Source organism: Typha angustifolia, chromosome 14 (assembly GCF_048772165.1).
Source record: "Typha angustifolia cultivar Huaian chromosome 14, ASM4877216v1, whole genome shotgun sequence".
Lineage (NCBI taxonomy): Eukaryota > Viridiplantae > Streptophyta > Magnoliopsida > Poales > Typhaceae > Typha > Typha angustifolia.
Genome location: NC_133252.1, coordinates 7,443,493 through 7,587,671, shown reverse-complemented (window position 1 = coordinate 7,587,671; position 144,179 = coordinate 7,443,493). Strand labels below are relative to the sequence as shown.

General features: G+C 35.5%; 3 protein-coding genes across 9 annotated transcripts; 1 reads left to right on the top strand and 2 right to left on the bottom strand.

Moving 5' to 3' along the window:
• Positions 1-746: 746 nt before the first annotated feature.
• On the bottom strand, positions 747-8,617 carry LOC140776275 (probable protein phosphatase 2C 35). Of its 4 annotated transcripts, none has more exons than XR_012106850.1 (5): positions 7,102-8,613; positions 1,836-1,967; positions 1,557-1,748; positions 1,421-1,475; positions 747-1,344 (listed from the first exon to the last, which is right to left on the bottom strand). XR_012106850.1 is itself a non-coding variant. In XM_073119926.1 (4 exons), the coding sequence occupies exons 1-4, from the start codon at positions 8,008-8,010 to the stop codon at positions 1,473-1,475; spliced, it is 1,236 nt and encodes a 411-aa protein (XP_072976027.1). In that variant the 5' UTR covers positions 8,011-8,612; the 3' UTR covers positions 747-1,472. The 4 variants fall into 4 exon arrangements, 2 of the variants coding, with proteins under 2 accessions (XP_072976027.1, XP_072976028.1); XR_012106849.1 differs by having other exon boundaries at positions 747-1,326; positions 7,102-8,612; XM_073119926.1 differs by having other exon boundaries at positions 747-1,475; positions 7,102-8,612.
• A 45,271-nt stretch (positions 8,618-53,888) lies between these two features.
• Positions 53,889-86,810, top strand: LOC140776468 (uncharacterized). Of its 4 annotated transcripts, none has more exons than XM_073120183.1 (11): positions 53,889-54,074; positions 62,135-62,299; positions 62,374-62,498; positions 74,779-74,853; positions 75,702-75,807; positions 75,904-75,963; positions 76,099-76,164; positions 76,247-76,345; positions 83,546-83,590; positions 84,978-85,080; positions 86,310-86,810. In XM_073120183.1, exons 1-11 carry the CDS (start codon positions 53,970-53,972, stop codon positions 86,396-86,398), a joined length of 1,038 nt encoding a protein of 345 aa, XP_072976284.1. In that variant the 5' UTR covers positions 53,889-53,969; the 3' UTR covers positions 86,399-86,810. The 4 variants fall into 4 exon arrangements, with proteins under 4 accessions (XP_072976284.1, XP_072976286.1, XP_072976285.1 ...); XM_073120185.1 differs by having other exon boundaries at positions 53,891-54,074; positions 75,702-75,795; positions 86,310-86,805; XM_073120184.1 differs by having other exon boundaries at positions 53,891-54,074; positions 86,313-86,805.
• Positions 86,811-103,180: 16,370 nt separating this feature from the next.
• Positions 103,181-110,484, bottom strand: LOC140775333 (RNA demethylase ALKBH10B-like). The gene is made up of 7 exons (XM_073118564.1): positions 109,909-110,484; positions 106,272-106,402; positions 106,001-106,118; positions 104,889-104,990; positions 104,311-104,426; positions 104,070-104,224; positions 103,181-103,830 (listed from the first exon to the last, which is right to left on the bottom strand). The coding sequence occupies exons 1-7, from the start codon at positions 110,351-110,353 to the stop codon at positions 103,401-103,403; spliced, it is 1,497 nt and encodes a 498-aa protein (XP_072974665.1). The 5' UTR covers positions 110,354-110,484; the 3' UTR covers positions 103,181-103,400.
• Positions 110,485-144,179: the final 33,695 nt, after the last annotated feature.

The following is a 144,179-nucleotide window of genomic DNA, read 5'->3' as shown; positions in this document are numbered from 1 at the left end:
CCGTTAGAACCTTATCATATCATCTTCCAAAACAAGCATAAAGGGATAGAAACCGTCTAGCATGTCTGAAGCCATGACACAGGCCATATCTTATATAACATTTCCAACCAAATACCAAATGTGAATGATGGACAAAGTGTAAAATAAAATTCAACATTAATATAGGATGATATATAGAATATTAGGGACGTAAGAATCTTACCAATTTATGTCATATTTTTTATTAATCTTCGAAGGCAGCAGCAGCGAAGTTGGTCTTCGTTCCTTCTCCATTTACATAGATGATTGTCAACGAGGCTGAGCTCATCTACTATGACTTACATTGGAATGTGGGAAGAAGCTAAATTTTGAAGGGGTCCGGTTGAGTAGGAAGAAGAACGGAGTATCAAAATTAAAACTGCTTTTGACTGGAAATTTATAAGGATTGAGCTATAACCGTGTACATATATTGTGATGACCAACTCGACATATATTTATTGATATTAAATTCTAATGCTAGATCTCATGTGCTAAATTATAATATATTAATGCTCATATTACAAGTTACGTTCGTCATCAGTAGACTATTGACGCAGTTTTCAGGTAAATAGGCCTGTTATTCCAAACTTAGTGGACAAGCAGGTGAGTTTCCAAACTTTTTAAGGGAAAAATGTGATTCTTCATTTAAGTATTCTCTCAATGTTATTATTTATTGTTATCATATTCTAATTATACGTGTAAAACCGCAGAACTTAATAGTGAATCGCTTTCATCAAAAACAAGCTCATTTATTTATCCATTATGTTTAAAATGTAGATCTATTTTGCAGAAAAGTCCGACAATCTAGAGCTAAAGATAAACAAAGCCTATTCTAGCTGCATATGGGCCAAACTCTGGCAGTCCAGGAGATGGCAAATAAATCCCTACCATCCCTAATGCAAAGTACCAGTGAGTTTAATAAGAGCCCATTCGTTCCCAATTTCTTTGAACCATATAAAAGTTTCCAAGAAAAAAAAAGAGTGTAGAACTCAGTCCCGATCTTTGTCATCTTGGACTGAGCAGTACACTTCGAGTCCCATTTAATCTGGTAAATTGGAGTTTGAACAACTGCTACCACAGTCATGGCTCAACGATACATCATTGTGTTCTCTTGCAACTCATTGCCTCGGTAAGCTTTTCCGAGATATGTACAATAAGCTGGAAGGGCATAGATGATAGGATCTCCGGAGTGAACAAGCATGCTCCTTGTGGGAGATGCTTGGATACAGAAGACTACAAGCGCTTCGCTTCAGTAACATCTGCGCACTAGACCGCAGCCATGGATGTTCAATGGTAAATGATGACGCCCTGGAAAAAGGAAGCAAACTGAGACAGATTGTTACAAGAGACACTGTAGAAAGATAAAAGCTCTGCCCATTTTACACTAGAATAATCGAATTACATGGGAAAGCGGGATGAATATGAGGTAGCTTCATTCAGCCAGTACATATTGATCACTGCCACAAAGAGAGAAATCAGTCACAAATTCTTGCATACACTTCAATTTTAGAGTTGAATATGAGAGAAACAGTTATTACCATCCCAGTTGATAAAGGGTGTGGAGGAGAAGGAGCAACACATGAGAGACTTCGTTCTGTTGTGAAGTCAGAAGAGCATGACTGCAGCTCGGTGATGGTTCCTCTCTTTTGACAACAGGCTTTTACTCTCTCCGAAGTTACAGAAGGCTTACTGCTGGTTCGAATTATTTGGTCATTCTCCCCAGAATTTGACTATTATATTTTGAGAGAGACTTAGCAATCAGTAACAGAGCAGAAAATAACATTCAGATTTACTCTCAAATGCAAGATTCCACCTACATCACTCATGTCTTTGATATGCACAACAATTATTGTTATGTCGTCTGTTCGACCTTCCCGTTCCAACCAGATTTTGTAAGATTCTGCAGCAATTGCCGAGCAGGCATCTCGAGGATCTGCAAACCTGGAAACCTAGTAAAGACGGGAATTATTAAGGAAGAGAGATCATTTACTTATTCTTGCTAAGTGGTGCTAAGCAGATACTCTTCTAAATTTCAGAATGTTTTAATCACAAGGAAGAGACATGACTAGAATTCTTTTATATGTCAAGGAAGCATAAGTACTCAATGAGTCAATATAGTCTTCTTTAATTTATCTCTGATCAGGTAGAATCTCAATTGACCAATCAATTTTTATCAACTAGAGTTCCAGATTCCATAATACCAACTCATAGACTAGATATATGACATCACTGTTCCCAACATGCATATAAGTATATAACACAACAAAACAGCGAGTTGACTGTCAACGCTATACATTTAACTTTTTTGTGAGAATGGAACTCTATACGGAATCCAAAGAACTCAATTGCTGATACTATTTCAGTTGATTCACACTCCTTCAAAAATGTAAGGAAGCTTTTCCAAAAGTTGGAACAAGCCTCCTAAGACTGTAAGTTTGTAACTAAATGATTTGTTCTGAGAATATATGCATCTCTGGTGTGGAAAATAATACACAATGGACGTCATTCAGATACTTCCTTTAAGATCCAATTTCTTCTTTCAAAGAGTATGGATACTTCTAGGATCTTTTATGACACATTTGGGTGGGGCTTCTTAAAAGGATGTTATGACATTCAGCAAACATAAGATTCATATAAAGTGAGTCAAAAAGAAATAGACTACTACTGTACAATTTCTGGTTATAACATATGATTAAATGTTGACCTTGGTGCATCTAATGACTTGAAGGAGGCCCGCATTAGACACAATGATAGAATGATTTATAGATTAAGTCCTCTTATGTGCACTTGTGATATAATCCATAGACTATGAAGCACCAACATGGATACGGATAATGATGATATGGCAAATTCTAAAAAAAGCAGGATACAAAACATCTCAACTACTGGAATAAATAACTAAAATAAAAAATGTATATTTATATTCTAATGACAATTTATACATGTATATTTGCAAAATACTAAAAGATAACTAACATGTAGGATAAAAAACACAAAACCTCATTAATTTCTAGCACAATCTAACAAAATCTAGTAAAATCTTACAGAGTAACTGTCAAACAGAGAGATATATAAAAAGGGAAAAGTGGAAAAGAGAGATATAAGAGAGAAAAGAAAGAGAGAGAGAGAGAGATGACAACCACAAATATTCAAAACAGAGAGGAGAGGGAAACGGAAAAAAAACACTAGGGTTTAGGATTTAGACAAAGATGAGAGGGAAAGGGAAAAGAGAGAGATGTGAGGGAAGAGGACAGACATAGGGAGAGAAACTTACCTACACAATAGAGAGAATAGATGGAGAAGAATGATCTTGTTGTGCAGAAAGAAAATAGATGGTGGAAAATGCTCTGTCAAAGCCCATCGAGAGAGGATGAAGAACACATAGGAAGAAAGAGGAATTGGGTCAAAAGCCCTACTCCATCACTTAATAAGCTTAAATAACTTCAACCACCTGACTGACCCAATATGCAACCAGCTATTACCAAGAAAATTGAAACATATCCTTCCATGGATTAAAATGATTTACTTTCAAATAGGATACACCGAAAATGTATCCGATATATATCGGAAGCATATTAGTGTCAGATCTGCATACTATATGCACACGAGAGCCTAAACAAAGTATCAATGCTTTAGAGTCCTTGGATAACTTAGTATGAATGCTTAGATTTTATTGATATATAAATTGGAGTTGTGCTAAGGCAAACATAGTCATAGGTCAAAAAATTGTTTTCCAAATCAAATGAAGTCTACTCATCTAATCAAGTATGATATTTTAGATGTACCCATACAAATCCATATGGTTATATAGTGTATCCTTAGTGCAATGCCAGAGCTAGATTAAGGAGGAGTAAATTCAGGTCTGCTACTACCTTAGAGTATCATCCTTGTTTTCAAAATCTACCTGTACCATATCAATGCTTTACGGTTATGGGATCCTTTATAAAATATTAATTTTTATGAAATTCCAGCTGAATAAATAACTTATCCTATAAGGGTGTTTAAGTGCAATTGCCTCATCAAAGGGGTCCAGAGGGGCCAACTGCTCCTTATCCCCAAGAAGCAAAAAAAATGGATATCCCTCAATGTATGTGCGCAAGAAAATTACTTATTTGATAGAATTTGTTCCTGGAGGCTGATTAGTGATAGTTTCTCATAGTTACCATGTATTATGACATTTTAGAGTTGTATTATAGGTTAAACGTGCATATTTAAGTAACTTGGTTCTTTTGCACAACTCATAGTAAAGGGTACAGCATGATAAGGATATGCCAATACAACAAATCTTAAGAAAAAGAATACGATACACAAATGTTGTGTAGGGTGTATAATTGTGTGTGTTTATATATATATATTACAAACAAGAAATATATATATGTTATGCTTTTATTATATTAAATTCAGATAATTATTATCATAATTTGCAATAGTGTATACCTAAGAACATTTTTAAGCTAATAAAAATCAACAAAGTTAATTATTTGTAACAAATTGTTAGATGTCGACATTAAGAGCAAAGTAAATTGACCTATTAATCATAAATTGACAATGCCCAAAAGTATCTGAGAAGTATCTTGGAAGTTTTCAAGAGTAGCCATTCTTTTTCAATTTCAAAAAGGTATAATTACATATTCAACCCCTGAACTATGACAATATCACCTTATTTGCCCCCTGAACTATTTAAAATGTCACAATCTTTATCCTTACGCCTCGTTTACTTTAATAATAAGGTCTTTATTTTAAAAATAACTACTTTTATGTTCACTTGTATTCTAGAATAACGGTGTAATAATTACTGTTAATGTGATATAAAGTAAAAAAAAAAAGATAAGAAACTGATATTTTATTTTTTATGAAATTATCATAAATACTATTTGATTTGATATAAGGAAATTTTATAAATTACACCCTATATTTTACCTATTTTGTAATTCATACCCCATCTTTGATGATTTTATAACTCGACCCCTCCTATTTTTCTATAATTTTTATTTAACACTCTGACATTATTTTGACTAGCTGACATTAACTAATTACTAAAATACTCCTACTTCTCTACCCCTTCTTCATCCTCCTTCATCTTCACCTAACCACTTCTCATAACCGCCACCACCACCAAATTCTTTCATCTTCCTCCTCCTCTTCTTCCCCCTCCTTTTCTACCAATCACATAGGAAAGATGGGAGAGAATTAGAGGACGAAAAGACAAAGGTAATTTGGGTACTTTCTAAAGTATTTTAGCATATTATAATGAAATATTCATTTATTGAAATGTTCACATTAACCCAAAGTATTAAATAAAAATTATAAGAAAAAGAAAGGCTTGAGTTATAAAATCCTCAAAGATGAGGTGTGAATCAAAAAATAGATGTAAAGTGTGATTTGTAAAATTTTCTTGATATAAAATAGGTTATTGTGATAAATATCAAGGGCAAATTAATAATTAGGTTAGTATGTAGTATAAGATATAATTTTGATGAATAGTATTTATATTCTAAAATAGGGTTATTATGATGTTTAGCTATTACTCTGAAATAAGGAGTTGTATTCTAGAATAAGAAAAAAAAAGTTATTCCTAAAATGAATGAGAGCTTAAAGATAGGTGAAGAGTAGTACATTTTAGAGAATATGAGGGTAAATTATATGCTTTTATTCTTTAGTGGCATAATGTGATATTAGTTCATAGTACAGAAGGTGAAAATACAATTAAACCTTTCAAAAATCAAATATGTAAAAGATGTTTTTGACAAGTATCGTAAAATATTTCACGAGTTTCATGTCCAACATGATAAAGCTTGAGTTTTGAAGTATCTATGTTTCCTAGTGTACTAATTAATTGGTAATTCAATGTTAAATCTTGAATTCAAATAACATGATGTGAAGTTTCTTTTACTATGTGATCTTGTGTCCTATGAAGATAATTTACTAATACGTTGTTCGCCATATAAAACAAGAGCATTATTTCGTTATCAAAATAAAACATCATAAAATCCACAAAGAATAAAATATCACAAAATCACAGACATCTCTTTCTCTCCTTCCTTTTGCTCTCTTAAAATTCCTCATGTTTACCAATCAGTTCTTAAGCCATCATATCATTCTCATAGGATAAGATATTCCAAGAAGTAGGTCCAAGCAGGCTAAGATGAAAATATTTCCTCTAATGCCCAAAGGACCTCCTAATAGAAATTTTTTTCTAAGAACCTTAAAAGTTATTTGTAGGCAAGCTAAAACATTACAATGGAACAAAATCATATGGAGACCACTACGAGGAAATCCTCCCTCGAACAATTTGAATTTGCATTTCTAAAACCAAACTAGTATTTATGCTCTTCTTAAAGGATGTCTCCAAGGAGATTAATTCAACAATTCTTCAAAGAAGCCCATAGTCTTACCAAAAAGTAAGAGAATACAACCAACTAGTTGCAGACTCAAATTACTCAATCTAAAATGAGATCATCCATGCGTAGCCCCACAGAGGAAGTGTATCAATAGCAGCTTGAAAATGAGTATCCATTTATTCCTTCTAAAAACCATTTATGAGCATCATCAATGGAAGCCATCAAATTCCCCTCTTGCAATACAACCACTTTCAGCTAAGTCAAAACATCTTACTCAATGCCCTTAAAACTCATTGTCCCTAAAATAAATTTAAGTGATGCCTTATGGAAGTAGGTCACTAGGCTGGACACCAAAATGTCAAGTAATGAATTTTGAAGATTGCATTTCAGCAAATTGCAATAAACAAGCAAATAGCACCACAATTAAAAGTACTGAAGAGTAGGTATTGAGCTTATGCACTCCACTCTATCTACTCCATCCATGAGCTCCCTCTCAATCCACTAGATCTCCTGTTCTGGAATATGGGAACAAAAGCATGTATTGATGACAAATGTTCCGTTCATATATCAATAATATTCATATAGTATATATCTTTCTTTATTTTCTTTATTGTTAATGCGCAAAAATAATGGTGTAATCTGCCCAACAAGAAGACTAAAATATGATAAATATGAATCAAACTTTAATCTTTGTGATTTAGCAATAAGAATAAGAAACCACACATAAAAAACAAAAGATTACCATGTCAACCACAGCTTGACTTGAGAGGAATTCAAAGACTCCATCGCTAGCTATAACAAAGAAAAGATGGCTGGGTGAGATCTTCACTGTCTTGACCTCGGGGACAGCAATCACACCAATGCTCTCTGCCGTTGTGTCTCCGACACTCCTTGTGAATGCGGTCCCAGGATACATTGCATCCTGCAGCCACAGCCTCGGCGGGTCACCATCATTGTTCTCCTCATCCCCCCAGTGTTGTATAGTAGGATCCATAGTACCCTCCACCTGTTGGATATTTAACACCCTCGCCCCACAAAGTTTAACCCTCTCATACTCATCCTTCCTGAAAGGTGTTTGATCACATGACAGATCCTCAGCCACCACAGATTCCCCATCCCAAACACCTGCAACGGCCCTTGAATCACCAACATTGGCAACATAAAGCGTGTCGCCACTGAGAAGAACGGCAATCGCTGTCGTGCCGCTCATCGTCTCTTCGATGTCGCTGTCCCGTAGCTCGGAGTTCACGGTCAGGAAAGCAGAATTGTACGCCTTCACCGGATCAAACAGTAACCGGGCATCAGCCGAAAGGGTGGCAGCGAGCCGGTCACGGACAAATTGGGCGCACCTGGCGCCGAACTCGCCGTGCCCGTCGAAGACCGCGAAGAAGTGGAGATTGGGGTTGTCTTGGAATTGGGTCTTGATGAAGAAGCTGTCCTGGTTCTCCCGGTCCGGTGAGCCAGGGTAATAGCCGCGTTGGGTGAGGGAGGAGTACTGGAGGAGGAGGTGGTCGGAGGGGACGGTGGCAGAGGCGAGAGGGATGCCGGAGAGGACGTGGCGGTAGCGGCTACTGCCAGCGTCACTGCCGCCGGTGGAGGACTTGTAGCGGCGGCCGTAACGACCACAGCACTTGCCCTGGACACAACCCATGATCGGGTTTTGCCTCCTTTGCCAAGACGGATAAAAGTAGACAGAGGAAAAGATGCTACCTTTGCTAGATGAGTAACAGGGGATGGAACCGAAGAAGCGATCGTTACCTTGAAAGCAAAGAAAGAAGAGATGGGCCTCTCGCAAGAAAGAGAGAAGAACACTGGGAAGCGCTCAAATCAAGTTTAGGACCAAACAACAAGCGAAAGAAAGGAACCCATTTGAGCAACCCATCACGTTGAAACCAAGAAAGAGATAAGGGGGAGAGAGAGAAAGCCGAAGAAGGAATTGCTTGAAAAGTCGAGAGGGAGTGGGTTTTCTCTTTCAAAGAAGCGAAGGAGACATGTCGTTTTGTCTTTGGAGGAGGGCTGCTTTGCGCACTAGTAGTGGTGGTTGGAATAAAGAAATCCCCCATGCCTCAAGAAAGAGATCATCTGGGAATGCAACAGATCCTCATACTTCCTTAAACAAGTAAGTAGTAGTAGTAGTAGTAGTAGTACCCATTTGGAGCGAGGGAGGGAGCGAGGGAGGGACGAAGGGAGAGCGATGGCTGCGTCGTGTTCGTCTCCATCAGACCATCATCACTCCACTGTTGAACTCTCCCATGATCAGATGTTTTTGGGTGGTCGGTCCTTTTGTCCTTTAGAAAAAAGAGTCTCATACCAAAACAAATTTAGCACATATTTACTTTGGCACATTCATTATTTACTTTGGCAAATTTACTACTTATTTAATGTGCATAAAATGTGTCATTTACATAAATAAATAAATAAGGCCCTTAATTATTCTTTCAGCCCTTCCATTTTCATAATACCTAAAGCGATCCTTTAATCAAATAGCTCTCAAAACCCCTTCTTCCTCTTCCTTGACTTCTTCACCTTATGCATCCAACTCTGCCTTCTTCAATCCTTTATTTTCTTACCCTTTTTTTTTGTTTTCCTTCTTCACTATTTGTGTAGCATCTTATGGAACCTTTATAAGAGAAAAAAAACCTCCACTCGTTTAGAGTAAATTAGTATTAGAAGTTTAATTTTTTGTTGTTCAAACATGTAGGCTTTTGCACTCTAATAATGATTGTTTTCTCGCTATCAAGCCTTTGTTTCTTTTTCAAATATCTTATGGGTAATTAAGATTTAAATATCACTTAAACTTTACCACAGTAATGATCTATGACTATGAGTGTGTAAATTTTTTGCATTTGTAAGAAGTGGGATATATATTTAATAAATCAAATACCTTTCCTGCATTAGTCCAATCTCAAATCATGGTTAGTCATCTTGTACCAGCTTTTTCAAGAAAATTCGAATTGTCACACGGAAGTTCCTCCTTGTCAACTTATTAGTTATTACATCTGAATATTGAATGATGACTTGTTTTTGTTTTATTGTTATAAACAGCCGAGAAATCAGGAATTGTTGAATGTAAATAGGAAGTCAAAATTAAAAGAGAAGCAAAGCAAATAGACAGTGAGAAGTTATAATCATTATGGTGAGATTTGAGATTCTAATCTTTATGGTGTAATTTAGGTGTAAGACGTTTTGTAATCCATGCTCTATTGTAATTCATACTCTTTTATGTAATATACTATGTCACTTATAAAATTTAGTTAATATTACCCGCTACAGGTTCTGTTTTTGTTTTATTATCTATTATAGTGAGGTTTTGTTCTTCTATTACTTGTTGTCATATGATATATACCGAGGTGAAATTTTGATCTTCTATTACTAGTGCTAGGAAATGGACGGATACTTTTGCAAACTGATTGCATCTATTTTCTTACGCTAGATGCATATCTTTCTACTTTTTTATACGATCAATGTATATATATCTTTCTTGTAACAAATACTAATGCGATCCGCGTCAAATCTAATCATATCATAGGGATCGAGTTTAATTATCTTATTTATTGTATTTATATAGTTTAGTTAGAGTCTTAGTAAGTTAGAGTTTATTTAATTAACTAAGTTCATTAACTTCTATGCAGTTTTAGAAAAATATTCTATAAATATTCATCGATCGATTAAATGTTATGAAACCACTTAGACAAGAGTAAAGGCGTCCTAATCTGCAACTTTTCATATTCAACATTTCTCCAGATTAAAACTCTATCTGTGGTAGAATGAAGAAACATTCTCAGAAAAATAAGGAAAACTAATTTAGCTAAGTCATATTTATCTCTATGTCATGTTTATCTTTAATGTATACCTTTAAGACAAATCTAGTAAAATCATGTAAGTCACCAAAGCAAGTTCAATTAAGTCATATAAATCATTAAGATAAATTCAATTAAATCATGTAAGCCTCTATGACAAATCATAATTCGAGTCGTATAAGCTTTTAGAGCTAAATCTGAGTATAACTCATTGTACCTGACCTCTATATATAGAGGGGCTGCTTTAAACATCCAAGTATTGAGATTAATTGAGTTTAGTTATTTTTTTATTATCGTATTTATCATTTTTATCAGAGTTATTAGATCGTCTTTATTTTTCTATGAGTAATCTAAGTTGGAAACCTAAGTTCTTCCTCTAACCTATAGCCACCATCACCTCCAGTAGACACCCTACCTTATAGTCATCCACTACCATCCTTGGTCGTCCACTACCCTTCGACGACTGTCGCAACGTTGGATATTTACTATTTTGTCCCGTTCTGATCTTGCTCCACTATTTTAATTATATCTTTCATTTAGACATTCGATTAATGTAAAACTAGAGCCATTAGAACCCTATTTCGTAAGGCTATCACTACCTAAATTTTTATAATTTTCTTATGTTTAATTCAGAGAATACAATAATAGTCAAATACAAAAGAAGTAGAAGTAAGAAAGAAGAGTAAAAAATGGCTTCTTCTAAAAATAAAAAAAAGTTTAGAGAAAAAAAAGTTTAGGGAAGGATAAAAGTTTAGGACTTATTTTAATAAGCTCTACTAAAATGTCACCTTTTAAGAAGCAAGTGACTAAAGCTTTGGGACACCCTTACAGATAATTTTTCACTAGTTATGAGCACAACAATATTCAAATGATATTAGAGATGCAAGATGAGTACATAACTTATAAATCTTATTCATATTTTGGCACACTATATTTTTTTAATATTTTTAAATCTTATTAATAATTATATTACTGTTAATAGAGAATATATAGTTCGTCTTCTCACTCATAAAGAGATGTCTTACGTGTTCTTTAGGATATGCTCTACAATAGGTGATTGGTAGATCCGGGTACATATTCCCCCTTATTTATTTGTAAGTACTGAAGTCTATGTAAGTTATTTTTATAGCAAATAATTATATTTGATATTTATGGTTTATTTACAACAAACATTATATTTTTTGTAGAGGGCAGCAAATTTCACAATCTTAAAAGCGTTTGCAACTTTTATACAGCCAATTTATAAAAATCAAAGTCTTGATGAAAAAGATTACTACTTCTTCCTACTACACATAGATATGCATTGACACTTTCTCTTTGTTGACTTAAGAGAAGCAAATATGATTCATTATACTTCTCTACATGGTGATAACTGCACAAAAGAGGCTCACGATATGGTAACTTACAAAATAACCCGAATATGTTAAATTATTTATGATAGAATCTGATAAGTATATTTATATGCGCATGCATATATTATAAAGAATCAATTTTCTAATTGGCACAAAGAGATATAAAATTAATGTAAAATTAATAAAATAGACAATTGGAATATGATTTCTGCTAAAAGTATTCCACAACAACGAGGAATATATGTGTTCTATTTATTTTCCTTCTTATTTTAAATTCTTATAATTTCTTACTATAAATTAATTAATAATATCATCTTACATGAATAAACAAAATCATCTTATATGAAAACTACATACAACAACGTTTACAGTGTGGTTTTTCACAAACGAGATATTATGAAAATCAAGACAAAGATAATTACAGAGATTGCTTATAATGAGTTGGTGCGCAGAGGAGGCAGTAGCTAGAAGTTATAAAACTATACCATATAATTAGAGTATATTATCATATTTATGATATAATATTTATAATGTAACATACTTAGCGATAGTTGATTGTTATTATAATTAGTTTGTATTGTTGTATTATTATGAGTTACTATTTTATATTATTGATGACTTTAGTGATGATTTATGGTGTAACATACTCAATGATAATTATAGTGTTTTGTTCTAAAAATTGATACAAATTTTACTGATAATTTATTATTGTTGTGGTGTTATAATTTATTATTTTATGTTAATGATGATTTATGGTGTAAACTCATTGATGATTTTAATTTTCTACTCTGATTTTTTTCTAATTTCTAGAAGATTAGTGCATTAAGTTTGTTAAATAGATATAGAAAATTTATTTGGGACATGATATTGTGTTGTTCTTTAATTTTTTTGTTGCTAAGAAAATTAATGCAAATTTCTGTAATCTGGTTTGTCCAATCACAGCACATCAATTTCTAAAAGATGAGTATATTATATTTTAGTTTTTTTGTAAGTTATTAAATTTTTATAAGATGATTCCATTCAGTTTGTTAAATGGACGCAGATCTTTTAATATACATAGATATATGTTGTTATAGTGATATTTTTGTTTTATTTTAAGTCTCAACGTGTACCTTAGTAAAAATTTATGCGTATAAATTATATTGATTATGCGTGGCATTTTCTTTGAAATCTCGATGCGTACCTTATTTATTATTGGACTGTATATTTTATATAGGCAATAAATTATATAAGTGATACATAATATTTTTTATGAAATCTTGATACGTACCTTGTTTGAAATTAGAGCATATATTTTGTACAGACGATACATACAAATTACATAGGTGATACGTGACCTTTTTTTTTAATCTCAAATATGTATATTAGTTTAAATTAGAACATATATTTAGGTGATGCGTATAATTACTTAAATCCTAATACATACTTTATTTAAAATTAAAGTATACATTTTGCATAATTGATGTCTATAAATTACATAGATGATGCGTGTAAGTTACATATCCCACATATTTGTGTTTTAAAATTTGTGATTGTTAATTTACCAAAATAATGACTTTTGTTTCTATTTAATGTCTTGTTAATTTTTTTATTAGAAATTTTTTCTGTTCCTTGGTAAAAATTTTTTTTTTCCCGTTTTGATACTTACATTAGCAAAAATTTCTTCCATATTTTGTATATTCTTTTGGAATACTTTTGTAATATGTAATATGTGATATGTATAATTTTTTTTTAAAAAAGTTTAGATACATAGCTAGCTAATATGATGGTGTTAGATCATAAAATAGATGCAATCCTTCACTGTCACCTTATCTCCTTGGTGTCTGACAATAAAACTGAGGATGATATTTTTATCTTAAATTTTATTTTCTTAATATTTAACTTTATATATAGCTATATATTTTAATACCTAAAATATTTTTTTTGCCGGTTTTGATGAATATTCTTAATTCAAAGTAAAGATGTTCCTCACTTCTATCTAAGTGATCCAAAGGCTTCGAGGAAGTCATCCAACTAAGAAAAGTTCAAGCAAATCATCTATGAGTTCTAGGATATCTCGCAGAGCATATCTTTGTATTAAGTGTGAAGAAAATTATCTTTTGAGTGGTAGGCTACAATAGCGATTGATCATCGAGCATCAAAGAGCTTAAAATAGTAAATTGACTACTATCATTGGCCATAGAGGCATTTGAGGAACAATATATAATGACGTTCTATGAACTAGATATAGAGGAAATCTAATTATAAAATAATTACTCGAGACGAACTTTGAGCAAGAGATGCAAGCGTGCAACGGTTAAATGACGAACTATCTAAGGTGTCATAAATAATTATTTCTACAAATGATATAGATTGATACACTTTGGGCGGATTCATAGTTTTTTGTCCTCTTTACGTAATGAAAGATTTTTCACGGTAAAAAATTATGGTCGTATGTATACCTAATTTTAAATAAATAAATAAAAAGAAGTGGTGAGGACGACTATACTCGGCCCCCAGCGTGGTGGGTCATCCCAGTATGGCCTTTGTTTCAAGGTTAATCACAGATTCTAAAGATAAGAGTTTGTCTGTTAGAGATGGCTGACAAATCCTTTGCGTCGATGATAGTGAAAATTAAAATTTATATTACAATTAAAAGCCCGCACGCATGGTGAGCGTTCCCCATCTCCTCATCTCTAAATCCCTGAAATGTTTGGGATCTCCTGCAATCCTCATTGGATCATCAGCTCAACTCCAACCCACTGTATGTAACAAGGGAATCCCCATCCATCCTCCATCTTTTTTACTTTCATCTTCTTCCTCCTCCCTTCTTACATCTTGTCCAAACACACCAATTGATTTATGAATAAGTATTCCTCCTCATGTTTAATATAATATATATTTTCTTTCATATTCAGTCTTGCCTTCATTATTTCCTTGGTAACCTACGACCAACTCGCATCAATTCAAGGAGCTTCTTTGGCCTTGCCATCCCAGTTGCATGCTCGATGCCCTTCACCGATACTTAAACCCCATCATCATCACTATGGCCACCTAATGTAGCTATCTTCCGCTAGCTTTCAGCTCCACTTTCGACCATCGTCGCGCGTCGTCGTTCCCATGTCACCTTCCTCATGGTTCATCGCGTATAGTTGATCGAGATAACGAACTCCATGGCCATCTCCTTCCTCTTTATTGTCTTCTTCTTTCTCTTTCCCTCCTGCTCGACTTCCCTTAGATTAGAGTTAGGCCTGATTAGGCTCAGGTAGCTTCGATGGGTTGTGGCTTAAAGATCTTAGTATTTCATGTTATTTTTAAATTTAGTTCATTTTGGTTAATGAGTTAATGCTTTATTATTCATTGGAGTAATAAATATTACATGGCATCATTTATGTTCAGTAGTATGATCTGTTGAGTTATTGATATAGCTATAGTTTATTTCATATTAGTTAAGGCCTACTTATAAACCGAGGTAATTAATATTAGATATTACATTAGATTGCACTTATTTATTACATCTTGCATCATCATATAATTATGCTATATCAATTAATTAGCTCATTTGCAAATAACCTTATTATTAGTATTAACAATTGAGTCATTGTTTATGACAGGATTGAATACACTTTACCCCCATGTACTTATGCTTGAAATCTCAAACCATTCCCTATATATATATATATATATATATATATATATGACTAAAGTGAAATCGTTAACTTTTTCGTTAAACTTAATTGAGTAACATGACTATTTTAATTATTTGTTATATTATATCAAAATCTATATGTCTTCTCTAGCAAACACAATAGGAGTATTTTTTTTTTTTTTTTGACATCATTTGATTAATAAAAAAATTAACGATTTTACTTTAGTAATAAATATAGAGACCGACTTAAGACTATTTTAAGTACGGAGAGGCAAAGTGATTTTAGGCATAAGTACAGGAGGTAAAATAAAATTATAGCTTCCACCGACTGATTTTGTGTGTATTAAACCCTTTATACTATAGTTAACATTGCTATTTATATTAAATAATCACTAAATTAACAAGATCACTATGATTGTTATAATTGTATTACATTAATTAACTCATTCTTAGGTTAGCATTATCACCGCCATTCTATTTTTATATTCGTTGTAATTCCCTTAAGCCGCTTACTTTAGTTATTAATAAATTACTAGCTTAACCGCATTAAGTTAGGTAACTATAATTTGCACCACTATAAGTACACACCAAGTTTCTGTCTAGCCAACAAGCAACAAAAGACCGCCCACTTTCTATTCAACCACATATGACCTGAGAGGGAAAAGAAATTTTAGACTTTTTAATTTTTAGAGATGTAAATAAATGTACATGTCAACCCTTCAATCAGAAATGAATTACATGTACTTAATGTGTTCTGCATGCAAACATGTAAAGACTCTTCCTACTTTTCCATGGCCCTTTCTACCTATACTTGATCTCTCTAATGGCCCTCCCACCTCATCTTTGTGAATTGGATGAGCTAGTTACAAAAGAAGGTGATTATGAGATATTAATATGCTCTTTACAACTACAGTTATTGTGGCATAACCCTTCACATTGGCCACATTTCTTGACAGGTTTCATTATGGTTGTACGTAAATTCTCTTTTTAAAGGTCTTTGATCATCTTCTACTTAGGTCTCCCCCTAGGTCAACATCTTTTTGAAAGGTAAACTTCTTTGCTATCCTCAAGGGCTTGCAATACTCCTTTGTCCGGCAAATAGGGCAATCTTCTTCTTCTTCTTCTTCTTGGGAAACACCCAAAACAAAATAAAACCAATGTTAGCCCAAATACAGCACTTCAATTGAGTCAAGTTAGTTACTTAGCTTTATCTTATTGTTTTAAGTTTCAAATAAATCGAATAATTCGTATGTGGATCTGATCCACTAAGGATTTTACACCTATAAATAGAGGTGGGCATGTGTTATAATTATTCATTAGAAAAAAATATGAGTTTAGCTAGTTATTATTTTCGTTCTTATCTTTTATTGAGTCGTTAGATCGATTTATCTTTCTAAAAATAGATCATAGCCGTAGAAACATCCCAACCTTCCAAACCCTAATCACCTCCTATCTCCAACAGCCACCCTACAATGCGACCATCCACCACCACCCTTGGCCATCCTCCACCCTTCGACGACCGCCACAACGTCGAATATTTACCGTTTTGTCCTCTCTGACTTATCTCCACTATTTTATTTTGAACCTTTCATCCAACCTTCAATTTAGATGAAACCATAGCGATTAGAACCCTATCTCATGAGACTACCTCCACCTAAATTTTCATCATTTTCTTACGTCCAAAATGGTCCAGACTTGGTTTGTATGGTATGGACCGAACGTCCGCTTTCCGATCTGGATAGATTGCAGGAAAGCAGCCCGCGTAGTTGAGAGAAAATATTCTACCATAGTCAGAATATTATGAAACTAGGGGTGGTCAACCATAACTTTCTAATCTACATTTTTGATATTTATGCCCCTCGCAGATTCTAACTACAACTGAGACGAAAGTACGTAAAAGTAAGGGTGGTGGTGAAAGTGGTGGCTGGTGGTAATGATGAGGTTAAGGACGATAATGGCGATAGGGGTGGATGGATTATGGTGTTTAGGGGGATAAGGATGAGGGGGGAGAAGGAGAAGAGAGGACTCAACAGACGAGGGAGGTTAGAAGATTACCGATGTTCAGATGGCGTACAACTAGGGCTTGAACGAAGGGGGAGGAAGATTAGGGTAGAAAGGCAAGAAAGGGGATAGAACTCAATATTCATTCATTGTAATATTTTCAGTTGGCATCCACACATTAAGAGGCTAACCAAACAAGCCAAAAATGATAAATAATAACCCTAGAAATAGTGAATTCTCGTCGATCACATTCGAACGAGGTCGAGCGCGTTCGAACGCGTATTTCGTGTTCTTTGTCGATGCGAATCTATGCAGGCATTCGCACGCGGGCGTTCGAATAAGGTTTATGTATTCGAACGCACAATTTGCGTTCTCTATTGATGCAAACGCCTACAAGCGTTTACAAGGGCGTTCGAATACGTCCCCTCCTGCGTTCGAACGTGATATACAAGATCCTTATTTTTCTAAAATAAATAACTAAACACAATAAGAAAAGACTCTCATAGGATGTATCCATGCTCAAGACGACTTGGTGATGGTTGAATCACATCATCATAACATTGGTATCAAAGCGGATGTTCCTCGAAAGATGGTTAACACGCAATCCAAGACCAATGAGAAGGTATCGACCATAGAGGACTAGGATCTCATCTCCATTCTTATGGGAGTTGATCTAGTGCCCTCGCCACCACTACCAATAGTTGATGATGAGTCGCCGGTGTGGGCGAAGACAATTTTTAAAGATTTTTCTAATGAGATTACTAGATCCATCACGAAGGCTATTCAATCATTGACGACAGCCCTCCTGACTCAGCACAGCCACCTCGCACCGCCAGCACTGCCTGCCTTGGCGGAACTAGGCCAATCATGGCCACTAATACCAAATCGTGAGGGAGGGGATGAGCCAGCCCAAACCATAGCCTCAACCCCTCTTCTAGCCTTGCAGACCTTCCCAGACGCTGTTGCCATGCCGGAATCGCCCGCAATAGTGGCCTTGGGGTCATCTTCCCCACAAGCCATGAGAGGTAGGGCCTAAAACCCTAGCTTCCCACTAGCGGCCATCCAGACACTCACAGCCCCTATTGCCACAATCGATCCCATCCACGAGATCCCCGCACTCGAGCCAAGGCCACCTTTCATGCCGGTACCGACTGGAAGACCGCCAGCGACGACGGTTCATGCTACAACAAACTCGTGGCTGGTGGCCACGGGTCTGACGCTCCCACACCCACCGGTGGCCACGGCTAGCTTTCCCGGGCCGACTACCGGCCAGTGGTGGTCGTTACAACCACTGGCAACCATGGGGTGGCTGAACCCGACAGCCATAGCCACGAAAAGTTACTCCTATGTCGGGGTGGCTCCATTGCGGCTTCTCGTCGTCACTGCTCCCCTATAGTGGGGCCACTAGTCCCTTTTGTAGCTGTCGGGGGTTGGTGGACCCGCCGGTGATGTGCCATGGCCACTATTGCAGCCCCTTGAGCTTGAGCTCGATAATTGGGTTTTCCCGTCGCTCGTCGCTGTTTCACTACCACAAGGACCAGTCGGGGCCGACTACCAGTGACCCTCGACCAATCCCAACTGCTGTTGCGCCCCATGTACCCTATGGCGGTGCCCTTAGGCCAAATTTCAAATTCAGCCCTAAGGTTATGGTTAGGTATTTGAATAAAGGAGATGAAGCGAATGATTTCGAGGTAGAACAAGTTTTTGCGAACTGGTTCAACCACCTCGTGCGAACCAGTTTGGAACCCATGAACAAGACCCCGAGCATGAGTACGAGCTTGAGGAAGAATGGTGGAATGAACCGGTGGGCCTGTGTCATTAGACTGAGTCGAACCTGCGTGCAGCTTGGGGGTGACATGAGCCGAACCCGTGGGTCTATGATCCACGAGACCAGCCTCGACCCCTAGGTCACTTCACCTGCGATGACAAAACACATTTTAGGATTCAAGCTCAAACTGTCAAGCTTGATTTCCCAAAATTCTCTAGAGGAGACCTACTATATTGAACCTATCAAGCGAAGCAATTTTTCACGTACCATGGCATGCCCAACCACCAGAAGGTCTAGCTAGCCTCATTCCACTTAAAGGGCGTGGTGATTAGGTGGTAGTAGTCAGTTGAGCGGACTCAACCATTTGAGTCTTGGTAGGACTTTGTCGTTGCGATTTGTTCTCGGTTCGATCCAACCCAGTACAAGGACTTTCAGGCTATGTTGACTAAGCTGACTCAGTCAACAACAAATTCAACCTTATCGGGAGGAGTTCGAGTGGATATGCAACCAAATCACTAATTTGTCTGACTTGGCCCTAAAGAATACCTTCATTAGTGGGCTCAGGTGTGACATTTAAGTTGAGGTCAAGGCTTTGAGGCCCACTACTTCTGATGATGCCTTCTCTTTAACTATTTTGATGGAGTCCAAGTTGGATTAACTGAACCAGATCCATAAGAAAGAGAGAAGAAAGATGGCCTAAGCCCATGGCCCACTAGAGACGGCATCTGCCCTAACTCAACCTACACCAATAGCTTAACCTAATCGACAGATGATCACGTGCCGCTTTGTACCCAACGACTTGGAATAGCACCGAAGAAATGGCTTGTGGTTTTACTATAATTACTGATTTACCTTCGGTCATAAATGCAAGCGCCAACTAGCTCACGTCATGTTCCTAGGCGGACTCAAGGAAGACAAACCCGAATCCACTGATTGGCACGATAAATTATATGAGTACAAGGACATGAGAGACTAGTTACCTTGATGATAAGGTGTCAAAAGCTTGGTGGATTATTATAATCCAACCACATGGGTTAAATCGAATCAAATCGAGTTGAGTCAAGTTAGTTACTTGGCTTTATCTTACTATTTTGAATTTCAAATAAATCGGATAATCCACATGTGGATCCGATCCGCTAGGAATTTTACTCCTATAAATAGGGGTGTACATATGTTGATAATTATCATTGGAAGAAATTTGAGTTTAGTCAGTTATTATTGTAAAATGTACGCTCTAATTTATACAATGTACGCATTGAGATTTTAAAGAAAATGATACGTATTACTTATGCAATTTATATACATCGCCTATGTAAAATGTACGCTCTAATTTTAAATAATATATATATATATCGACATTTCAAAAAGAAAAAAACCATCAGCCATCATCTACGTAATTTATACACATTATCTACACAAAATATACACTCTAATTTTAAACAATGTACGCATTAAGATTTCAAAGAAAATATCATGCATCTCTATGTAATTTATACGCATCATCTATGTAGAATATACGCTTTAAATTTAAACAATGTATGCATCGAGATTTAAAAAAAAAAATTCATGCATCATCTATATAATTGATCGTCTAAGTATAATATACACTCAAATTTTAAACAGTATACGCATCAACATTTTAAGAAAAACGTCACGCATCACATATATAATTTGTAAGCATCGTCTATACAAAATGTACGCTATAATATTTAGCAATATATACATCGAGATTTTAAAAAAAAATCATCACGCATCACCTATGTAATTTATATTGCATATATAAAATGTGTGCTCTAATTTTAAACAAGTTACACATCGAAATTTTATAAAAATGTTATGCATTACCTATATAATTTATATGCATCAAATATTTAGATGTACGCTACAGTTTTTAATAAGGTAAACATCTAGACTTAAAAGAAAGCAAAAATATCACTATACTATACAACATATATCTACACAAATTAAAAGATTTGCATCTATTTTAACAAACTAATGCACTCATTTTACAGAAATTAAAAAACAATAAATAGAAGACCAAAATATAATGCACTCATCTTCTAGAAATTAATGTACTAAGATTGCACAAACTAAATTGTAGAAATTTGCATCCATTTCCTTAGGAATAAAAAAGTAAAGAAAAACACAATATCATGTCACAAATTAAAAGTCTGCATCTGTTTAATAAACTGAATGCATTCATCTTCTAGGTATGTCGCACCATAAATTATCAGTAATATAAAACAATAAGTCATAACACCACAATGATAATAAATCATCATTAGAATAACAATAAATTATCGCTGAAATTTGTATCAATTTTCATAATAAAGTAATATAATCATCATTAAGTATGTTATATCATAAATCATCACTAAAGTTACCAATAATATAAAACAATAACTCATAACAACACAATAAAACAAACTAACTATAATAACAATCACTCATCACTGAGTATGTTACACCATAAATATTATATTATAAATATGACAATTACACTCTAATTACATAGTATAGTTTTATAACTTCTAGTTACTGCCTCCTTTATAAAATCACATTGTGAATGTTATTGTATACATTCTTCATATTATAAGACAAATATGCTACAATCTTTCCTATTCATATAAAATTTTCGTAGTAAATAATGACTTCAAATATGAAGGAAAATAAATTAAGCACATACATTCCTTGATATTGTGCATATTTTTAGTAGAAACCATATTCCAATTGCCATTTTCATCAATTTCAAATCGGTTGTCTATCTATTTGTACCAATTAGAATGATGATCATTTATAATATGTGCCTGCACGAATAAATTTACTTATAAGATTCGAACACTCATAAATAATTTAATATACTCAAGTTACTTGGTAAGTTACTATGTAATTGGCCTCTTATATATATATATATATACATATCACCAAGTAGAGAAGTATAATGAATTACTTTTGCATCTCTTAAGTCAACAAGGAGAAGGTATTCTTATCTATGTGTAGCGAGAAGAACTAGTAATCCTTATCATCAAGACTTTGATATTTATGAATTGAATGCATAAAATTATAAGCATTTAAAATTTTTTGGCCTTCCTCTACAAATGTAAATAAACTATAAATATTATATATAACTTACTATGAAAATAATTTACATTGACTTCAATACTCATAAATAAACTAGGGGCATATATAGCTAGATCTGCCAACCACCTATTATAGAGCATTTGTTAACAAACACATATGACATCTCCAATCATATAATGAGTGAGAAGATGAACTACTTGTTCTCTATTAACGATAGTATAATCATTGCACCACAACACTACCGTACAACAAAAAATATATTAATAAGATTAAAAAACATTAAATGAGTATAGTGTACCAAAATGTGAATAAGATTTATAAATTACGTGTTCATATTGTATCTCTAGTATCCTTCAAATATTATCGTGTTCATCATTGGTGACAAACTTTCTTTAAGAGTATCCGAAAACCTTAGTTATTTGTTTCTTAAGAGAGGACATTTTAGTAAAGCTTACTAAAATAAGTCTCAAACTTGTTATCTTTCCAAATTTCTTTCTTTCCCCAAATTTTTTTCCTTCTTACTAGGAACCCCCTTTTACTCTTCTTTCTTACTCCTACTTCTCTCGTACTTAGCTACTATTATATTATCTGATGTCTTACTCTAAATTTATATGGACTTTGATGCACAGTAATAATATCTATTTGCACTATTAGCTCAAAACATTTCACTTGTTCAAGAATTTCAGATAATATATCACCCACCACCTTGCCAACCAATAAGTCAGTAGCTGTACGCATTAGATACAATATGTGAAGCTTCTGCATGCTTTTCAGTGGGTTGATTTGTAAAATTTCACTGGTATTTTTGTCGGTATTACAATTGGTGAAATTTATGTCTTGTGTGTGCTCTTCAGTTGCCGAGTAGGACATTGACAAAGTATATTTATTTTCTCTTTTGGTATCTTCATAGTAGTCTCAATATCAATCACATATCGTATCAATTCATTTTGCCCAGCTATAAGTTCCTTTACATCTTTAATCAATATTTGGATATAAGTATTAAAATAACACTTGTTATATACCATTTCATTTTTCATACTTCTCTTCTCTTGCTCTTTTTCTTCACTCCCTTCCGAAGCCACCTCTTTACTTTCTTATCTTCCGACCACCATTCTAAATAATCACTACTTGCTAGTTTCTCCATTTCATTTGATGCATCATGCTCATCCACAAGTAAATGCATCTCTTTTTATGCATATACTAATGCCTTCTTAACCTACGGTAAAAAATTCATAAAAAAAATTTAGTTAGGGTTGATAATATCTATATAAAATTGAAAAAGGAAAATATTAAACATGACCAAACTTGGCCTTATTTTCTATAGGTTCTTTATTATGGATCAATGCAACACTTTACTTTTTTACCCACTTAAATAGTCGAGGAAACACGTTTGGGTTTGACGGCTTTACAAAGTCAACATGCTCATAAAACTAATAAGTGAGCAAGACAACGTCACCATTTTCTTCATCATCTCTTTTACTCTCTTATGTGTCTCAACTATAGACCATATTAAGAAATCATAAATAGCAGATGTTCATGAATACTTTAAAAGGCCTTCAATATCTTTCAAATAATGTGTAAGACCTGGTGGACATGTGTAGTTACTTCTCTGAAAAAATATGCTATTGAATATGAATAATATAAAAAAGCAAACAAAATCTGTAACATAACTCTCTATATTGCTAGGTGATAGGTTCTCCAACACCCTAAGAATGACAAAAAAAATCTAATTTTTGGTTATCTTCATCCAAATGCTTCTTAACAAATTTCGAAAACATTTCATTTCCATTGTAATCTATCTCAATAGAAAGACCAGCAATCGACATACCAATCATACCAGCTAGATCTTCCATTGTTAGCGGTAGGACGAGATGTCCAATCTTGAAGTGGCTCTCGAAATAAGAATCTAACTCTTTTGCACTAATGGCATGTTGGCATCAACGTAAGAAAATTCTACCAATCTTGTAATGGGTGTATGCATCAAGATATTATTATGTGGCTCCCTCAATAATTTTTTTGTAGCTTTTATGATAGCACGAGTGTAGCATCAAGAGTATAAATATACTGTGTAGTGAATTTGCTCATCTTCCAATTTTTACTTCTTACTCATATCTGCCAAAATGTTCAAACTTCTAGGTTGCTCATGATTTTATATTGCTCGCTTAAATATTCTATGGACTGTACTATTTTTAAGATCATCTGCAAAAGGTGCACATTCATATTAGTCAAGGTGCACATAATATTGTAGAAATATGTGCATCTAACGTAAATTATATGCACTAAAAAAATAAGACATATTGTACTATTAAAAGAATATATTATATACACCCTTATGTAAACTTTGTGCATTCTATCAAGAAAATATCTTCATTTGATATATAAAATAATGCACATATATATAAATTATACATTTTCATATTAGTCAAGGTATATATTCTATTATAGAAATATATGCATCTAGTGTATAATATATGTGCATATAGAACAAAACATTGTACAATTAATAGTTAGATAAGTCCTTGCCACTTTAGGTAGAACATAACCAATAGAATTGTCCCCCCCACCCCACCCCACCCCACCCCACCCAAAAAAAACACGTCTACAATAAATTTCAACCCAAAACAATGGATATTAATAAAACTGGAAGAGATTATCTTAAAGGAAGCTAAAATATCACTAAAACATAGATATTTGGCCTTTGAAATTTTTTCCTGCACAAAATGATTTCTAAATGATCATAAATTGCATCTACTGTAGAAGCTTTTCATTTTATAACGCACACCTAGTTTTGACTAGAATTCAATTCTGATAATTTAGACATGATTATATGATGTTGATTCTCATGAAAACAGGAGCAAATAACTAGATTCCTGTAGAATTAGCCTTTAAGATTTCAAATAAGATTAAGGTAAGATAACATATCTCAGTTTAGATTGTGATACCAATGTGGCCCGAAAGAAATTCAACTACTGATGCTTTGCAAGAAATTCTCTTTTGGCATATTTTATTTCAATCTTGTATTATTTTATATGATTCTATCCGGTAATCTCGCCACTGAAGCACTTTTTATACTTTGATAAATCCTAGAGAATAGGATTCCTAGGCATATTTGAGAAATTATTGTGGTTATCCTAGCTTAAATTATATTACTAATTTTATATAAGAAAATATCTACGTAATTAAATGATTCATAGTAAATTTTAAACATTTTATGCAGTCTGAGACACTTTAAGACTAGATTATGCTATCTAGCGCCAATAAAGGTGAATGTGGGATAACCCACATACAAAATTCTAAATAAACTACACCTTTATTCTTACTATCATACTTCAATTTAATCAGAATGTGAAAACTTTGGCATATCTTATTTCACTCATATACTGATGATGAGATAATGTGAACATGAATAGAATGATGTTTTTAGTAAATTTCATATAAAACTTGAGCTACAACTATACCAACTTTTAAAAAGTCCAAAGCTTGAGCAAAACTTTAGAGGGAAATGTTGAAACATGGTACTTTCAAGTTCCTCCCCACTATTTGTACGTTGAAGAAGCTTTCAGTTTTTACTAAATATTTTTATTGTCTCTAAGACCTCAAATTTTAGCTCCAGTATAGTCTGAAATCGATATGTATAACTCACTGAGAACTTTATAAATTCAAGAATAAGAAGAACTAACGAAGATCCACAACTAGTTACTTCATATAATTGTAAAATTATTGATATCAACGAACAATTGACTAAAAGAATCAAAATTAAACACAAGGGAATATAAACAAGGAAGAACAAACAATGATAAACAAAATAATTCAAAATATAGAGAAAATTAAATATTTCATACTAATCAAAACAATAATTACCTAAAATAACCTCCGGATTTATCTTACGTCTTTGTTGAAGAGCCATAAGATCAATCAAAAATAGTATAAAGAGTGAAGGAGAGAAGAGAGCAAGAATTGACAAAAAAAGAGTTGGATGCGTACATTAGGGTTTGATGCAAACAACTTTAAGGCGCAATAATGTGGTCGATGCATATGTTAAGATCTGATGTGTGAGAATGGAAGGACAATGAAAAGAGCAGAGAGAAAGCAGAGGAAGAAGAGGAAGATGGGATCAATGCATGAGAGACGAAGATGGGGTTGATGGTGAGGAAAGAGAAAAGATGTGTGAAGAGAAAAATAACTAAAAGAAGAGAAAAGAAAGAGGTTTAAGTGGTTAAAGATTTAATTAATTAGATAGATTAGATTAAATAGTTTGATTGGGGTAGAGAAAGAGTAAATTTGTAACATCCAAAAATCCTAATGTTGTTGGCTTGCATACTCCTCCGATATTTATGGGCAATGATTTAAGTGTTGGGATATTGTTTATGAGCAAATAGGAGGTACAAATATGTCTTAAGAAATATATGATCAGCACACATCATTCATTCAAACTTCAAAATCTAACATTTTATATGTTAAACCCAGCAAGATGACATATGCCAATAGAGGTTACAAGCATTGTTACGTAAGAGCCATGGAAAATTAATAAATATAATGATCTATATACTTGCCTTAATTATTCTTTGAGACTATCATCAATTGGATACAAAGTTTGTCGCCCATGAGAATAAAAGGTTTATTAGGAATGACACATTAGTTAGTATTGCTCAATTGCAAATGCACATTCTTAAAAAGTATCACTATCAATTTTCATATCAAAAGATTTGGAAGGCAAAACAAAAGACCATTGAAGATGTATTTAGTGGTTGGGTTGATTCTTATAACCAATTACCATTATTTATGCTTGGATTACAACATAAATTCTTGGTACTGTTGTCTTGTGGAAGAAAGTCCATTTAGATCAACTAAATATAGAAGTTTTTAAACATATATTTTGGTTGTTTGGTCCTTCCATTAAGGGTTTTATATATTGTAGGCTAGTGTTAAGTATTTGAAAAAACCCCTAGACACACGTATGTATCTAATCTATAGGCAATGATATCGCTTGTTCGCTTAAGTAAAAGTCGGAAGAAATATTAAAAACGAAAGTAGAGATGAACGCCAAGATTTTAACGTGGAAAAACCCAAAACGGAAAAAAAAACCACGGATCCAAACTCGGATTAAAACTAATCACTATGATAGTAGCAGTTATAAGACTGACTCACAAAACAACCCGTTGATCTAAACGACTTTGTTCTTCTCAGTCTTGATCACTAGAACCCACGATTCACTGCTTCTCGTGATTGATGTCCAACCTCAGTAGCCCTCGAGATTGATCTTTTGTCTACATAGCACTTAAGACAAAAGATTAAATTCTTGTAGATGAATAGAACCTTGTTCATTGAAAAACTGATATAGCCTCAAGAAGTCTCCTTCAATAATGCTTCTTCAACCACCCTAGAGATAGGGCATCACAATCATTTTATATGATCTCCAAGATAGAGCCAAATCCAAGTCTTATCCGTACTCACAAAAATCCAATAAATTGCAAACTTCATAGGTGCGTTCGAACGCGGCACGAGTGCGTTCGAACGGCATGACTTAATCTCAGGTGCATTCGAATGGGCTCGAATGCGTTCGAACGCGACAGCTTGAATTCTTTAGGTTGCGTTCGAACGCGTTTGTGAATGCAGCTCTCGGTCTGTGTGAATGCAGTATCCGCGTTCGAACGCGTTTGTGAACGCAGCTCTCTGTCTGTGTGAACGCAGTACCCGCGTTCGAACGCGTTTATGAACGCGGCTCTCTGTCTGTGTGAACGCAGATTTCGTGTTCGAACGCGTTTGTGAACGCGATGTGAACTCAATGGCTTTTCTCCAATAATCTTGCAATTTTTCAAACCAGAGATATTCTAGACTTGTGTAAAGCTCATATATATGTAAAAAATATACTTGGAATATTTTGTACACAATTGCCAACAAATAAAAACCTAACAGTATTGATGACACACAAATGTATGGCAAATAAGAAGGGACTTTGCTTATTGTTGTCGCCACTAACACGAATAATGATGTGTTTCCTATTTGCATTCATTGCTATGGAGAGTGAGAATGCTGACAATTAGAGTTGGTTCATATACTGCTTGCGCTCTAGGGTTGTGCTTTAGAAGGAAGGCGTATGTTTCGTTTCAGATTGTCACACAGGAATTATAGCGGCAATCAATGATGAAAATAATGGATGGACTGAGTCATTGGCATACTACCATTTTTGTCCCCAACATATGGTTAACAAGTTAAATAAGAAATTCTAGGATAGAAGCTTAAAGAACTATGTTCACATGACAGCTTAGCAAACCAGATTAGAAAGTTAACTTTCACATGGTTGAATAGGTTTATGTAATTTAGATGCAAAAAAATGGCTTTATGATATTCCATTAGAGAAGCGGTTTTTAGCTCATGATAGGGGTCATCGGTTTGGGGTCATTACTACAAACCTTTTGAAGATATTTAACAAGTTAATGAAAGGTGTCTGCAGCTTACTAATTAAACCGTTGGTGAAAATGTCCTTTTATTGTGCTATAGGTTTCTCATATAATAGATGAAAATTAGGAGATATAGCAATGGCCAACTATCAAGGTTTTACTTCTTCTATCACTAGTATTATGACTAGTTCCAATGAGAATGCTAGATTACATACAATTTATGAATTCAATCATTATCATGGTATTTTTTAGATCACTACTGCATAGTCTAATTTGGATAACTTGAGAGGTGAACGTGCGACAAAATGCAATAATATAAATATCCATGCACCAATGTACTTACTGTATGCAAAACTGTGAACTTAAATTAGAGGTTGTTTGTTGATCATATATATATCGTGCAGGCATATGTTTGTATATAGAAGCTTGAGTTTCATCCTCTTCATGATAAAAGTTATTGGTCAAATTATGATTGTCCAACATTATTGCTTGATACTGCTACAAAGCAGGCAGCTAAAGGAAGACAAAAAATATTAATATTTCTTAATGAAATAGATGAGTGAGAGATTGCCAAAAGGAACTTACATGGCATTTGTAGACAAGAAGGCATAATCGAGGTAGCTGTAAGGGTAAAAACATAGCTATTGGCCCTTCCTAAATCATCGATAGAGTGTTACATTATGTATATTTTTATTTAAGAAAATATTAGAATTAATTACCTTTTACATATTTTATTTCAAAAGTATTTTAGTAAACTTATTATTCACTTATATTATCTAGACTTGTGATGACTGCACATGAGGACCTAGGCCTAATCGATACATCTGTGCTAAATTTGTAGAGACACTATATGTCCAAGATGATATGGAGGGGCGAGGTTTGTATTTATGATTACGCTTTACTTTTTATTTTATGGCTTAATTTTCTTATGTATATTTCATTTTCAAGATCCAGGGCTTCTAGCATATAAGCATTGTTTCACTCGTACTAATAGATAGTGAGAGCCTAATCCACTGATAATTAATATCTTAGTGCAAACGAGGTTCTATTATATATATTGGCTCATTGGAATACACATTGATTGGACATTGATCACTAACTACACTAGTCAATCATTGGTGGCCAGAGACCCATACATTCCGTATGAAGGTTGGAGAAGTCTGTATTACTTTACAAGATGTTGTGATAGTTTAGGTCTACAAATCCACAGACCTGTCATGACTAGTACCATAGATGTTCGGTGGGATAATGTTTGTTAGGAGTTGCTAGGAATTATCCCACCTCAAATAGTGAGGCATGGTTTGTTATTACACATGCAATGGTTGAGAGAGACATTTGGCATCCTTCTTGCAAGTGTTAATGATTAGATGATCTGACGATACACTAGGGCTTACATTTTGGTTATCGCAAGGGGATTAATATTTGCAAATAAGTCTGGAGATATAGTATATTTGATGTATCTTCCTATACTACGGAGTCTTCGACTATACTAGCATGCTTAGTTGATGGAGTGCTGCATTAGCAGTATTTTACTAGAAGCTATGCATGATAGTCAACATGATATAATGGCAATAGCTGGGCCACTTGTTTTCTTACAGATATTTATATGCTCATATATTATTAGCAATACAAGATAAGTTTGGGCATGGAAGCGACTACATATGGAAGACTTGATAGACTGCCCACTCTTGCACCAACTCAGCCTACTAATGCCCTTGGTGCCATGTGGCAAAACAAGCAAATTTACAAACAAAATTCAACACTACAAATGTTGCATTTTTATCAAGATCAACTAGACCAACAATGCGATGATCAGATAATATTTGTAAATGTGTAAAAATACTTGTAACAGTATATATTAAACTTGTTTCACTTTTTTGCAGATTATATGGGAGTCATACATAGAAAAAATATTGGCTAAACTGCTTATAATATATAGAGCAAATACTGATAAATGGAGGACAAGGGCACCACTCATCTACTTTGATATTATTGAGTGGCATTTTCTAAATAGAGTGATGCACCAGTTTGGTCCGAATTAGCAAATCACTTCGTGTAATGCTTCACTCTATTGATAGACGTGGTAAGAGCACTTATTATTGGTAGACACACCACATAGGGTATATTGCAATATGGGAGCAGCATAGAGCTAGGCTAGTAGATTCACCATAAGTGGTTGTAGCCATGAGCTATAGTGATCTCTACATGATATGACAGAGGAGCATCACACGACGGTTGATTTCTCCATTATCACATAGACCACACATTCATTTTTTGCCCTCTAGCACAACTATTGAGGCTATGATATGCTTAGTAAAAATTAAAATATTTTCTGTTTGTATCTTTTATATTCTCAAAGGTTTTAACTACTAAATATTTGGTGTAGGTTCATACTTTATTAGATATTCACTGTCGAGATTTAGATGCATTTGTTGTGTGTAGTAGTAGTGGTTGTCGAGCATCAATGCGGGAGATTGTTGACATGTGCGTTAGCGCATCACATATGATTGACGAGTTGCGACATTTACATGCTCTTCCTACAAAGCATCAACTAGTACTAGCTCCCATACTGCATTAGCCAGTACCATCTACTTCAGGTAAAGGTAGAGGTAGAGGTAGACGCAGAGGAAGATGGACTACAAAGGAGCAAACTATATCTACTACGGAGCACACTGCTAAGGTTGCAGAGAATGCTACATCTAATACGGAGCATGCTACATCTACTATGAAGCAAGCTATAGAAGAGACGACTATTATATAATAGTAGCGAGCAGATGTAGACATGCTTATTCAGCAACTTACATAGGAGCCATCTACTTCTCATGGCCTAAGATTGCCGAGGAAGAAAAAAAAAAGAAACCACAACATATTCGATTTTATGTACCAAGAGGGTAGATGCTTATTTATAAACTTAGAATGTTTTGATGTATAAATAAATTTCATTTAGTATCATTTGTGATTATTCGTTTTGATATGTGTGAATTTAGTGTTTTAGTTTAGATATGGTTTTATATTTATATGTTATTCCATTTAGTATCACTTGCTATTTCATTTAGTATCACTTGTGATTATTCTGTTTTTTAGTTGTCAACTTTAGTTGACTTTTAATGTCAACAATTGGTAACTTGTAACTTATAAGCTAGTTGATCTTCTAGTTATGATGATTTATGGTGGACAAAATCTCTGGCTGAGTCAGATTTCTCCTTAAGAGAATCTGATTGTTGAGTTTCTATACATTTGAAGCACCTTGACGTGGATATTTGCTTTCTTGGGTGTTGGGAAGAGTTGTCTTCTTTTGAGATTCTCTGATGGCTCCTTCACCACCACCAGCTTCATCGTCACCACAGTAGTGTTTATGTTTAAATTTCTATTTCAATATTTTATTTTAGTAATTATGAATGACATATTGTTTTAGTGTTCCTTTCGAGTTTCAGATTATCAGAACATTGCTCATCTGTTAAGCATTTCACTGGAAATACTTAGGCGGTTTTTATTAAAAGAAAACTCTTAGTAGTTAGGCATTTTGCATTGGAAACGCTTAAAAGTAAAACATTTTCCCAATGCAAAATGCATAATTTAAGTATGATTTAATTTAGTTAAGTCTAAAAGTAAAATGATAACAAAGTTAAGCATTTTAAGTTGGAGCTTAAATGTTTAACAGTTAATCATTTCTTCATTGAACTAAAATGCTTTCGAGTTAAGCGTCTTATATAGAGCTATAGTGTAACAGACCTCTTTTAATATTAAATTTGAGCGACAAACTCTTTTTGGTAAAAAAAGTTTCAAACATGACTAGTTTGGTCAAAAACTTAGAAAAAGAGTAGGTGTCTTGAAAATTATGCTATAATAAAGTTGGACCAGACAGGATAGTTTTTCTTTAGTAATAAAGTTGGACCAGACAGGATAGTTTTTCTTTAGTTTGTTAGGGCTAAACGAATAATATAAGTCATTATTTGCTATTTCAAAACGAAAAAGCCTAAAACTAATAGAACTATAATTAGGCGATATTTTTTTGCAAATCGGCCCAGCACATGTTCTCGTCCATAGTTACAAATAAATGATTATAACAAAAACTAATTTGCAACTTATATTAGATTTCTTTTCCCTAAATTAGCCTTCTAACAATTTTTATGCGTCTAGAACACTTTAAACATTTTATGAGGCTAGGTTAGTTGCAAAACTGCAGAATCAGCCAGTGCCAAACTTTTACACATAAATCAATTTCAAAACTCAGTTGGTATCGTATTTTAAGTTTGAAGGTGAATTAGACAAGTGATAAAAAAGTTTGACAGAGTTAAAATAGTCAAAAGTAATTAAGTCTGCCCCTAATTATTTTTACCTCTAATTCATTTCAAAACTTAAATACTATTGTGCAAATACTCAATTGGGTGAGGAAAGCGGAAGCAAAACCCTTCACCCTCAAACAAATCCAGATAGAATAGCAATAATTTGGGGCAAACCAAATATTAGCAAAGCTAATATCAATATCAATATAAGAAGTCAAAATGCAAGATGCTAGCTGTAGAGAACTTCAAATACCAAAGGTAATCACAAATATGAACACCAAATCAATGCAAACCATAAAGAGAAAAGAGGGAGAGACACGATTTACGTGGTTCGGCGATATGCCTACATCCACGGACAGAGCAATGTTCAATCCACTTTGCAAATCTTCAAATACAAAGAGATTATAACTATAATCTCTCTCTAAACAATGGTGGCTCTCCCCTACAAGTTTTTCTCTCTTGCAAAATGTCCACACCAAACCCTAAAACCCAACATTTCTATTTATAGTGCCGGTTCAGATTAGGTTTTTCTGCGTGTGCAAATGCAGACTGGCGTTTGAACGGCTTAAGCCCCATTCGAACGCCTGCAGAAATAACTGCTCTCGGGTTGGCTCGTGTTCGAACGCGGCTGGGGCCGTTCGAACACTTGCAACACAGACTGCTCTCTATTTAGAGCCCGTGTTCGAACGCCCCTAGGGCCCGTTCGAACGCGCGGCACAGAAAAGCTAATACATACTCAATTTTTGCTAAAATTGAATTTGAGCCAATTTTTAACAAATACGTGTTATATATGTTTCGAACCTAGCCTAGTCGGCTACTACCAAATATTATAAAAAATCTAGATCCTTTCAAAAATTTGTCATGTTTTAGGGATAAATTTTCAGATAAATCGTTTTCTAATTCAATAACTTCTAAATATAAGTCATTGATTAGATTAGAGATTTATATAGAAATGTTTTCTCACTTCGTAATCTTTTTTGGGATTTGAAATTCTCATGTAAATCGCTGATCTGGTCAGTGATTTATATTTGAAAGTTGTTGATTGGGCTAGTGATTTTTTAAACATATAGTCCCATATTTAAGTTTTAAATTATAATATACATATAAAATAAATATTTTAGGATGGCTAGTTGAGCGTTTTGCCCAATAAACTGAAAATAGGTTTGATATAGCATGTTCTCCTCGTTTTCTGTTTCCACTACGCAATCACCAAAATTGATGACCGGATAAACTTTCCAATAAATATAACACAATAACTATCAGTGTTCACATCAGCAAAAACAGTATACAAAAGTTGATTGTGTTATTTAGTAATAGATTACATGAGCCATAAGCAAATTCTATTATTTCTCAACGGATTATGTTATCCTTTTAAACTATCATTTTTCGATGAATTTTAATCCACCGAAGATGCTCGTGAGAGATAGAGTTGTAGATGACTGAATGAGTGGAATGGTATACCTCTAGCGAGGCTCAAGTTCGTTCTGGTGAAACTATTGAATGAAATTTGTAACACCTAAACCCTAAACACATGCATGACACGAGCCCACATGGCATATGCAAGATACCTGACAATTTGGTTATTTGTCAACAATCAAATAAACCTATAACAACACCATAATTTTATCCATAATATTTAAACTAAGAATAACTCAAGTCTGACTATCAATAATATACAGATAACCCTAATAGGGCCCCACATAAATCAAAAAATATCATCAAAAATATTTCACTATTACATACACACAACCATAGTATATACATAATACAACAAGTACAAAGTCACTTGCTAATATAAAAGATAAGAATAAAAACACACTCTAAAATGTCAACTGATACATCATATAATATAACGCATCTAGTATATAACACTAACTGCACTTTACTTTTCACTCGCTGGTAAGACCTCTTAGAGAGTATACTGCTCCACTTGTTCATCTAGATTTTTAGAAAGAAGAAAACAAAAGGAGTCATGAGCTAAAGGTTTAGTAAATAGACTTTACCTCGAATTAGTAATGCTAAACAAAAAGTAACTCATGTACTAGATAATATGAATCAGAAAGAAACATCATGCTATGAATAAGCATATAAGCAAGTCATCAATAATCTCAAAATATAGTAGATATCATGTTATAACTAATCAAGAACATAATTCTCGACAATATATAAATAAACCTCCATATCTTACTATTATCGTATCACTCTCAAATATAACACATATGGTACATATTAACTATGACCATATCATAATGTCAACTACAATCGTATCTAAAACATAATAACTACTCGATTATATATATATATATATATATATATATATATATATATATATATATATATATATATATATATATATATGTCAAATGATAATAGAATTATATGCAATTCTCAGTATCACAATCACCATCGATATCTCAATATAACATCATCATATTAGACCACTGTGCACAGCCAACATCTAGTACCTGATCTCAAATCCAGCTCGAAGGCTTAAAGCATACCATGCCAACCGTTAAGAGTATTTCAATTAAATAATCATACTCTGCCAACCATTAAGGGTATCATCATTATCCTCACCCAAGTACCAAACTAACTAATAGAAATAATATGAGAATAACTGGCTATATATGCCCTAGCGAACGGCATATGCCTGAATATCTATTGTGCACACAAACTATTGACCTCTGATGTAAGGCCATAGAATCGCAACTATATTGAGCGATCAATCAACTCCAGGCACACCCTAACCCTAGCACTCATTCAGGTATCCTCATGCTTTCGACCAACTATCCTGTCCATGAGAACTCATGCATTTCCTTCTAAATGATAGATCGCACATTTTATCTAGTACTATAATAAGTCATGCATATCAGAAATTTAGGTGGTATGAAAGTCAAAAGAAATATATGATGAAATCTCTAATGGTATATGTATCATATACATACTCATGCTACAGATCAACTCGACATAAAGTATAGATAATCTATTCATCTTTGAATATCTCTATATATCATCAGTATATTCATATCCAAGATCAGTCTAATCAAATGCATAATAAAATATGCTCAATTGTAATCATCTTTATATAGGATCATATAATCATGCTAAAGGCCAAAACATATGTGTACATAATATATAAATAACCAAATTTGAGAAAGGCATCTAAGGGATAAGACTATTCACCGCAATTATAATTACTAAACAACCACTCATTCACGTTTACTACTACAATGATCAGTCTTTGATAGAATGATCTATAGGGTCTTGAATAGTGAGGTCAGAATTTGAAATTATTTATAATATACAATGTTAGTCTTTCCATTAATTACAATTAACCCAACTAAAAGATAATTTCTCATTGTAATCATATACTATTAATTCCTTTATTTGTTTTGTTATTTATTAACATGATGTGATTCAGAGTCCAGATCCTCCCGATAAATCAAAGTTTAAGGGAGCTTGTTATGATGGATCGATATCCTGAACTTACAATTTGAGGACAATGTGACTCGAATCATGGTGGAATGATGTGATTCAGACCACATTGAGTCATCTCGAGCTTGGATACAACCTATGGGGATCTATTCTTATTTTGTTCACATTCGAACGCAGGTTGAGAGGGGGAAAGGTGTCACGTTTGAACGCCTGCATATGTTTGCATAGGCAAAGAACGCGAAATCCGCATTCAAACGTGTTCGACTATGCTCGAATGCGATTGACAAGAATTCATTATTTCTAGGGTTATTATTTGTCATTTTTGGCTTGTTTAGTTAGCCTCTTAAGGTGTGGATGGCAACCAAAAATATTATGATGAATAAATGTTGAGTTCTATCCCCTTTGCTTCCTTTCTATCCTAATCTTCCTTCCCCTTCATTCAAGCCCTAGCCATGTGCCATCTCGACGTCGGTGATCCTTCTAACCTCCCTTGTCCGTCGAGTCCTCCCTCCATCTTGAAATCTCGACCCCTTCTGCCCTCTCATCCTTATCCCCTAAACACCACAATTCATCTGCCCCATCGTCATTATCATTCCTCACCTCATCATCACCATGACCCGTCACTTCTACCATCACCCCTACTTTAAAATATTTTTATCCTAGTTGTAGTTAGAATCTATGAGGGGCATAAATATCAAAAATGTAGATCAGAAAATTATCACCACCTTAGTTTCGTAATTTTCTGACTATAGTAGAATATCTAATCAATATTTTTCCTCGACTGCGCGGGCTGCTTTTCTGCATTCGGACGTTCACTCCATAACATAATCGTAATTATACTATCCAATAATTTATTTAAGACATAATCATCTGCCTATTATTCTCTTTGATAATTAATAAAATAAGAATTAAATTAATGCAAGTAATTACATACGAATATATGTACATAACTCTAATAATTATTATACCTAGCTAGGATTAATATAGTAAAGTATATTGCATATATTTTGCTAATCTTAGTATAATTAGATTTATTTACTAATCATGGTATAATTAGATTTATTTACCAGATACCATATATCTGTGGGGGTTAGAAAAGAAATAAAGAGAGTTATAAGCTAAAGACTCAATGAATAGACTTTACCCCAAATTAGTGAAACCAAACAGAGAGAAAATCATGTACTGGATAATTTGAATCAAAAAGAAGAATAATGTCATGTATGAGTATATATATATATATGTATCATCGATAACATATATATATAAATGTAACCAATATTATCTCATGAATAGGCATACAATATTATCTCATGAATGGGCATATTATATTCTTAACCAAAAATCTATCTCATGATGAAATTATAATATAACATCATTGAATATAACAACATATGATGTATAATAATCATGATCTAGTGATACTAGTCACATCAATGATAATTCATGATGCATGCCAACTACTAAATAATCATATATGTTAGAGTCAAATATAATATACATATTTCTTACTATCACACTCATCCGTCTCAACTTTGAATATCAACCACTATGCTGGACCATAATACTTGGCCCCAAACTCAATACACATCATGCCACAATCTCAGAACATATCCTGTCATATGTTAAGGGTATCTTTAATGATAATCATACCCTGCCATACACTAAAGTATCTCTGAAGATAATCAAACCCTATCATACGCTAAGAGTATCTCAGTTAATAATCGTACCCTATCATATACTAAGGATATATCAATGATAGTTGTACCCTATCATACGTTAAGAGTACAACCATTAGCCATTGTCATACTCTATCATACGCTAAGAGTATGTCTAATACTAGTCCGGACCAAATACCATTCAAATCACCACATCACATACACATGTATTTTTATGATTTTCTATATATAATAAGTCATATGCATATATCCAATACTATAACAGATCATGCAACTCAAAAATTTAAGTGGTAAAGAAGCCAAAAGACAAATGATGCAATGCAGTCTTCATCCCTATATCTAAGACATGCATCCTCATACTAGTTTATCACATGCATACTCATGCTAAATATCATCTCAACATAAAATCATAACAGTATAGTCATCTCCAATCATCTCTATATATCACCAATATACTCATATCGCAGATCAGTCTAATCAAATGTATTATAAAATATTCTCAATTGAAATCATCTCTAAATAAAATCATATAATTATAATAGAGGTCAAAACATGCATATACATAATTATATAATATATCCTAATTTGAGAAAGACGTCTCGAGGATAAGACTACTTATATCTAGTCAAAAGACACAAACCACGTAACTCTCATATCAATTAACCGAGTGTCAACTCATTACTAGCAGGGTCACCGGGGTCTCAAATAAGGGGTTCGGGATCTAAAAATGTTCAAGTAATATAAAATTAGTCATTTATCTAACTAAAATCCATTCATATAAAATATGATAATTTATTAAGTTTTAGAGTTTCTAGTTATCTTGATAACTAGTTAGATTTACATTATAAATCTAACTATGTAGTCTTTACTTTATAAAAATAAATAAATAAATAAGCATAGTATCTCATTAGTTACAAAATAATATTTGATAAATTATTAGAATTGGTTAAAATGTATATCATATGAATATTAGTATGAATCTATAAATCTAATGATTATACTTTACGAATCTATCTATTAATCTAATAGAAACATAAATAAATAAATAAAAATATAAGTATTACCTACATTTATCTGTAATATTTTATAACCTAATTAATCATTAATTAATTATTAACAATAAATTGATGAATATATATATATATATATCTACTATTAAAATAATTAATGTCTAAATAATATATTGCATTAACTAAGAAAAGAAATACCTAACTAAATAAATAAAAAAATTGCAAATAAGGCCACTGCCAAAGTAGGGAACACAACCTAGAGTTCTTGGTACTGTTGGAATCCCACACAAATTGGGACATAGCTAAACAGGTGGCTAAGTTCTTAGGAAGATGCTGGAGTTGGTTTGCAGTTCCAATAGAAGGTTGATCTGAAGGGATCATGGTGCTGTGGAAGAAAGAAGTTGGCAAGATAATGTTGTTGTAGCCTTAAGGTATGAGATTCACATGGTTATTTCTAATGTTGCGGGTCAAACATGGGGCTGGACGGCTATTGATGCAAGCAACCAATTGAGTGAATAAAGGGACCTTTGGGAGGAGCTGATCAATGTAATGAGCATCGAAGCTCCTTGGATCATGGTGGGAGACTTCAATGCCTACCTCTCCACCCAAGAGAAATAGAGCTCCCATCCGGTGATGATGGGACCAAAGTGCAAGGCTTTCAAGGAGTTTGTGGACAAGGTCAAGTTTTGCGATTTGGGCTTCAAAGGGTCTCCCCATTATCTGGTGCAACAATCAACAAGGGCACAAGCAAATCTGGATAAGGCTGGACTGGGCACTAGCTAATGCCCAATGGCTTGGCCAGCACTTAGCAAAATTACCCCCCTGGATAGGACTGCATTAGATCACGCACCACTTTTGCTATCAATGCTGATGATGAGTCAAAGACGGGCTAGGCCAACCAGATTTGAGCTCTAATAGCTTGAACATGAGGAAAGTGAAGGAGTAGTGGCTGGAGTATGGGCTAGTGGGGCTTAATGGCAACCCTATGCATGCCTTCACTTATAAAACTTGTTCCATGCACCAAGTTCTACGTAAATGGAGTCATGAGGCCATAGGGAACATGGACAAACGCCTTCGAGAAACCTCAACTATCATCAAACATTTAGAGGACCTTGATGTGGGGCAGCTTGATGAGGTGGGTTATGGTAATCTTTTCAGTCAGTATCATAGAAAGGCTGCCCTACAGGCAACTCAATATTAAATGGCAACAAAAGGCTCAATTGAAATGGACTAGTGATAGGGATTGTAATACCAGATTCTTTTAAATCACCACATCTTTGCGTCGACGCCGCAACCTCATCTCAGCAATCTAGAAGAATAACGGAGAATGGACATAGTGAAGAGGAAGCTAATGCTACTTTTGTAGAATTCTACTATGAACTCTGATGTCAGCGGTGGAACCCAACCAACAAGATCTTGGATGGTCTGAGATGCCGGCTATCTCTACGAACGATGCAGCAAGTCTCACCTCCCGATGACCAACAAGGAGATCAAGGTGGCTCTTTGGAGCCTCCAATAAGGGAAAGCACTCAGAACGGATGGCATCCGAGTGGAGGTTTACACCCATTACTGGCACATCCTCGGAGACAGCCTCTACAATACGGTGTGATATTTCTTCACCTCAGCTAACCTACCAAGGAGATTGAAACATCTAGACCTCCAAATACACGTGGAAACCGCGTGGGTAAATCCCCCCACGCGGTGTATCACATGACCTGTCAGTACAAGGATTTCACAAGGCACACAACAGCACAATTTCACCATAAATAAACTCAATTATAAGAGTCCGAATACAAGTCCACAGGCCACAACAAGCCTTCCAAATATACATCCAAAATACTAAGTTAAAGTCCAAAAAGATACAACATCATCATCATACCCTCGTAGGGGCTTAATACAACTAACATACGTACTAAAAAGAAAGAAAGCGGCTACTCCTCGCTACCCGCACCTGCGTCCCCTAGCTCTGAAATAATATGCCACGAGGGGTGAGCTTACAGCCCAGCGAGTAGGATCCATACAATCTAAAATAATGACATCACAGGTGTATCTCCAATGTATGCCTAAATTTACTAACGATAACGACATGCTTATTAAAATGACTTACCACCATTTACTAAGTCAATGCAGTTGATAAAGATTACCAATCACTATCTTGGAACATGCTAGTTTACCAAACATATTATGATCAGTTCACACAGATATAAAGTTTGAGACAATCTCTTATTCGTACACATCTCAATCATAGGTTTACGTGTTATGCACAGCAATAAAATAGCAGTTCAGTCATCTCATGTCTACCAAAACAATAATCATACTTATCATCGCTCACCGAGCTATTCACCACACAGGGTAAATACTCTTACGAAACAATCATCCATCATCACATACATCGATGGGGGGATATATACACATCTAGCGGTAATGTCACCTACACGTGTATGGCGACACTACATGTGACCGGTTGTCTGTGGCCATCAGACTCAGGACCCCGATCGTAAGCCCATATCTCACTCTCTCTAAATCATCACCGCCCTCGGCGGGAGAATCAGGAGCCCTCGGCTCATCAACAGACGCCCTAACCCTGCGTCGTCGGGTACCGCTAGAGTTATATCCCCGCCTCACAATCATGTTCTTCTATCATCATAATCTAGTCCTAACTATGCAGTATAACTACCTGAATGCCACACAGGCTTCCCGACCTCAGGTGTAGGCCGCTAATAGTATAGACATATATGATACACTCTGCCCTTAACCCTGGGCTGAGTGAGTAGGGGTATTGCCTAGTCAGAATTCGACTACTAATGATAGGTGGAAGTGGTGCAGTGTTTATGCGTGTATAAAGCATGTTATAGTCATCATGATCATTACAGTCCATATTCACAGCAATCATACATCTATGCAACGGTATATCATACAGGACACATGTAAAACATTATCATACACATTAACATTCTCATGATACTATGATGAACAGGTTATAAATAACTACATATGCAAAAGATATAACAGGGAGTACCGACTGCATGCATTAATACTGACATTTCCTACTGTATCATGTTATTCTAGATTTGTATAACTCTACTCGCCTGGGGGGTCTCCACGGTAAGGTAAAACTCGTCCGCTAGTCCGGAATCCCAAAATCTTCCTCACGCGGTGTCAATCCTATTAATTCACGCAAGTAAAGTCATTAGCGAACTAATAAAATTAATTATCTTATTAGCACATTTATGTTTGGTACGAGTCAAGGGCATCCTAGGAATCTTGTATTATCCCAAAATTAAGGATCAGGCTAATCAAATTAGGTGAAAATGGTAAACAGGGTTATAGGGTCCAAATGGCCCCAAATGGGCTAGGCTAGAGGCAAAAAGGGGTAGGCCCAAGCAATAAGGCCTTGGTGGGCTGGGGGCCCAGCCACAGCCCACCAAGGTTGGAATAGTGGGCTGCAGACTGCAGCTCACTCCACAATGGGCTAATGGGCTGCAGCCTGCAGCCCACCCAAATGGGCTGCAGCCTGCAGCCCACCCAAACTGGGCTGGTGGGCTGCGGTCTGCAGCCCACCCCAAAGGATTAGTGGGCTGCAGTGGTCTGCAGCCCACTAAGGGGGGAAAATGGGTGGGGTTTAACCCCCCCACCCCTCCACCACATCTCCTTCCACCACCGATGGAAGGAGGGTGAGGCGGAGGGAAGCGCCCACGAGGCTGCGGGGACGCGGGGCTGCGGCGGCGCGGCACGAGGCCGGCGGCGCAGCGCAGGGACGGCGGCGCAGCGTAGGGGCGACGGCGGCAAGGGTCCGGCACAGCACGAGGCCGAGGAGGGGAAGGAGAAAGGAAAGAAAGGAAGGAGGTTTACCGGAGGGGGGGGGTCGGCGAGTCGGTGGCTTCGGCGGCTGTCGGCAACCATGAGGGAGAGAGAGAGAAGAAGGGAGGCTGTGGTGAGGGAAGGAAGAGATAAGGGAGATGGGGGGGAGGGTGGCGTGCACGGCAAGGAAGGGAAGAGAAGAAGAAAAGAAAAGAGGGAGGGTGGCAGGGTGGCAGGCTTCAGGGAAATTTTTTTTTTTTTTTTTTAATTTGTGGTGTTACAGAGATAGGGATGAGTGTATGTAACCTTGATTGCAAAGAGAACCTACCCTACTAGAGTGCAAGACTACATATCAATTGCTTTCTACAATGTCGCATACAAAGTCATCGCAAAGGTGTTAGTGGGCCGCATGAAAGGACTCCTACCAAAGCTCATTGGGCTAGAGCAAGCGGCCTTCATCACCGGATGATCCATCATTGACAACACTCTTGTGGCTCAAGAAGTGGCTTACAGCATGGCGTAGGACAAAAAGTGATCAAAATGGACATGGAGAAAGCATATGACAAGGGAAGCTAAGGGGTGGTACTCGGCACACTTGAGCGCGTGGTATTCCCAAGTATGTGGCGCAGATGGATCCATGCATGCATCACCTCCCCGAGGTTTATCGTGCTCATCAACGGGACACCATCCAATTGGATCACCCCTTACCACGGTCTTTGGCAAGGCGACCCATTGTCACCTTACCATTTTATTCTTGTTCTCAGATCCTATCCAACACCTTCAATGCTAAGACCAGAGATATAAAGCTGACCAAACTCTTCATTAGACGCATGCAGCTTTCCCATCTATTGTACATGGACTGTAACGCTCCTGCCCTACAAGGGCGCCTACACGCTCACTCACCCACACGGCACGCATGGCACACGCGATAAGATAGGCGAGGCCGCCATGCACAAATACACTTGCGGTTACATAATCCATCACTAAATAAGATATACTATTAACCAAATAATATGTTAATATTTGAATATCCAAGTCCATAATAATATACACTAGACCACTATATAATCTGACAGAATCCACACAAGCCACGATAAATTATCAAGATACAATTTATAACCACTGACACATGAGTACAATATAGTCTAACATGTATTATACAAATTATCGTTTAATACAATATAATACAAATATCAAATAATGGTACAACTTAATTTTTATATAAGCTATCATCTATAGCTCACCTCATCATTGTTCTAAATATCTTCTCAGAATATCTTAAATTGCTATTATGTCCACATATTTGAGGGGGTTAGAAAAGAAATAAAGAGAGTCATGAGCTAAAAGATCAGTTAATAGATCTTACTCTGAATTAATGATATCAAATAGAGAATAAATCATGTACTGGATAATATGAATCACATAGAAGCATCATATCATAAATGAGTATATGAATCTATCCTTAATAGTATATAAATATATCGTAGATATCATGTCATAACTAATCAAAGTATAAAATTCTCGATATTGTATAAATAAATATCTGTATCATTCCATCATCATAACTCTCTCTCAAATATGACATATATGATGCATGCCGACTATAACCATATTATGATATCAAATGTACCCACATATAATGCATATTAACTACTCAATAATCAGATATATTAGATGATAATGAAATTATATACATTTCTCAACATCTTAGTCCATATTATTGACTCTAAATAATATTATCATACTAGACTATTATGCACAGTCAACATTCAGTACCTGATCTCATCATCCAACTCATAGACTCAAAGCATATCCTGTCATGTGCTAAAGGTATCTCAGTCATAGTCATACTCCATCATATGCTAATGTATATCAATCTTCATCCAAATCGAATACCCTGCTAGTTAATAGAAATCATATGAGGGTAACTTACCGCGCGCATGCCTTGGCGAACAATAGGTCTCCGATTGTCTGTGCTCACCAGACTCAATTAATCTCAGACATAGGTCACAAGATATCGCATATCAACAATCATAAATATCACATCAAGCACCCCTAACCTTGGCACCTACTTGGGAACCCTCATGCTTTTTTATTAACTTTCTTATCAATGAGATTTATGCATTTCTTTTGATATGATAGATCATATGAATATATTCAATATTATAACAAGTCAAAGCATATCAGGAATTTAGTGGAAGAGAAAATAAAAGAGATATGATGTTATGCAACCTTCAAACATATATCTATCATATGCATACTCATGCTAGTTTATCTCATGCATACTCATACTAGAGATCATCTCGACAAAAGATATAAATAATCTATTCATCTCCAATCATCTATATATATAATCACTATATTTATATTTAGGGAAATTTGTATATAACACCCTGCCTTTTAACGAAATTTGCATTTACACCCTACGTTTTCACTATTTGCAGATCGAGCCCTATGATTCAATTAAGATTTGCAGAAAACACCCTACTGATAGTTCTGTTAGCTTAACTTAACCAAACCCTACGGTTAAGTTAACTATACTAATATGATTACCAAAATACCCTCGTCTAAGTTACCCAACATATACACAATTTAATCCAAACCCAACCAAACCTAACTCAGCCTAACCTAAATTAACCTAACCAAACTTAACCCAACAAATACCCAAATATATTTCAAATTTCAAAAAACCCTCAATGTGATCATTGTTAATTTAAAATCTTCTATTTTGTTCTTCTTTGTATTATAAACTCGAATTTTGCAAACACCCCTACCACAAGAGCAACTAAAGTTTTCGCTCACATCGTTGCAACTCAAATTTGAGCTCATTAATTAGCTAATAGCTATGCCATTTCTGAAATCCATACTTTAACATTTCAAATGAGATGTAGGTTCAGGATTTGATCAGTGAAATTGTTCTAAAAAGTAAAACCCAAGCTGTGCCATTTCCAAAAATGGAAGCTATGCCATTTCCCAAATCTAAAACTAAATCTAAAGAAAATATCAAACCCAAGATAGAAGAGGAGAAGAGAGAGTCGTTAGAAAAGAAAATCCTATCTTTTCTTGATCGAAAGAAGCTATAGGTTTTGCCCTAAAAGAGAGGAAGAGAGAAGAAGTAGAAATAGGGAGGAAGAAGAAGTGTAAGGGTATTTTCATCATTTAATAAAATTACTTGTAAATTTGATGAAATATTCCCATCTGCCCAAATGGTGTTAGTTAAAATCTAACACATGGTATTTTCTACAAATATTAATTAAATCATAGGGCTCGATTTGCAAATAATGAAAACGTAGGGTGTAAATGCAAATTTAGCTAAAAGGTAGGGTGTTATATACAAATTTCTCTTATATTTAATGTTAGTCTAATTAAATAAATGATAAAACATGCTCAATTATAATCATCTTTATATAAGATCATATAATCATGCTAGATGTCAAAACATACATATATATAATCATATAATATATTCTAATTTGAGAAATGCGTCTAAGAGATAAGATTATTCACATTTTGTCAGAAGACACGAACAACATATCTCTCACATCTATCAACCGAGTGTTAACTCAACTCTAGCTAGATCCACGGGGTCATAAATAAGGGTGTTGAGATCTAAAAATATTTAGATGGCATGAAGTTAGTTGTTTATCTAATTAGAATCCGTTCATGTAAAATAAGATGGTTTATAGATTTTATTAAATAATTAATTTATATTATATATATATATATAATTATGATAACATTAATATGTTGTTAATATAATCATATTTGTTTATTAAGGACTCTAGTTTCCTAATCATATATTACGCATATAATAGTTAATTTCTTTGATATAGAACATAAAAGACAATATATATAATAAAATATTTTAAAATATATATATAGTACATACAATATCTAATCCAATTATTTTGTGATTACTATACTTACTTAATAAATCACTAATTGTACATAAATAATTATTATCCAACTATATAAAGATAATTATCATAGCTTAGTATTTCGTTTGATACAAAAATAATATATAATAATAACATGCCAAAATAGTTATATATCACATAAACATGAATATAGGATTATCATCCATATAACTATATATATAAATTTTATAACTATGTATAAGCTATAGATATATTTATATGCATTTACTTATAGTTATAATAATCAATATCCATTAATATAAACATAATTGTCCGAGCTTAGCATTTTATTTTATAGAAGATAATATATAATAATAAGGTGCTAGAAATGCATTATATATATATATATATCAATATAATTAACTACCTAATTAATAAAATACTTAATTAATAGAAAAAGAAATAAGAAAAAGAAACATTCATAGTGTTGGGCAAGCTCGGCACTGTCTAATATAGTGCTAGGCTGAGCCCAGCACCATAGCAGCTAGGAAACAGGAAACGAGAAAGAAGAAAAAGAAAGGAAGAAGAAGAGAAGAAGAAAGAAAAAGAAGAGAAGAAAAGAAGAAGAAAGGAAGGGAAGGGAAGGGAGGAGGAGCCGGGCTAGCTGAGAGGGGCTCGGTCGTTGCTGGACAGCCAGCAACCAGCCTCTCATCGGCGACCCGATTTTGGTGAACCCAAGAGAGAAAGAGAAAGAAAGGGAGAGAAAAAGAGAGAGGGAGAGAGAGAAGAGGAGGGAAGAGACTCACTAGCATCGGTGGCGAGAGTGATAGCTGTAGGCCTGCGTCAGTAAGAGTGAGAGAGAGAGAGAGAAAGAGATTTTGAGAGAGAGGAGAGTGAGAGAAGGAGACCGAAAGAGAGTGAACAGAGAGAAGAAAAAGAGAGAGAAACGGTGGGTAGGGAGGCTATGATGACGAGGCCCACCGCGGCCAGCTAGCTGGTCCTACGGTGCATGGCACCCCCCATAGACTGCCATGACAGGTGAGAAAATTGTCTCACCTGCTAGGCTTCACTTGGGCACGAGGCCTACCACAACGTGGTGGGTTGCGTTGCATTGTGCCAAAAATACTTATTATTATTATTATTATTATTATTATTATTATTATTATTATTTTAGGGCTAGGTTGTTACACGGATGACATGCTAATCACTACGCAAGCAAATGTGCCCAATGCGGAGTGTGTCCTAGAGTGCCTCTGAAACTACTCCGCCCTCTCAAATTAGAGGGTTAATTTAGCGGGTAAAGATAAAAATCGTACAAGAGGTAGAGACGGTTAAAATAGAGAGACGAAGAGGGAGGAGTAGGCCTACCCTACGGGACTAGGGGGATCGACGGACGAGGGAGATTAGAAGCTAGACGAGACCTTGCCAATGGAAGAGGTGGCGCTGGTTGGTAAAGGAGGAGGGAGATGTAAAGGCCGACGGCCTAGTGTTGAGAGATGCAAGGGCAAAAACTAAAAAATCTTTCATTCTAAGCATGTTTAAGATACAAGCCATAAGGCCCTATTTATAGAGATTAAATCAAAAGGTCATAAACAAATTTAATTAATCAATCTACCTTATCTTCGTAGATTAACCCTTCATTTCATTGTAGATAGATTTTAAATCTAGAGAAGTCATCAATGCAAAATTTGTAGATATGAAGATTGGCGATCTTATCCAATTGGTTTAATATTATTTGAATGTCTATGGAATATCTTTACGAATATTTTCTCAAAATTGCGTAGAGTTGAATTAGTTAACTAATAAATTCTACCCTAATGAGACTTTAATTAAAGCAAATAAGTAGAAAAGATAACTAAACTCAAACCATTGAGCCCAACCTCTCCTTGATGTGATTCGATCTGACCTAGTTCGCATCAACGCATCGCTTGGTCTATTCTCTTGGGTAGTAGCCGATGGAGGGGCATGCACCTCATAAGATGGGAAGTGGTCACCCAAAACAAGGCAAATGGAGGTCTGGCAGTTAAAAAACTGAATCAAGTGTGAACAGCTCAACTGAGCAAGCTTGCCTTCAAGGTTTTAAACAAGGAAAACTTGCCTTGGGTAAACCTACTAAGAGCTAAATATGGCAATCTAGATCCATGGGAGACTAAGGTGGCACTAGCTTCATCCTGGGTCTGGAGGGCCATCAACTCATTGCTTGGTCTCATAAAGTGTGAATGTAGGAAGGTGCTTGCGAATGGCAGATCCACTAAAGTGGCCACGACCTTGTGGCTATTGGCAATCCCTTGGAACAAGCATCCGTGATGCATGAGTGCAACTTTGCTAGATGAGAATTTTCTTGTGGCCAACCTTCTGAATAAAGATCAGTGGCCATGGCAAAGACTGATCATCGAAGGAGGGGAGGAGGTGGCATTCTAGATCATGAAGTTATAGTAGAGGTGTAAACGAGCCGAGCCTGAGCGAGTCGGCACCAACTTAGGCTCAGTTAGAAATTACTTTCGAGCCTTTAAATTATGCTCAGGCTCGGCTCAGCTCAACTCAAGTTGAGCTCAAACTGAGCCTAACCAAGCCCAAGTTGAGCCCGAGTAGAGCTCGAGCTTGATTAGAGGATGAGGAGGTGGTGGCGGCGTGGACAATAGCTTGCCGAAGGAGAAGAAGGAGGCCGACGCCGAGCCCAACGCTGATGGAGGAGGTTGCTGAAAGAGGCTGGAGGAGATGGTTGATGGAGAAGGAGGCCAATAGAGAGTAAGAGGTGGTGCCATGGCGGCGGCTTCCTAGTGGAGGCCAACAGAGAGGAGGCCGGATGGGTAGCTGTGTTCTTTGTTAGTGATAGGTTACGGAACGATTCCTTTAAAATCTGAATTTATTGTAGAAAGTAGTCTGCGCAACCGAGGAAAAATATTCACCAAATATTCTCTAGTAGTCAAAAAATTACGAAACCAAGTGAAATCGATCCGTAACTCCTTGGTATATGTTTTTTGTATTTATGGGATAAAAATACGATATAGTGCGGATGATGGTGATGGTGATGGTGACGGGTGGAGTGGATATTAGGGTTATGGATGATAATGGAGATGAGGGTGGATGGTTGATGTTGTTTAAGGGATAAAAACGAAGGGGAAGAAGTGGTCAAGATCCTAAAGAAAAGGGAGGACTCAATAGACGAGAGAGATTAGAAGTTAGGAGAGACTTTGTCAACAGTAGAGATGGTAGGTTGGTAAAAAGGGAGGATGGAGATTAGGGTAGAGAGAAGATAGAGAGACAAAAAACCAATATTCCAATAGCATAATAAATTTGGCTTCCATCCACACCTTTATAGAGGTTAACCAACAAGCTAAAATAATAATTATTACCCCTAATTCTAGTGAACTCCCATCGATCGCGTTCAAATGCACAAAAGGCGTTCTTTGTCAATGCGAACATGATGCAAATGTTCGAACGCGCCCGATCTTATTTGAACGCGCATTTTGTGTTCTTTGTTTTTGTGAACCTAATGCAGGCGTTCACAAAGCTATTTGAACGTGCCCTCAACCACATTCAAATGCGACCTACAGAAAATTTATTTTAGTAAAAATAAATAACTAATGTAATAAGAAAAGACTCTAACTAAGTATATCAGCTGGTTGCATAAAGAACTCGTGGCCAACCTTTACTTCACATGTAGATATGCTAGGGAGGTTTGGGAGGAGCTCAAAAGGCATAAATTGGGGATGGAGACGCACCTCCACCGAGCCACTTTTCTCCACGTCGCAACGACGCGTGGAGGTGGGACTGAGCCTACCGGCCACTCCGCTGCCGCTGCATGACCATATTTCTCTCTCTCCCCCCCCCCACTCTCTCTCCCTCTAGTTTCCCAGTAGTCATCAATCGCCGAGAAGAGCCATTGTCGACCCTTCTATCCACTGGTGAGCCTTCCTCTCTCTCTCTCTGGTTCTCTCGTTTTCTTCTTGGGACCGCGAGAGGTTTGAGCTACCTACGAGAGGTCGGCCACTAAGCGGCCACCAGCGGCCGTACCCCTCCCCTGCAGCCCGGCCCCCTTCCCATTTTCTTCTTCCTCCTCCTCTTCTTCTTCTCCTTCCCTTCTCTTCTCCTCTCGGGTAGCACCCTACAACAAGGTGCTGGCTCGGCTCAACACCTGCTATGTTGAGGTGCTAAGCTGAGCCTGACACTATGTATAGTTTTAAAAAATATATATAAATATATACATATTATTGATTACTATTTAAATTATATTTGATTATGATATTAATTAGTTAATTAGTTGAGTTAATCTAATATATTTAATTTATATAAATTAAATCTAATTATATCATAGTTAGTAAATAAATCTAATTATATCATGTTTAGCAAAATACCTGCAACATATGTTACTATATTAATCCTAGCTAGGTATAGTAATTATTAGGGTTATGTACATATATGCTTGTGTAATTATTTGCAGTAACTAAATTCTTATTTTCTTAATTATCAAAGAGAATAATAGATAGATACTTATATTTTAAATATACTATTAGATAATATAAATATGGTTAATAAATAACAAAACAAATATAGGAATGAAGAGTGTATGATTACAACGAAAAATTATTTTTTAGCCGGGTTAATTTTAACTAATAGAAAGACTGACATTATATATTATAAATAATTTTAGATTTCGACCCCCCTATTCAAGATCCCGTGGACTTAGCTATCGAGGCTTGATCATTGTTATAGTAGCATGAACGAGTGGTTGTTTGGTAATTATAGTGGTGGTAAGTAGTCTTATCCTCTAGATGCCTTTCTTAAATTAGGATATATATATATATATAACGTACTTGCATGTTTTGACCTCCAGCATGATTGTATGATTTTATCTACTAATGATTACAATCGAGTATATTTTTATTATGCATGTAATTAGGTTGATCTTGGATATGAGTATGATGATGATAAATAAAGATGATTATACTGTTATAATTTTATATCTAGTTGATCTGTAGCATGAGTATGCATGTGATAGATTAGTATGGGTATGCATGTATTGACTACATGGTTGAAGACTGCATTGCATCATTCTTCTCTTGATTCTTGTTCCACCTAAATTTATGTTATATATTGACTTGTTATCGTACTGGATATATGCATATGATCTATGATTTAGAAGGAAATCATGAAATGTAATTGATAGAATAGTTGATAGAAAGTGTGAGGATACTTAAGTGGGCACGAGGGTTAGGATGCGCTTAGTGGATGATTGATCACTCGACATAGTTGCGATCCTGTGGTCTTACGTTCGAGGTAGTTAGTCTGTATACACAATAGACATTCGGACACATGCCCTTTCACCAGAGCATATGTGGCAAATTATCCTCACCATACTAGGTTTCTATCAACTAAAATGGTGCCTAATCTGGATGGATATTGATACACTTAGCGGATGACAAGGTATGATGTTCTTTTGAGATACTTTGCGGATGACAGAGTATGCTCTGAGCCTTAGGGCATGATTTTGAGACCAGATACTGAGTGTTAACTATGCATAGTGATCTAGTATGATGATATTTTACCGAGATATCAATAATTGTGATACGAAGAATTTCATATGATTATTGAGTAATTATCATAATTTATATACAATTGCATTTGACATCATGACATGGTTGGCATGCATCATATGTATTATATTTGAGAGTGATACGATAATAGTATGATATAGAGGGTTATTTATACATTGTCAAGAATTTGTGTTCTTAATCAATTATAACATAACATTTACTACAAATTTGGGATTATTGAGGACTTACTTATATACTTATTCATGACATGATGTTCTTATATGATTCATATTATCCAATACTTGATTTATTCTCTAGTTGGCTTCACTAATTTGAGGTAAGGTCTATTCACTAAGCCTTTAGCTCATGACTCTTTTTGTTTTTTTCTTTCCAAAAACTCAGGTGAACAAGTGGAGCAGGATACTCTCTTAGAGGTTTTGCCAGTGGGTAAAAAGTAAAGTGTGGTTAGTGTTATACGCTAAATTTGTTATGTTATATAATGTATCAGTTGACATCTTTTAAAGTGTCTTTATCTTTGTCTCATATTCTAGAAAATGACTTTGTACTTGTATAATTATATATATACCACCATTGTGTTTATGTAGTAGTGAAAAGCTCTTGATGATATGTTATGGCCTGTGTGGGGGCTCTAGTAAGGTTATTTATATGCTGTTGATAGTTAGATTTGAGTTATTCTTAGTTTAGATATTGTGGATAAAATTATAATGTTAGTACAAATTTATTTGATTATCGGTAAGTAACCAAATGGCCAGGTGTCACACACGTGCCGTGTGGGCTCGTGCATGTGTTTTAGGGTTTGGGTGTTACACATGTGCCTAATAGCCTCGACTATTTGGGCCATATGGAAATAGAGAAATAATTTCACATTTAGGGGAGAGAGTGCAAGCCCAAGGGTGGTGGTGGCAAGAGTTGTCCAGCAGACCATGGAATATTACAAACCGACCAAGGCTCCTCAAACAAAGATAACCAAGGTAGTTAGATGGGAGCCACCGGAGACGGAGTGGTTCCAACTAAACATGGATGGAGCCTTTACCGAGGGCAGGTACCAAGGCGGAGTTGGAGTGGCCATTCGGGATGACAAAGGATTACCTAGAGTCATAGTTTGGGAGCCGTGTCCTAGCGTGTTGGCCTTACTCCTAGAACTTTGGGCAATCTGGATGGGCCTCAAGTTGGTCTCAGGGGAGGCTAATATGGTTGTAGAAATGGACTCTTCAAAGGCGGTCAAAGCCATTAAGGGAGAGGGGCCTAGTCCTTAGAGGGTGCAAAACATTGCCATAGAGTGCCTCGAGTTAATTAGGGGACTTCACAAAGCTAGAGTGCAACATACTGTTAGAGATGGCAATCGGATGGCTAATTAGGCAACATATTGGGTAGTTGTGGGTCAGAGTTTTGTATAATTGGCCCTGAAGGCCCATTCTCACCTAACTTGTGTACAATTTTATCTTTAGACTCTAAATTCTGCACCACAAGATCAAAGGCTATTTAAGCTGAATACAACCTCTATTTCATTAGAAAGAAAAACACATTACTTATTTTTTTAGGTTATATTCTAATTCAAAGCCTTGGAAGGGTTGAATTTGAATATACTCGTTCTCTGAAAATAAAGAAATGCTGTTTTATTTTGAAAAATAAGAAATTGATATTAAATGAAAAACAGAAATTTCTATCTTCTGCTAAAAAATAAAGTAAGAGTAATTTAGTTAGAAAATAATAAAATTAGATGATTTTATAATGAAAATATGAAACGAGATCGACCCACTGTATCAAACCTATCTTGCGTTTATGTGCAAAAAGCTCGTGCTAGTCGAAAACTCGTCAAAAAAAAAAAAAAACTCTCATGTGTCAGTCCTTGCAAAGCATAAAGCCGTAGCTAGCTTTCATCGCGGGGGAAGAGAGAGAGAGAGAGAGAGAGAGAGAGAGAGAGAGAGAGAGAGTCGCCGGCGGGAGCTTATCGCAATGTCCTTCTTCTTCAAGGCCTCGAAGCCCAGGTCGACTCCAATAGAGCTCGTCAAGGCCATCAAGGAAAGCCTCCTCGCCCTCGACACTAAGACCGTCGTGAAGGTAAAATACCTTCCCTTTCCATCGAATTGGGTTTCTCTAAAAATCTTGGAAAAGGCCTATCTTTACTCTCTACCGGTTCTACCTTTAAGGATCTAGTATGGGTTTTACTTGATTATGTTCAATTCTTGCTCCCGTCTTGATGGATTTGTACCCTAGGATGAGTTGGGCGGTGATCTTGTGTACTAATATATATTCGTTATATCTGTGAGATTGTTCTTAGTTTTCCCCATTTTCATTGTTTCTATAGTGGCCAATTGCTGTCATATGGATCGAATAGCATAATGTTGTCAGCTGTGACATAGAATGCGTTTGGACTTTCTATCTTTAGTTTTACGCATTTGAGACTGTTAATTTTTGGTTTTGACCAATGAATCAACAATTTGTACAAATCCTCACATGCATTTAGTTATCTGATATGAACTCTAACTGAACATTTTCTTTTCCATATTATTTTTCAATTTCGTTAGTAACATGATAGGACAGCTTCCATTGTTCACATTTGGCAACGTCAGTAATGGGTAGTTTTCATTACCCATTACATACGATATGCATGTATATGCATTCACTTTTATGTGCATTAAGAACAATACACATATTTGTTAGTTCCCGTGAGTCTAGAGCTGTTATTGTTGTAGGCTTGGAATGAATGCTGAAAGGTTCATATATCCTAGGTGGGATACTCTATAACTGTATTATTTTCAGGACAACTAATCATGATTGCTTAAACCCTTGTCATGTCTGTTTTGCTTCTTCTTTGCAACTAGGTTTTTGATGATGTTCCCAATATGACTGTTATCTTTTAATTGACATGGCTATGATGCAACAGAATGCTTTGTGAGTCAGATTCTAGTATCTACTTGCCTAGTGTTTAGTGTCTTCTTATTCTTTGATGAAGCTTAATTCATTATAGCTCCTTGTATTTGTGACTTTTTGGTTGTCAATGCTGGTAAGGTCCTCTATTTATCAAGAATTTGAGAAACTAATCTAAAGAATTAAGTTTTGTACTTTTGTTTTGGCTTTGACTTTCTTTAGGTGATAGGTTATTATCTCATTCTTTTTTTGATGAGGGAGTCCCTTAACTAAATTAAATGTACTATTCCCTATGAAGCATGGATACTCCAAAATAGGTGGAGTATCTGTATCTGATTTGTATTGGATGCAGAAATGGGTCAGATACGCCCAAATACCTATTTGATATGTATCGGGAGTATTCAGATTAAAAATAAATCATTTTAATTGCCAGATACAGTTGAGATATGCCTGGATATGCAATGGATATGTTTTTCTTTTGGTTATTAGTTATATCGGGTGGAAAGAAACTATCGACCCATTAAACTTTAAGTGGGAGAAAGAAGCTATCAAGCCCTGTTCCCCTCATTTTGCTCTCTCGACAACATGCCCTAGTGCCTCGCTAGTCTTCCTCTCTTGACACTGGGTGCCTTTCTCTCTCAATGTAGGTCTTCCACTTCTTCCTCTCTCTCTTTCTCTCATATGAAACTAGTCTTTCATCATGTGATAGGGAACAGGCGACGATGACCCTTGTTCTTTCCTGAGGACGACATCGGTCTTCCTTTCCTTTTTTCTCTTTTTCTTGTCTTGGCAAGCCTGAAAAGCTTTTATTTCTTTTCTTTTCCTTTCATTTTTTTTTCTTAAAGATGGTTGTAGTAAAAATGTTTTGATGTTAGACATATGTTAGTATAGGTCATAGAATTTGTACAAAATATTTTGATGTTAGAAATATATTAGTATGGGATGGTAAGAGAAATATATTAGTTTGCAAATATTTTGATGTTGACAAAAGATTGTAAAATGTCTTTTTATTAATTTGTTTATTAACGTATTTTGTTAAGAGAAATATGTTCTTTTATTTTAATTTGTTTACAAAAGATTGTAAAATGTTCCCAGTTTTGGCCGATCGTGAGTGGGATTGGTCGAAATGGGTTAGGATCGGCCTTAGCCGACCCGCTCAAAACGGGCGGGAATGGGTTGGATCTGACTCGGACCCCACCCCCCCATTTGCCTCTCTTTCTCTCTTTTCTCTCTCTTCTTTCTCTCTTTTTCTCTTTCTCTTCTTTCTCATCTTTTTTACCGGCGAAGATAAAATTGATGATGATGAGATTAGAAATGATAATGATAATGATGGTAATGGAGATAATGGTGATAATGATAAGATTTAGTCTGATGACGGTGATGATAGAGATGAGACATTCGTCCCCATTACACAACTTTCTCAAAGAAGTGTTATTTTTACAGAAGACTTAAATCTATAGATAGCAGGACATCAGGAAAGGTGTGCCACAATACTCTTACCATACTTTATATCCATAATCTACATATGCTTGTAGTGTGTATGTGTTTATGCCGGTGCTGGTCGTTTCTATGCATATTGATTATTCATATCATATTATAGGAGCATTATAAAATTTTATTTATATGAAAATTATTTGAGACGTTACAATAAGCAATACTATCAGTGGATAAGCTTTAAAGAATATTGATAGTATTTAATGCAACATTTTTGTGTTATTTTTATGCCAACAAATAAAATCTTTGATCATCCTCGTCATTCTATGTTCAATTAGATATTAGTTTTAATTATGAAATTATTATTAATTAATATTATGTGTTGAATGTTATTATGTGTTCAATTTTTTTGTGGAGTGTTCGATTATTAATATTAGTTTTAATGAATATATTCAACCATATTATGTGCTGAATAATATTTATATTTAACTGTTGCTTTATCTTTAATAAAATTTGTCATTTACAAAAATAATCTAAAAATAAAGCACTATAATGTAGGTTTTACATATATTTAAACAAAAACCAAAGATTAATATACTAACGACTTAAAAATATCTCTAAACATTCTAAAAATTTATTAAAAATATTATAAATACATGCTAGTGGCACGTAGGAGTGTGCCAACGGCACGTGTCACTAGCACGGCCATGTTGATAGGAATACGAGAATGCGTTGATATGAGATATGGAGATACAACAATTTCTTAGGAAACAGGATATGAATATAGCTAAGGTTCCTAATATCGGGATTAGGATCGGTATCGGTCGTCCAAAAAAACGATACGTATCAGCCATATCTGCCGCTTGTATCGAATTAGACTATTTTTTAATTATATAAAATTCTAAGTATTATTTAAAAATGCTAAATTTTTTTCTAAAAATCTAGAAAAAATGAGGAAAATAAGAAAATAAAAATTACTAGCATATGAAGCCTAAAAACTTAAAAAGATATTAAATCAGTTGATTTGATAATAATTAATGAAAACAAGAAAAAATTAAAAAAAGGGCTCCACTGGCACACCTTGTGCCAAGTATCGTGCTACTACTGGCACGGCCATCCATGTTCCATATCCATGCTTCACAGACCATTCCTGATTAGCTAACACTTAGCATTTAACAATTGATGTAGGCTTCGTACAATTTGATTTGATTTAGTGTGATCAATTTGCTAGCTGACTATCAAGTTGGTTGGCCTGGATTTAGGATTTCATTGTACAAATGTTGATGCCCCTTTTGCCCTCCCATAGGTCTGTATGGTTTCTCCCTCTTCTTTGTCCATAACATAGGGCAGTTTTAGATACAAAAAGATAATCATTACTATCCAACTAAATGATTGAAAAAGAGACTCTTTCTTTAATTTAAAGAGCTGATTGTACAAAAATAAGAAAAGAAGAAGAAGATATAGCTCAGTAGCTCATATAAAATCATACATTTTTTAACAATAGAAAAATCCTTCTGGTGACTCTTCTAGCTCTTTTAGTTCTGGAGATTTCAAATCAAGTCTTCTTTAACTAAAGTGTTCTGACGAAACAAACTTCCTTCATGCTTTATGAAAATATAAACAAAAGCAAAAATCATGATAAACAACACCTCCAAAATATGCTGCATACAAGCATCATTTTCGTTATTAAAAGTTGGGCCATCTATATGGTACCTCATTTTGCTCCTTTCAGCAACTCTTTGGCAAGCAAAGTACTTGGATCATTTACGCGATTCAAGTATTATTATAATGACAGCTTTTTGCTGGCTGTTTTGGTTTGATAAATTGCTTAAGTGCTTTGTTCATGAATTACTATGCATTTTTAACATAGTTGTTTATAATCTTCCTGTTAGGATAATTTATTCCACTAGGATCATCATAAGAGTATGTTATAGATGGAAGAATAGCATACCTACCTATCTTGGTTTCCAACTACCTAGTATGAAAATTTTCACATAGACTAATATAGGTTCATGCAGACAATCTCAGACAAGATCATTGACCAGTCCCACAATGTGATAAATCATACTTTAGGTTACGATTGCTCTTACATATTATATTACATATGGAAACTGATACATATGGGTATGTTAGAACCATTTCTTGCTGCAGTTGAATACTTTCTGAAATTGCTTACGGTTACTGTTAACATATTCTCACATTTAGTTAATGCCACTAGATGACTATTGAATGCCAAAGTTGTCCGCCCCAATTCGGAAACATGATGGTCACGAATCTGTAGGATAAAACTCGGAGAAAACATGAAAGCCTAAATAATAATCAAATCTTAAAAGTAAATTGATACAATAAAACGGTACTCAACATTTAGAGTCTTTACTAATCGATTTTTATAATCCTACAAAATAATAAGTCTTTATAAGCTAGACGCCTAGTAAGTAACCCACTTTACTAAGAATATGTCTAATGATAAATATCAACATGTGATACATATAGTAGTTGAAAAAGAATCATAATAATATATATAAGCTGTCTTTGAAAATAAATAATTTTCTTATCTCTTATACTAAATTTTAAAATCCAATATATGCTAAATTATGATCATAAATCATTTATATTATCTCATATTGAGTAAATTAATATAACAAGAAGTGATCTTTATAAAATACTATCATCGAAATCGAATTATAAATCATTTATAATATTTCAATCTAAATAAATCAATATAAAAAGAATTGATCTCTACTAAAAGTGTACTATCATGAAAATTGAATTATAAATCATTCATAATATTTTAATTAAAATTAATCAATATAAAATAAATCAATCTATGCTAAAAGTGTACTATCATAGAAATCAAATTATAAATCATTTATAATATCTTAATTTAAATAAATTAATATAAAACGAATCAATCTCTGATAAAAGTGTATTATTATGGAAACTCACAAAAAATGATAAAATGCCATATTGTCTTTTTAATGGGTGCTCTGACCCGTGGCCATATCGTACTATCTAATAACCAGCGGAATGACGGCCGAAACTTTTTTAGATAGTCGATTCGTCTAGGATCATAGTAGGTATTCTATAGTGTCCTACCGATTTTTTGACTAGCTATTGAGTAAGATTAGAATCATTAGAATAAAAATTCAGGAATTTTTTTGCTAATCCCGCTAGAGTCACTTGGTCATTGCAACATTACATTCCAAGAATCTTTTCCCTAGATTTATCTTCTTGAAAATAAATTGGATTTCAGATTTTACTTTTATTAGTATTTAATTATAATTATTCATACTGATCTCATATATCATATTCCTCATTCATCAAAATTCTCAATTTTCAAATACAATATATGCATGAATGATCCATAAATATAAATATTATTATTTTTTCTAATATAACATAAATTATTCTTAGTAAGTCAGAAAATATGAATAAATAATAATCCAATATTTGGTCTTGTAAAATTGCACATCTCAAAGATAATATTTTATTTTTGATCATCTTCTCAAACATCTTTCTTTTTAATAAAAATCTCTTATATTTTATTTACAGAAAATAAAATGTGTTAGCATAAAGATTTCATTTGTTATTTTCTGAAAATAAAAATATAATATAAAATAGTTTTAGAAATCTGAAATTCATTTAAATTGAAATACTTACAATTTATATCTTATTTTCTGGAATAAAAATAAATATTAAATATTTTTAGAAATCTGAAATTAGTTTAAACTGAAATCCTTCTTGAAATCTTTCTAATTTATATCTTATTTTCTAGAATAAAAATAAATATTTTCAGAAATCTAAAAATATAAACAATAAAATCCTTTTTTTATTCTGAAAATAATAAATCTGAATTTTCTATAAAATACAAATAATCTTAACATCTCTAATTTATCATTGAAAATTCTTAATTCTTAATTTTTCTATACATGTTGCATAATTAACATCATTTGTTATGGTCAATTTTGGTGAAGATGGTTTTCTATCCGATTTGATAATTTGGACAGAATTCAGCACGGAACTTGTAAAGACTATTGGGATCGATCCAACTATCAGAACGATCTGAGATTCAGATATGTTGTTCCTCTATAAGTTAGGAATTTAACGCAATCAGAATCTTGTCGATTGAGTTAGTATTATGTAGGAAATAATAACCAAAGGTCAGGAGGTAGTGAGATGGATGTGGATATATGTGGTTAGGGTTATGGAATATGATTATGGGTACGGTGGATTAGTGCTTTGAACTAGATGAGGTGAGAGAAAGGAGCTTCCAGGTATGACTGGTTGCTAGAGGGAGGAGGGGAAGTGCTGGAGGATTAACCTCAACCATAGACAAGAGTTTGGGTTGGATACCGAGGGGGAGAAAGGAGGAGGGAGAAGTTGGCTCAAGCCTAGATAAAAGAAACAAGTTCAAATGATCAATAATCCAAAGAGATTGCTTTTTCATATATTTGGAGGCTAACCAATTATCTAAAAATTCTAAACAAATTCTATTACAATCCAATTTACTCGTTGCACGTTCGAACGCACCCCGGTTGTGTTCAAATGCTCCAAAATAGGCCTCTGGATGTGCGAATGCGAATCAAGCATTCGAACGACCAAAACCTGTTCTCTGTATGTACAAATGCAAATTAGGCGTTCGAACACATTTGTCAGAAATTATCTTATTGTTCTAAAACATAAACAAAAATTGATGCAATTTGAAGTGGTTTAATCATGTCCACTATGCACCTAAATCAAGAACCGCAACATCATCATATCATAATTTTTTATCTCATAATTTAAACAGGATAAAAATAAATAAAAAGAGATACTTTTCAATTCATTAATTCTACTTTTGAATAATAAAAATTTAATAAATATGAGTGGGAATTTGTCTTGATCGCTCAATCTAAAAATAATTTGATTTTTGCATCCTAATTATAATTTGCACGGATTCCAATGCACTCCATTATTATATTCTCTTTGGTATGATAAACTCTTTTTTTTATCTATTCTCTATTCTCTTCTCTTTTTCTACTCTTTTCTCTTTCCTCTCTTTCTATATATCTTCTCTCTAATCTCTCTCGAGAATGGTTTCTTTTTTTCCCCCTAATTTCGGTACTGTAGCACTGCTACTGTGCCACCCTTACCTACTTTCTTAAAATTGTACCTAGGGTTTTCTTCTAGACTTCCTTTTTATTGCTAAAAAAATATAATAAGAATCCTATTAGAATAGAGATATTAATATCTTGAAGATATACTTAAAAATTTAATTTAATTTAATTTAGTCTGAATCTTAAAATATAAAAGATAAAATGAAGTTCCTCATTATTTAAATGTTTATTTCTGTTCTATTTTATTTATTTATTTATTTATGTTTTAAAATTCTGGGTTGTTACGAAAGTATCTGGTTTTCCAAATATCTGTTCATTGCGCTCACTTTTATATCAATGATGGTGATTAAACTATATCTCAAATCTCTTTACATATCTGTAACACAAAATTGCAAAGTATTTGGGTGTTGATGGGTGCCACCATGGCAGGCAGCTAGGATTTCATTTCTCTGGCTTGTCTGTGTGCATGTTTCTGATTCTTTGTTGCTGGTCCTACTATGGGTTGTTTAGTCCCAACCCCCTTGCTGCTGGTCCTAAAATGTTCTTATACTGGAAAATTTTATTATTAAATTTGATTGTTAATAATGATAAGCCACCTGTTTCCTAGGTCCGTAAATAGATGCCTTCCCTTCAGTTTCTGTGTTCGCAGATGTAATGCACATGCATGTCTAGTTATATGAAATGAGAAAATCACTTCATTTATTTGCTTGCATTTTTCAGGCTCTGGAAGAAGTTGAAAAGTATATCCTTTCATTGAGACAGATACTTACTGGAGATGGAGAAGCTGAACCAAATCAGGATCAGGTTTTGCAAATAGCTCTTGAAATTTGCAAGGAGGATGTTCTTTCCCTCTTTGTCCATAAGTTACCATCATTGGGGTGGGAAGTATGTTTTCCATCTATATAATATGATTTTCAGTTTTTTTAGAACGCAGGAACTTAATCCACTATTTATTGCAGGCAAGAAAAGACCTGGTGCACTGCTGGTGCATTTTGTTGAGGCAAAAGGTTGATTCCACTTCTAGTTATTGCTGTGTGGAGTATGTTGAGAACCATTCAGAACTTTTAGATTTCCTTGTTGTTTGGTAAGTCATACATTTTCTCAACTTGTTACTTAAGGCGTTTGCATTTTTCCTATAGTTGGAGCTCTTATTATGGCAAACTTTATATGAAAAAAAAGTCTGGCTGTATATAGCTTAGAAACAGGGTCTTAATTGTATAAATTTCTTATATTATAAGGTGTTACTTGAAAAAAAACTTAAAACTTGGTTTGAGAAGGTAGATGGAAGAAGAGTTACTTGGATACTGCTAGCAATCGCTGCAGTCTCGCCGAAGTAACAAGCAATGTCGGAGTTGCCATTCTGCTGGTAGTAGCTATTGAAGAAGTGATGGTTCAAGCTTCATTGCTACTTAAAAACTTGAACCGGCACTTAAGCCCATTAAAGAAAAATGGAATGAAGAAAAGTACATATATTCAATCTTGAGTGAAGTTTAGATCAAGATTCAGGAAAGTGTTCCAAAACCAATTTGGACTTTGATTGAATGACCAAACTAGAATATGAAATCTAGACTCAGGGCAAGTTTGATCAGACCGAATCTTGGTGAAGTTGAGCCCAACTGCACCTCCGCAACTTTGTGCCACAAGCCTAGTTGAAGGCGTTGTGTTACCTTTCAGCAATGAGGTCTCGACCACCCCGGTCACAGGAGAGCGACGGAAGGACTCAAGAGGAGTAGTGAAGGGGATGGCCATCAAGGCCTCCTGGGTGACGGCATGGGTGTGGATATGGATGGAGAAATCCGATAGAGACAGAAGGCGGTGGAGACCATACATTGTCGGCGTGCGACAACCACGACAATGGCGGGGGAGAGCATATGGTGAGGTGGAGGGTGAAGGAGCGATAAATGAGGTGCCAAAACCCTGAGGAGAGACTAGAAAAGTGGGATTAAGAGAGATGAATGAGGAATAAGGAAGTGAATGTGAGGGAATTTGGGGTCTGGTTTATTATTTAGTTCTATACAGATAAAGGGATATCAGATATCCGTGTCCGCATCTGAAAAAATCTATCTAATTCGCATCCATATCTGTATCTAAAAACTCTACCCGTATTTGTATCCGGATTGGATAGGATTTTTTTACTCGAATACTATCCGAGTTGATCCAGTTGGCCAATTAGGTCGGAGTTAATCGAACTTGTTTTCACCCCTAGATACAGCTGATACAACCGAGATCGATATTCGGAACCTTGGCTCAAACTATGTATTGTGGGCACAAGCACCTACTAATGCAGAAGTAGTTGGATCGAATATGATTTCTACGCGACAGAAAGACAAGAAACAAGAAATCACACACAAGCAATCACAAACAAGAAGATATACGTGGTTTGACTTATAGCCTACATCCATGGGCGGGAAAGACTAGTGGAATACACTATTGAATGTGTACAAGATAGATATAGATCGCAACCTAAGTCCCAATGCAAATTTATCTCATTCTAGTAACACAGAGTAGTTCCCATAAAGTAATAGCTAACTACTCTAGAATGAGCAATCCCCTCACTAATGCTAGAAATGGAAGGGACATAGATTTGGTAGAGCATATACCAAAAGTAGAGATGACCTCCAAAAGCTTCCTTAGATTTCGTGCGACAACCTTCTCTCTTTTGTACCCTTCTGATACTTAACGATTAAGGTTAAAGGCATGGATTCAAGTATCGACCAATCTTGATCCATATCACCGAAACGGATTAGCCAATATGGCCAGTTTAATCAATTTACGCTTTAAATTGTCTGAAATGGAAGGCTGATATAGTCGATATGTTTCCCTTTTTTAAGTACCCGACTCCGATTTTGATTCTGATTCTGATTCTGAAACCAATACTTAGAACCTTGGTTAAAGGTATTTATAGTAAGTCCTAAAATACAACTTAAGCCCCCAAAACTCCGAGCGAAACTTCGGATGGCTGTCCTAGGAAGTAAAATGCTACAAGTTGTTCGACGCAATCTTCTATTTTTGGCATTGCAGCTTCAAAATCCTATGGGCTATTCAAACGCTTCTTGTAGTTTGTACCTTATTCGAAACTGGAACAAACACATGCTCTAAGGAAATGACGTTCGACTACCTACTAGTCTCGTTCGAATGCTTGGGTTGAATTTGAATGACTTAGGCGAGTCACGTTAGACTGTATTCCACCTTATTGACCTAATATACCTAACACACCATTATCTTGTCGTACTCAATGAAACTTGTTAATTTGTTGAGTCTAATGCTACTTGTTATTGATATGACCTGGCTTAAGGCGGCCAAGGATCACCAACAGATCGGCTTTGGATGTCCAATAAAAAAGTGATGTAGATCGGCTTGGGTCCTCTCAAAAGAGAGATGGATGATAGTGGAACATGACTAGGGCTAAGGATATGATACAATCAGTGATGGAGGTTGATTATGGTAGAGATGATGATGGAGTGAAGGCTGAGTAGTTGGTATATGTGGCTCGACTAAGAGATAGTGGTGGCGACTTGCGGATACAATTAATGTTTTAAAAGACTCAAGGTAGTAAATGGGCGGCCAATGGTTTATGTACCACCTAGGGGCTAGACGGTAGTCTAGGCGGGCGCTTAGAATTAAGGCGGCGATACATATACAAAGTATTATATTTATCCATAGAAAACTATATTTAATCATCCTCTAATAAAAGTATATTGAGTGCTAGTAATATGTCAAAAAGATTGTTTCAAAAATCTAATGATAATGTCTATAGCACCCATAGAAAACTAAGATAAAGAACCAAACACCACAAAATCATTACATCCATATTTGTAAAATTCTAAAAAAAATAAAAGACATGATTAAGTCGCATTACTTAGGAAAGATATGTACATGCGAAGAAATCAAGTATCATAATCAAAATAAGATAATTATCACTCTGAGCCTGAAGCTTTAGCTTAATCAATATGAAGCTCTTCATTGGATCTTATCTTGTCATCAGAATCATCAATATTTAATTCCAGATTTACTTCAACTTTCTCGTCCATGTCATCCTCAGAGTCTAAATGTGCTTCATCAATGCCATCCAACCTTCTAGAATTAGAAGCACCTAATGCTGCAAATCTAGAACTTTTTCATGGAGGCATTACTTCCATTGCACCGGAGGTATCTTCAACCATACTCCATGTTAACCCAGAGCCAAGGAATACTTCCTCTTCATTTATTTTTAAATTAGATAGCCTTGCAACAATGTTCTTTGTATTCCTTGATGCGATAGGATCTTTCTTCAAACCTTCCTTGCGAATTCTTGCTTTGTTGCTCAAGCCTATTTCATTTTTTGGTATGGATCTGTGAAAAAACCATAAAATAAAAAAGAAACAATCACAATAGAAAGATAAGTATCACAACTTTTCTTTCCTACCATCTCAAAAAACTCCAATTTTGCTCGCAACTAGAAGAACTATATGTCTAAGTTTAAAATTCTTAAAGCCATTTCTTGTAGATGAGGTGTCTCAGAAATATAAAGACACCATTTAACTGCTCAAAACAATGAGAAAAATAAAAATAAAATAAGGCACTTTAAACTTTAAGATAATAAAATTCTAGAAGTATTCAAATATAACCATAGAGCTAATCAACTAATACCTGGATTGATATCTGGATTAGCCCTTTGTCTCATAGCAATTTCTCTACCAAAAGAGCCACTTGCATACTTATAAGCGTCAAGTTCATCGGTGATCTTATCTTGTGTTATGAGATTACCATGATAGAAACGTTCAACACATTATGTGAAACCATTTATCATAATATTATTTCTTTCAATTTGTTTATTGCCATAATAATATATGGATTGAGAAAGTGACCAACTGCATGCAATGGGCAATAAAGCCTTGAATCCTATTTGTTATCCATTCGATAATAACTCTGTATGAACTCTCTTAATTATCACAAGTTTTCATGATGTCTTTTCTTGCTTCTTGCACAGCAGCATAAATAAAATCCATAGCCGATTTTTGATCTCCATCTACAAGTTGTAACATCTTTACAAGTGGATAAAATAATTTCAATGTATGAACGACACCATTCCAAAAATTATTGCTGAGAATTGTTGCTGTAACTTTACTCCATTTGGTATTCTTGGACCATTTGCTACTTAACCATTCATTAGAAGTGAACATATACTTGAGTTTTTCTCTTTTCTCTAAATAGCTATGCAAAGTTAAAAATGCTGTTGCAAGGCGTGTAACACCAGATCTTACCAAGTCTCTTTTACCTGTGCATTCTCTCATCATGCTCAAGGTGATATAATAACTATATATGAAAGTTGTAATAGATTTGGCTTTAGTAATCATATTTTGTATCTTGTGCATTTTTCCAATAGCTTCGAGCATAAGATCCAAACAATGAGCCGCACATAGTGTCCAAAATTTGTTTGGTCATCTATCTCTTATCATCTTTGAAGCAGCATAAAGCATTATCAGTCACTAATTGTACCAGATTTTTCTCCCCAATTTCTTTGATACATTTTGCAATAAGCTTGAACACAAATTTTGCTGTATGCACTTCACTAGAGGCATCAATGGACCTCAAAAAGCTCGTGCCCAAATGACAATTTACAGAAAGATTCATTATGCTTCTATTTTTTCTATCAGTCCAACTATCTGTCATAACGGAACAACCATATGTCGCCCATGAATCTATATGACTTTGTAGTCCCTCTCTTATTAAATTGCACTTCTTTATTGAGTAATTGCTCATGAAGTTCATAAAGTGTTGGCCCTATAAAACCAGGACCATCTTGACCAATAGCTTCAAGCATTACTTCGAAACTATGCAACGTAGCTGTGTGTAATGAGATTCCTGCTTGATATATAGCTTCAACCAGGACCATCTTTCCTCCTTTTTCAAACTGTCCTTCATAGTTGTTTGTCTCATATTTCTTTCATGCAGAACCATTTCAGGATCTGGTGCAATAAATTTGTCCATAGCCCTTTGGGTATGAGGTCACTTTTGTCTACCCAAACAACTTTCAACTACAACAATATCATTGTCTCCATAATCGTAATCATTGTCTTCATCTCCTCTGGATATATTAACTCTACTATGTAGTTCTTGCAACTCTTTTGCCTTTTCATTTGTTTTTTTTGTTTTGCTTCATTGAAGACTTCTTGAATTTCTTGTTTAACTTCCTTTGGTACTTTTTTGCAGGCTGCAACATCATCTTTTATACCACTAGATGTTTTTTGAATCTAAAGATACCAGCACTTGAAATATGCCACCATAATTACACTTCAGTTTATTGTTATCCTTTAGGTCAGGCTTTATGCAATACTTCCAAGTTCCAACTTGGATCTCTTTTGCTATTGATATCTGACATCCCCGAAGACATTATAATAGCCGCAAGCTGCATATTATCTAAAAAGAGTAGTAAATTAATGCCACCACAACCCGCAATGCGAGCACAACAACAACGCATGCCTGTTGCTGCCCGCAGAGAATGCCACTGCCGCAGCAAGCACAGTGACAATGAGCGCCGCCGCTGCCACAGCGAGCACAGTGACAATGAATGCCGCTGCTGCCCGCAACGAGCGCAGCAACGAACGCTGCCGCCGCTGCCGCAGCGACTGCAGTGACAATGTACATCCCCGCTGCCGGCAATGAGCGCAGTGACGATGCATGCTGCCGCTGCCCACAGTGAGCACAGTGATGATGCCGAGAAAAAAATGAGAGAGAGAGAGAGAGAGAGAGAGAGAGAGAGAGAGAGAGAGAGAGAGAGAGAGAGAGAGAGAGCTTAGTAGTGTACCTTTTTGGTTGTGTCATTCTAGTTCTATTGCCGCCTTGCTCGAGATGGGGGAGAGCTCTCTCTTGGTGGTGATTGGAATTTATATTGGTGTGGTTAGGTGAGGAAAAGGTAAACACATGTTGAGTTTTGACTAGTATATTACTTTAAAGGATTTGGATCTTTTGAAACCAGATCCATAAGTCATATGACTTATAAACAAAACACACGTAACCACAACAATGCGTTTTGACCGATTAAACGCTAATTGCTATTTTATTCAAACCCATTTTAAGCATGCGTTTCCCTCCAACACGAATCGCCCACTCAGCCGCTCCGCCTAAACATTGGATACAATAGATAGCTAAATGCTATGATTGGCCTACACCTGTGGCAAAGACTTTGGTAAGGTTGTTTAGGGTGAGAAATAGTACCATCACAGTGAAAGTGAAAAGCCACTAAGAGGAGAGGGCTGCAATAGAAAAAAGACTTAGTAGATGATAAAGAGAAAGTTAGGGAGGGAGAGATCGAGAGATTGAGGAAGATAAATTCATTCAATTCCAAAGCATGCCTATGATAAAAACTATAAAACTCATGTATAGCGAATGGAACAAAAGAATTCTAAATCAAATAAAAAAGAAATAATTTAACCTATCTAACTTGTCCGCTAACTCTTCCTTGGATTGTAACTCTGTTTCGCCCAAGATAGATAGAGTCCAAACCGGAAGAAATTCAGAATACGAAAGTTGTCGATTATGACGTCACCTATCTAATCCATTTGGTTTTGTTTTACTCGGACATCGCATAAGAGTGAAAATGGGTCGGATTAACTTCAACTTGACCTACTATCCGACCTAATCGGATTGGATTTGGATAAAAAATTTCTATCCAATTTGGATACGGATATAATTTTTGAAAAGAATCCGAACAAATTCGGATACGGGTTGGATATAATTTTCAGATTTGGTTACGAATATTGGATATCCATTACTTGCATATTTTTTTGAATGATTTACAGTTTTTAGTTTGCGTATTTAAATAGTGAATATTGATATTGTTATTAATGATGTGTTATATATTATTTGTAGATGTCAATTTTTCTAATTTTATCTGTATTTGACATACAAAAAATTTATGTTTTGTGAAACTCTTAATATTTGTGTTAATTATGTTTAAATAAAAGATCATAATTAGTTTAAAATTCGATAACATCTATTTAAGATTTGATTCTCTATGTAAAAATTATTCGTATCCGTTTAGTTAGGATACGGTTTTAAATTTTGCTATCATTCAATATCCGTATCCGAATCCGTATCCAAACTAAAAATATAGATTTGGTTGTGGGTTGAGCACTCTCCGGTTCGTATTCGATCCCTTTTCACCTCTAATATTGCATATCTGATGAATATTTTCTCGAAACTGCGTAGATTTTAATTTTCTGCAATCTGGAGATAGACTAATTTCTTACTTGGACTCCGATGTGACCTGATCAGGACCGAATTATATTGGTTAACTCATTAGATTCTGCACCATCACTAGAGAGAGGGAATGTCTTTAAAAATTTCAGGGGAATTATAGGAATTCTTGACCAACTAGGAAAAGAATTATGGAAAGTCAAATCTGAGTCAAACTAGGAAGATTGATACTAAATTAAACTTAGAAAATTGAAACTGAGTAGGGAATGTAAAACCAAATCCAAAACTAAATAGGAAAAAAAGCAAAAGATCAAGACATGATTTTTAAAAAACTTCTCTCATTGAAGAGAGGAAAAAATTACAGATCCAATTAACTTCTCGGATCAATCTATTTCGCTAAATTCTTAGATACAAGATTCACTTGCAATCTTCCTTATCGTACTCCGGATAATCGTTAAATTGAAGTTCTTTTGCTCGAATTCCTTATCAATGAACTACTCTATGAACATAGATTGTTTTTTGTAGGTTGCCCTTAATTTGATATGGATAACCTCACTCTCGTTCGTTGAAGGTAGTAGATATGTCCTCTATCCTTTAAGCTATTCAGTTGTGCTTTAATACATGGTAGCAAATCTCCAAGTTCACAGACTAATGAACTATCCTTACATTTGTAGAAAATAAAGCTCTTTGAAGAAAGTACAACTCTAAAGTTTATGAACTATGATCTCCCTTCAGTAGTTTCCTCAATTGTTCTAACGTCTAATATCCTTGGTATGCTTTTATAAATGTGGGGTAACATCTTTGGTTCTTACTAGAAGAATCAATAAAGGAACCACTAAGTTTGATTGTATTTCTAAATTTTCTTTTACTGTTCTACACGACCAATTCGAATTCATTTGAGTGCGGTTCACATCGAACTTATATTCTAAAACACTCGCCACTAAATACTCGTGCCCCTTTCATTGGTAGGACCCATGTGATTTATACGTGATATGCTGGTTAATGTTTCAACACAATATATCAATAAAAGCTAAAAATCCAACATTTTCACAGATAATACAAGTAAGAAAAAGTCCAAAATATCACAGGTACATGTTAATAGAATAAATGCTCGTGCACGGGTTATAATCCATCTAACTTATTTTACAACAATAACATAGATAAAAAGAGATTATAGATAAATCTTCATCAGCTCCTCCATAGACTTGGCTTCATCTCTTGATCCAAAAATATTTCTACCAAAAAATGGTGAGCATAAAACTCAGTAAGTATACATTTTTATAATCTAAAAGTAATGTAAAGAAGGATGCCATATAATATATATGTATATGCCAACATAATCATAATAATGCATCGGGATCGGCCTTTCTAAAAAATGATACGTAATGGTCAAATCGACCGTATCAGTCACTTAGATCGGATTGGACTTTTTAATTATGTAAAATTCTAAATATTATTTTAAAATGTAAGAAAACTTCTAAAAATTTATTAGAAATAAGAAAAGAAAAAAAAGAAAAACTATGGTGGAATAAAAATTGAAAAGAAGAAAAGATTAGAAAGAGAGTGAGGAGAAGAAAATCAAACAAAAGAAAGAAAAACTATGGTGCACTGAAAAAGAAGAAGAAGAATAAAAGAGAAGAAAAAGGGAGAGAGTAGAAGAAATGAAAAAAATTGAGAGAAAAATAAAGAAATAATTAAAAAATTATATACTGGAGTACGTCGAAGTTTGTTGGAGTTCATCGAAGCTATATCTCTCTATAACAGAAACAATAATTATATGGTAAAGAGAGAAAAAAAGAAAGAAATAGTGAAAGAGAGTAAGAGAGAGTGAGAAGAAAAAGTGAAAAAGAGAAGAGAGATCAAATTGGGATTAGATTTGGCTGATCCTGATTCGAATCAGCCGATCCGACGAACCATGCATATATTACTAAAGGAACACATAATATATAGCATTCAAACTATCAAATCCTTTCTCTCATGCTTACATAGAGCCATAGCTATAAATTATCATTATATGCTTATAGAGCTACTCGGCATATAATAAATATATGCTCATAGAGTTATCCATCACATAATAAATATATGCTCACACATCAACTCATACATTAAGGAGAGATAGACATCTAGCAATAATATCGCCTATACATGCTTGGCGACATCGCATGTGATTGATTGTCTATGGCCATCAGATTAATGACTCCAGTCGTAAGCCCGCAACCCTACCTCTATCATCATCACACATAGCAAAATTAAGAGCGCATAGCTTAATGTCCTGATCCTACCTTCTGGAGTATTGTTAGATCTACGATCCCTACCTCCCAATCATGGTTTCAGATTACCTAATGTTTAGTCTTCAATAAGGCAATGTGATTGTCGGAATGCCACACAGGCTAACAACCTTAGACATAGATTGCTAATATTATAAGCATCATGTAATGAACTCTACCCTTAATCCTGGGTTGAGATAATGGAGGGCTGCCTAACCAGGACTTAACCAAGGATCCCAGTATCAGGATCAAGATCGGTATCAACTGTCTAGAAAAATGATACGTATTGGTCGCTTATATTGGATCAGCTTATTTTTTAATTACATAAAATTCTAAATATTATTTAAAAATACAGAAAAATTTCTAAAAATTTAGAAAATATGATAAGAACATAATAAAATATAAATTACTCACATATGAAGCTTGAAAACTTAAAAAATATATTTACTTAAAATTAAAAACTTTGATGAATATCGAGTTGGCTCTTGTAAATTTCTATGATCTTCATTATCATAATTACCATAAGTTTGTAAATAATGATCCTTAAGACCTGATGCTCTCAAAAGTGATATAGGGGTGGGGGAGATGATGACAAAAGGGATCAAGAAGGTGGTAATTGCGGCAATAGCATTGAGCATGAGGAGCAAGACATATGCCCAAGCGAATCGTTTCCTAAGTTAGATACGCCCTAAGTGGATCCTAACTTAAATTTGCTTAGATTGTTATAATTTATGATCTACTACTATTCCTTCCACTTCTCTGCCACAACTACTACAAAGACAATGGCGAAGGCAGGTGCTTTCGAGGGTGGCAGAGGTTTTCAATGAAGTTACCCTCTCTCTCTCCCTCCCTTTCCCTTTGTCTCTACCGATGTCTCTCTTTGCCCTATTTATTTATTTTGCAAATTTTACATTGGCATGATGCCTTGAACATGTCTGCACGACCCACAAAATGGTGTTAATACTCATGACTGTATATTGCGCACCTTTCCTCTACTAGTCTTAGACCAACCTTCTCCTTTCTCTAGAGATTGCTATCATCCAGGTTTCCCTAACTCTACCTCCTTCAATTTCTTCCTGTTGATGTTGTCTACTTCTCTTCCTCCTTGGGCCTCCTTTCTTCTTAAGCTCAACCTTCTTCAAGGTACAATATCTCCCTCTTCTTTCATTCCTTGTGCTCTCTCTTACATCATACCCTTTGTTTTTTTAGTGGTTCTTAAGAGTAGGTTGAGGGGCACTTCAGCTGTGAGGTATGATCATGATCAGTAACTAACACATCAATAGGATTTGTTGATTACAAGCTTGTGCTGCGTAGAAGAATAGGGACCAGATCTTCCAGTATTTTCCTCGTTGCCAAAAATGCATGATTCAGGTGATAGTATGACTAGCTTTTACTAAGAGTGACAGTGATGACATTGCTGCGAGTCTGTGATGACATTCCTGCCAAAATGCCTGAGAGTGTGGATCCCCTTTTTGGCAATAATGAGTGCGATGAGAAGAATAGAAAGGAGAAAAAGAGAACTGAAATATCCATGGATTTTCTTCTGTTCTTCTTTTTCAAAACTAAATTTTGCACTAAGAGTGGAGAAGAGCTTCCCTAGAACCTCTTATTTTTTTTCTTGTATTCTTTACTTCCATTTATTAGAAAAGTTTAGCTTTTTCTCTACAAGAAGCCATATTTTCAACCTTCCATCTCTGTTGTGTTGTAAGCTCTCTAAAAGGCATGGAGATTATTGAGTATGAATCCCTATAGAGGTAATTTCCTACCACCCAAAGTTCCTCTTGAAATATTCACATTTCTGCTCTCTTTTTTTCCTTTTTAGAAAGAAGACTTCTTTATTTGAGTGTATCTGGTAGTGTTTCCCTTGAGTCCTATTCTCATTGTTGTACTCTTCACTCTCCATTTCCTTTATGAAAGTCCATTTTAAATTGTCCATTTCTACTGTGTACCCTTGAAAAACAGTAAGATTATTAAGTGTGACATGATGTACTTAGTTTTTTACATTTTGCTGCTCAATTACAAATGTCTTACATATAGTAAGACAGTTTGAACCTATGATCTTATACAAAGGTATGTCAAGGATGGACACAAGTTGTGTTACCCTGTAAAAGCTGCATAAATCCCGCCTAGATAAAGTGAGAGAAACAAGTTCAATTTTGTTCTGATTGCAACCCAGTGAATTTCATATTTGTACAAATTCCGTGGTCAGATCCTTTCTCTCTTTGACATTAAGAATAAGATGAAGTACTCAGTGATGAATATAGAGTAATTTTTCAAATTTTATGAACTAGCAAAATACAACATTAAGGCTATCAACAAACTGAACTTGAGACAAGATGTAGTTTACTGAAATAGGGGCCTCTATTTGCTTTTTATCCTGCCACATCAGATGCCAACATATCAATACATTTAATAGGGGTTGATGCCCTGAACAAACCTTACACCTCAAATGCGAGAGAGTGAGCATGACAAGTTATTTCCAGTATGCACCGAACTTTAAGACTGTCAACTCTATTTAATTAGATAAATACATCTTTCTCCTCTTTGGGAGAAGGAGTGAGAGGCGGATGAAGTCTAATGTATAAGAAATTTTAGGTGAGTAATATAGAAGAAATGGAAGGGAAGGTACATCCTAGGTATTAGTATCACATAAATAAATATCGGATAAAATATATCTTTTTTGTGTCTTTATAGATGTTGTCTAAGTTAGAACTTTTTTGGGGTGATTTATCACCATTTTGGAAAACATAAGTTTGAGTTCGAAGTATGGAAACTGCAGGGTTTAACTCACAAAGTCTCTATGTGTGGGGTTTTATAGAGTTTTCCTCCTTTTGTACTAGTTTTTTGTTGATTATTGGCTAAGTTTTGTCAATGCATTCTCTTTTGAAACTTGATTCAGTTCAAACTGTTCTGAGACAGCTATAATAACAAGGAAATTGCGTTGAATTGTGGCAATATGCTGAGAGAATGTATTAAGTATCCAACACTTGCAAAGTAAGATTTCAGTATCTTTTGATCAATTCTTCCATTTACTGTCATACAATAATAGTGATTCAGAACCTTTTCATAATATTTGATTTGCAATGGCTAGGCCAATCAATATTTGTTAGATTTGCAATGGCTAGGCCAATCATTATTTGTTAATTTTTACATATGCTAGATATTATGACAAGTTGCCTTATGTAGTTATATGTGAATATGGTCGATATTTTACCTATTATTGGATTTAATTATCATGACATGATGATGTGTGAAATTGAATGGTAAAATTTAGATGGTGGTTTTCAAATTTGCCAGTTTTATTAATTTGTCTTTTTTTATTGAAGTTGGATGATACCATTTCTAGTTAAGTAAAGCATACTTAAAACTGCCTCCTCCTGACCTTGCTGATATGATTTTTTTCCCTTGTATGGGACCTTCTTGTAACTTAATATTAAAACTCCTGTTGAATGAGATGTTGATTTTAAGAGATATCATCCTTGTCTGACTTTCTTTTTCGATTGTTCTTGATCAATGAAATGGAGTAAAGTGTCCATATTTTACCAGGAGTACATACACAAATTGTATTATTGTAGTCATTTAATGTACGATAGACCATGAACTTAACAGAATTACCTCGACTGAGTACTTTTCCGGTTAAACCACACCTTTTCTAGATTTGACTTTGTTTGTGAATCCTCAATGACTAATTCAAAACAATCCATCTCATTCTCATGCAAATTGCAGACTGCAGTTTTGATGTATTTGTTTAAAGTCATATACTCCATGTTTTCCATGCTTTCTTATCCTAAGACAAGGAAATTTTGATTTTTCATGCATTTTGATTTGTAGTGCTCTTTCAGATATATATTGGAGTCGACTAGCTTCGAACTGTTCTTCAAGTATGTGGAATTGCCAACCTTTGATATTGCTTCAGATGCTCTTGCTACTTTCAAGGTTTATCCTATGGTGGTGCTTTTGACATTTAATAGTAAAGTTCTGTATGTCATAAATTTTATCAAATGCTTCTCAGTCACTATCTGTACTAAACAAGATGTTTGACAGGACTTGCTTACTAAACATGAAATTGCTGTATCTCAATTCTTGAGCTCCAATTATGAGCAGGTCAGCTTATAAGTTCACATTGTACAATACTTTTTGGAATTTAGATGCTCAAAGTTCTTCAGAAGAGGCAATTGTGGAGTCTAGATTTTCCTACTAAGTTTTATGCAACTGATCTGACATAAAGTGTTGTTCCAGTTCTTTGAACTTTATGAAAAGCTTTTGACTTCTACTAATTATGTGACAAGAAGACAATCGGTGAAGGTTAGCCAATCTATCTTGCTCTGGTATTTCCTTTGTTTAATGTCATTGAAACATGAACTGCTAACAGTTTGTTATGTTTCAGTTTCTGTCAGAGTTTCTTTTGGAGCCTCCTAATTCACAAATAATGAAGCGGTACATTTTAGAAGTACGATACTTACAAATTATGATGGGACTACTAAAGGTATTAACTTATTTCCTTTGGCTTTTTCATGACTAAGTTGTTGAAATATGAGTGAAATGAAGTAAATACATGATGAAGGGAAACTTTTTTTTTTAAGTTACAATCTTTGTTTGTCAAATTCTTACTCTGTTTACTATTTAATCTTAGACCAAGGTATGACCATATTGGAGAATTTTGTGTAATACTGTCTGTTTAATCAGTTTGAGTGATTCAGTTGGGATTTTCCATTGTGTGCTCTTCATTATATATTTATAGCAATTGTTCATGATACGATCTCCCCTTTAGGGCTAAGGTTCGATCTCTTCCGATTCTCAGATTTGGACTAGATCTGGCACGAAACTTTGAAATAAGATCCCGAAATATGCCGCCGTCGGATCGATGTGAAATTTTGATATGTTGTAGCCCTAGAAAATGGCTTTCCAATAAATCTAGTTTCAGGCGAATCGGATGTGGGGATCTCAAGATATCGTCCGATTAATAGACGAAGGTCAGGGTGGTCTGTTTTGGATCCGTGGATGGAGGCACGTGATCTTAGGTGATGGTGGTTGAAGGTGGACCGGTGTTAATGGGGTGGCACCGGTGAAAAGTGGTGGTTGAAGGGTTATGGTTGATGGAAGGGTTAGGGCAAGTGTTGGATAGATTGGAAGAAGGGGGAGGAAAGGGCCACCCCTAAGGGACTAGGGTGAATGGCCGGTCGAGGGAGGTTAGAAGCGGCGTCGCCGGGGATTGAGAGAACGGGAGCGAAGAAGACGAAGGAGGCAAGGCAAAAGTCAATCTCAATAATCAATAATCACCTATGGTTGCCATCCACATCCTTTTAGAGGCTAACCAACAACTCAAATTAACCCTAACAATACAATTTTTGCCGACCGCGTTCGAACGCGCCTAACCGCGTTCGAACGCACCGAGTTCGCTCCTTTTGATTTGTGAACGCGATGCAGGCGTTCGAACGCACCTGTCGGTATTTGCGAACGCAATGCAGGCGTTCACAGTGCGTTTGAACGCACCGCGTTCGAACGCACAATGCACTCTCTTCACCCACGTTCACAACCCCGTTCACAAACCGCGTTTGAACTCACTCCATCCGCGTTCGAACGCGACTTACAGAAAACTTATTTTAATAGAAATTAAACACTAAAACATGAAACAAAAACACTCCTAAAGTGAATCCATGCTCGAGACGACGTCGGTAAAGTCCGAATCGTATCAGTTCAATCCAATGCCAATCAAAGTAGAAGAATTAGATGTTCTTGACTCCTTGTTCGTTACTGTAACCATTTGAAAGATTACAGTGGGTTTAAGCGAATACAGATCTTTCTTCTTATTCTGTGCTTGATTATTTTATACCTTTATCTTTTCTATACATTTTACTATGATACTGCTCCTTCTGTGGTGCTCCTGTCATATTAAATCATTAGCTTTGGAAATGCAAAATTGGAGTTGGACAACCAATGGTTTTGGCTTGTCACCTAAATATTTTGTTTTAACATATGAAACTTGACAAGTTGGGCAGCTTTCCTTCTTTTTTTTCCTGGGTTGTAGAAAGCTGATATAGTACGCAGAAGCTTCAGAGGAGAACTTCTGAAGAACTTCTCTTGAATTTAAACCCTAGTCATGTACTTGGAGGATAGTTGTCCTAGCTGCTATAAACAGCAGCTATGCCCTAGTTTATCACTTAAATGGTAAATATGTATGTGCATATATATATATATATATATATATATATATTTTTTTTTTTTGGTAAGAGATGTACTTGTACTTACAAGAAATACATGCTATTAATTTTATTGATTCAGCACACTTCCTGTTCTCAATGAGCATCACTTGCTTGTCTAGATTTTTGCACAAAAGGACTTCGATGGCATAAAAGGACTTCTGTATTCTCTTCTTTACAGTAAATCAGTATTTTGAAAATTAGAAAAGGCTGCCGTCATGGCGGGGCGGTGCATCGGCCGCCCCGCCATTTGATATGGCGCTCGCATAAGGCGGGCTGCCGCCTTGGCAAGTTGCCTGAGCGCCAAAAGGCGCTAGGTGGGCTGTTCACCGGATAAGGCGGAATGGCGGTTCGGCCCACCAACCAGCCTTATCGGGTTACAAACGGGTATAGGGTCGGGTTATTATCCACTAAGATAACTAACTCATTAACCTTAATATAAAAACTCTCTTCTCTCTCTCTCTCTCTCACTGCTCTCCTCTCCCGAGTCTCGGTAGAGAAATTAGAAACCCTAAAGAGCCTAAACCTTCGATCCTCTTTAGCTCTCCTATCCACGACTACCAACAGCGAGCTCCAAGGTAGCTAAAGCGGCGGCTAGTGGCATCGTGCAGCAACAGCAAGAAGCGGACGAGTTGGTAGGGAGCGAGAATGGACGGCGAGAAGCAAAAGAGTTACGATCCTCTTTCCCTCTCTCTTTCACTCCCTGTCTCACTCTCTTTCTCTCTCTCTCTCTCTCTCACACACACACACACACACACACACACAATCCTCTTTCTCTCTCTCACTCCCCCCTTCATAGTCTCACTCTCTCAATTGAGTTGATCGAATGTCCTTTTTTTTAAATCTGTTTTAATCAGTTAATCAGTTATGATAGGCAATTAGACAAAATGACAAGTTAAAAGTCGACTAAATTAATTATCTGTTGAAGAATAAATGCTTATAAAGTTGTAAATTAGTAATTATCTATTAATCTCTTAATCCGTTGAAATGTTTTAATCTGTTAAATGTTAATCACTTAATAATTAATCTATTAGTTTGTTTGTCAGTAATTACTGTATGTAATGTATATTATATATGTTTATTTATTTATTTTTATTTTTTTATATTAAAAATGCTAAACCGCCTTGTCACCCACCTTCCGCCTAGGCGCTAGGCGGTGGGGTGACTGCCTACCACCCGCGGCCGCCTTTCAAAACATTGCAGTAAACTTTCGTCTCCACCTTGTCAACTAAATACATAAATGCAGTAGGAAATACAGTCTTAATTGAGTAACAAAGAACTGCAAAAATTTCTAGCTTTAGGAGTTTACTGCAATGAACAACTAGAATGATCTCTTGATTTTTAATTTTAAGGATAGGACAGGGTTAAGTAGTTGTTTCACTATTACTTCAAGTATTTATTTTGCAAATCCTCTTTGTCACACCTGGTAACACTATAATAGACGAGTATGACTGGCCGCAACCCTTTTAGAATAATGCTCAATAGAGTGCAAGACCTGTAACATACCTCAAATGCCTGCAATATTTGATTATCTACCTATACTATGACAATTGATTTTCTTCTGTTTTTCAATATACTAAATTCAATAATAAAAATATTAAAGAACATCGTGGTGCTATTTATATACTCTTAAATAGAAAACATAACATGGAGATATTATTTGCAACCATAGATCCCACTTTCGGCTGATCCCGATCCGAGCTTGACTAGTTTCGACGCTATAGCAGGCCTGCTACAGTAGTAGCCTAGAGAGAGAGAGAGGGAGAAGGGGGAGGGGCGTACAGCAGACTAATAGTTAGAGGGATAGGAAGGAAGAGATATTTTTAGACTTTATATGTGAGTAATTATTATTTTTTTATTTTTTTATAATTTTTCTAGATTTTTAGAAATTTCTCAATATTTTAAAATAATATTTAGAATTTTATTTACTTAAAATAGTCTGATCTGATACAATAGGCCGATACATATCGTATTTTCAGATAGTTGATCCTGATCTCGATACTGATTTTTGAAACCTTTGCAACAACACCACCAAAATAAGTTTACATATTAAACTTGTAGTTTGGACATACAACATGAGCCACGCAGGTCTCATAACTACCCTTAGAAAGGTAGGATATAAAATGTGACAACTAGTAGTGTGCTATAAAAATGATATTGTAGAGAGTCCCACTATATGTTGTCACACTTCATAAGAGTCATAGAAATGAGGGGAAATAACATAATGAGTTCACATCCCACCTTAGTAAGTAGAACCGTTTTGAAAATTGAGTACATAATAGGAAATATACCGGAGTAAGCAAATAACTAATATCAAATTGAATTATCCAAGCATAATGTAACAAATCAAATCCATTATACCATATAAGATAAATCATTATACAATAGAGCACAATCAAAATCTCAAAATATGTTAATCTAGGTAATTATGACTAGTGTTAGCTCATTGATAGGCTCGTCCCATTTTAACTCTGGGATGTCAGAATATCAGTATATTGGCCCCACTATAGGGCTTGCCTCCTGTTAACCTCAAGGGTACAGGGTCTATCCCATTTATACTCCGGAGATACTGGAATTTTCAGATATCTATTCGTGTGTTCATATGCTAGTGTTCGCCTACTAACCAAGCCATATAGTACATGATTCCTGTTAAATAACTCTAACAATGCTTTAAAGCCTATAATCCAAAATATAGTTTTTCAAAGCTTTCAAATAGTCAAATCTCATTTCAACATAAAATCAGCATATATAAGCAAGTATAAAATAGAGAATCTCACTCCAAATCTAAATCTCCTTGCCCATAGCATGTTTCACAAAATACATTAATAAAGTTGGTCAACTTCACTTATTTGAGTGTAAAGTCTTTATTAGATTTTTAATGACCATGTTGACCAACTCTCTTTTTTTATTATTTCTTGGTGCCAATCCTAAGTACCCAGGAATATGTATTTCTATTCTATATTTTCTTCTTGCTACATTTGTCCGTCTTAGCATTCTCATCTCATCTAGTCAATGTTTTGATTTTGAAGGTCTAAGTTCCAATGTGCAAACATAAAGCATGACCAGTCTAATATCTGCCCTGGAGTTTCTCTTTTAACCTACAATGAAGTGAGATGAAGGCAGAATACAGCGAAAGACCTGCTTTGGTTCTATTAAAGTACAAATCTAATGTGATTTGATATGCTAGATCCATGAGCAATCAGATTTCTGGATCATGTTTAGAAGTCTCAAAACCCTAGGATAAATTATTTTTATTTATCTAGTATGGGATGGTTGAGTTCAAGTTAAAGTTTTATTTACTTTGGGAACTCATTTAGATAGTTTCACCAAAGAATCCCAGTTTCGGCCGTTTCTAACTCGAAATTAGTCTGGTGACTGGTTTCGGTGTAGTATCAGCTAATCCATATTGGGTTGGTTTTGGCCGTTTCGGCCAAAGCTTCCAGATACAGGTCTTTTAGTGTTAAATGGGGCAGATCTATGAGGGATCCAACCTGTACCCGACCAGGGGACATCAAATAATTGATGTCTCCGAGTCCAACAGTTAAAAAAGAAAATGATCTCTTCACTTTCTCTCTCTCTCCTACCCTCCCCCCCAAGCAAGCTTATTGCCATCCGATGTAGATCTGGTGACCTTGGGTATGTAATATTTTTTTCTTTCTTCTCTCTCTCTCTCTCTCTCTCTCTCTCTATAATCCAATTCCCCACCCTTCTCTCTCTCAGCCCCCTCTCTCTACTCTTTATCTATGTAACTTTTCCCTCTCTCTTTCTTCTGCTCTCGTCCTCCCTCTCTTTCTCTCTCAACTTGTTACCACAGCAATTTTTTTGCAGCAGTAATGGAGAGGAAGAGGGAGGAAGAGAGGAAGAGAGAGAATGAGAGAGAGGAAAAGAGTAAGTCGCATAGAGGTAGTGAGTGAGAGTGAGTAGGAGAGAGAAGATATTTTATTTGTGTGAGAGGAAGAATGTGTGGGAGAGGAGAGAGGAGAGAGGGGGTTTATTTTATTTGTGTTAGAAAGGAAAGAGAGGGAGAAATATTATGTGAGCATTTTTTTAATTTAATTTTTGTATATTTTTAAAATTTTTAATATCTTTCTTGTATTTTGAAATATATCATTAGAATTTTAATATAATTAAAATATAGTCTGATATCAAAAAACTGATATGAAAAATTGAAGCTTATACTACCATATGTATTGTTTTTCACTTTTTCTGAGTGAGCAATCTCGATATTTGGAACCTTAGTTTTACCTTGAGCTTTGCAGTTTGACTTGGGTAATCTTGTCTTACAGCTCCTAGGTCACAATATGGAAGGTGAGATTCTTTAGGTTTATTAAACCTTGTTTTAAGGTATTTTGGTTGTTCATGGATAAGGGGGCTATGGGAAGTGATGAAGTTATAGTATCTACTGATAATTAGTATATAAAGATGGTTTTGGATTCTGTCCTCTGTAATAAAGATTACAGTTTTTATCTTGGATTATGTCTTCTTTATTTTATTTTTAATAACTATTAGTTAGTTTCAACTTTGGAACTTTATGTAATTTTTCTAAGGAAGTATGTTCTAGTTTGGATCTGTTCCTGTTAGGTGGTCATATAGTAAATCAGGAAGGCCGCTTGCAATTGTCAATTTTGTCATGCAAGTTAATGTGGTCGTGCAAATACTCTTTTTCCTTTTTCATTTTAAGGGAAAGTTCATTGGGTCATGCAATTGATCTGTTTTTTCTTTTTCTGTTTCCCCTTTGGAAGGGAAGAATGAATTTGGTCATGCGTTCAATCTTTTCCTATGTAAGGTAAAAGTTAAGTATCCATATTTGTGGACTAAGTAGCATAAACAGAATTTTTGTTAGTTGGAATTATGTTTCTTTAGTTTCTCATAAGTCATTCACAATTTGATGAACTTTTATTACAGCCTTAATGGTTCTCACATGTTGATACGACTAATTATTGCTTATCTGAGTGCTAGGCATTGCTTATGAGTGGTTAAGTATAAATATTGGAGGATTATGCCAGTCAATAAATTGGAAGCTGGATTCATTATCTTTAAACTAAAAAAAAAAAGTTAAATGAACCTCAGCATATTTAATGCCTTTTTTTTGTCCAAGTGATATGGTTTTACATGGTTTTGAAATGCATATAGATCAAAGGTCCACTTTTTTCTATTATATATAATTTCGGTTGCCTGATTGTTAGAACAGCACTTTTCAGCTTCTTAATTGTAAAAAACTACAAATTTGAACTGATTCTTTCAAAAATTACTAATGTTAAAATTAGCTTGGTTTGTGAGGGTGCGATAAAAGTTCATGTTTGATCATCAAATTGGGGGAATCAGGTTGTTGTTTTGTCAGTTTATACTTTATGCCTCTTCGGATATTTTCTTTCTTCTCTCTCTCTCTCTCTCTCTCTCTCTCTCTCTCTCTCTCTCTCTCTCTCTCTCTCTCTCTCTCTCTCTCTCTCTGCTTTGCCAATTTTAATAGTACCATATTGATGCAGGACTCGAGCAAAAACATCCAGATTTGTGCCTTCCACATATTTAAGGTAATATTACATGTAAAGAGCACTTTTTTCCTGTAGCCATGTTGGTTTTTGGTGCTGCTGTTACCGTTGAAGGAAAAGCACTTGGCAATAATTTCTTAATATGGATTTAACCCATAATTGTCATTAACCTTATAAACGAAAAGCGATAGGTCTCCCTTGAAGCTGAAGTTGTAATTAGTGAAACATATTCATTTTAATGTCGAGGATTATAAGTAAAATCTATAGCTATTTCTCATGAATATATCTTTAGATCTGTTAAGTTTGTGTTATCTATCCAGATTCAAGAGTTAATTAGCCCTGTTAAATATTGTCGTATATAGTACTTGTACTTTTGATTTAGTATTTGCTAACTAGTGACTATGACATGACATCAAAAATTCAAAATGAGTACTGAGTTTCCTGATGTTTCTATGCACATGAGTGGGTATGTATGAACTATGAAGAAAACTTGATATGCTTGCACATGAAGTTTAATAAGTCCACTTTGCCAAGTGCAAAAAGTGGTTGTCACTTGTCAATGAGACAATAATTGCTGTTCTATGCTTGCTTTTGAATATTTTATATCTCCTTGGAATTAATTGTACTAGATATTCTTCTTTCCAATTTAACAGAGTCCTCTTTTTTCAATTAGTCATATTGAATTTCTTTTTCTTTTTCTTTTTTAACAAAGGGGCAAAGGCCGAAACTTTAATTACCTCCTGTTCTGTCTAACAACAGAACCAGAAGGGAGCACATATCAAACACCTGAGCTGTACCAAGAACCCATAGTAACAATCACCAAACAAAATACACACCAGTATCACCCAGACCAAGTAACAAAAAGAAAAAGAAAAAGAAAAACTGAGACAGCAGTTAGTCTTCATCCAGAGTTACTGAGGTTTGCTCATCATTTACATGGAGCATTTTCCTTGCTTTGCTATGGCCATCTTCAACTTTAATCCTGCCAACATGGTAAAAGAGCTTTAATTCTAAAAGGAATTTTTGAATTTCTTCTCAGCTTCTAGACTTGTTATGAAAGATGTTAATTTGTAAATAAGTTTGCTTGAAGGGTTCTTCCCTAGAACATCTAACGGTCATTAGGATAAAAAAAAAATTTCCTTTCTGTTTTGGCTTATCATACATGTTAATGTTCTATCTATGCAATCTTGGTCAAATGATGCCTACCTTTCGAGTCTGTGGAAGCTTCATTCATCAGAGGAAGATTAACCAAGAATCTTGAGGCCATTTTGTGAAATATATGATAGTTTATTAGTTTAGGATCTTGGGAAATTTAAATCTACTCATCTGTAAATTTCGTACTTCCTAAGATCTTTTAGGTGAACAATGACAATTCATGAAACCTGTCCTAACAATTAGCTCGTTTATTTGTTCCTTTGTCTGGAAGCAGGTATTTGTTGCTAATCCAAATAAGCCACGTGATGTTATTCAGTTCCTCATAAACAATAATGAGGAGTTATTGAAGCTGCTCCACAAACTGCCTACAAGCAAAGGTGAACTTTATCTATTTTATATAGCTTAGTCTAAGAACTTATCACATGTACTTTTAAAAGGAATAAAGGAAGTATTATGCATTGAACAGCCAAGCCATTAACAATAATAGTTTGGTAGTTCAAACCTGTGGAAACTTGCTGTGGTTGAACACCACTGACAGGTCTTTGTCTCTCTTTGACCCAACACACACATTCATCTCAGATCATTCTTACGGCACTCTCCACAGCTTGATGACATGTTGCTATATATATATATAGAAACTTATATTATGAAATTAGAAAATATCTAACTATTTGTAATTTTGTATACTATTTGTCTATTTATATAAAATATCTATATATGTATTAGTTAAAATGACTGTACTCATTAGAAACTCTATGTTCTTATATAATAAGTAAATTTGTTTGACAATACCTTATAGAGTAAGCAATTGCATTTTCACTCCTTTTGATGAATACTTGAAAACTTGAAAACCCACTTAAATAATGAATTCGATCCCAATATGAGACCACACTGATTAACTATTTATTTCGAAGTATTTTTACTGTTTAGCCTCAATTTTGCAGCTCTTCTTTTTTACATTACACTATTTCAAAAACTTAAGATCTTTGTGTTATTGATAAATGTATAGAATTTCCAAACCTAATAGGAAAAGGATACTCAACATTATGTGCGTGTGACAAAAAGTTTATAAAAACTTGTAACACCTTTTGAGCCATTCGTTGTACCTACACATAAATGAAAGAGGGCATGAGGGTAAGAGATATATCTATTAAAATATATTCACTAATTGATGTGTTTTTTCTGTCAATCAAGTGCTTTTAAAATTATTTGGCATCATCTACACACATTCACAGCATGTGTAGATTGTGTTTTCATTGATAATCATGAGGACATCGCTTGGTGCGACTCTGTATCACCCATCTAATGCATTCAAGTTTGGAAATCCACCTCTATAAATGAAAGTAAGACTATTCATCTCCCTTTTGTAACTCCCCATTGGTGGGAGCCTCCTGCAATTGGATGCCTTCTTTTCTTAATGACTTCATAAATGGAACTTGGTAAAGCCTGCTCAAGAACTTGGTAAGACCTGCCAATTGTTAGGTCTGGTAGCTATTTACTGTAATCTGGCAAGAAACCTGTTATGTTATAGAATTGGCAGGTTTTCAGCTATATCAGTTTCACCATGGTTCCTCTTCAACAGTTCCTTGACTTACTGTTTCTTTAGCAGGTGAAGATGAGCAATTTGAAGAGGAGAAAGATTTAGTTGTCAAAGAAATTGAAAGACTGTCTCATCTTTCTATGCCCACAGCTTAGGCCTCTTTGCTGTTATATAATCTCATACAATTCCATGTCTTTGATTTCTATAGCATTTGTCACACCATATAGAAGAGTTGTTTATTAATGGGAATTGTCTATAAGTGTGGTGTTTCTATGGAATGCACCTACGGAACTCTATCTGTAGTGTTGTGGACTTCTGAGTTTTTTATCAGCACAAAAGCAAGTTAAAAAAGAAAGGAAATTGATAAGAAATGGTTCATATATCAATTTCTTTTCTTGAGAGTCGATGGGAACCCCAGTTATAATAAATTGAAGAGAAGAATGTATAAAGGTAGAACAAAAGATGTGTTTCATAATATGGGTGTTAGTAAAAGAAAGAGAATTATGGTTTTGCATGAGTGACTTATTTGAAAATTGAATTATATAGGTGAAGAAAAGTGATTTCACTATACCCTTTCATGATGGTGTACCCGAGTGATCCACTTTTGGATTATTTCTGTCAGGGAACCTTTTGAAATTTATTTGTACTTGACTATATGTTTTGGACATTTTTTATTGTTTTACATTTTGCCTTTTGGAATTTATTTGTACTTGGCTATAAGTTTTGGACATTTTTTATTGTTTTACATTTTGGCCCTTGAGATAGTTTTCATTGATGCACGGAGTGCATTGATTTATCTTGTATTTTTGGGTAGATTTTATCATCATATTATTTTTGTCTTATTGAATTTCAAATTGATGCATCTTGTGATTTAGATGTTTTCTTTGTCTTAGTGGTTTAGGGCAGTTGTTATTGAATTAGGTTTCGGCCCTTTTGTTCGAATTTATTAATGTATCATGTTTTGGACTGTATGCCTTTTATCGGATTTCCTGTGTCTTAACGGCGTAGTCTTAACAAAGTTTGTTGCTGTTGTTGGATTTCATTTTCATGTTCTCTCTTGACCTTAGACGAATTTGGATGCTGTTAGCACATTTTTACTGATTCGTATTTGACACTTAATCTTCTCGGAAGTAATTAGAAATTTATAAAAGCATTGGATTTTGTTTAATTACTAAAAATTGCTAAAACCTGAAATTTTGAAATTGCTTAAATCTGTTTTTATACTACTGAAAATTCTAAAATTTATTTGCTGGAAATTATGGTGCTGGAAATCTGAATTCTATTTATTGAAAATCGGAAAAGGAAAATTTCTGAATTCTGAAACCGTTAAGTGTAGAAAATTGAAATATGGATTTGTTTGCTTTCTGAAATCTAGGAATTTCGTTGTGCTGAAATTCCGGAAATTATTTTATTCCTGTCATACCTCACCTCAAACTTGTGGGGTCTTTCAGTGTAGATGTGAGCCTTGATGGCAACCTCATACTATGCTATGCTGGCAGGTTGATCAACCGGGAGGATTGGTAAAGTGGGGATCATTCAGCATGAATCCCCCAGATATGATCACAAACTCGTATAGCTTGGCTGTGCCATTGGTCTGGCTACTAGATAAATGGACTAACAAGCATGGGGAAAAAAAAATGCATTCTTCCTCTATCTCTGCTAGGGTTTTCCCTGAGGTTCCACCCTCTTACTCCGTTGTCTTAAACCCAAAGCTCTTGCTAGGGCTCTCCCATTATCTGTCTTCACTTGTGACCTTCCTTCTTCACTATCCTCCTCTTGCCACCTCATTTCCCTTCCTCCATACCTCACCCTCCATTCTTATGTCCCTTTACTTGGTACATGGTTCCTCTATCGACTCACTCCCTTATCTTTATCCATCCCCCTACCCTTACCCCCTCGGGCAAACGTTCTCATCTCTTCTCTCTTGTGACAACATGGAAGTAGCCATCCCTTTGCAGGAAGACAGTATTGTTCCTTTTCGCAACTCCGAGCTTTGCCTCATAAGCAAGCTCATATTCGACAAATCCTACAACATAATAGGGCTTAGGAATGCCCTATCGAAAGCATGGACCGTGGAAGGATCTCTAGAAGTCATAGAAGCTGGCAAGAATGTGTTTTGATTGGTGTTCAAAAGGGAGAACGACAAATGGCGTGTTTGGTATAGTTCTCCATTGTCCTACAACCATGATCTGTTCGCCTTAGAACAGTTCAAGCCCAACTCTCTAGTGGAGAGATAGAAGTTCAGCTATGCTGAGTTTTGGGTCTAGTTCCATGGACTACTGATGGAGTACCTCTCCAAAACAACAGGAAGGAAACTTGCGGAAAGGATAGGCATTACAGCCATCACTGAAACCCTTGACCCGTCGCATTTGGTGTAGGTTCATCCGGATGCGAGTCAGGGTGGACATCACAAAGCCTCTTAGAAGATCGCTCACAGTCTCTCTTCTAAACGAAGCCACCCTTGAGGTCCAAGTAAAATATGAGAGCGGTTTTGCCCCTTCTCTGCTATCTCTGGGAAAGCGAAAGGCGGTCGCCTCTCTCTCTCTCTCGCCTTAAGCCAAATGTTCTCTACCCACCAGCACAAGCACAAAAGCAACCTTTGCTAATGATGGCAAACTCTAAGTGGCATGGTCGAATCCGCCGCTCAGAAAGCAATGAAGCTCTTAGCTTGGAATTATCGAGGATGCGGAGGTTCCCTGACAATTTGGAATCTATGGAACTTCCTCCACTGCACCAATGTCAATATAGTCTTTCTCTATGAAACCAAATATGGCAAGGAGAAGGCTACATCTATAATCACCTTGCTACCTCTGCGCAATAGCTTCATTCTCCGCTCTGTCATGCTTACCAGTGGTTAGTGGCTTCTTTGGGACGACAACGTCACAGTTGAGATCCTATAAGCCAACACTTCATTTTCTCCCGTATTGCAGGTATGAATCTGGACCTTAGTTGGGTCCTTGGCGACATCTACGGAGATCCATACCATGTCAGAGACAGCTTCATTTAGTCGAGGATAGCTCACTATGCCAATAGTAATCACCTCCCTCTCTGCTGTGTAGGAGACTTCAAGTACATAGCCTCCCCGATGGTGAAGGAAGGCGGCCTTACGAGGAGCCCCACCAGAATGCATGAATTTGTCAACTGGATCAACAAGGTAGGACTTGTGGACCTTAGCTTCGTAGGCCCGGCCCGGCGTTCACCTTGTCCAACAAAAGAACGCCATGCAGAATGGTTAGAGAGCGACTTGATTGCGCCTTCACCTATCCTTTCTGGTGCTCCAGAAACCCAAATGACCAAGTTCTTCACCTGTCGGCCATTTCTTCTTACCATAACCCACTGCTCATTGACATTGTGCCTACAGTGAAGAAAGACAAAAGCTAAATTCAGGTTTGAAATTGGTGGCTCAAGGAGGATTCATTCGCCTCCTTTTGTACTAGCTCTTGGAGGCACAACTACAACCCATCCTGCTCCCTATCTTGCAATCTTGCTCTTCTCACCAAACACATTCGGAAATGGGCTAGCAAGAACATCAGAAGAATCCTAAGAAAGATGGAGCAAGAGATTCTCGGCATCCAAAAAAAACCCTTACACTGATAGAGAGTGGGCCTAGGAACAAACACTCGGGAGCATTCACGAGGACCTCCACCTAATGGAAGAAATCTACTGGCACTAGAGGTCCCATGTTAGCTAGATGACATGGGGAGACCGCAACACCTTATTCCATGTGCAACAGGATTAGTACACTTCGTCTATCCATAGATACCTGGTCGAAGGATGAGCAACAAATTAAGAAAGCCTCTGTGACACACTTCAAGCGAATATACAGCTTCTCCAACCTTCCATCTCTAAGAGAACACTAGCACATTGAGAGCCAATTGCCTAAAATACCGCAAGAAGCTGCCTCAACACTCTACGACATACCCACCAAGGAGGAAGTAGAAGATGCCCTTATGAGCCTCGGTCTAGATAAAGCGCTGGGGCCAGATGGCCTTCACGCTTCCTGCAGACTTTCTGACCGACCCTCAGAGATGCTATCTATAGAGAGGTAATCAGCTTCTTCTCAACTAGCAAGATGGGCAAGAAAATGAATCATACCAACATCATCCTGATACCTAAAAAGGAAGACCTGGATGTAGTAGGGGACTACCGGCCCATTAGTCTCTACAACACCACATATAAGGTCATTGCAAAGTTGCTTGCTCTCAGGATGGAGCCCCTCCCGCAAACCATCATCTCCACTCCCCAGAAGGCTTTTGTTCCCAGTAGGTAAATAGTGGATAACAAAGTCTTGGCCCAGGAGATGCTCCGTCACCTTAAAACTTCCAAAAGCTAGAAAGGCTCCTTCATGCTTAAAGCGGACCTCTCCAAAGCCTTTGACCGGCAGGAATGAAATTTCACCAGAGACTATCATGAAGGTTATGGTTTTCCAGCAAAGTTTGTGGAACTTATCCATGCCTACATCTCCACTGTTACCATCTCTGTCCAGATCAATGGTGTAGCCGAAGGCTTCTTCTCTCCTATCCGTGGTCTACGTCAAGTGCACCTCCGCTAACCCATTTGATGTTCACCAACGACTTGCTGCTCTTCGGAAGAGCCACCACTAAAGAGGCATCTAACTTGAAGGCAATCATTGACCAATATTGCAACATCTCTAGCCAAGCAATAACTTCAACAAATCAGTGATTCACTTTAGCAATGGTATAGACCAAAAGAGATGCAACATGGTGATAGCTGCTGTCAGAGTTAGATTACTTCAAGGAGAAAAATACCTTGGGAACCCCCTCCTCTTACCTAGGTCCAAGCTGAAAGCTCATGCCTTTGTTATAGAGAAAATCTAGTAAAAACTCACCCCGTGGAAGGCAAACTTGCTCTCGCGGGCAGGTAGGTGCTCATATAGTCTGTTCTAAGCTCAATACATGTTTACTTCATAGCCTTGTTTATCTACCCTACGGAGCTGATAGCAAAACTTAACAGCTAGATGAGAGATTTATGGTGGAGATTTAACAATGGATGTAAGCATATATATTTGAAAAACTAGAATGCTCTCTGTAAAACAAAGGAAGTCGATGGTCTTGCCATTCGGTGGCTGGAGCCGGTGAACCAAGCTCTAATCATGAGATTGGCATGGAGGCTAATCAAGCACCCCAATTAGGATTGGGCTATTTTCTTAAAAGATAATTATTCCGCAATCACTCCTTATGGAATGCATGACCAAGGATGCAAGCCTCTTGGACGTGGAGTTCCATACTCAAGGTGAGAGAACCGCTACGAAAATCTGTGGTGTGGCAAGTGGGTAATGGACAATCCATATACATCAATACGGACCCATAGTGAAGGACCTTATGAATGGTGCAGCTTGGGACGTAGCTAGAGTTCTAGCAGTGCTCCCCACCAGTGTGGCTCAAGCAGTCAAAAGCATCCTCATCAACCCCGCAAGCATTGTTGTACCAGATAGGCTTATCCGAACCCATACCTCGTGGGAGAGTTCTCCCTAAAGATTGCCTTCAACGCCCTATCAAGTGACAACTGGACGAGCTCGCCCTCAAGTGAGGCCAAGCATCAGCTTTGGAAAACTATCTAGAGCTACAAGAAAGTCCTGTCAAGAATTCAGACTTTTCTTTGGCGATGCCTAAGCGGTGCAATCTCGGTAGGATATGAAGTGGCGAGGCATGTTCCCCACATGGATGCCTATTGTCCAGTTTGTCATGCAGCTTCGGAGAGCATGGATCATCTACTATTAGGGTGCAACTTCATGAGGGTGGTTTGGTTTGCCCGTGAGCTAGGGTTCTGAGCTAGCAGTGCACCGGACTGAGTGGACAAATGGATCTCCTTCATGGCCCCTAAGCTCTCCTCGGATATGCTTGCATACTCTTTCAGGATAATGTGGGAGATTTGAAAAACTTAGAACGATCTGGTACATAGAAACATCATGTGTTCGCGCAGCTCCGTGCTTGAGAAGTCGAAAAGGGATGAAGCTCAGACTAAACACCAGCAAAACGAAGCCAAGATTGTTACAACCCACCAGATGGTGCAAGAGAAACCTAGCAGTAGCGACCTTGTGTGTTGGGTAGATGCCTCCTAGAGGGATAACTGCTCGAGTTGTGTTAGCATCCTTATCAGCAAATACCCGAATCAGTTTTGTGAAGCAAAAAGCACCTACCTCGATCACTATCCGATATCTTAACTAGTGAAACTCTAGCCCTGTTAGATGGCCTAAGGATGGTGGGTAGATCACTTATTTTTTTTGGCAACAAACATATATCTATATATTCATTACCACAAAAGAGGACCAAAAGTGATATCTGGTATCCATCGAGAAACCCAAAGCATCCCTATACAATAGACTAGAAACATCATTTGACTGGGTGTTAAACCAAACCATCGAAAAGGACTGAACTCACCCTTGGTTAGCCAACCTATATGCAACTAGGTTGGCCTCCCGATAACAGTGGGAGAAAAGGTTGATATAAAAAAAAGAAAAAGCTGAAAAATATTGAAAAAGGTATGCCGCCATTACCACAGATAATCCTTCTTGGATTGAAGAATGTTGATTAGCCTTTGCGAGTCAGATTCCACTAGGAACTCAGATAGATTATGTTTTCTTGCTTGAATAAGGGCAGCCTTTAGCGCTTCTGCTTCTGCCTCCAGTTGGTCTTCAGCATTCCCACCCAGGGTCCTGGCTAGAACAGCAACCCCCTTCGAGTCTCTAACGTAACCCAATCTAGAAGATCCGTCTTGTTTAAGGAATGATCCATCCGAATTTGAGTTTAAGCCTCCCTCTTGGTGGTGGCCTCCATCTTCTTAATTCACTACTAGCATTAGTGGGCTTGTTGGTGACTCTATTTTGTTGCATAGCCTCCGGTGCAAGGGCCAGTGTTCTGAACATAAGCTGCCTACTTGTACTCTTTTTCTGCTGGAATAGCTCTTCATTTCAGGCCTTCTAAATACTCCACATGCCACAAGCAACCATATATTTCACAAATGTCGCAGCCTCTTTTGTCATACTATCTCCTTCCTTCATCCAGCTTCCTTCTATCTAGTCATTGCTTGACTTGAAAGTCAAACCCAAGTGTTGTTCCAAGGTCTGCCATAGGCCTTTAGCTCTAGCACACTCCACCAGCAAGTGTTTTTCAGTTTCATCTTGCTGCCAGCACAGCTAGCAGAGTCTGCTAGGCCTTAATGAAAGCTGATAGAGTCTAGAATTAGTCAGCAATCTATTCCATAAGACTTTGCATAAAAACATTTTAATTTTTGGAGCAATCGGCATCCTCTAAAGGATTTTCCAATCACACCTAGTAGTCACCGGTTTAGCCCTAGACTCTCTGATTATATACTTAGTAATAAACGCTGAGGTTGGTTTGCCCATGGGATTTGGGCCCCAAAACCAAGTATCATTGACCTCAAACTGAGGTATCTGCTTAGTCATGATAAAATTGGCAAGAAACGACTGAAAACACCTGAGAGTTTTCCTCCTATCTCACTGTTGGTCGGTGATTAACTAATACACTTTCTTATCATGCAACATAAGGTTCATATTGACAAACGTAGACCACATAGCTACGGGAATATTAGAAATCCAAGGATCATCCAAAATACTCGTATCCGCCCCAACCTGATTGATTGCAACGCATCGACCATACTTCGAAAAATGACAGACTTACTAGCCCTCCTCCACAGCCTCCTCCACGGCTTAACCCTCCCATACTTCTAGATAATGAGCTTAACCCAATTCTTGTCCTTAGCATGCAATAAATCAAAAGCATGAGAACCAGTAAGAGCAGTTCTGGCATCTGGAAGCTGCCTTAAACCTAGCCCACCATCCCATCCAATAAGATGAAGCCCCTCGGCATCCTTGCCTTTTCCCCATAGAAAAGCTCTGGCGACCCTATCCACTTTGTCAATCACCGTAAGAGGCACCATAGTACTACACATAGCATAAGTAGGAATAGCAAGAATTGTAGACTTGATAAGGGTAGCTCGCCCTGCCTGATTTAGGGTTGCAAGCTTCCACCCATCAAGTTTACTCTTGGCCCTATTTATAATATGCTCAAAGTGCTTAACTTTAGGATAGGATGGCTGAATATTAATGCCCAAATAGGTAAACGGATAGCTCCCTGCCTCAAATTAAGGGCCCTAGCCATAGACTGGCCCAAGTGGTGACAAGCCCAAGTAGGAAGAAAGATGGCCGATTTGCTCCGGTTAACCTTTTGATTAGCATGCACAAAGTATTTATCCAAAATTTCATTTAAGATCTCATAATTAAAGGAACTTGCTTTAATAATGATTAAAATATCATCAACAAACATAAGATGATAAATCTTCAAACTATCCGTAATTTAAAAACCATCCAAAGACCCATCATCCATAGCATTATTAAGGAGACTAGACAACACTTGTGCACATAGAATAAATAGATACGGGGATAAAGGTTCGCCCTGTCTCAACCCACATGAGCTCTTCATCCAAGGCAACGCCAACCCATTTATCATAAAAGCAAAAGATGGAGAAGTAATGCATGCTTTTATTAACTTAATCCAATTCTTGTCGAAACCCATCATATTCATAACATCAATGATAGCCTCTCTACTTAACCTATCATACGCTTTTTCCATATCCAATTTCATAATCATATAAGGCTCATCTCTATTACCCCCCCTGAATAGAATGCACAAGCTCTTGCACTAAAATTGTGTTATCTACAATAGATCTTCCCGCTACAAAGGCAGATTGCTTAGTGCTCACCAAACTAGAAAGCCATGGTTTCATCTGATTAACCAAAACTTTAGCTAACAATTTTAGCCAACAATCTATAAATAACATTTCATAAAGAGATAGATCTAAGGTCTTTCACATTCATAGGATTAGGAATTTTTGAGATAAGAACTACATATTCCCCATTCATTGGGTAGGTTACCAGAATTTTGAAATCCTTTTAGAGTCTCGCAAATATTATTCCCCACAATTTCCCAATCATTTTTGTAAAACTCAACATGATAGCCACCACCATAGACCAAAGGGTCTTACAGATTTCATTATAAGACAGAGGTTTAGTGAGCTCATCATTGCAAAGAGGATTAACTATAGGTAACACAGGCCACACCTTATCAGCATTCACATCATTAGCATGCGCCCAGATTTTAGCATAATAATTAGTAAAGCAATTCACAAAACCATTCTAGCTATCAATATAAATATTATCATCACTAAGCATCGAGACAATACGATTTCTCCTTCTGCGAATAATAGTAGCAGTACAAAAGAATTTAGGATTTCTGTCTCATTTTTGGACCCAATTGTTCCTAGACTTTGCCTGCCATTTTTGGTCTACTTGCCTCAGAAGAGCAATATGCCTTCTATAGGCAATTTGGAGCTCGAGAGACTCATTATAGCTAAAGGCACCATCACTATCCCTAATTTCCAAGAAATTAATCCTATCCCTCACCAACTTCAAAACGTTTTCAAGTTTTCCCAAATTGTGCTTATTCTAGTGCATAACATTAACCTTAGTTTTCTTTATAACTCTAGAAATATCATTCATAGGACTACCAAATCCACTAGCCCAAACATTAGCCACAATATTCTTAATATCAGGGTACTCAAACCAAAAATGCTCAAATCTAAAAGGCTTTCTTATTCTTTCATGAGGGAGATCAAGCGTTAGGAGCAACGATGCATGATCAGACCTAGTTTTCTCAAGATGTCTAACAGAACTATGAGGAAAGGAATTAATCCACTCCTCATTGGCTAAGGCCCCATCCAGCCTAACCCACGCCGTGGCCCTTCCCTTACAGTTATTACTCCACGTGAAGGGAGGTCAGCAAAACCAACATCAATCAGAGCATTTTGTGTAAAAAATGATCTAAACTCACGGACTTTATGATTGAGATAAAACCTTTTACCCCCTGTCTTTTCATCCGCATCCAAAATAACGTTAGAATCACCAATAAAACAGCAAACCATATTAATCGAGTTTAAAACCTCCAATTTAGCCCACATATTATGTCTAATGAAATAATTATTACTTGCATATATCCCTGATATTATCCAAGGGTTCATACCTGGTACTGTAACCATCGCCTATATTACTTGATCACGGGCAAAAAGGAGACACTCACACCATTTCTTAGTTCCAGGCCATTATGATAATCACAGAGAATCCTCTGCTCAGCATCGCCTCGGCCTTCCATTCTTGCCCTAATTTACTAGCCATGAAAACACCTTTAATAGAGTCTATTATTATTTCTAATAGAATAAACATAAACAGTTTATAAAGTATAGTTAGCTCGCAACACCAGTTGATTATGTCCGATTTTGAGGCCCCCCGACAATTCTATACTATTATTGACATGGATTAAGAAGAGGTTCCCCTTCCGAGGTATTATTTGCTTTTCCTCTTACTTTTCCCTTGGCATAGAGTTTGGGTCCGCTTTTCTTTGTTTTCTTTTGAATAACTCTTCGAGCTGCTTCGAGGCTTCCACTTGCCTCTCCAAATCTTCTAACAGGCTTGCTTCCACCCGTTGTAGTGTCCATGCTTTCTCAATTCTCTTCTTGCTTCTTCTCGGCCCACTCATCATCAGATTCCTCCATGGCATGCACTTTATGACCTTTATGTTCAAGGATCTGGATACCTATCAGGGCTTCTCTCGCTTTTTCTGTGATCAAGGTATGGTTTTCCATATCCATCCCCTCACCCCTTGTAGTGCTCCCACTCACTCAGGTGGATTCCTCCTAAGCCACTTCCCTTCTACCACCAAGGGTTCAGGGCTCGCCATATAGCCTCCCAGATCAACCTTGGCAGCCAAAGTGTGCTCACTAGGGTTTTCCTTTCTCGGGTTAGTGACAGCCTTTCTCCACAAAGGAACCTTGATGAGGTTAAACTTACCAACCTAGACCCTAGACGCGCTTTAGGTACGTGTTCTCAGGTCCAAGGAGGCAACACCTCCCTTTCCCCCTATCCTATCATCCTGACCTGGTCGTTCATAACCGAGTGGGCTTTACTTGCCCGAGACGGCACTTCCTCAATTTCTCCCATCATCGTATCCAATATGGCTTTAGTGATTTTTAAAGATTGTCTTGATTTTCCAAAAATAGCCACTCCACCCTACTGACTTGGACCATCTAACGGATCAATTTTGATCACCTTAGTCCCCCATGCCAACCATTGGGATAACCCCCCCTCCCCCACCCCTTGATCCTCTCATGAGGCATCCCCACCTTATGCCCCTCACTCCCTAGCACATGACTTTCTTTAGTCAACTTATTTCGAGTTGGCTATGCCTCCCCTAGCTCGGGTTCCAAGTTACCCCTTCCTCGTGTGCCTAAGTTGGACTCACGAGTCATCCACCTTTGTCCTCTACCACCTCTACTGCGTCCACCTCTATGAGTTCCACACAAGTTGTTATGGCCTCTTTCCTTTTCAACCCGTAGATTGGGGCCAAAGCGCAGCTCATCTGGCTCCTCGCCATCACCATTGCTTTCTCCCTGCACACTAAAAACTTCCTAGTTATTAGTAGTACTCGCCTGGGCAGAGAGGTTATCTTCTAGCCCCTGCGATCTAACACATGGTGCCATCCTCTTTGGAGGGTCCAGACAGTTAGATACTCGATGCCTTATCCTCCCACAAGCAAAGCAAAATTCTGGTAGGTCCTCAAAGTTGAGTTTCACCTAAACCTTCTTCATCCTTATTCCCACCGACAGAACTTGCCGCAAAGGCTTAGATAGATCAAGATCAATACACATGCGAGCATGTCGACGTCTTGCTATAGAGATCGTAATCTCATCTACCTTGAGAGGGTGGCCTATCCGAGCAGCTATGTTGGTAAGGATATTTAGGCACCAGCATTCTTGGGGCAAATCTATGAATCTCACCCACATCGGGGCCGATTTAACCACCTCCTTAGAGGCCTGGAAATTAGGCTTCCATGGGATAAGATTTAAAACTTGACTTCTAATATTCCAACGTCCCTCAGTAAGAGCTCTTATCATGTCTTCCTCCGAGGTTAGTTAGAATAGATAAAACCCACCCATCAAATCGGAAGCAAGAAACGAAGCAGTCATTGACTAGATTTTTGCTAATATTCCCTTAAGGATCTCAATAGGAATAGATTTACCAAGAAAGTTACCATGAAGTCCAAAATTCCATTCTTCACAACTCTACTCCAGTAGCTCAGGATTAATCTCAACTGAGTCCCCCTCCCCTTCCTTGCTTATCATCGCCAGGATGTGCTTTGGTATTGTGCGCGGCAGTCTTGGCCTGAACCTGAGGTTCGCCAGACTGTTTCCTTTAGACTTAGCTTCTTACCTTGCCCATCCTCCAACACTCCTTTCCCCTTAGGGTCAGGTGGTTGTGGAGGGGTTGGCTTTGGTGAAGTCGAAGATTCGACTTCGCCCATAAGGGACACTCAAAGTAAAGACAAGCAGGATTCACCTAGCCCTAGCAGAGTAGTAAAGACAAGCACACTCACACTATCTATTCCTAGATCACTTCGGGAAGGAAAGGGATGGGTTCTTAGTTACTTCTATTTTTTTAATTACTCTTTGTTTTAAACTACAGGTTATCATATCAATCAGTACGTTTATTTTTATATATCCACTACAATGCAGTATAATGCATGGATATTTAACCCCGCAGTACATTGTACTGCTTGGATCTTACCCCCACAGTGTGCTGTACTTTGTGGATATTTACTTTGCAGTGCACTGTAATGCGTGGATATATCTCTGTATAAATATCTAACACACATAACTAAAAGCAACCAAAAAATTCTAACTATAACTAGAAAGAAATTCATAAAAAAAAATTAAACTTTACTACACAAATATAAAAATAAATTGTCTCATGTCACTTTACAAATAGTTACTAAACAACATTAAAAAAATATAATTGTTCTTGTTCGTCAATTGGTTTTTAAGAACCCATCCTCCGCAATTTGCACATGTTTAATTCACAACCGCTTCATATCCTTTTTTGAAATGCAACGACGGATATGAATAGTTGAATACAATCTATGTATTCAAATAAAAAGATGTCAAATCATTGCTGAAGTATTGCCATAGAATGTGAGAGGCAGAAGTTACTTCCATCCACTTTTATTTGCCACTTCATTATCATATATTCCTTTCTCCTCATCCTTCAAATTATTTGTAATCCATTCTCCTTGATTTGATGATATGTAGATTAACCATAGTTACTAAAATAATAAAAATGATATATACAATATGGGGATAGTAACCATTTGTTGTGCCTTGCTATAATATCCATTGGCCAAGATCGAAGCATAATGATGTTGCAAACCCATCATAAGATCAACAACTAAAAGGTGCTAATGTAGAGATATGTTCAATCAAAATATCCAAAAGTTCACATTACGAAGTGAAGTCTCCTTAATTGGTGCCACACTTAATTCGATGAATGATTTAGAGCCATCCTTCATGGCTCTCTGTACGTCGGCATCAACAAAATTATGTGAAACAGTAATTACATGTACAACATGTATTAAATAAATTATTGAATATCAGCATCAACATACATGTAATGAAGTGTCCGTGAAACAACATGGAGCATATATAGATTCAGTGTCAAATGTGGCACGTTTTGCCAATATATGTTGACGAACATTGATCACATCATCGACTAGCATTCCTCCATTTTAACTCTATGATGTGTTCTCTGTATACATGAACTGTGTCATCTATTTAAATGACGAATGAACTATAAAAATTATATAAAATATAGGTAATGTTAGTTGTAATACATAAATAAAGCAAAATATGCCCCAAAAAATATTCACATAAGTTCACATTACCACATAATACAACGTAATAGAAGGACATAAGTCTATACTGGAACACAACTTAACGTGCACTTCAATTACAAAAGCAATATAAACATAGAAATTAATATAAATATTGAAATAATAAGAAGGTGAAAATACAAATATGAACAATAATGACTTACGCATCCTATAGTTCAGTAATTTTTACAATAATGATTCTCATGCCGGCTTACTACTTTCTTTCTGGTCGATATAAATATTTGCTTTATTTGAGGCTTCATAGGTGAGATGTCTTGCGAGTCTACAAAAAATAATTCATCTTTCTTTTTATTGGAGGTTTGATTTTCTATTTGTTCACAAATCTTGTTAGTGATATGATGAACTGGATTTATTTTATTTTCTTATTGGATCCCAGAGACATCTTTCTCTTTACCCTCATCTTTCTCTAGATTCTTATAATTTTCATCGGCCTGAGATATCTCTCCAATCTCATCTTTCTCTTCAGCCTCAAAGTGTTCTTTGATCTTGTCTTTCTCTTCAATCTCGTTATTTAGTTTATAAGTCTTTTGCATTGGTTTAGATTTTCCATGTATTCTTGAATATGAGTGAATAAGAGGGCTTATAACTTCCTTTTCCCTCATTGGTACTTCCTTGGTCTTAACCATTAATTTGACCATCTCATGGACTTCTTTCAATAAAACCTTGAATTCCATCTACTTTTTCTTCATATCATTTAAATGAACAGCAACACGTTTCCTCAATTTCTTGAATTTACTAACAAGAATCTTTATTTTATCTAAAAAAATATAGTTAAAAAGTACGAATAAATAGATAATAAGTAAATTTTAAAAAATGAATAATAAGTACAGACATATTCCTCGGCAATGCAAAGGAATCCTCAGCACTATGGATATAATTCTACGCTACAGTGCAAAGGAATTCTTAGCACTACAAATATAATTCTGCACTGCAGTGTAAAAGAATCCCTAGCACTGCAGATATAATTTTGCATATTCATATTTAATATTACTGATATATAGACATTATTAAAAAGATTCATATAGAAAACAATCACAAAATTACACCACATCCTCCTCCTTTTGTATAGGAGGCTCTTCCAGTTGTGCTTGGCTTTGATCGATTCCAACATTTGTACTTGCTAGGCTATCTGGTATGCCAATGGACGTGTACGATATACCAAGTGATGTAGTAAATAGCTCAAATACATAAAATATAGGTTAAAATAGAGACTAATATTTATTTAAAAAAAATGTGATGAATGGTAGGTTACTTTGCCGACAGTGAGCTCCAAGATGTTCCACTGATATGTCTGTCGCCTTCTGATAGGAACATTTGTCCAACAAAATAAGAGAGGAGAGTTGTCTGTGCTCGTTTCCATCTTAATTGTTAATTTGTAAAACCATACAAAGATGAGAACCACTACTTCATTTAAATAAGAGACAACCTTTTTGCCATGTCTCCAAATACTGTAGTCAGCTATGCGACTCCTCGACAAATTTCAACAAGTACTCATGGATAGTTGCACACCATGAGTACTATGGGATCTCGTTCAGATTTTCAAGATGTAGTGTCAGCCCAATAGCAATAGTTGTTGCGTAGGAAGAAAATACATGTAAACATAAACAAAATGAAAAGGTATACAAAATCGGGTACATCTATGTCATCATCACTTGACGATAGTGACGCAAGGCAATTCTCAATAGTAGGGCGATCTATTCTTCGACCCTTCGAATGACGCTGTACCCATAAAGCAATTTCGTCGGTCCTATATATTGTTAACCTCCCTTTCTTCTATCGGTAGATCACATTTTTTTTATACATGTTACAAGGTCAACTCTACTAGTCAATTCGCTTATCAGAAAATAATGGTCTCTGTCACACCGAAAAAGGTGTTATGCAAACCACAATGCACTACCACCGTCCTCGTGGTTATGCAAACTGCAATGCAGCACCACCCTCTCGCCTCGCCTTATCATGGGTGACGATTCATAGCTCGTCGTGTGGGGTTGGGGACTATGCATGAAAATTGTAGAGTGTGGAGAATTATGGTTGTTCAATGTGTATTTATAATTATTATTCTTTTTACGAAGAGGGGAACCGTAAAATACAATGTGTACACAAATAAATGTCACATAGAGAACTGCTGCTAGTACAGGAAATTTTGTCACAATAAATGTGGGGAAGGTTATAAATATTGTTTTTCTCAAACAATACGGTAAAAAAGAGAAATGCAGGAAAGTATGTATTAAATACATTATAATATGATTTTATGGAGTTCATTAAGTCAACAATATAATAAACTATTCTCATTTTAGAAAAATACTATTTACTATTACTATTTTAACATATACTTAAGGGTATTTTCGTTATTTGATTTAAAACATCACTAATTCCGATACAATTTTATTATTATTTAATATTTTAATATTAATTTTATGTCATATTAAATATAATTATTATTTTTTATACTAGTATTGAACTAAATATTAAAAAATTTATATTGGTATTAGCTCTCTTGCAGTATTAAAAATTAGAATGGTAATGCGTATTCCACCTTCAAGTGAACACAGCCTTAGTTTTCTTTATTTTTTTCTTTAGTTTTGTTTTCTTCTTTTACCTTTTCTTTTATTTTAAATTTTTCTTCTTGTCGTTGTTCTAGACGTGCAATCCCTCCAACAAATCGACAACTTCTAACTAAAAGCTGTCTGGCCAAAAGAGAACCCAATCCAAGTCACCTGCGAGAATCAGATAGATGGTTAAAATCTGGTGACCATGCATGCAACATAATATTGATAGATTAAAATAATCTTAGAAACCAAGCACATAAGAACTTAAAATGATGGATTTACCTATTTGTTTAGGATGCAAATTATCACAAGTTCTATCCCTGTAAATAGATCAAATTGTGAAACATTACAAACTATAAGATGAGTAAGATAAGTAAATCATCCCTCTGTTCTTGTGAAGAGCTACCAGAAGGGGAAAAAAACAAGAAGTGGTACCAGCTGATACTGAGTATTGAAACTTCAAAGAAATGCATAAGGAACTGAAAGATGAATCATTGCAGATTGGAGAAATGATAGAAAGGCATTGTCTATTCTTGAAGAATTAGCTCATCCATCCTAACTCTAACTATGGTGATTATCCTAACAGATAAGAAAAGCAGCTTACTGTAGCAAAGAAAACCTTGTACAGAAACAAAGCCCTCTCCATAGCTTGTTGATAAGCACAAGTTGCAGAGTAACAACAAGACATAACAGAACTCAATGCCAACATTGATGAATGCCGACATCTAGAATTGGCTTAGACTCACCTCCTATCAAAGAATTTAACAAAATATTTGAGATAATAAGTACATCTCTTATCCACATGCTTTCAGTGGAGATGGTAATGAAAGGAGCTTCCTCCTTTGTATACGCGGTGGTAGATGCTTGGTGTACTTCTTGGGGCCAACTTTCCAAGGTAAGAACACTCCGGTGCCGCCATTGTGTGTGGTTCTTCTACTGTGGCCCTCTACAATTGGCCTTGCTGGTGCTAGCATGAGAACAGGAGCTCGAAGAGTCATCCCCCATGCAGCTGGAATCACAGCATGAGCTCCATAGCCAATGACGCCGCTATTTGGGAGTGGCGATGTTCCAGATTGCCATACTGTCATAGCATTTGTTGGAGAAGGATGGATGTTTGTTGAATCTCTAACCTTTATAAATGTGATGCTCACTCTCTTACTTTCAGACGGGCAAACTACATGCCTTGCCATGTCAGCGCTGTTGCCACGCATTACTAGGAGTGACCTGCAAGTTTGTTTTTCTTGTGTCAAATGCGAGTCACCAACTAGAAAATATATCTACTTGTGCATGAATCTCTCACCAATTTGGTCTCTGGGAATGGCAAGATGCATTCATTCTTACTCTCATTGTATCATGCATATACTATCAACTCGGGATGGACAGAGATGATCATATATAATTGTTTCAGTAGTTGTATATTCTTTCTGCAAGTCATTATATTGATAGATCACATTGATGCTTACCCTTCCTTGAGTACAAGTGTTAGAGGACCCTTATAGTTCCCATTGTGATCACTGATGAGTGCCCTTCCAAAGGCCATGGTGGTTTCAGAAAGAAGAAGCGTAGAGATTGGATTATCGAGGTGTGGAGGTTTGAAATATGGCTGTGAATGTTCACCCTGCAGAATAAAAATGGGAATCCATAAATGTCCACTAGAAAAAACCAGAGTTAAAGGCCAGCCTTTAACAGAAAAAAGAGAGCAACCTCATCAAAGAAATTGATAATGCAACTATTTGGCTTTCTACTTTCTGGTATTAAATGCCACTGAACAAAGTGATCGATGACAGCCTGCAGAACTGGGGGGATTGGTTCAATATTACCTAAAAGAAACAGACAAAAATTTACTTAGTCAAGAGCATTTCTGCAACTGTTAACATATACATCTAAAACAACATTTATCTTCTCATAACATATGTAGCATTAATCATGTCTTCGATGTGCTTATCTAGCTATATACCACTGGAAAATGTTTTAACATTTTAAGTAAACCAATCTGTATCCTCTCAAATCTCATTAGTGTAGCATCTCCAATTTCTGAGTATGCACAGCAGTATGGGCAAATTTCCAGCGTGTCAAGCGTTAGATATGTGCAATAAGCAACAGCAGTAGTGACAGGAATCGCAATTATTCTATGATCAATGGACTAGAATAACTGAGAAAGAAACTATGTTGCAAGTCTATAAAAGAATAGATCCGATGAAGAAAATTGAACATATAACAGATGTGGATTCAATGACACCAGATCCCCATGGTAGAAGTCAGCTAATGGGAATGGAATTTACTTGTTGCCTCCTCACTTGTAGGTTGAAATAATGGAGCGCCAAGCTGAATGATCTCTCTCTTGTTTCCTTTCATCTGCTTGTTGAAGTAAATGAAAGTTTCACCTGAATTTAGAAACAACAGTGTAAAAGTGGATAATAATATCATCTAACTAAATAATAGGTGCAGCCTGATTAACTAGTACTTATGGCATTTTCACTGTAACCAGGAGATTTGTTTTTCATACAAACATGACATTTTCTTTATTTCTTGTCTTTTTCACACTCTGAAATGTTGCTAAATGAATTGTTTGTGCTAGCTTTTTTCTAAAGATAATAGTTTCTGCAAAGAATAAATAGTATTCAAAGGAAAAGAATGAGAGCTTTTGGAAAATATTTTCTGCTGCTTTCTGAACAGCTAAATCTTGATATGCATCTGCACTATTCATCTAATACTATAATGGACTATGGTTGCTATATGATATTTAACTGAAACTTGTATACTGTACGAGTGCTTCCCCAACACAGACAAAAGCCTGTTTAGGCATAGAGCCATAGACTAATAAAATACAAATGTTTCATTATTATCTATTGTTATCAAGTACACCAGATTTGGAGTCCTGATATCCATCACCAATCTATTTCAATACTCAAAACAACCAGAGTAATTTCATAATCCTCCTATGTTTCACCGTCTTTTCTCACTACCAAAAGCTTTAACAATTATTGTGAAATTAAATGTTTAGATTATCCCTACTTCATTTTTATAGTATTACGTTATCTTTTATTAGTTGTCCAACATTTACTAAAATTATAGGAATTAGAAAAACCAACTCATTTGAAAGTAATGTAGTCTAAAGTTACCCACAAATAACTAATCTTATGACACACTTATGTCAAGTTTCCCAAAAGTTCAGTGCTCTTTATCCTACCTTTCAATGGTATACACTACATGCTAGCTACTAATCCTTCACAAGTTACTGCTCAAAGATCTTACCATAAAAAATTATTATCAATATTTGAAACAATATTTTCATGAAATGCGACACCAAAAACTTGCCTGACAATGCAATTCAGTTAAATTAATTATTACAATCAAAAGAGAGAAAAAAAAATCCAATTCAGGATTTACTCACCTGAGAGATCTCCATTTCTCCCTGCAAGACGGAGTTCATTGATAAATTTACCAAGCCTTAGAAGTTCAGAATCTGTGAACATGTCCTCGTAGACCTTTAAACCCTTTACAACATTAACCTGATCATATAACATTTGCGAACAACCCATCAAGATCTTGATTTGCAGTTAATACAAAATCAAATAACTCAACAACTACTACTGCTTCCTAGAGCATCTTCTACTGCATCTAAATACTGAAAGTGCACCAAACGATGTCAAGATGCAACTTGCCATATGCCCTTTTACTGATTCTTTGGCAACAAAACCTTTCATGGTTTTGATCCTATCTAGACGTACGGTGCAGTCCTCATGGTTGGAGCATATTTGAACATTTTCCAACAAGGTATGTTCTCCTTGAGATCCTACAAGCCCACAAATAACCAGGATCATTTTACCAAATCCTAAGTACTACTTGAAAGAATGATTAAGCATATTTAATTCTCACATGAAAAATAATTGATCGCTCACTGGTTCACAAAACAAACAAGTAAAGTTGAGTAATATTTAGTTTTATGAAACACTGGCTTATAAGAATTGATCTTTGGTTGTTGGAAATCATTCAACTGTAGAACTTCATACAAAATATTGCCAGAGTAGAATTTCATTCTGCTCAGATATGCATTGTGCTCTTAACTTCATAAATCATAATCTTAGTATACTGCACTGAGAGATCTGAATTGTAACTTCAGGTTCCCACTTGTTTGGTCACTTGTCTGAACTGTAGAAGAAACTTTTCAATAGTACATTTCACATTTGGTAACTTGTCTGAAATAGATGATCTGAATTTTAACTTCAAGTTCCCAACACTCATTGGATAGGTGTCGAATACTTCTACTAAGTATCTGATATTTCAAAAATTATAGAATAAATTTGAATGTTCCTTAGACACTCATACAATATGTTTTGGATATAAGACTTCTCATATGCTATAAAAGTTTATAATATAAATTATCTATCATAGAAATGTCCTGTATACCTGAAAAATAGTACATTTCACACTTTTGGACACTCATACAATATGTTTTGGATATAAGACTTCTCATATGCTATAAAAGTTTATAATAGAAATTATTTATCATAGAAATGTCCTGTATATGTTGCAGAAATATAACGTTGATGCTTATACTATTAGATTATATTTTTCAGGTATTAGCATTGTCATTTTTGACTTTGTAGTATTGTGTATATTTTATTTTTCTCCCATGAATAATTAATGCATGTTTGTGTATTTATATTATAAGTTTAGAAATATTTCCTTAAACTTTTCAATAATATATATTGCTTTTATTTTTTAGCTCTTCTTTCGTACTATAGGGATGATTGTTTATCAATCGGCTTGATGAGAATCTAACGTTAAGATCTTCAAGGATATAATAGCAATGTAAAAAACTTAAAAGATATCATCGATTCAATAGGTAATTAGTTATTTTTAAAATATATTACCTTACACATTATTTTTTGACAATTTTATTATCTTAATAATTTATAAGTAAAAGACATATATATCCTTAACTGAGAGTAACATATATATATTAGAATAAGGGTGTTGATGTCTTTTTGTAATTATCTAGATGAAAGTTTAATTAAATAATTATTTACATATATCTCTCATTAATTTAAGATTAATTTAAAGTAAAATTTGATAAAAGATGGAGATAGAGAATTAAATTTAAATTTAAATCTATTTCCTATAAAGGTAAACAATCAAATTTAAATTGTCTAGAATTAAATGATATCTTCTATAATTAAAGCCTAATTATATCTATCACAATCATATCTATGAGAGAAAACTATTAACGAAAAAAAAGAACGTGCAACTCGGATGACTAATCTTCTTGAAATGTGCTCTTTTTCTTTTTAACGTAATATGATTTTGAAATAAATTTTGACAAACCAGTACCAGGTATGAGAACCGGCTATTATAGCTGGTAGATTATGATATACATTTTAGAGGGGTATTAAAGTATTTGCCTTTATTTTTTTATTTTGCTATGTTCTAAATGTGTAGTATTCTATTTTCTTTAAGATTTGTCGTAACCCCGTGTTGTAATCGTACTGTGTCTCATGTCCATACTTCGTAGTAGAGCGGTAATAATTTTTGCCAAGGGCAGTCTACCAAAACCCAAATGAAGAAAAAGTAAAGTAATTATTATGCAGATTATGTAACTGTTCATGTTCCAAGAACAGAAGACAAATTAATTATTAACCTACTCGGCGATGAGCTGCTTCTTAGTTCTCTTTCCTAATAATCCCACCAATTATTAACCTATTAGGCAATGAGCTGCTTCTTAGTTCTCTTTCCTAATAATCCCAACCCCCACACGTAGAGCATTCATATCTCTTTCCTTGTTCCAAATCAGTTTCTTTATTTATTCCCTAAAAATAAGGAAAGTCATAGCGATTCACTAAATGAAGGGAAACACTGTAGCTTTCATATCCATTTAAATATTCATTTTCCCCTCCTCTAAATTTTTTTTATGACATATAGACTCTTGAACTATTGATAATTTCTCACCTTCTGGTGCCTAAATAAAAAAAGTTGAAAAGACCAGATACCTCATGAGAAAGTATGGGGTGTTTTGGTAAATTAAAATTTTCTTCTTTTTCCTTCTTTCTAAAATACAAGGATAAAAGTATCATATAACTATTCACATAATTTATACGCGAAAACTTAATAAAGAGGGTATTTGAGTCATTTTCTATAATTCAAGAGGGTATATGTGACCAAAAAAAAGTAGAGATATGTGAAAAAGAGTGATATGTATTAACCCTATTTTTAATAATAAAATAGCTAATAAGAATTATAGAGATAATAATATTTATATGGTCTAAGAAATTTGACGTGAAATTTGATAGAAAAAAATGGTTGTCTAAGACCAATCTTATAGGCTACTGTCCGACTGTCCCTTAATCTCTGTTTAAAACGCGCAGACAAACAGAAGCTTCTTGGAAAGTATGACCGAAGAAAAATCGCATGCGGGCCCACAAACCCAATTGCGACGCAACCACGTGGATAGCCCAGAAGAGACGCTGTTCCTAACTAACACCAGATCACCGACCACCTACAATCGGCGCACCCGACACCAACACCAACCACTGGGCCTATGTTTGGGTTGACCTACTTCACCCGACACGTGCCCCACGAGCCGAGAGATCTCATGAGACAAGTCATCAGAGCCCTCAGGCCGCAATCAGACGGCCGACGGGAAGCAGCCGCTTACCAACAACCAGCATGTGATCCTCTTTTTTCACGGAACATAACCTACTAGAAAACGACACGTCGTGCTTTTAGGGGAAAACGAACGCCAAGACGAATCCCCAAATTAGAATTTAGAACAACTCCTCTTTTAACTTCGTCCATCTAGTCGGCAGGAACAAAGGAGACCAAAGTGCGGAATCGCTAAAAACTGGAGTAAAATTTATTGACTACTCAAACTGGAAGGGAGAAGAAGAAGAAGAGGAAAATGGAGGTAGACAGTTGTACGTTTTGGCTGCCCGTTCGTCGCCGTACGATGTACATCAGACGGTCTTGAGGAAGTGAATACCACTAGGAGGCGATGACATCCCTCCTTGTCGGAGTCCTTGGTGGCCATGGTTTGCTTGCGGAACGATTACGGTTAAATTTAACTTCTTCTCCGAAAGGAATTTTTTTTAACTTAAAACTATTAATGATCTAAAGAGCAAATCGTGTACTGGCAAGTGTCCTGGCTGCAGGAAATTCCTGCAGACTGACAGCGTAAGGTTTACTCTTCCGGATTCTAAACAACGATTAGATCCAAAAGTTTTCGAATTCTCAAAATCTATAAATTTATTTAAATCGATTAAATAAAATTTTCTCGGAGTTGAAACTAACAGTAACTTTACTTACCTTCGTCTTCTTCTGATGCCTTGCGATCCGGAGAATCTTCAGAGGATTCCTCCTCAGCCTTGCGATCCAAGGAATCACCCGTGGATTCCTCCTCGGCCACTTCCACCGGCAACGAAACCCTAACTTCGTCGACCTCCTCCTCAGCCGCTTCCTTCTCCGACGAGGTGGCGGCGGACGTCTCCCTTGCGGCGGCGACGCGGCGGAGCTCGGAGGAGACGTCGGCGATGGAGAAGTACTTCTGCATTTGGAGAACGGGGATCCAGTTGATCCTCCGGCGATGGACGGCGGCGAGCACCGCCTCGTACTCCGACCCGCCGCTTGAGATATGGACCAGATGGCCGCAGAGCGCGTCGATGATCGCGTTCGCCGCCGCGAACTCGCCGCGGTACCACGCGATCATCGCGTCTCTCGCGGCCAACTCCGGCGCCGCTGTGGTCATTGCCATCGAGCCACGAAACCCTACGACCTTAGAGAGAGGTATGTATCGTAACTCTTAGAACGATCGGAAAACGACTCCCTATATGACGAGAAAACCTTGGATCTCTCTCTCTCTCTCTCTCTCTCTCTCTCTCTCTCTCTCTCTCCCTCTCCCCCCACTAATGGTGTTTTCGTTTCGAGCGGCGTAGTGTCAAGTCTTTTTGGAGAGCGGGGAAAGGAATACACAAAAGAGAACGAGAAGCAAAGACTTTAGCCGCCCCTAAATATGTATACAAGTAGCCGAAGGAGCGTGTATCTCTGGTGATGACGTGGTGCTTGAACTCATGGGAAGGACGTTTTGCTGGACGGGAGGTAATGTTTTAGATCCAATGAGCTGTCAATTTTGTGTTTCTGTTTATGTTGAGCATTGGGCGTATTTGACCAAACTAGCCCTTCTCACGTACTTATCTATGCAAATTGTCAACTATCCAAACTTATTAGTTATTACCCTAAGGGCACATTTGCTTCAAAAATAATTAGATATTTCTTTTTCTTCTTTTTCTGATACGGCAGCTGTAATCAGCTTAAATTAAACCCTTCCCATAAGGAGAGGCTTTATCAAAAAAAAAGAATGTTACACAAATTTGGGAAATAGGATGACTAGAACCCACTAAAATACATCTAGACTCAGCTTTACTTTAGTTAGTTGTCCAGTTCGCTATCTAATTGACTTCCCATAAATATATAAAATTATAACATTAATGAAAGACCCGAGCAACGTCTTGCACTCAGAACTAAACTCCTTAACCTCACAAACTTCCCATTTTATTCTTCAACATTTTTACTAGCTCAAAAGACTCCAACTCTACTACAATACAGCTATATTCTTTGGCCAACTCTAAACCCAACCCTTTGCATGTAGGGCTAACTCGTCTATAGGTTCCCATGCAGCCGCTAGTATTGAGCCATCCGTCGCATGAAGAATCCCTTTAGCAACCCCTAATAATCTCTTTCTAAGGAGACCCTATCTATATTCACCTTAACCTACATAGGGTCAAGTGCCTTTGAATTAATCACTGCCTCCCTAGCTGGCTTGATCGTCATTTTCACTAGCTTTGCATAATCTTCCACTAGTTGCATAGCTTAGCGCAACACTACTCTTGGATGATCCACGTCACCATAAAAGTCCTTTGCATTTCTTTATTTCCACGTTATTCAGAGGGTAGACGTTATGATTAATTTGCATGAAATGTTATGATTATTTTGATCCGCATTGTAATATGGGGCTAATTAATACTCCACAGGTGGTTGTCGCAAGCTAGTTCCATATCTCTACCTGCATGAAAAAAATAAATGCTCCACACTTTTCCTATAAATACTACACAAAGTACAATTTTTATTGGACCTTATCTGAATTGCATGCAAGTGAGCCTTTGTTGATAGCCGACCCCAAAGAAGTTTCTAATGAAACAACCTCACGCTAGTGCCACTGGTAGCTACCAAAGGTCCTTCTGCCCCCACAAAATAGGTATTCTTATATGCCATTTTAAAATGAGGTATTTATTCTAAGAATAATTATTCTTATGCTCACCTGTGCTCTAAAATAAGGGTGTAATAATTACTTTTGAGATGATAAAAGTTAAAAAAAAAAAAAAGAAGATAAAAAAGTATATTAATAGAATAAAAATTAATGATAAATTGATAATTAGGTTTGTGTGGTATAAGATTTATTTTTGAAGGATAATATTTGTATTTTACATTACGATGATATTTAATTATCATCTGGACTAAGAGATTGTATTATAGAATAAGGAAAAATTATTTCTAAAGTGAACGGAGGATAAAAGGGTCTATTTTGGACACTTCACCTGCCACTATATGAACCCCGTAAAAAACGTTAAACTTATTAGCATTTTATGTGAGATGTAAAATGTGTAACTCTTTGGTTCATTGCTAGGGATTTTCCTATTTTAGATTAAAGAATATTACTCTAGATTTTAAATTGAATATTAAATTATCCTTACTCTAGATTAAAAATACTATTCATCTAGATATGATCTTATTTTTTCACAAATAAATTATAATTTTCTCATGATTTGGCTAAAGTTGTTTTAATTATTATAAGTGAAAAATCCTTTTTATCTACTCCAACCACCTATCTATCTTATACTTATAAGTATGCAGCACCTACTTGTAGATACGCTATACAAGTTTCTATATACGATATATAAGTTTTTAGTTATGCAATGCAAGTTTTCTTATGCAAATCAAGTCCGATCAGATCGCATTATTAGAACATTAGGCTCAATGAATCGAGTATATTTATCTTTGAATTGATTCATACTTATATAAGCCCTTAGGGCAAGTCTAGTTAAGTCATGTAAGCCCATAAAGTAAATATAGTTAAGTCATGTTAACCACTAAAGTAAGTTCAATTAAATCATATAAGCTTTTAAGGCAAGTCCTAGTTTGAGTCATGTAGGACTTTAGGGTTAAGTTCGAGTATGACTCATTGTACCCGATTTCTATACATATAAGGGTTGGGCTTCATTCATCTAAATATCTAAGCATTTAAGAAATTATTTTAGTCTTGAGTTTATCTTAGAAGTAAGAGTAAGATATTATAGGAGTAGAAGTAAGTTAATTATAGTCGTTTATCTAATTCTACCTCTAACACATCGCCATTATCACCTCTAGCAGCCACCTTACCCTACGGCCTTCCACCATCACCATTGGCCATCTGCTTCCCTTTGATGACCGTCACAATGTCGGATATTTACCATTTTACTCTGTTTTGGCCTTGCTTTACTATTTTAATTATATCTTTTCATCCAGATATTCGATTAATGTAAAACTAGAGCTATTAAAATATTATCTCTTGAGGCTACCACTACCTAAATTTTTATAATTTTTTTACATTCGAATCATTCTATATTTGATTCGTAATATTTCTAAGTATGAAACAATAGATTCAATTGTTTAGTCTTATCAAAGTTAAATGAAAACTTAATTTAATCCTAACCTTATTTCAAATGGGCAAAAAATTAGTTAGTCCACGTTCCTGCTTAATTTTAACTATGCTTTGAATAAAAATAATATTTGCAAAGTTAAAAAGCTAGGTTAGTGGACGATAACATAGTTTAAGAAACCTACGATTACAATATCAAGTAGATCTATACTTATGAAAGATTGATGGATATATTTTGAATTAACATTGCATACAATTTGAATAAGCAATGTATATTAAAAATAAAAATTCAACATAGTTTAACTTTTTACCAAATCTTACATTTGGTACAATATAAAGTTAATGTACGAAAAATTGATACATATATTTTGAACTAACAATACACACAAATTGAACACACATTTGAATAGATTTTTAATAGTGACTAGACTTCCATCAAAGTTTATATTTAATATAAAATAAAGTGTGTGCTTCTCTTTTTAATTTTATATGCAAAGACTATCCAAAATATGCTCTAATTTTTAAAATGTGTGCATCAAAATCTAGTAAAAATTAGTATTATAAGCCTATATAAAATATGTGTAAAAACTATACAAAATGTGTCCTTTTATTTATTTATTTTTGCTAAGCCAAACATTAAAATATAGTAAAATAACGTGCATCACCTATATAATTTATAAGCAAAACTATAAAAAGCTCTAATTTTGAAAAACTATGTATCAAAATCTAATAAAAAATGATGTGCATCATATAAATTATATATAAAGTCTACACAAAAAGTATGCTTCAGTTTTAAAGAAGTGTGCGTAGACTATTTAAATTGCCACAATATCTAATCTAATAAAGAATGATATGCATTGTATAAATTATACATAAAGTCTACACAAAAGGTACACTCTAATTTTGAAGAGGTATGTGTAGGCTATTTAAATTACCACAATATTCAATCTAGTAAAAAAAATAGTATGCATTATTTATGTAAATTATATACACAGTATATAAAACATAAGCTCTAGATAAACCTCCTATGAAAATCTCATATCTAAATGTTTAAGCGAGGCCTACTCCATCTATATAAGGTACATTTCATGTGACACTAGTCATCATGTACTGTAGCAAATACTAAATTTTAAAATTCTACTTATTTTCACTTGAATCTTTGAGTTCTTTGTAAGCAATTACTTCCTAATTTTTCTCAAAGTACTAATAAATGATTCGAGAGAAATTTTGTTTCACGAAGATCACCGTGAGGGAGAGAGGAATTTAATTGGGATCTGATTATCTCTTCTCATTTTTCATCAAATGCCAGGAGAACAAAGAAACAAAAAAAATAAGGAACCAATTAGTCGACTAATCTATCTAACCTTTAGTTGGGTATTAATGAGGATTAGAACCAGTATCAAGGAATCGAGACCGAACGAATTAAGAATTTGAATTCCATGAATTGGGATTTGAAATTAGAGCAGGGTATCGAAGTAATTGTCAAATCAATTCCGCATAATAGCCTTTGCATCAGCAATTGTTTATGCCAGTAGATCGCGGCTTTCATGGGTTCTTGAACCATTTAATTAAAAATATTTCTTAATAATAAAGGTTAGGGGGATTATAGTTCTAGGGGAGTTTTTTGAGCAAGACTCCACTAGAACTGCATTTAAAAGGTATAATAATGGGCAGTGTCGATCCTATACAGAGGCTACATTTGGGTTCGGATGGAATTTAGTATAAGAAATTAAGAGCGAATCTCTCATTTGAATAAAAATCTTTGGTGGAGTCCTTTTGTTAAAATCAAGTTGAATTAAAGTATAATCTTACGACCTCTAATAAATCTAAAGCAACTAATTGAAAATAAATACAATTAACATTTAATACGCGGTTACGAACTGCTGCGTCTCCTCCTCGATTCCCACGCTGTTCAGGCATGCGGATGACGTCAGCCTGCACGTCTCCAAAGCTTTTATTTTTTATCATTATTATATTGTTATCAGTATTATCATTATTATTATTATTATTGTCATTATCATTATTATTACCATTATTATTGTTATTGTTATTGTTATTGTTATTGTTATTGTTATTGTTATTATTATTAAATTCAATTCAATTCGACGGAAGAGTAGCTGGCCGTTGGATGGGAGGTCCCATTACAGTCCAGATGCAGGAATGCGATCCGATCAGTACGTGGCAGTTTTTAGCAGGATAATCAGTTGGTTTTCGTTCAAGTTCCTGCATTTAAGGATGCGGGAAATCCAGTAACGATCTTATATGCATGGGCCCTAATAATTTTAATTGGCATTTTTGAACTAATTATAAAGTAGCAGAAGAAGTCAAAGATATGTTACAGATAATATATTTTAGATCAATAATATTTTATGCACAATAATGCCTTAGTTATAGAAAAGTTAGGAATAGCAAGTGATAAGCAATTATTCTACTTTGTATAGTATTTCTTCTCTCTTTTTCTATAGGCAAGTGAAGCTATCCAATGAAAATAAAACCATTGACACACACGGCTTAGATTGTGGGACAAGGATAGAAAATAATTATAACTGTCTTAATAATTCAGAGAAATACCGAGATTACTTTTCCTAATTGACTTTTAATTTTTGCAATATATTATAACTGCCTTAAAATTTTAGAGAACGACAGAGATTCCCTGCGTAGTTGACTTTTATTTTGGCGGTATATTATAACTGGGACAGAGATTCCTTGCCTAATTGACTTTTATTTTGGTGATTTATAGACAACAGTTGTGGCCAAAGCTTAATATCCTATTTTGCCAGTTAGCTTTTTAGTGAATATTTATCCTTATCCAATGAAATACAAATTGACATTAGTGTAGGTAGTTGAACTATTCAGTTGTATATATGTAGGTCTAGTAGATATTTTTATTATTACGACTTCTAATGAGCTAGGTTGAGGATCGGGCCGTACTCAGGTCTGAGCTAGCTCATTCAGAAGATTTATTGTATCTGAAAACATTATCATTCTTGCTTAGCCAAATACCCCATGCTATGTTTGAAACTTTATCAAAACATTTTGTATCTTTTAGACCAAGATTGCAGCAGAATTTGACTGCTTCAGCAAACTAAGAGACTTAGCAGCATTTGGTGATCCACGGTCTAATGTAATCTGGGTCAGATCGAATCACATCATGTGGACATTGGGCTCAATGGATTGAATTTAGTTATCTTATTTGCTTATTTGGTTTAGTTAAAGTCTTCGTAAGTTATAATTTTATTTAATTAACTAAATCTAGCTCTGTTTAATTTTGGAAAAATATTTACAGAATATTCTACAGACGTCAAAATAATATCCAACCAGCTGGATAAGATCGTCAACCTTTAGATCTACAACTTTGGTATTCATGACTTCTCCAGATTTGGAATCTATATGAGTGGATTAATCCGAAAAATATAAGGAAGGCTAATTAGCTAAGTCATGATTATCTCTAAGTCATGTTTATCTTTAATATAAGCTAATAAGTCAAATCCTAATGAAAGTTGGTCTAAGATTAGCCTCTATAAATATGTGGAGTGCAGTCCTAATTGATTATCATGGAATGAATATTGAGTTAAGTTTATTTACTCTGTATTATTTATTATCCTTATCTTTTACCGTAGTCGTTAGATCATCATTATCTTTTTAGGAGTATATCATAACCGTACAACCTCCAACTCTTTCAAACCCTAGCCATCACCTTCCTCTAATAGCCACCCTACCATACGACCATCCACCACCACCCTTGGCTGTCAGCTACCCTCCGATGATCGCCGCAATGTTGGATATTTACCGTTATGCCCTGTTTTGACCTATCTTCACTGCTTTATTTTCAACTTTTCATCCCGACCTCTGATTTAGGTGAAACTAGAGCCATTAGAACCCTAACTTTTATAATTTTATTACGTCCAGATAAGTCTAGATCTGGTTCGTAACATTGGTATCAGAGCTAACGTTCCTCAAACAATGATGAACACGTGATCTAAAGCTAACTTGAGGGAGATCGTTGAGGACCAAAAACTCATCTCTCTATCAACTAGGTCTTCTTTGACGCCATCACCACCACCAACAGTCGACGACAAGCCGCCGACATAGGCGAAGGCAATTTTTAAAGAATTTTCTAATGATGTCGCTAGATCCGTTGAGAAAAGCGCTAGAAGTATCAAGAAGGATCTCCAAGCCTTAATGACAGCTATCTAGGCTCGTTACCACCACCTTGCGCCACCACTGTCATCGGCCACCGTGGAATAGGCACCACCTCCACCTTCAAATACTAATAATGGTGAAACCATGAAGACCATTCAAACTCCGGCAACCATCCCTTCTCCGGTTGTAGTGGAGCATCCTCCATCGTTGCAACACTGGATTAGCCCCTAGCGACAACCACATTGTCATCTTCCCTGGTCGAGGTGGAAAATAAAGGTTGAAACCTTAGTTTTCCACTAATGGTAATCTAGGCACTTTCGGTCCAAGCCACCACCGTCAGCACCTTCCTTGGACTAGCCACACTCGAACCATGGCCTAAATAGCATGTGCTAAGACCTTGGCTCAAACTGCCAGTGGCTAGAATTTGGTTAGAGCCAACCACGGCTAAGGTGGACTATGGCTCAAACCAGCGAGCCCTAGAGAAGAAACCACCATAGGGCCCCTTTCCACGTGGTAGACGAGACACATAGGAAGATCAAGAACATAAAGTTTGAGAGCGAACGAAGGTTTGGAAACCACCATGGATACCTTGAGGACAAGGTGGACTGAATCGTGGTGGATTGATGCAATTTGGGTTAGATTAGATCATATCATAGGGATATTGGACTTAATGGATTGAGATTCGTTATCTTATTTGCTTATTTAGTTTAGTTAGAGCTTTACTAGGTTAGGATTTTTATTTAATTAGCTAAATCTAGCTCTACGTAGTTTTAGAAAAATGTTTGTGGAATATTTTACAGATATTAGAATAATATCAAATCAGCTACAATAAAGGATTAATCCGAGAAAGATAAGGAATGCTGATTTAGCTAAGTTATGATTATCTCTAAATCATGTTTATCTTTAATATAAGCTAATAAGACAATCCTAATGAAAGTCGGTATAAAGTTAGCCTCTATAAATATGTGGAGTGCATCCCTAATTGATTATAACGGAATGAATATTGAGTTAAGTTAAGTTTATTTACCTTGCATTATTTATCGTCTTTATCTTTTACCATAGCCATTAAATCGTCATTATCTTTCTAGGAGTAAATCATAGTCGTAGAACCTCCAATGCTTTCAAACCCTAGCCACTACCTTCCTCCAACAGCTACCCTACTCTACAGCCGTTCACCATCACTCTTGGTTGTCGGCCACCCTTCAACGACCGCCGCAACGTCGTAACACAAGGCTACTATCACCTAAATTTTCATAATTTTCTTATATCCGAATCAGTTCAGATCTGATTCGTAACACAATCTCTTTGAGGCCTCTTTGCGCATAGGATAGATAAGATCAATGGCTGCCTGTCGACTATGATAAATGTGATAGTTCAATTTTGGTAACATGATGATTACGAAGTCTCTAGGATAAAATTCGAAGAAATACGAAAGCCCAATAATAATCCGATTCTCAAAATATAGGTTGACATTATAACAACCCAAAATTTTAAAACAAAAAGAAATAAATAAAATAAAGATAATCATTTCAATAATGAGGATTATTATTCAGATTAAATTAAATTAAAATTTTAGGTATATCTTCAAGATATTAGAATCTCTATCTAATAGGACTCTTATCATATATATAACTATAAAAAAGAGGCTTACAGAAAAACCTAGGTGGGAAATAAAAGGAGTGAAGTTTGGGGCAGTATAGTCGCAGTGCTATACAGTGTCGAGGAAAAAAAAAGAAAAGAAAAGGGAACAAATAATACCGAAAAAAGGAAGAAGAGAGAATAAGAGAGAGAAGCTAAAGTAGCGTATGGTACCAAAGAAAAGGAGATGAAGGTAGACCTGATCATTGGGCCCAGCCCGCCCGTGCCCAGCTTGACCTGGCCCAGTTTGGACCGGGCTAAGCACGGCCCGGCCCGACCTGGGCCCGAACTACCAGCGGGCGGCACGAGCCAACCCTTTGCTCGCCCGGCCCGGCCCGAAAGCCCGCCCGTTCAGCCCGCTCGCCCGTTAGGCTCCCCCACCCGTTTGGCCCGCTGCTACAGTAAAAAATAACGAGAAATTTTGTTCACTGTACCATTTTATAATTTTTTTAGCTCATTTCTCCCATCACAATTCAGCCCAAGTACAAGTATTGTTTAAATTTTTTAGCCCATCTCCCATCACATATCAGCCCATGTACTATTTAATTTTTTTAATATATATATTTTTTTAAACAGAGAAGAACAGAAATATTTAAAAAAAATATAATGGTAAAAAATATTCTAAAAATAGCTAAAAAAATTCTGAAAATTAGCAAAATAGGACCTCTACTTTTGTTTTACCATTTTACCCTTTTAACAGAAATAAACAACTAGTTTATAGGGGCATTTTGATAATTTTAACTTTTTTCATGCTTACTAATAGATGATAAATTTTCTAAATTCATCACACATTCTCAAATTCTCTAATCTCTCAAGTTCTTTCCAAATTAAATGTTTCAAGATTTTTAGTATTCAAATTAGCAAGTTCTCTCCAATATGAATTCCTTTGATGATCATATAGAATCTCAATTGGAGGGCGGAGATTCAATTAATCCTACACCCATATCTCAACCTCAACCTGATCTAGAAACTCTGGCTTCGGCTTCATCATTAGGTAGTTCTAAGAGATTAAAGTCCGAAGTTTGGAAGTATTTCAAAAGGATTGAAACGAAAGATAGCCAAGGTAATGCTATAGATTGTAGAGCTAAATGTCTTCAATGTAATCATAATTTTTCTGCATTAACTAAGAATGACACTACTCACCTAATGAGGCATATTAAAGATAAGCATAAAAATGTTAATTTGATATTGGTCAGATGTTGCTTAATCAAGGTGCTTCCGAAAATATTTCTAATTTTCAATGGAATTATGAAAATGCTCGTAAAGAAATAGTTAAATATATTATTCGTAGAAATAAACCTTTTGCTATGGGTGATGATTTGAAATTTGAAGGTTGTTTACAAAGAGGTTTTAATTCGGCTTTTAAAAGAATTTCTCGTCATACAATTAGAAGAGATGTTTTAAAATATTTTGCTGAAGAAAAAGAAAAATTAATTTTAGATTTTGAAAAATTAAAATCTAGAATTTCTTTTACTAGTGATATTTGGACTTTATGCCAACGTTGGTCTTTTTATGTATATAATCGCACATTTTATTGATAATTGAAAAATGCAAAAACGAATAATTTCTTTTCAAAAGCTTGATGAGAGTCATACTGGTGAATATCTTTCTCGTACTATTATTCAAGAGTTAATAAGTTATAATATCCAAAATAAGATTTTTTTCTCTCACTCTTGATAATGCATCTAATAATGATTCCACAATTTCTAATCTTCAATGTTTTCTTTCTTTACTTTGTAATGGTGAATTATTACATAATAGATGCATGTGTCATATTATAAATTTAATTGTACAAAGTGGTCTAAAAAAAATTACTGAGCTAATTCATAAAATTAGAGAAATTATACATCATATTATTTTTAATGATAAAATAACTAGAACATTTGCAAATATGTATAAAAGGCGTGGGTTAAAAGCTAAAAAACTTTAATTGGATGTACAACATAGATGAAACTCTACTTATGAAATGTTAGAATTAGTACTTGAATATCAAAAAGCTATAATTTCTTATGTTTCTTTAGATATTAATAACGAACTAGAATGTCCTACTAATTTAGAATGGGAAAATGCAGAAAAAATAAAACATTTTTAAAAACATTTTTTGATGCTACTAATATGTTATCAAACTCTTATTCTCCTACAATTACAATTGCTGGTATGCAACTTGTTAATATTGTTTAACTTTTTATTGCTTTTAAAAATGATCGGACTTTACATAATATCTTACAAAAAATAGAAATTAAATATGCTAAATATTTTGAATCTTTTCCTTTACTTATTGGTTTTGGCATTTTATTAGAACCTCAACTTAAAGAGACCGGCCTTTTCGATATTTTTAATGGTTTATATGAAGATAAACAAGATGACTATGTTTCTCGTGTGGTAACTATTAAAAGTTATTTTGAAAGGCTTTTTAATGATTATTCTATTGTATATGGTTCTTCTTCCTCTACGTCTTCATTTTCTGTTATTCCTCCTGAAAGTGGTAGTACTAAGAAATCATTGCTTGCCCGACTTAAAATGAGGAGATCATCAACGTCGGGGGGAATCACTGAGTTTCAAGCATATTACAATCATTTTGTAAGTGAGGATGAAATAGATACTTTAGTATGGTGGAAGGCAAATGAGACGAGATTTCCAATTGTTGCTACCATGGCCCGTGATATATTGGCCATTCTTATGTCTACTGTACCTTCAGAATCTGCTTTCAGTACAAGTGGGCGATTAATTGATCAATGTAGATCATGTTTGGGAAAAGAAACAATTGAAGCCCTAATGTGCCTATAAGATTGGTATGCTGTCGAATCTAGATCGCAAATGGACGACCATTTTGCAATAGAAAATATAGAATTTGAGTTTTTAAATCTCAATGACTAATGTAATTTTATTTTACTTTTTACAATTAATAGATGGATTATGCAAATGATAGATGGGTGGGTACGTGGCAACCTAGTTGAGATGTGCTCATTCTATAGTGATGCAAAAAAATCCTCCTAATTTTGGTGTAACTATTTGTTTAATTATAAAAATATTTCTATTTACTCATTTGTTTAACTATTTATTTTTTATATCTGCTCATTTATTTTATTTATTTTAATTCTAATTTTTCATTTACTTTATTTACAACTCGTTCTTTATATGTGCGAACGCTTATTTTTCGCGTTCAAACAGCCTGAATGCATTTTCTGTATGTGTGAACGCGGTGCGAACGTGGTGTGAATGCGGTGTGAACACGGTACTATGTAAATTTAGGTGAATAATAATATGGAGTATTTTATATAAAACTCTTAAAAAATCCCGCCAAGTGACAGCCCGAGTAAAAAAAAAATTGGCCAAATGGGTAGTGGCCAATTGGTAACAGCTGGCCACCACCCATAATGACACAACTCCATAAGATGACATCATGACAAGACTCCACAAGACCACAACTCTCTCACTCTCAGTCTCTCCAATCTGACAATCTCCATTTGCCTAAGGCCTCAAGCTACGGAAGGGGCGACTCCGGTGAGATCTCGCGGTTAAAAGCGGTAGCCTACCTACCTCAATACCTTGGGCCCTTGCGTTTGTCACACTCGGATCCATTCTTGTCGTCAGCGAATTGCTGCCGCTCGACGCGCTCAGTCGCAGTGAAGAACTCCTCGATCTTGGCCTCAAGCGACGCCATCCCGGCGGTCAATTTCAGATCGGCTTGTTTGTCCCTCAGAGCACTCGTCGGCGTCGTCTCTTCCGGTTGATATACCACAATGATGGCTCTTTCGGTGACACCTCGTAGGAGGCATTGCTCGAGCAATGTGAGATCCGCTTGAGATCTATGGTAGAGCGTCGCTGACCATCAGAATTCTACTCCGTTCTCGGCGTCCGCAGCTTCATCAAGACATTACGGCTCCGGAGTTGGAGGTAGGAGATCTGGAGCTCTGCCGCTGACCCTGCCTTTCGGTTGCGAGATCTCACCCCCTCTGCCGCGGCGCCGTCGCCAAAGCCAGCGTCCTGGCTCTTGTCCAATATCTCACGGGTCGGGTTTGCTAAAAATCTTAATTGGTAGAGCCTGGCCAGCCCGATATCTCACGGGCCGACAGGCGGTAACAGACTAGACTATTCTAGCCCGACCCGGCCCGAGTGATTGGTGGGTCGGGCAGTGGACAAATGCTTAAGCCCGGTTAGCCCGAAAAGCCCGGCTCGGCCCACTCGATGATCACGTCTAGATGAAGGCAATAATGGAGAGCATTGAATTTCGTGCAGATTATAGTTAGGATTGAAAAATCAGATCATTTTGGGATTAAGCTATCGAGGCAAGTTCTCGCTCATATTTTCTTAATTTATTATTCTGAATAATATAGAGTTTATTTATTACTATCCTATTTAATTTTATGCGATAAGAAATTTTGATAAGATGATATCAATTATGCTACATGTATAGGAAATTAAGAAATTCGTTATTTAACAATTTTTATTAAAGAATTAGAAATATTTTTTATAGATTGTTATATTTTTATAGAAAATTGATGCGAACCGGGTCAGATTGAATCACATCAAGGGGAGATTGGGCTTAATGGATCGAGCTTAGTTGTCTTATCTGCTTATTTGCTTTAATTAAAGTCTTATTAGGTTAGACTTTGTTAGTTAACTAATTCAACTTTACGCAGTTTCAAAAATATATTCAAAGGATATTCCACAAACGACCAAATATTATAAAACCACTTGGAGAAGATCAAAGATGTCTTGATCTACAACTTTCATATTCAAAGTTTCTATAGATTTAAACTTTATCTATGGCAAAATAAAGAATCAATTCGAGAAGGATAAGAAAGGCTAATTTAGCTAAACCATGTTTATCTCTAAGTCATGTTTATCTCTTATGTAAGTATTTAAGGCAAGTCTAGTTAAATCATTTAAGCCATTAAGGCAAGACAAGTTTTACTTTGAGTCATATAAATCTTTAGGGTTAATCTAAGGCAAGTCCTAATTAGAGTCCTATAAGCCTTTAGGGCTAGTCATCGTAGAACATTGTACCCCACCTCGAGGGGCAGGGCTTCTTTGCTATTAATCTAATAATTCAAGTATCCAAGTATTGAGAATTAATTGAGTTTAGTTACTTTTTGTTACCGTATTTATCATTTTATTGTAGCTATTAGATTGTTTTCCTATGAGTAGATTTAAATTTGAAACCCTAATTCACCATCACCTCCAGCAGCTACCCTACCCTACGGCCATCCACCACCCTCCGACTACCGCCACAACGTCGGATATTTACATCCAGATCATAATAAAAATTCATATTTATATATTTCTAACTGATTAGAAATATTTTAATTTAAATGAATTTTGGATTTTTGAAAATATTAATATATTTTATTTTTAGAAATAAAGATATAAATTAAAAATATTCCAATTTAAGAAAATTTTGGATTGATGAAAATATCTAATAATTATATTTTATATTTAGAAACAGAGGAAATCTTTATGCTAATATATTTTATTTTCTATAAATAAAATATAAGAGATCTACGAAAAAGAAAGATTTTTGAGAAGTTGATCATAAATGAAATACTATTTTTAAAATGTGAAATTTTATGGGATTATTTGCATCGAAAACCCACTTAGTTTTTTATTTGACAATTTAGGGTCATTTTCGGTTTCTCTTGTACTTGAGACTTTTTTCTTACTTTTTTTTCAACTTTGCTCTTTCTGTCATTTAGTGTCTCATTAAATATTGACAGAACACTATAAAAGAGAGAAAAATGACCTATACTAATCTTCTTCTTCATCTTCTTTATCTTCTTTAGCTTCATCTTCTTTATTTTCTTCATCTTCTTCATGTCTTCTTCTTCTACTGTTCCTTTTTCTATCTCTTAATTTTTTCTTTTTGTATACGAGTCTCTAATAGCTCTTTAATTAATAAAAGAAGTGACTAATTAGAGATAGTTTAAACTATAAATTTTTGTTAGAATTTCATACTTAAACTATGAATTTTGTTCTTAAACTATAAATTATTCATTGTGCTGTAGATATATTTCAAATCTAAAGAAACTCCAAATAAAAAAGTCCTACATCATACTTAAACTATGAATTTCATACTAAAACTATAAATTTCTTGTCAAAATCTTTGTTTCAATGTAGATAAATTAGATAAAATCTATGACATCATAATTTAGAACTTTTTTATTCGGAGTTTCTTTAGAATGGAAATATATCTATAGTGGAATGAAGAATTCATAGTTTAAGTACGAAATTCGTAGTTTAATTATGAAATTTTGATACTAATTCATAGTTTTTTAAGTATATATTGTAATTTAATTGTATTATTAAATTAAGTTATATATTTGAAACATTGATTAATTTTTTTTATTTAAACTATATCTAATTTGTTTATATGCAAATTGTAATGGTGAAATATATAAATTCTGCAATATAAAAAAATAATGAAAGTTGTTAAAAATCAATGAAAATTGTTATTATATTTACGAAAGTGATTAATTAGAGATATTTTTTCTATACAAGTCTCTCTAATCATTCTTAGTTAGAGACTAATTAGGGATAGTTTAAACTACGAATTTCGTACTTAAATTACGAATTTTATACTTAAACTACGAATTTCGTACTTAAATTACGAATTTTATACTTAAACTATGAATTATAGGTTAAACTATCTCTAATTAGTCTCTTATTTTATTAATTAAAGAACGATTAGAGACTTGTATAAAAAAAGTATTAAGAAATAGAAAAAGGAGCAGTAGAAGAAGATGATGAAGAAGAAGAAAAAAAAAATTAGCAGCAACATATGAAGTAAAAGATGAAGAAGACAAATTATTTCTCTCGCTCTCTTATATGTCTCGTCAATATTTAATGAGTCACTAAATGACAGAAAGAGCAAAGTTGAAAGAAAAATAAAAAAAAAGCTTCAAGTGCAAGAAAAACTGAAAATGACTATAACTTGCCAAATCAAAAACCAAGTGAGTTTTCGGTGCAAATAACCCAATTTTATGAGAACAAAGTAAGATTATTATTTTATTCATGTTTTTCGACATATATATATATATATATATATATATATATATAGTATTAGTATTTAGATTTATGGATAATTTATTCATAAATTGTATTTAGAAAATTAAGAATATTGGTAATTGAGAAATATGACATCTGAAATTTAAAATAAATCAACATAATTGAATATTAATAAAAGTGAGATAAAAAATCCAATTTATTTTTCAAAAGGATAAGTCTAGGGAAAATACATTGCGCTATGCTACCAAGTGACTCTAGTAGAATTGGAAAAAAAGTTTCTAGATTTTCTTTTTAGTGATTCTAATTTTACTCAATAGTTAGAGGAAAAGTTGGTAGAGCAGAAAAGTCCCAAGCACCATCCAGTAGTAATTAGTAATGCGATGTGGCCACGAGTTAGAGTATCTCTTAAAGAGACAATATAATATTTTATCACTTTTAGTGAATTTTCATAATAGTACACTTCTAATAGAGATTAATTATTTTTATATTAATTTATTCAATATGAGATATTATGAATAATTTATAGCTCAATTTATCATATATTGGATTTTGAAATTCAATACCAGAGACAAAAATTATTTATTGTTTAAGATGACTTATATATATCATTATAATCCATTTTATTTTGTATCACATGTTGATATTTGTTATTAAACATTCTTAGTAGAGTGGGTTACTTGCTACGCGTTTAACTCATGCGGACTTATCATTTTGTATAAATTTAAAACGCGTTTAACTCATGTGGACTTGTCATTTTGTATAAATTTAAAAAGCCAATTAGTAAAGACCCTGAAGGTTGAGTACCATTTTCGTCGTGTCAATTTATTTTTAGGATCTGATTATCATTTGTGCTTGATGTTTCTCTAGGTTTTATCCTAGATATTCGCAGCCATTAAAGCCTAGGTTTTTGATTCTGTAGATTCGTTGTGGACATTTAATACTTACACTCCTTTAAATTAAATATTCAAATTTTGAATGACAAATATTTCTTATAAATATATTTAATTCAGATATTTAGAACAATATAGTATGTGATTATCATAATAGCTAGTGGAAGCTTAGAGAATATATTTATTTCTATTGATTGTGAGCAAAATAATTGCTTTATTATGATGATGATGATACGGATATATAGAATTATTAAATAGCATCTTGAATTTAGATTTAATTTGAAGATAAATAGAAATCAGATGGCTATTATGGATTTGGTGTTATACTATTCAATTAAAGATCTAACCATCCCTAGAAAGGGGAAGAGATTTGATTTTTGATGTTTGTAGATAATTAAAATTATATTTGGATTATTACTTCACAAATTTATCTAATTGAATTATTTTTGAGGATTTGAATCTTATGTTTTGGATAAGAAAAGAAAAAAAGATTTGATTATGATACGATTCGGATTTTGCCGATGTCGTCTCGGGAATGGGTACACTTTATGGGTGTTTTTGTCTCTTGTTTTAATGTTTAATTCTTAAAAAATAAGTTTTTAATATGCCGCGCTCGAATGCTATGGAGTGCGTTCGAACAACGCAGTTGTGAACACTTGCATCATGTTCGCACATCTAGAGAGTGCGAATTGTGTGTTCGAACGCACTGCGAACGTCTGCATCGCATTTGCAAATCCAGAGAAGTGGGAAATAGGTGTGCTCGAATGCAATCGGGCGCATTCAAACGCGGTCGGCGAAAATGTACTTTTTAGGGTTATTTTTGAATTGTTTGGTTAGCCTCTCAAGGATGTGGATGGCAACAATTGAGTGATTATTGATGAATTGAATATTTTGCCTTGTCTCCTTTGTCTTGTTCTCCCCCGTTCTCTTGATTCCCGGAGACGCCGCTTCTAACCTTTCTCGACCGGTCAATCACCCTAGTGGGCAGCCCACTTCTCCCCCTTCTTCCAATCTATCTGACACTTGCCCTAACCCTTCCATTATTCATAACCCTTCCACCACCACTTATTCACCGGTTCCACCCCATTAACGCTGGTCCACCACCATCCACAAACATCTAGGATCTCGTGCCTCCATCCATGGATCTTAAGACAGACTTCCTGATGTTCGTCCACTAATCGGATAATATCTTGAGATCTCTACATCCGATTTGCCTGAAAATTGATTTGTTGGAAAGCTATTTTCCAAGGCTACAACATATTAAAATCTCAAGTCGATATGACAGCAGCATCTTTCAGGATCTAATCATTATGGAGATCACCTTGGAGATGTAGATCCATGGGTAGGGCAATATGAACCTGAACCATGACGAGATAATCAAAATTGAAGGAGGGATCATCAACCATTTGTGGTGTATCCTCCTCCGGTTAGACAAGGACTTGGACATGATTCAGATTGAGACAACGACATCCGTGAGCAAATTGTGCATCTTAAATTTCCCAAGTTTAAAGGTGGCGATCCGAGATTGGTTGTATAAGGTGGAGCAATTCTTCACATACTAGGGTAGGGCGGAAGAATACAAGGTAACGCTTGCAAGCTTCCACCTTAAAGATGCGGCGCTTCATTGGTTTTGAGCAGCCAATGTGGCTATCAAAACTTGGGTTGACTTGTGCGCCGATATCACGCGGCGATTTGGAGCGTCGGGGTATGGAGACTTCGATGCTCTTCTCTCCAAGATGGTGCGAAAGACCATGGTTGGGGCATACCAAGAAGAATTTGAGAAGATAAGTAGTCGATGTCATCCCCCATGGATGGATTAGTAAGTTCGTAGCACCTTCATCTCCGGGCTACGGGGAGACATACAAGCCGATGTGAGGGCTTTAAGGCTTAGAACTTTAAAGGAGGCATTCAAAGATGCGGTGCTCATGGAAGACAAACATAGGGCTATGAAGTTACAATTGACACAGAATTGGACGAGCCAAGGAAGCCGCAATTCGATTCAACCAACCATAGCGGCACGAAATGTTACCGGAGTACCAAGAACCGCTGCTGCAATGGTGCCTCCTTGAGCACTCCTAAAGCTATCCCAAGATGTGAAGTACGCACCTAGAGGTCTGGGACGAGTGCTCACATCTACTCAAGTGGAGGAACGAAGGGCCAAAGGCCTATGCTTTCGTTGTGATGAGAAGTTTGTACCCGGGCATCGTTGCGCTAAACCGATGGGATCGGTGATACTAATCGACGGATTGGAGGTTGAGAATGAGATAGTTTATTCCAAGTAGTATTCACTCAAAAGATAAGGATTTTAAAAGGTATACGTGAAAAAACTTTGTATTATAATAAATATAAACTTTAGATAGTCATATAAGCAACTAAGGGACTTTTCAAGGGTGTGCAGAAAAACTAATTTAAAAATAACAAATATGTTATAAACTAAATATTTTCAAAATTTTAGCACTAAAATACCATTAGGATGTACAATAGAATAATTAAATATAAGGATAATTTTGTAATTTTGTAAAAAATTGTTGACTCGACTAGTTCGCTAAAAATCAGCTAAGTTGCATGATTCACCAATTCTACCACTAGATCAATCGGTTTTTTCTGGGTCGATTGCATATCTAGTCTAATAACAAAACCAAACTAGCTTAGTGGTTGGTTCACCGATTTTGATAACTATGGAAATACCTCACTTGACCCCTTTAGTTAGGGGGTGATTATATACTGAAAAATAGTTTTGGGGTCATAATATACCAAAAAAATTCAGGAGACAATTGTGGAAAATAGTTTAAGGGGTGAAAACGGAATTTTCCCTAAAATGAAATACTAACTTTGATATTTTTATATTATCCGATAATGATTATTTTATGTATAATTATTGATCAGTTAAGTAAAAATAGTACTCACAAAATAATTAAATTATAATTTGATATATTCTATACTTATATTTTTAATTATATTTTTGTAAATCTAGCCCTTTTATGTTTTATTTTAAAAGAGACTAATTATTATATGCTTAATATATAATTATAAATCTAGGGTATTTACTAAAATAAAAATATAATTTATAGTAATAGCATATTAATGCTAGCATAATTATACATGAATGAATTCTAGTTTAATAAATGACAAACTTTATATTATCTAAACATTCTTTTATATTTCGAACCTTTTATTTGAGACCCCGTGAGCCTGGTAGCAATAGTTGATGTTTGATTGATGAACGTGATGAATTGTTTTTCGTGTATTCTTACTAGACTTGAGCAGCCTTATCTCCTAGACAACTTTTCTAAATTAAGATTACATTATTATTTATATATGCATTATGCTTTGGCTTCTAATATGATTACATGATCCTATAGAGATGATTAAAGATTAGCATATTTATATCATTCATTTATTAGGTTCATCTCAGGCATGATTATAATACAAATGATTAAGAAATGATTGGAGATAGATACTATGTATATTTTATTTGTTGAGTTATCTCTAGTATAAGTAGACATGTGATAGATATATGATATAAGACTGCATTACATCATAATTTTTTTTTGGCATCTTTACCACTTAAATTTCTGACATGCATGACTTGTTATAATACTGGATAAATGCATATGATATATCATTTAGAATGATAGTATAAAATTTCAATAAAAGTAGATTGATCGCTAGAGATACGATCATGTGGTTCATGCCCGATGTTAGTAGTCTATATCCGCAGTAGACATTTGGATACATATATATCGTTAGCTAGGGCATATTAGCTAGATGGGTACCCAGTCTTGATAGATGTTGGTATACCTTGCGGATGGTAGGGTATGACTATGTGTAACGCCCCTACCTAGCATAGGCACGTGCACACCTATGCGCCCATACGGCACGTGCGGCTCACGCGATAGGACAAGCGGGGCCCGCCACACATAGATACACTCTTATGCACATATAATCATGACATTATGAAATAATACCTACTAATATATCTATGCTCACATAATCCAACACCAAATAAATCATACTATCAACCAAATAAACTTGTTAACATATGAATATCCAGATCCACAATAATATATACTAGACCACTACATAATTTGGCGAACCCACATAGGCCACGACAAACCATCAAGATACAACTAAACAATTGATACACGAGTACACTATAATCTGACATGTATTATACAAATCATTGTCTGATACAATAAAGTACAAATCTAACAAACAACGATACAAATCAATTTCTATACAAATTATCATCTATACTGTTTCGCACCAATAGCTCACCTCATCAATCAAAAATATATCCTCGGGATATCTCAAGTCACTATCACGTACCACATATTTAAAGGGGTTAGAAAAGAAATAAAGAGAGTCCTAAGCAAAATGCTTAGTGAATAGACCTTATCTCGAATCAGTGATGCCAAATAGAGTAAATCATATACTGGATAATATGAATAAAAAAGAGCATTATATCATGAATGAGTATATGAATATATCCTCAATAATATATAAATGAAAAGCAGATAATATATTCTAATTGATAAAAGTATATAATCCTCAACAATGAATAAATAGATCACCATGTCATACTATCATCATAATTCTCTCTCAAATATGACACATAATGCATGCCGACCATGACCATACTATTGTACCAAATGCAACCATATATGATGTATATTGACCACTCGATAATTAGGTAATTAGATAATAATGAATCATATGCATTTCTCAATATCTTAGTTATCAATGTTAGCTCTATATGTCATCATCATACTAGACTATTATGCACAGTTAATACTCAGTACTGAGTCTCAACATCATGTTTAAAGGCTCAAAGCATACTCTGCCACCCGCAAGGAGTATCTCAAATATAACTATACCATGCCACCCAGTAGGGTATCAACATCCATCCAGACCGGGCACCCTTCTAGCTGATAAAAACCTTGTGAGGATAACTCGCCACATATGCCCTAGCAAGCGGCATATATCCGAATGTCTGCTGTGCACACAGACTAACGATCTCGGACGTAAGGCCAACAAGATTGTGACTATGTCAAGCGATTAATCATCTCTAGGCGTGCCCTAACCCTCGTGCCCACTTGGATATCCTCACGCTTTCTATCAATTATCCTATCAATCACATTTCATGCTTTCTTTCGAAATGACAGATCATATGCATGTATCTAGTAAGATAACAAGTCAATGCATAATAGAAATTTAGGTGGAATAGGAATCAAGAGAAAGATGATGCAATACAGACTCCAACCATATAACACATGCATACTCTTGCTAGTTTATCACATGCACACTCATGATAGAAATCATCTTGACATAAAATCATAACAGTATAGTGATCTCCATATATCGCCAATATACTCATATCCTAGATTAGCCTAATCAAATGCATAATAAAATATGTTCGACTAAAATCATCTCTATATAAAGTCATATAATCATGTTGGAGGCTAAAATATGCATATACATAATTATATAATATATCCTAATTTGAGAAAGACGTCTAGGAGATAAAACTACTCACTTTTGATCAGAAGATGCAAACCACGTATCTCTCACATTCGCCAATCAATTGAGTGACAACTCATCGCTAGAAAGGTCCAAGGTATCTCAAATAAGGGGTTCGGGATTTGAAAATATTTAAGTAGTATAATGTTAGCCGTTTATCCAATTAGAATTAATTTATATAAAATATGATGATTTATTAGGTTTAGAATTTCTCTTTTTATATTTTATTAAATATCTAGATTTAATTATAGATATAATTCTGGTAATATAAATATGCTATTATTATAAAATGCTATATATAGAATAAGAATAAAAGGTTTGTTCTTTTTATGTAAAAGTAGTCTAAGTATAAAATTATAAAATAATAATAAGAGGCTTATATATATATAATTATAAAAATATAAGTATAGATAAAACCTAATAATACTAGATCTTTGCAGTTCTTACTCTTTACTTTAATCATCACTAAATACAAGTAAAATAATTATTATCCGGTCATATAAAAATGATTATCAAAGTTTAGTATTTTATTTTTATACAAAATAGTATATATCAATAAGGTGCTAGAAATACATTATATATATAATGAAGGGTATATTTATAATTCTCATGACTATAATTAATGAAGCTATGTATTAATCTATCATATGCAAGTAATATTATATGTAAATAATACAATTAGGTGTCTATAATAAACTATTATTTCTACTAATTATAATTAGCTAATAGTAATATTACTAAATATATATATATATATATATATATATATATATATATAATTGCATTAACTACATAAAATACTTAGTTAAAAAGGAAAAGAAATAAAGCTAAAATAAAACCCCTGACATAGTGCTGGGCCAAGCCAAGCACTATTGTAGTCAGGAGATAGTAATCGAGGTGGGAGTAGAAGAAGAAAGGAAGAAGAAGAAGAAAGGAAGAAGAAGGAGAAAGGAAAAAAGAAGAAATAAGTAGGAAGAAGAAGAATAGAAGAAGAAAGGAAGGAAAGGGACGAGGAGTTGGGCTAGCGGGGAGGGGCTCGGCTGCTGTTGTCCAGCCAGCAGTCAGCCTTTCGCTGGTAGCTCAGTTTCGGCGAACTTGAGAGAGAAAGAGAAAGAAAGGGAGAGAGAGAGAGAGAGAGAGGAGGAGGAGGAGGAGGAAGAGAAGGAGGAGGAGGAGAGAGGCTCACCGGCGTTAGTGGCGGCAGCGGCAGCGGTAAGCTGGTGGGGCAGCGATGGTAGTAGAGAGAGAGAGAGAAAGAGTGTGTGAGAGAGAGAGAGGAGAGTGAGAGCGAGATCGAAAGAGAGAGAGAGGATAGAAATAAAAGAGAGAGACGGTGGGTAGGGAGGCCGCGGTGGCGGCGGCGGGGCCCACCACGCTAGCTATCCCGGCGAGGTTTGCCGGGCCGGCGGCTAGGGCATGTGGCGCCCTCCCCTCCTACCACTACATGGCACAAAGCCGGCGACATCGTATCATGTAATAATTTAATTTTTAATTTTTAATTAATAAGATAGGTTGTTACACTATGAGTGAGATACCCTTAGTGAATGGTAAGATATTTATTTGAGCTTTTAGACAGGATGATGAGGCCGAATACTGGATATGGCTATGTACGTTGGTCAGTATTATTATCAAGGATGGCCGTGTCGTGCCAGTAAAGGCACGACACTTGGCACGGGGTGTGCCAGTGGCACACACCCGTGCCGTGCTGATCCGTGTCGGTCTAGCACGGCCACGTGCTGTCCGGCACAGCCTCATGCCGGTCATGTGCCAATGTAGAGATTTTTTTTAAATTTTTTCTATTTTCATCAATCTTTATCAAATCAACTTTACTTATTTTCTTAACAAACATGATATGACATGTAGAACCCATTTTTTTTTAACTTTTTCTTATTTCTATAAATTAACTTTCATCATTTGTCATTTTTGAAATGACAACTTATTTGTCATTTTTTAAAATTGGAATGGCAATTCATTTGCTAAACCTAGACAACCATAAAGCTGAATTTATCGAAGATAGAAGAAAGGAAAGGGACCATCTCAAGCTCAATGTGATTATAGTTAAATGAGGGAAGGACTTGGGTCTATAGGTAGTAGGACATCAGGAGAGGTGCGCCCACAGAATGTTATGAGTTCATCATCATTACCATTATATTAATTACACCTACTAGAGCCACAACACCCTTATTATATTTATATCCACAATTTGCATATGCTTATAGTGTGCCAGTGCCTTGCCGGTTGTTCCCGTGTATATTCAATATCCATATCATAACATCGAAGAATTATAAAATTCTTATTTCTATGAAGACTATGTGAGACGTTATAACGAGCAATATTTTCAGTGAATAAGTTTTGAAAAATATCGACAGTATTTAACGCAACATTCCCATATTATTCTTGTGCTAGCAAATGAAGTCTTTGATCCTCCTCGTCATTCCACGTTTAACTAGATATAAGTTTTAATTATTAAACTATTATCAATTATGTATTGAATTTTATTATGTGTTCAATTATATTATGGAGTATTCAATCATATTATGGAGTGTTTAATCACTAATATTAATTTTAATGAATGTATTCAATCATATTATGTGTTGAATAATATTTATATTTAACTATTGTTTTATCCTTAATAAAATAGGTTATTTACAAAAATAATCTAAAGATAAAACATTGTAATGTTGAATTTAAATTTTAATACATATATTTAGACAAAAAAAAAAAAAATCAAAGATTGACATATCAAAGACCCAAAAACATCTCTAAATATCTTAAAAAATTTATTAACAATATTATAGGGGGCGTGCCACTAACATAAAGGGTGTGCCACTAGCATAGGGGAGTGTGCCACTGGCATGGGGGGGTGTGCCGAGGCGTGCCGCTAGTCGACTAGTCGTTATGCATGATATGTTGATATATTTGACGAAGTTATAATATGGTTGTATCACTAGAGAGATATATATGTTGTTGATGAAATCTATACATATTTATTTATAACATATGACTTATTATCTATTTATATATTATTGATGATACATTTATATCCCCTTTTATGGCATGATGCTTTTTTATGATTCATATTATCTAGTACATAATTTATTCTCTATTTAACATCACTGATTTGAGGTAAAGTCTATTCATAAGTATTTATATCTTTTCTAACCTTAAATATGTGATACCTAATATCGATTCGATATACATGAAGAGACAACAAAGATGAGGTAAGCTAGATATGAGATAGTATAGAAGATGACTTATATAAAAATTTCATTGTACAGACAATGATTTGTATAATACATGTTGAATTAAATTGTAGTTGTGTCTTAGTTGTAACTTGATGGCTTATCGGCCTTTGTGGGTCTTGCCAAATTATGTAGTGGTCTAGTATGGTTATTATGGATTTAGATTTTCATATGCTAATATATTTATTTGGTTTGTAGCATGAGTTACCTCTAAAATGGATTATCTTGAGTACAAGTTTACCTCCATATGGTCACCTCATCTGTCTTGCTACATGCGTCGCTCATGCCATGTATGCGCATGGGCATGCACATAGCCACCGGGTAGGAGCATTACAATAATTGTTTAGATTTGTTTTCTCTTCTTAAAGAAAGTAGCGTATATTTAACCCAATGATGAATAAGAAAGAGGAGAGAGGGCATCCTTAATGTAGACCTCGAGAAGATTTTAATGCATTGCTAGAAACTCCATTCACCATTACATCTAGAGAGGAGGAGATACAACTGAGGACTATGTTGGAGAATGTATCTGGAAAGCCATGAAGAGTTAGACAATCCTTGATAAAGACTCACTCCATTGTACCAAAAGCTTTCAACAGATTGGAGCAAAGAGGTTTTCTTACTTATAGAGGAGTTCAACACCATCATCATCTCTTGGGCGATAACTTGGTTGTCGATGATCAAGTACCCAAGAATGAACATGTTTTGCGCCTTAGAGATTAGATTATTTAGTAGGGGATTCATTCTACATGTGAGAATCTTGATGATAGCCTTGTAAATAACATTGCAAAGGTTGATGAGGTGATAATCTCAAGTAGAGGCACTAGATTGTTTCTTTGGAATGAGAATGATAACAATTTTGTTGATCCCTAGTTTAAGAATTCCTATGGTGAAAAACTTGGTAATGGATGAGTAGATAGTCATTTTAGAAAATTATAGTGGATGTGGAAAACCTCACATGGAACCCATCCGGATTGACACTTTGTCTGGGCCAAGACTCCTAAAGGCAGCTTCAATCTCCTCAAGGGAACGAGGAGCATACAAATTGCCCTAATTGACAAATGGGATCTTAGAAACCTTGTTGAGCTTGTTGAGGTAGACATTAAAGAGCGACAATGGGTTAGTAAAGGAGAATAAACACTTAAAGTAGGAGGTAAATATATTCCTGACGGCATGCTAGTTATGTATCTAGGTTCCAGATTCAAGCTTGATGGCGAAAATAAGATTCCTCATTCTTTGGGCAGTGGTTGTGGGATGAAAAAAATTTGTGCACTAATCATCATGGTTGAGCCAATTAACTTTGAACTGTTGTTTCCAGAAGATCCCTTTAAGATAAAGGTCTTCAAGCATGTTTCTAAGAGCCTTCTCTTTTAACTAGCAATCATCTAAGTTGAGATTAGATTTAGACAATAGAAGCTCTTGATCCAACACTTTGATATGCTTGTTCAGGTTTCTAGCGTTGCTTCTAGCCCAAGAAGTGATGTGCTAGTCTAAAGAAAAAAAGGTTTCGAGAAAGTTTTATTTTGAGAGTAAAATACAAACCACTATCCTTGCAAAAATAAGCAAATAATTTATCCTACGATCACTAGTTTTCTAAGTGAAAATGATGAGGCTTGCCCTTGATGATTGGGGAAGAGTAAGAAGAGGGTTTTGATCCAAGGAGATCGTAGAGATGGAAGATCCTAAGAAGTAAAAAAAAGAGCACCAAGCAACGGTGGCTAGAGATCGGTCCAACCATTCCTTGATGAGAGAGTAATTCATTTTTCTATTTAACCTAGAATAAGCCCGGCCAAAAAACCAAGGTTGATTAGACCTATGACATTGATATTGGAATTAAACCTTCTAGCATGAGCACCATATACATAGAGCCTGCCAAGCTTCTCAAAATAATAAGAGATGACATTGAAAGCTCCCATGCATCATAGAAGTGTAGTGCCACCAGCTAAGAAGGAGATCCTATTCTACATGGCGGCATTCCTTGTGAGGATTGCCATAAAAATCCACCTAGGATCCAGTCCAAATCCTTGGAAATACCATGCACAAGCAAACATGTAGTTGTTGCTTGATTCAAGAATATATATCTTAGTATTATCATTCCAAAGGAGCCACAACCTTTTAGAGAGGCCAACTGAGCTAACCACAAGGCTATTATTTAGAGGGAGAGGGAGTAATTTTTTGGCCTTGTACTCTCCACACTTGGTTTCAAACAAGAAGGCTATAAAAGCTTTTGTGTTGTGGAGGATGTGAATGAGGTTTCAAGTTATCGAGGAGCCTCCACTCCCCTAATAATTCTAGGCAATAACTTTCATTGGAGGCTATGCTATGAGGCCATGGTCACTACATGAGTAAAATGAATATCTTCTTCATCCTCTAATAGTGGGTAGCAAGGGAGGTGGACATACATTTTGGGTTTGGTAGTTTAAGAGAGGATCCTTGACATTTGTGGGATGTGGATGAAATGGTTTTAGGGTTTGATTAGAGTATCCATGGGAAGGATGAGAGGGGGTTCTTTTTTTTTTTTTTGAGGTTATTTTGGGTGATGGGATAGGCTGCGATGTGTTATAATAAGATGGAGAGGTGTGAGCGTGTTTTTTTTTTTGTGACCAAACTAGACCTTTTTTCTAAACTTTATTTACCAAAGTAATTATGTCCCAAACTTAATACCAGAAGGAGTCTATTTCAACGTAATGCTAATTAAATGCTAAATTGTTAAGCGTTTACCTAGCCAAAAATAAAACGCTGATATGATCATCATTTTTATTGAAAGAAAAAATACAGAATAATTCAACGCTTTATTAGAAAAAGAGGATACATATGAAATGCTAGAAAATTAAGCATTTTATCGTTAAAAATTATTAAATGAGAAAGATATAGATAAAAATATAAAGAAAAAGTTTGTAATATCATAAATTTGTGCTCGGTTATCCATTATAGTTATAAAATGTCGTTGTAAAGATACAAAAAAGTTCTATAAGTTGGAATCATATAATCATTCTCCCTAGCCAACTATGCTCAAAATTGTAAATATTAAAAAAAGATTGTAGCTCCTCCAAATTTTACTTCTAATTATTTTAGGTTTTTTATGATAAAACACTAAACTCTTTAGCATTTTACTTTTGGTTGGGTAAAACACCAAACTTATTAGTGTTTTATATAGGGCTACAATGTATAGACTCATTTTGGTATTAAGTTCGAGATAGAATTTATTTGGAGAAATAAGTTTTTAAAGAGGGCTAGTTTGATCGAAAACTTTGTGAAAGCTACTTTCATGTTGTCAAGATTTGGCTGGCTATTCCCAATAGTGGGAGCTGTGGGATCAAATGGAGGAGATGATATACAAGTTGGTTTTGATATTTGATAGGTGATGGGGTGATAAGAGACAGGTTACTAGTGCAATGGTGGGGAGGGGGAAGTAGTCTTTATGAAGTTGCAAAATTTTTGAGAAGGAAAGTCACAATAGACACCTTGTCGATGAAGCATACTTTTATAAAAGAGCCTTCTCCATTCTAGACGATAGCCTTCCCTTTACTCCACACTTTGGGATGCTTGTGCAACTCCATCCTTTCAGAAGGTGACATGACATTTTGAGATAGCAACACGTACTAGGCCTCGACCGAGCCCTAGCCTCCTCGGATTTCAACTCTAAGATCAACTCTGTTAGACTTCTAGATCTGGGAATATATTAGGCCAGCCTATACTTGGTCAAACAGGCATACTAAGAAACATTTAATCCAGGTGCGCCTCGATCGAGCCCTAACCTCCTTGGATTGGAACTGCCTTCTTCCCTCAGCATGCATTTTCTACTTACCAGCTATATCCTCTGACCACAATCCCTTTCCAATGGATACAAACCCTACCAAGAAGAGGCATCCATGTTGCTTTCGGGTGGAGAATTGGTGGTTCAAGATAGATGGCTACTATGAGTTCTATAAGGACACATCAGGCAGCTTGTTCTCCACTTCACAACCACTGTCCAAAAAATTCCAATCTCTTACCAAAAGCATAACAAGATGGGCAGGAGTGAACGCAGGCTTTCTAAAAGACCATAAAGGATTTAGAAAGAGACCTTCTTCAAGATGTATATCACAAGCTTAAGATCTATTGGAAACAAAGATCTAGGGTAGATTGGCTAAAAACGAGCGACCGCAAAAGCAAGTTTTTTCATGCATATGCTAGGGGTGAGGAAAAAGAGAAACCAGATCAACACCCTCAAACTGAACTCCGAAAACTGGACTTAGCAGTAGGAGGTGATTAAAGAGACCTTCGTTAAACACCACTTCTTCCTATGATGTGATGATCAATGGAGAACCTTGTGGGAGAATCCTGCCCACAAGAGGTCTTCGACAAAAATGTCCATTATCGCCATACTTGTTTACTCTAGGATCAAATATCCTATCCTTAATATTGAAAGAGTATACACGAATGGGTAAAATACATGGCATCAAACTTGCTAGAGGAGAGCTGAAACTCTCCCACCTATTGTTTGCTGATGATCTCTTGCTATTTGTAAAGCTTCGACTAGGGATGCGAAAACCTCAAAAGTGTAATAGATCAGTACTGTAAGTTCTCTAGCCAAGCTATCAATCTGGAGAAGTCAGCCATAATCTTCAGTAAGTGCACCAATCAGGCTCAGCAATCACAAATCTTCCCTATCTTTAAAGTGAAGCAGTTAACTATAGGGGACAAATACCTAGGTAGCCCACTCTTAGTTCCAAAATCCAAGGCTGAAGCATTTGAGTTTATGGTCAGCAAAATCCAAAGCAAACTATCAGTTTGGAAAGCTAAAATGCTCTCTCGTGCAGGAAGACTAATGCTAATCAAGTCGGTCTCTAGCTCAATACTGGTCTTCTTCATGAGTGCCAACTTATTTCCAAAATCCCTTCTCCAAAGAATCAAAAGATTAATGCGTGACTTTTGGTGGCGCTTTTAGAATGGGCAAAGGCATATGTATTACAGAAGCTGGGACCTCATGTGTTGACCTATGGCTAATAGAGGGCTCGAAATTTGTCGACTAGAGCTGATAAGCAAAAGCTTGATTATGAAGCTAATATGGAGACTTGTTAATGAACCGGATAGCCTTTGGGCTATTCTACTCAAAGCTAAGTACTACCACAACTCCTTCTCGGAAGCAAAGCCAAGGAATAGGCCCACTTGGACATGGTCTACAATTCTGAGCTTGAGAAAATCTTTCAAGGATAATGTTACCTGGATGGTCGGAAATGACACAAGCATAGATATTACTAAAGACCCATGGCTTCCTCACGCTGCCCTATCGGACCTCACTCTCCCTACTGGAATTAGCTAGGTCCATGACCTAATAAGAGGCATAGACTAGAACCATGATCTGCTCAACACATATATTGGTTCAGCTTCTATTTCCATATTGGACAAACTTGTCTAGATGCCATCGCCATGCGGTGTCTTTTCATGTAAGTCAACGTACTGCTCACTATCAGATAAGAATTGGCTCAGCTCCTCCTCATTGGCTGATCAAAACTACATTTGGAAACTAATCTAGAAAGACATTGATGCCTTACCCAAAGTGAAGACTTTCCTTTGGAGAGCCATAGTTGGTGCTCTTTCAGTCAAGGCGGCGATACACAAACGCATTCCTGAAGCAGATCCCACCTGCATCCTTTGTTTGACAGAAGCAGAGACCATGGAGCACTTAGTGATAAAATTCCCATCTAAGGCTGCATAGTTCCAATCGCGTCTTGGAATGAAAGTAGAAGGAACCCCGATCAGGTTGGATACTTGGATGCTGTCGTTGCAAAGTCAGCTTACGGCGGAGCAACTCGAGTATGCCTTTTGCTTTCTTTGGTGCATTTGGAAGGTAAGGAATGATGTAATTTTTAGAGGAAACCTGATCCCGCTGATGTGAGCACAAAAATAGATGCGCACAAGTGTAGTTTCTCTAGGCAAATTTAGATACCGAAGAAAGTATTGATCAATGGTAGGAGGAAAGCTCTCCGGGGAACATAAATCCAAGAAATATTATCAGCTGGGTAGATGCCACTAGGCAAGGTGGCTCAGTGGGAGGCATTGGAATCTTTATCAGCTCTTATTCAAACCAAGTCATAGAAGGCAAATCCATCTTCTTATAAAATTGCCAGAGCGCTCTCCACGGGGAGGCATTGGCTCTTCTACGTGGTCTGGAAAGTATACAAACCTTTGCGACGGAAGACTATTGGATCTTCTCAGATTCACAAGCAGTCGTCAATGCAGTCAATAGTCATAGTGTCTATATCAACTGGACCATCAGACTGATAATCAATGAATGTATCAGGTGGATTAATATTATCCCCTTTGTGAGTTGCGTATACGAGTAGGTGTAACAACCATAAGGCACATCTCCTAGCTAGCTATGCTATTCGTGAAAGTAGCAATATGGACTGGCGGGATCCACCTCAAAGTCTTGAATGTAATCCTTCTGATCAATGAATATGGTCTTTAACCTTTCAAAAAAAAAAAAAAAACACATCATTAGGCTTTAGGACTGACCTCCATCATGCATGATGTTTGGTGCTAGTTTTGAACCAGGAGTTGGTGCTAAGAAAGTTTGCATTTATCTCTCCATTGCGAGAAACATGATCAAGCGAGCTATGAGAAGCTCACAAGTTAGCAAAATTAGGTTATGGGAGCTTTAAAATTTTGCTTCTTATTTGTGGGAGTTAATCCTTCTTTACATTTCCTTCAAGCAAGCTCCTAAACATACACTCATGCACACTCATGATTAATATGAGCGTAGAAGAAAAAGTACTTGGACAACTTTTCATATGACACTGATCTCTTAGTTAGAGCTATTAGGAAGAGAGACCGAGAGAAGACTGATCAAAAGGCTTTGGGATCTAAATATTGATTCTAGTACGAATGAACCTAGTCAATTTAGAGACTAGAGCTCCTTAGCTCACCAAAGGGCTTGGGTAGTTCTCAAGGACATGAAGTCAATAGGGAATCCGTGGAACTGCATCAAGATTTCAGACAATGAGAAGCACCACTTTTCCATGGGGAGATTAAAGTAGAAGGGAAAGCACAAAGAAAAACTGTCTTAAAAGGACTATGGTGCGCCAAACTAGACCTTCTATTTATTATGTGTAAGCTCAAATTAGAGAAGAAATGGAAGACCTTACTAGTTAGGAGCTTGCCAACCAGACACATATTATTAATGGCTTTAGCTTGAGATTGACTAATATTTCGCCAAGCCCTTATTCACTTTGTGGAATAAGAATATGCTTATTTTAGAATAAACTTTATTATTCTGATGTAGTAACTAAACAACAACTTATCTTATCCTGGTATAATAATTTATCATTCTCTCTTATTTTATTACATACAACTTTTAAAAAATAATTTAATAATTATCCACAAATACTATTTCGCTTCTAGATTAGACAATATTTAATTACTCATCACCTTAACTATAGTTGAGATTCCTTCTCTATCCTATATCTCTTTTCTTAAATACCAGTCATTTTAGTTATAAGTTAGATTTTTTTATCTCCTTTATCTCTTGTTTTAAATATTGGTCATTTCACTTATAGTTGAGATTTTATTTTTTTTTTACTAATAAATTCTACAAAATTTTTTAAAAAACATTAAGCCCGCATTCTTTTCCTATGGTGCAAGCTTATAATCCCACATTAACTATAGTGTCTCCTTATTTACTCATTGTGTATGGTTATTTTACATAGAGTGATGGGTTGTTTTCCTACAATGCGGGCTTATAACACATTGAATTACCCTGCAATGCCTCTTTATTTCTTCTAGTACATGGTTATTTTAATGTGGTGTTATTTCCCTGTAGTGCGGGTTTATAAGCCCATATTACTTAATAGTGCCTCTTTATTTCCTCTGATGTATGGTTAATTTATATAGAGTGAGAGGTTATTTTCTCACAATGAGAACTTATAGTGTCGTATTACCCCGTAGTGCCTCTTTATTTTCTCTAGTGCATAGTTATTTTAATATAGTGTTATTTCCTTGTAGTGCTGATTTATAAGCCTGCATTAGTTAATAGTGCCTTTTTATTTCCTTTAATGTATGGTTATTTTACATAGAGTGCTAAAATATTTCCCCGTAATGTAAGCTTATAACCCCGCATTATCCCACAGTGTTTTTTTTTTCACTATAGTGCGTGGTTATTTTACTTAGAGTGCATGGTTATTTTTTCGTAGTGTGAGCTTATAACCCGGCATCACTCTAGAGTGCCTATTTGTTTTCTCTAGAGTTTATAACCCCACATCACTCGGAGTGCCTCTTTATTTAGTATATAGTTATTTTATATAGAGTGCCAAGTTATTTTTTTGTAGTGCGAGCTTATAACTCCACATTTTTCTATAGTGCCCTCTTATTTTCTCTAGTATATGATTATTTTACATAGAGTGCCAGGTTATTTTTTCACATTGTGGGCTTTAACCCCGTATAACCCTACAATGCATGACTGTTGTGCGA

Excerpts from the sequence above, each read along its gene's own strand:
- LOC140776275 (XM_073119926.1), bottom strand. The coding sequence starts at position 8,010 with ATGGGTTGTGTCCAGGGCAAGTGCTGTGGTCGTTACGGCCGCCGCTAC. Across the intron at positions 1,968-7,101 it reads GTCAAGCTGTGGTTGACATG|GTTTCCAGGTTTGCAGATCC; the intron begins GTAATCTTTTGT and ends CGTCTTTACTAG. Across the intron at positions 1,749-1,835 it reads ATATCAAAGACATGAGTGAT|TCAAATTCTGGGGAGAATGA; the intron begins GTAGGTGGAATC and ends AAAATATAATAG.
- LOC140776468 (XM_073120183.1), top strand. The coding sequence starts at position 53,970 with ATGTCCTTCTTCTTCAAGGCCTCGAAGCCCAGGTCGACTCCAATAGAG. Across the intron at positions 74,854-75,701 it reads AAGTATCCAACACTTGCAAA|ATATATATTGGAGTCGACTA; the intron begins GTAAGATTTCAG and ends GTGCTCTTTCAG. Across the intron at positions 75,964-76,098 it reads TGAGCTCCAATTATGAGCAG|TTCTTTGAACTTTATGAAAA; the intron begins GTCAGCTTATAA and ends GTGTTGTTCCAG.
- LOC140775333 (XM_073118564.1), bottom strand. The coding sequence starts at position 110,353 with ATGGCAATGACCACAGCGGCGCCGGAGTTGGCCGCGAGAGACGCGATG. Across the intron at positions 106,119-106,271 it reads AATCAGTAAAAGGGCATATG|GTTAATGTTGTAAAGGGTTT; the intron begins GCAAGTTGCATC and ends TTATATGATCAG. Across the intron at positions 104,991-106,000 it reads GAGAAATGGAGATCTCTCAG|GTGAAACTTTCATTTACTTC; the intron begins GTGAGTAAATCC and ends TTCTAAATTCAG.